At 41.0% G+C, this 116,903-nt stretch overlaps 2 protein-coding genes and 1 long non-coding RNA gene across 4 annotated transcripts; 2 read left to right on the top strand and 1 right to left on the bottom strand.

Moving 5' to 3' along the window:
- The first annotated feature begins 972 nt into the window (after positions 1-972).
- On the top strand, positions 973-115,455 carry LOC146691538 (uncharacterized). The gene is made up of 11 exons (XM_085431367.1): positions 973-1,015; positions 104,431-104,553; positions 104,755-104,924; positions 108,007-108,062; positions 108,177-108,315; positions 108,479-108,606; positions 111,432-111,567; positions 112,133-112,310; positions 112,428-112,511; positions 113,763-114,039; positions 114,129-115,455. The coding sequence occupies exons 1-11, from the start codon at positions 1,010-1,012 to the stop codon at positions 114,890-114,892; spliced, it is 2,061 nt and encodes a 686-aa protein (XP_085287493.1). The 5' UTR covers positions 973-1,009; the 3' UTR covers positions 114,893-115,455.
- Positions 27,053-28,685, top strand: LOC146691540 (uncharacterized). Its single transcript, XR_014915072.1, has 2 exons — positions 27,053-27,255; positions 27,757-28,685. It is a non-coding gene; the product is annotated as an uncharacterized LOC146691540 (long non-coding RNA).
- tbx18 (T-box transcription factor 18) lies at positions 59,020-68,301 on the bottom strand. Of its 2 annotated transcripts, none has more exons than XM_085431365.1 (8): positions 67,800-68,301; positions 66,451-66,613; positions 65,975-66,076; positions 63,745-63,916; positions 63,159-63,326; positions 62,115-62,179; positions 60,709-60,803; positions 59,020-60,519 (listed from the first exon to the last, which is right to left on the bottom strand). In XM_085431365.1, the coding sequence occupies exons 1-8, from the start codon at positions 68,032-68,034 to the stop codon at positions 59,984-59,986; spliced, it is 1,536 nt and encodes a 511-aa protein (XP_085287491.1). In that variant the 5' UTR covers positions 68,035-68,301; the 3' UTR covers positions 59,020-59,983. The 2 variants fall into 2 exon arrangements, with proteins under 2 accessions (XP_085287491.1, XP_085287492.1); XM_085431366.1 differs by having other exon boundaries at positions 66,451-66,610.
- Positions 115,456-116,903: the final 1,448 nt, after the last annotated feature.

Genomic DNA, 116,903 nt, shown 5'->3' with positions numbered 1-116,903 from the left:
GTGCACATTTTCCGGTGAGGCGCAGCAGGTGCTGACAGGACCCCCTTCATCTCTCCACTCCCCCCGTAAACCCCGTCTCTTTTTTTTTGTGTATTATATGTGTTTGTATGCCAGCAGGCTCGATCTGCTCAGTGTGGGTCTGATGTGATGAAGTGATTGACAGGCGAACAGTCACAGGGGTGATTGTGAGCAGTTGTGGGAAGAGAAGGACCTTACAGCCTCACAGCTTTCCGCCCTGAGGGGAAGCGAGAGAGGCAGCGATACGGAGAGAGAAAGGGAAGAGACAGTCTAAACAGATTAATCCGGCACACAGAGATGGAGACTCCATGACTAAATGAGCATGAAACGGTTGCAAAACAAATGATGTGCTGCATGGTTGGCTCTCACAGGAACCTGTTGGATGGCTGAACAGAAACAGGCAAGATAAAAACTGAACTCACTACTGGTAAAAGGCAGTCTTGGTTCTTCCTAATCACCCTGCCCGTTTCCCTGATCTCATGGGTGGGAAACCCTGGGGACCACAGAGGTTTATGGGAAATGGCTCATGCTCAGCGAGTGATGTAATATATATAGGAGACAGACCAAATTCTCTCTGGCTGATACAGTGAAGGGAGGACAAATACAAGTTGCAGGATCTAAAAAACACTCCTTAATTAAACTGGACTGTCTTTCAGGTCCTTTTCCCCCTTAAGTGTCACTGTTAGGTCACGCTCAAAGAGCAACCGCCATATTTCAAAAACATGTCACAGAAGAGTAAAATAATTTGGCTTGATTCATTCGGCTGAGTAAGTTGGATTTCATGTCATCTGTTTTCTGTTTCTTCCACTTACCCCGGGCTCTGCAGCTTCTCCTTCATTCCCACTGTGAATGAAAATCAGCTAAAATAAATTATTCTGTAATTTAAATCTGTTTTGCATGACTGCCACACGACCTCTTTGTGTGCCGCAGACACTTCCAAGGTGGCAGAAGTAAACCAGGCGTGGGCTCACAGGCCTTGGAGGATGCATTCATGCAGGTAAGTGAGTAAAATAGGTTTTTCCCATTTTGCTGTGTTTATGTATGTGTATAGCAGAGACAACCACAGCGTCCCTGCCAGCACGGCACAGGCGAGAGCAGGCCTGCAGCCATCTGGGTTTAGTGGTGTCTTTAAATGCAGAGGTGTAAATCTACTGCCCATGTGCTGGAGGGGACGTCCGTTACTCTCTGGCCCACAGACCCACTCGCAGATCAATAAAGTTAACTCAAAACATTCACACTCTGCCATCTGAAATCAACCATTTAATGAGTTGCTGTTCCTGTAAAAGTGGAAGAGGCCCCTTCAGATTTATTAGAATAGAGAAAGAGTAGAATTCCAGAGAGGAGGAGGAAGAAAGATGAAGAAGAGGAAAGAGGAGGAAGAAAGCAGGCAGGACTTCAGGGTTTTTGTTTAGAGCCTTTTCTAAACATTTAAGAGCCACAGAGTGTATCTCTATGGAGCATGCAAATAAACAACAAAAATGGCTTCCTAATCGACCTTTTATGAGGGTGCATAGTTAAGTAGAGGTGATTGGATGCTTTTTACAGGATCATGGAAAGTTTCCAGACTATAAAGCAATGTCAGTAATGTAATTTCACTTAAAACAGCAATCCAAATGTGGGTCTGCTTTCAGAAAGAAAAAATTGCCAGCAGCAAAATGGCTCTTCAGCACGTTTCAGCAAATGACCATAAACGTCTCGCAAACAAAACCAAATGCAGAGTAAAAGAGCGAAGCATGACTTCCCTCTGTTTCCGCAGGCCTCCAGAATAACTCATACTACTGATGATGTGTGAAAGAAGTTCTGGCAAACTGTTAATACATTTACAAAGACCTTGAGACATGGTCCTTCCTGCTCGTATCAGTTGAATAAGAGGGAAGAATGGAAGATACTCCTGATGAACTTTCTATTACGTTTGAGGGATTCATTTCAAGTTGGTGTTATTGAGCCGAACTTTATGGACGAGATAAGAGAGTTTGAAACATACCGAGGGAGCTTCAGCTTCTGCTGCTTGAGTTAATCCATAAACAATCTTTACAGAGTTTGAATTTTTGGCTACCTTTTACCAAAAGCTCTGCCCCCGGGTTTTCCAATACCCCCGCTATATCCGTACCCTGGACGTGCCCCATAAACGCATGCAAACACTGGTGTCCACCTGAAACTCATCTGTTGATTGGTTTATGCTGATGGAGTGCATATAAGCGTTCCATTTACTCTCTGCTTTCCCCAATCTCTCACCCTGGACTGCTAGCCAGCCATCCCCTCGGGGCCACACAGGAAGAAGAAGAAGGACAAATGAAATTGTCCTTTTTACGTCGGTGTCTTACTTTGGGGGCTTACATTACCACATCACGAGGTAAATCCCTTTAGCAGCTGGCAGACAGAGCCAAGTTTCATGAGATTGTGTTACCTGCACTCTGCTTTATGGTGGCTGCAAAGAAAATCCTACATGTTAACAAGTGCACATGGAAAGAATTAGACTGCCGACTCCATGCTGGGTGCCGGGTCTCATCAGGTGTGACAATATGGGGCTAAATCTGAAATGCTTGAGGACGCACGGAGCGACAAGTGCTGACAATTAAGACGCAGGTCAAGAAGCCGTGCTGTTTCGGGGCAGCGTGTGACGCACAGAGCCGTTTACCTGTATGTGAAGACAAGTCGAGTTTGCTGTGAAAGATTATTTGGAGAGTCTGCAACACACTCTGAGCAGGAAGGGTAGTTAAACATGTGTGAGGCACAAGCATGTTTGTATTGGTAATGGCTTGTTTGTGCGAGTGTGTGTGAGCCTGTATGTTTATGCTGCTAATGGGGGTTTAATTTGATAAACGGTTGGCGGATTTGTGAGGGCTCAGCTGGGAAGGAGGGAATTGGGCTTTGTATATTTTGGGTAAACATGAAGAAATTCGCTCCAGGTTTCTTCTTTTTCCCTTACTGCCAGTGTATATTTCCTATTAGTCTGCTAAGACAAAGATGTTACTGTGTATCTAAAAGCTTTTTTTTCCCCTTTAAAAAAATGTTTCCAAATTTTGGGGGAATTCCCGAGTTCACTGTCTTTCTAAGAGAGCACAAAATGAAAAGATCAATGCGACTCCACTCTGTTAATGCTGTTAGCTTAGGATAACGACTGAAACCACAGGAAAACTGTTTCCCTGGCTTCATCTACTCTTCGGTCATGCATCCACAAAGATTTTGGAATTTTACTAATCAGCTGTGCATCTTGTTTTTCGCTTTTATAAACAAAAACATGTGTAAGTTTCTGTTAATTGGTTTGGTGCAACATTTTAACAATGGTTGGAGTGGTTTATTAGTAAGTCTTTAGGTTAATTAGTGATCCCAGATTGGCTGAAGGTGTGGATGTGACCATGAATCGTTTATAAGTCTCTTTCATCTCTTGCTCATTTTCAGCTGGGACGGTGCCTTTGTACAATTCATCCACCTACTTTGGGAAACTGAATGATGGGTTTAAAATAAAATGAAAGGGAAAAACACAGTTTATTTGTAGAAAGAAGCCAGTGTCATGGTAAAGCAGAGGATTTTTCTTTCCATCTAGATGTCTAAGTAGCAGCTAAAACAATCCATTCACATTCCTGGGAATCAAAGCAGCTAGTATCCCAGAGACATGACTAAGATGGCGTTTGGCATATTTTCTGTGATGTGCTGTCTTTCTGTTTGTACATAACACTAGTGAGAAGAGTTTCACCGTCAACTTGTCACATATTTCAATTGTTGAGGAACACTTGATGTCAGGCTAAAGAACCTTGGGTACTCTTTAGCACCATTTTTCAGTGATGCATGGTTAAGTTGCTCTTAAGCCTAGTATCAATCAAAAAAAGGCACAATGGTTCCTCCTCTCCTTTTGTTGCTTTGTTTTAACTGGGTGGTAGGATAGGTGGAACTTATTGAGTAAAATTTGTTACCTGCATTCACTTCTCCTGCTTCTGTGGACAGAGCTTCTTCTGACTCGCTGCATCCAGAACTTGTTCCTCCAGTGACCTGCTATAAGACATGTGTCCCCATTGGCCATAATTTAGGCTCTAAACAACATTAGAAACACAACTTTCATAATATAGCAATGCGCTTTTTAGGAAGATTGTACTTCTCATCCAAGCTAGTAAGCGAAAGAAAATAATAGACTCTTTGTTTGTGTTTCGAGTTGCTGTACTGTCAAAAAGAAACACCAGGAATGACCGAAACAGTCTTTAAACTGTGAAGTATAGTTGCATATCACTGCTGTAAACAGGGTATATCACTGTTAACCCCCAAATATTTGCAAAGCTATTTCATACACCATAAGCAGTCTTATGTATCTCTAATTGATTACACGCTGCCAAAGTTGAATGGATTCATATTTAAATCTGGTAACAGGGAAATATCAAAATTACCGAGCAGTGTTTAGCAAATTTGTGGACTTACTATCACACACTATAGTATAATCTGCTTTTAAAATGACAACAAAGAGCAAAGCGTTTCTCATGTGTTCTCTTAAACCTTAACTGTTACCTTAATTGTGTTTAATTAAAAGCTAGAAAGGGTTCTGTTGAAAAGGGTGTAGCCGTGTGTGCATGGGCTGCTGTTGGGTTTTAGTATGGTAGACATATGGAGTTGGGGGAGGCAGTGGAGGAGCTGTAATGTAGTCACAACAGTGACTCAGAGCCAAAGGAAGCAGGGGTCTCTCTTTCCTAAACAGGATGAGAGCATGAGACCACACGCATGGCACACTGTACACTGTATATGTATCTCCATATAGATCAAACAGCCCCGTTGCTTTGCTAATATCTTTGATTTTTGTAGCTACCCTATTATTTTTGTAGCTCCTAAAATTTACTTTAATTCCTTCTCTTTCACTCAGTTCCTCCCAGTACAAAGCTACTTCCCTGAAGCTCTATGAATGGCTTCACTGTTTTTTTTTCTCTTATCTTTTTATTCCCCTTCCTCCTCCTCCTCCTCCTCCTGACCAGGATGGGCTTTATCTTCATAGATTGGTGTCTTTACTCACTCTCCTGCCCACATAGCAAAAACACCCAGAGAGTGCACATTTAGTACTTTTCTCCATCATGCCAATGTCCTTCTTCCACATAAGATAAAACACTCTCACTATCTCGCCGTTTCTCACCGTTTCTCGCCTTCTCTCTCGTTCTCTCTCGTTCTCTCTTTGCTCCATTTGTTCCACTGTGTCCTCCAGCTCAGACTTGCCCAGTGGGGCCTTGCGTCTGCCATTTGGCAGAGGAAGAAGTCATGTTAAGGAGCAAGTGAAACAAAGGTCAAATGAATCATGTAAGCTCATGAAATGTTCCATGACAGTAATGTTGCTGATGTGGTGTATTGGTCAAAGATATGCAGTTTAATCCCGCAGCTGCAGTATGTTGAGAGTTTATGTGGTAATGGCTTAATGAGGAGAACCTCGGTTGAAATGTCATTAACAGAGAAACAAGGAAACTGTTTTTTCCCCCTTTTGTTTGCATAATGATCCCACAGTCATGTCTAATGCAACAGTCCTGTTGTGTGATTTTTGCTTCATGGTTATCTTGGCACAGCAACAGTAGAGCGGCTCTGTCTTTCTGGTATGTGTGCCAGTGTGTGTTGAGGTGTTATTCCAGGTGCTTTGTCAAAGAGGGTGTGTGTAAATCAGCAGGAGACCGGGGAAAGGAGGGTTACCATCCTTCATCACCATGCATGGTGTGTGCATATGTGTAATAGTGAAAGAGAAGGTGAGATAGCGAGAGCCTGAGAGAGAGATAAAGAGAGAACGTCAGCTCAGGAAGTGAGGGCGGATTTTCCGAGATCCACAGACACAGAGAGATGCTTTGATAATATTATATGAAGAAACAGAAACAGGAGCTAGACCAGCTACCCTCACAATACCACGACCACAGTGAGCAAGAGGAAGTCTTTTGTGCGTTTATGTGCATGCATGCGTTTGTGCCTTTCAGCATCTCGTATTTACAAGAAACTACCTGGTACCAGACCCACCTGGCCTTTTTGACGGCCACGTCTGGCCCATGTACCTGAAACATAAGAACATTCAGCCATCCTTCTCCCAGGACAGGCTGGCTGTAGTATGACGATAATGAAATTGTGATTAAAACGTTTTGTTGAACCAATCAAAAAACTGAAAAAAGGATGTAATATGGGGCGTCATCCATTTGCACTGTGATCAGTTTCTTCAGCATTGGGCTGAACATGAGTTGAGACTTTAGCCCTGTGCACAGCAGCCACATCATAGTGGTCCGGTTCGAGCTGAGACTGAGGGCTGGACTCAAACACTGGCCACAGATTAAAAGTTCAACATGTTTATTGTGGAAACTGAAGGAAAACAGGTTGATGAAGCTGTTTTGGAGTGTTTGGGAATGCGGCACAGGGAGACAGCTTTCTCTCTGTCTCAGAGTCTTCTGAGACTGGAAGCACCTGCACATAGAAGGAGGTGAGTCCAATTACTAACACTGATCCAAACGACAAGGCAAAAACACACAGCAACAAGAGCCTAACCACACTACCACAGTTAATATAACAACCTCTTGATTTTCTCAGGGATTTTTTAAGGGTAGCAGACAGGAAATGATCAGTTGCACAGAGGTAAGATAATTGCTGACAGCTTTGAGTAGCATAAGTCAACTCAGGCCATAAGGATTCAGAAAACGTCAGTATTCGACATCCTGGGACTGAGAGCTTGTTGTTCTTGTCTGTATCTGCCTGAAGAATTCAGTATGTTACACTCTGTGCACAGTTAGATTTTTGAAACACATTCTCACACCTTACTTGTTAGATATCGACCCTTTGTTAGGACCCATCACACTCATATTTATATGTATATGCAGTCACTAACTTCAAAGAATATCATCCAAATATTAAAACAATCCTTACATTTAAAATAGTTTTTCTTGTCCAATTACTTTTGAGCCTCTGGAAATGGAGAACAAAAAAAAACAACAAAAAACCTTTTGCAGTAATTTGAATTAAAGTTAAAAGTCTGCACTTAAACATTGATTGTTTGATTTAAGATCCCTTGTGGTCGCTTATGGACCACACTGGATGTTTTCTTTTATGTCACAGTGCAGCGTGCTGTAGGTGTTTTGTTGCTGTCCAGTTCAACAGTCCCGTGCATTTCTCCTTTGACCCCTAACCTGCCGTTAAGCTAAGTGACACCATTTGCTACTTGTCCTTTAGCTTCTGGTGACCTTCAAGGACCTCAGTCACCACCACACATGGAGGCTATCTGATCTCTTATGCATGTTGAGCCTTGTACATCACAGCAACACAGGTACAGTAAAGCAAAGTTTTAAAACATCCTCTCTGTTAACTCCGACATCTGCAGAGCCCCCTTACAAAAGGTGCTATACGGTTTAGTCCAACAATTCAAACTGTGAGGTGCTATACATATGCTGTAGCTCAAGAGATCAGACGCAGCTCACCTCAGCAATGTACACTTTAAGTCTTTGAACCAAAACGCACAAAAACACACACACAGGCAGCAGGCAGTAGATTTGCAGAGGATATAGAGTGCTGTATCTCGGTGTGACTCCAGGAAACCTGGCACTCACTTCCACCTTCAGATGAAAGGAGTTCAGGGAGCTAGAGTTCCACTCCCCACAGTGTGTTAGTGTGTGTGTCTTTGAGTGAGCGTGTGGGAGTATAGCACCGCTTTGGAGCCCCTATCTCCTGTCTTTGCGGTTCCAGTATAAGCACATTACAAATTCACACATGCCCCTACCAACACCCCCATACTTCAAACCTCTATCGCTCCACATCTGATACAATCACAACATGGCTACAAAGAGGCTGCCAGACAGGGGGTACCGGTGTCTGTGTGTGGACGTTTTTGTGCGATTCTCCAGCTCTATTCATCAGGCAGGATGCAGATTTTTGGCACTTGCTGTAAAATGGTGAGAATTTCCCTTAACCTCAAAGCCTCTTTGCACATACGCACATCGGTGGCCTTCCTTCATCTTTCTGTTTTAGGTTATTTTAAACACTGAAACCCTAAACCCTCAAACAGGTGAATGGGGCTTTTGATTAATGTTGTCTTCTTCTTCTCTGGGCCTCAGCACGTGTGGCTTTAAAGAAAGGATACTAAATGAGAAACATTCAAACAGAGGTCGTGTAGAAAAAATAATTAAACCCTGAGACACTAAATGTTTAGTTGGAAGCTGTGCGTCATTTCACCGTCAATTCATGCTTTAAAGAGCCTACGTGTCTGCCTTTAAAATGATTTCCTTTACTATTTTTGACTAAAAATCTCCTGTTATATAGATGTTCATTCCTCTGTAGTCGCTAAAAGGAAGACTTCACAGCAAGACCTCAGAAGACTCCTTAGTGGCTGAAACTGGTTATTTTTATAGATGTGACCAACTTAAGACCATTATTAAATTGGAGGGATGAAAGCCTGCATGGTTGTAACTTGAAAATGTATCCTTTGCTTTCAAAGGCCTAAAAGAAAAGTTACCACAAGAAGGTTTTGAAGAAAATAGAAAAAGAGTCACTAAATCAGTTTGCATTTGAATAGTGTAAAGTTGTCCATCATGTCCAGTCTGTTTGTGAGACTTACTCAGATTGATTGCAACCTGTTGGCGATCTGTTTGCCTCCATAAATTGGACAGCAAGTACTTGTAAACCATCGCCTGTCTGTCTGACAGTGATTGAAGTCATTCAGAGTTGGACTGTGGTTGTTTAGAGACACATTGCCTCCCACCAGGAAACCTGTGCAATTTCCTAGTGACTGAACTAGTCTCCAACAGCTGGGATAGGCTCCAGCACCCCCTGCGACCCTGAAAAGGATAAGCGGAAGCGAATGGATGGATGGATGGATGGATGGATGAACTAGTCTCCTAGTGGGCATTGCCTGCTCAACCTGTACTTGCAATTGGTTGCCAAATGCAAAAAACAAAATTTAGTACAATCAACAGGTAACCACCATTTGTTTTCCTCTAATTTTCCAAACGGTTTTTACTCATCTAGTGTGACTGAGCCTTTACTGAAGTAGGGAAAAAAGATGTTCTTGTTGATCCCACTTTGAGTCAGGCGCATCAGGGGCGCTAGTATAAATAGTAGCGGCCATCTGAACATCCCCGAATCCGCGTACCTGTTGTCGTCTCCTTTCGATCACCTGACTTCCCCCGGTGTTGCAGGTAGGAGCTGCGTGCGCGTCGCTGCTGTCTCAGCCTGACTTGGTGGTGCGTGTGTTGAGTGGTGTTTCTCATGTTACAGATATCGCCTTTTTGAAGCCTCCATTGTGGCTGGTAGGTGTTTATTTGGCGCATGTGTATACTATGTCGCTCGGTGGTAAACTAATGCTATTCATAAGTTGTAGCTGCTGGAGCCTCCTACGAGCCACCTCGTTAGTAAATTGAGTGCCGCTGTTGATCGGTGTGTAATTTTGATTTGTAACAATCCCTGCTTGATGTTGTTTTTCTTTTAGTAAATATGTATGGTATGACACCTTGCAGGAAGTGTGGGCATCTTTTCCTGACAGAGGTGCTGCTGCTTTGCCTTTCTCCTTTAGTTTGAGTTTGCAAGGTTTCTTTTTCCCTTCTGCTGCCAGCCTCGAGTGGACGTCTGTGTGGACAGTGGCTACATACATGACGGCCACGGGAGCCGGCTGGCGTACATGTGACTGACTTAATTATTAGATTGGAGTAGTGGGGCGGGGGACAATTTGGAATAACACAGTGACTCGGCTATTCCAGATTTAAGGTTTAATTTAGTTTGTATGCCTGGCTCTCTGTTGTTTTGATTCGTAATTTGGTTTCTGTCACACCACTGGTAGGAGGCCCTTTTTCTAGCTGCAGATCACCAGTGTGTTTCTGCAGTTGGGCTGACCCCAGTGTGTGCATATTAGTTTTTTATGAACACGTTATAACTTTCTTTGTTTCTTTTACTCAGATGCAGAGGGCCTGACGTGGAGGAGACTGAGGTGCTTTGGTGGTGGGATCCTTTGAGTATGACACACCTGTGTTTTTCAGTTGTATTAGTGTGTGTATGATAGTGTGCTGCACTTGTGTATTGGTGAGTTTTCCTTTTTTTAATTGTTCTGTGTGTGGCATCCAGAGATGGGCAGTAATGCATTACTTGTAACACATTACTGTAATCTGATTACTTTTTTTCAAGTAACGAGTAAAGTAAGGGATTATTATTGCAAAAACGGTAATTAGATTACCGTTACTTTCCCGTAGGAACGCTGCGTTGCTGCGTTACTAAAACCGTGATTTTTTTTTTTGCGAGAATGTCTCACGACAGTGACGTAAGCGAGTGCGACGTTCGTGACAACAGCTGTGGGCAGATCAACAGTGGATCATATATCGAGTGCGGGAGAGAGTTTGAGCGTGCAGCGTTTAAAGCGTGGAAGTACTGACCTTACTTTGAGTTTGATTCCATAAAAAGTGACAAAAACATTAGCATCCGTTGTGCGTGGGAAGAAAACCTCTTTTTACAGCAAAAAAAACCCCTGAACAAGCACCGAGTGAGCTATGACGTAATGGGAAACTCACAGAGAAACTCGCGGATTCTTCTACTGACCGCTGCGGCACACCTGCACCAGGACAAACCTCCGCCTGCCCCACTCCTGCTTTACAGGTGAAAATAGAGCAACAGGACCGCTGAGTCTTTGACTTTATTTATTTTCTGCTGTGTTTTACTTGCATCTATTTGAAAGACTGAGTGTAAACACAAAAAATATTTTATTTTATGAGCTGGAATGTGCAGAAAATAGGTTTAAATGTTAAACTAATTTCTTCAAGTCAGAGAATGTTGCATATAATGTAATCTTTGCTTGATGCATAAAGTTAAAAGATTAAAACTGATAAAACAAGTTTAAAAAAGGGACTTTTCCATTCGATTACATTTTGTATGATGGATTATGCAGAAAGTAGAATTGGGCTGAAAGATCTATCGCTTTATCACCTACTCAGGTTGTAAATCGTGTTTTTAAAAAGTAACTAAGTAATTAATTTTTTTTAGAAAATAAGTAATCAGTAAAGTAACGGGATTACTTTTTTGGGGAAGTAATTAGTTACTGATTACTTTTTTCAAGTAACTTGACCAACGCTGGTGGCATCCCTGCCCCCCCCCCCCCCCCCCCCCCCCCACACTGGTAAGCCTCCGCTCTGAATTTTTAGAATACTTGTATATTGATATCGCTGCTTGTGCTTTTACATTGAAAATATATGATCAACTATTTAAAACAATCTGTTTTTAATCATTGAACCGCGTCTCGAGTATAACGGATCTGAGTGTCTTCCTGGTAATTGGCATTATTTCGATCCAGTATTCTCTGGGTGAAATTCCCAGGGTGGTGTTGTGTGTTAAATTATGAAGAGTATTTATTCCATCCCCAGACTTTGTTTTTCAGTCTGTGTTTTAAAAGTTGATTACAGCTATTTAACTAAGCATACAGCTTTTGAGTTTGCTTTACCTTAAATATAAATAACCCATCGCCTTTGGATGCCAGTCATACTATTGGACATAAACTGTGCACATACCCAGGGAGGCCCGACCGACACAGTTCATATTAACACAAAAACATGTGTGTGTGTGTGTGTGTGTGGTGTGTGTGTGTGTGGTGTGTGTGTGTGTGTGTGTGTGTTAGTTACACACCCATCTTTTCACACCCACCTACAGGTCCACAAACTCACCCACTCTCACCTATAAGCTGTGTCTGTGATTGTGTGAGATTGACACACAGTAAAGTTTTACAGGTGTGCTGAAGCGAATAATTTGCCTGTTAGCTGTGACTAATGAAATCTCCACTGCTGTGCCCTCAACTGCTGCAGGGGCAGAGGCTACTTTCCTGTTTGGATAGGCAGTGCTTTAAAGCAGAGCAGAGGGGTGTGTGTGTGTGTGTGTGTGTGTGCGTGAACTCAGCCAAACACAGGATGAAAGGAGGGAAAATGGACAAAATTCAATTTACTGAGGTGCAGGTGGACATTCTCACTCTGGGGTTTCTATACGGAAAATTACAGTGAAGGAACTTAGTGGCTATGTTCAGAACAGAGAAGGTAACGAGCACAGTTCTCGATGCATGCTCAATCATTCAGGTAAGTAAATTCCCAAAGGTTGATTCTGTTCATCTGGACGTAGCATTTTGTGGGAGAAACGTTTCATCACTCATCCAAGTGACTTCTTCAGTCTCAGCTGACTGCAGGTTTCCCCAATCTTATAAACAGTACATTTGCATAATGACTGAAACCAGCCCACTGAAGGAACAATGGGCTGGGAGGTCAGTTCTTTGATCATTAATATGCAAATATGAAACATCTCTCCCACTGAAAATGCTACATCCAGATGAACAGAACCAACTTTTGGGCATGATCCTGCACTGCTTCAATAATGGGGAGGCCAATCCATGACTGGTGGTGTTCCAGTGTGTAGTTTCCTGCATTGGCTGTTGTTTAGTATCGTTGTCATGCATCAAACGCTTTGCAGATGGTATTGCAAATGCAGCGTCAAACCATGATATAGACTCCATCATGATTTACAAATGGCTGTAGACACTCACTGTTGTGTTTATATGTACTGATGACGATTTCAACCAAAAATGTCACATTTGGATTCATCACTCCATAAAGACCTGTTCCAGTTCTTGTGTAATTTGGCATATCCCAGGCTTTTCTCCCTCTTCCTTAAGAATAACTTGTTGACAGCCACCCTTCCACAGAGACGTTTCTTATGAAACTTCAGTTTACAGTAGACGGGTCAACTCTGGTCAGGTATAAGGACTGCACGCAAAATGACAGTGTCCAAGAAAAACCTGGAGGGCTATTACTCAAGACCAAAGAAAATCTTTCCCCTTGATGTAAAAATTACGAGTTCATTGTTGCAACCAACAGCTTTTAAATTCAAATTATTAGTTCATTATTAGTCAAATTAATTGGTTTTGAAATCTAATTGTTTTAGAAACCACCAGCAAAGAACAACAGTGCTGATTGCTGGTGGATTCTTCGCATGTTTCCACTGTTTCATCATTACACTCATGTCACTTAAACAGAGTGAGTGGTCAACAAGTGTGCATTTACTCATCTGCCCCCTCGCCTCCCCCCTCCCTCCCAGGAGAGCTGATGAGGGCCTGCATACGGCTCACCCCTGACCCTCACACCACATCAGGGCCTGGAATGCCCGTACACACACACACACACACACACACACACACACACACAGCTCTTTTTCTTGGCCTTCAGCTAACTGCTGACAGAGCTCGTTGCTGCAGTTATGTGATCTGATAATGGAAGCTGATTGATGATTGGCTGAAGAAGGAGTAGTCAGCAGAATGTCAGTGGGACCTGTGACCTCTGACCTGCGACCCAGGACAGTACCGTTGTGTGCCACAGCACGACTATGTTGTATTGCATCGGCTTACCTTAGTTTGAGGCAATAAATAATTCTAACCACTGTATTTAGGTGTAACTTGGGTGCTTTTGTTGACCGATTCAGGTCCTGAAAGAGCCTTCTGATATAAACCCTGTGCAGTGTAGCTAATGTGACAAAAACATATCACATAAAGAAGATTGTTTTCTCGGTCGGTATGTGTGAGATGATGCTGCAGCGTGGGGGGCCACGCAGCTCTCTAGGTGGTGTGCGGTGTTAAAGGCCACTGTGCAAGTGAATGTAATGAGCTGGCAATATGTTGCCTCCGAGGTGCTTTATTTCACGCGTGTGTGTCCTTCACCATCTGATGTTACTTCTGCTTTAGTCATCACCGCTGTCACCTCTGTGTCGCTCTGTTGCGTGCCGAACAGACTTCTAGTGAAGCCCTGGCACCTTAAAAAAAGATTGTCTCAGTGCGTATATTTTCATATATTGCTGCCAACACATTATAACGCGTTATGATCTTCTTCTGGTGAGCTTTGCATTCTCACGAATAAAACCTTTACCCTCTTTCTTCTTGGATGGCGTGCTTGGCGGCTGAACTAGCTGCTGAGGCCTGCTGACATCCACTAATCTGTTGAAAACCTTCTGTTGCCACGAACCTGCGTTTGCAGTAGTTCTCTCAACAGTTTTCCTTCTAAAACTGAAAGTAAACACAGCTCTTTTCTGTTTAATAAATATTGCAAGAGAATAGTGTGTGTGACCTACAGATGAAGGAATGGAGAGCGCGGCCGAAGAACAAAGGAGGAAACCAAAGAGAGGCTGCAGTGATGATGATGGGGCTTTACGATGTAAAAGTTCTGATGGGAATTTCAGCTGCCGGACTTAAGGAACAAAGCAGATGTATGTGTGTGCGCCTGTCTGTGGTGTGTGTATGTATGAGAAAGAGTGAGACTTGGAGAGAGAGAACATTTATGTCCCTTTTTTGCCATTCTCTCTCTGAGGAACAGTAATTGTGATCCATGCTCTGTTAAAATCTGCAGCCCGCTGGGACTTGCATTAAGTCATCACACACACACACACACACCAATGAAGACATCACACACGTACAAGTCCTGTCACTTTACCTGCCCTTGCACCCTTTCTGTTCTCCTCCTCCACATCTGGATCGCTTCTTGTCTGGTCTCTCCAGGGAAAAGCCGGGTAGCGCCGAGAACGGCCTCAGGAGGGAGCTCTTTCTTATGTTAAACAGATGGGACGTGAAGCAGCTGCACATGCTTGACCTTATTTATGTGTAACATGTAGCCTAGAGTGAGAGGACCGAGGATGTTATGAGATTCGTAAAAACAAATCTTTGATGTATCCTGTGGCGCACTGATACAGGTTTCTTCAGACGTGATTATTTGTCTGATACTTTTTAGGTTAAACAAACTATTCAAAACCTGTTGGAGAACGAATCCATCACTGAGAATATTGGACTAGAACTGCCAAGGCACTGTACATACGCCTACTCTGTTCTTTAAGAATCGCTACACTGGACCAGGGTCCTTTCTGTTCTTTTATAATGTCCGTATTTACCTTTGTGATGCTGTTAAAAGCTGTGCAGAGTATCTTGGGTGCACATGTCTGCATTCGAGTCCCAAAAATGTCCCGCTACGTTTATAAAGATTTCTCCCATTTTAGCCTAATTTTGTACTTAAGTAAAGTGGTGTGGCGATCCGTGGACTTAATGACTGCTAAATGTGGTTTTTATGTTGAAGTTTTTAAAAGCACAGTAAAAAGCCAAGCTATTTAAGAGCAATCTCGATTCTGTCTGTTAATTAAATTCAACAGCGACTCGACTTCCTTTGAAGAAAGGCCGTTAAAATGTTTGGGATATTTTTCTCTGCATTTGCTCTCAAAAATAACCAAACCCCGAGACCACAGTCAACATAAAGTTTCAGCCTTGAGAAACATGAAAACTTTTTGAAGGGACGTAGAAGGAAACAATCACGATCAATCCGAAGCCCAACGGGGTAAAAGCGCGCACACACATGCACTCATTACTTGGCAGGGTTCTGAGGCCTGTGCCAGGAGTTGCATTTCATGTTTTATGTTCATGTATACAGGGTAACCATGAGGAGAGAAAATAAACCAAATGCTATTTTGATTGTCAGCACATTTCATCATGTCCCAGCAAGTGAGGAAACGATTAACAGACTCAACATATTATGGATTTTAAGAGGGCAGGAGAATGACTTAATAGTTATTGTTTCATGTGGTTCAGCCAATGTGATGATTTCCACTTTGTAGTTGTGTCAACTTCGAATCTGTTTATTTTGTGGACTTTGTTTCCCAAGAATTGCACAAAATGTCTGCATGCATTCCTCGGCATGCATCAGCACCTTGAACACAGTTGAATACATTCTTCTGTGTCAGTAATGGGAAAGGAGTCGGCCGGCATTTTGACAAATATACTTATTCCTGTTTTTTCTTAACGTTGGACAAGAAGATTGATATCCCGCTAAACTCTGTGCAATAAATACGTCGTGCCGGAGTTCAGATATGGTCAGCGTTAAGATTAAACCGCCTACAGTTCTAACTGAAGTAAAAATCAGCCTTCCATCAGGGTTGCAGAGTTTGATTTTGGCTTTCTGTTCTGTAGACGATGGGCGGTGGGGCCGAACATGGCGACTGAGACAAGAAGACTGTGACGCTGGGTACAGTGCCCAACAATCTGCCTGTTGTTTGTCAAGAAATAGTTTCAGCATGCAACTCCACCTAAAACCACAAATGGAAGTGTTTCCATTTCTCTTTCTGTATCTGTTAAACAAGCTGATATAACGTGCTAATTAGAGAGCGTTTGAAAAGCTTTGATTCCATATTGGATTTTTATGCTATTTCTGCCTGGTTTAAGCTTTTATGCTAAACTAGGACTCCCAATCTGTGCTAAATGAGTCTTCTCATGTGATTTTTGGTTTAAAAAAAAAAAAAGTAAAGCAAGTCCATTTTTAATGTTGAACTGCTTGTAGATTGCAGTTAATAACTCGTTTTGTAAGTAAGGGCAGGAAAAGGCTTAGGTAAGTGGCCCAGAAACATCAGAAACCCTCGTATGTTTTAAATTTGACCAATATGGGATCATCTTCTTAAAAAAACCTGCAGACCACCATCATCATAGCTGCTAGGGATGCACCATCCCGCTTGTGCCCTTGGGATTTAGCTGGAGCTCTCTTGGAGTGTCAAAACTTCCTGATTTGATAGAAAAATGTGTGTTTTTTTATATTGGTATACACCACAGTTTTAGTTTTATGCTAAATGTTGTCCCTTACCAAATTACAAAAGAACTTTACTTGTGACAGTCCTCTGTGCAAGTGTAGATGTGTAATATCTACACTTGCACGATCGTTTTTGTTTTCTGTTGCTGAACCCATGTGGCAAACTAAAGTGCATGTTCTGTCTAAAAAATGACCCAGAGTGAGTCTATGACCAAATAACTCACAAAAATCATCTGTTTATCTAATATTTCTAAGAACAAAAGTGGAACATTTAGATGCAGCTGCTTCAGCAATAACCTGTTTTAAGCTTTAGGTGGGCTGTACTGTATTTCCTTTGAAACTTGAGAATATTTTTCAGATGTGCGTCTTGGAGAAAGTGAAAAATGCTTTGAGAATGAAGCCTTGAGGAAATGCTGTCATATTTGTGGTGATTTCGTTTGATATGATTATTATTATTAACAATAATAATAATAGTAACGCTAACAATGGTTGTAGGTTTCTAGGGACAAGTACAGTCTTGGCTAAACTTTCATGGTGTTGGTTTTTTTTCCCAACCCAACCGTCCGTTCTGGAGGTGCTTTTAATACTTAAAGACAGGTCTGTATAGGCCTGTGAGGGACTTGTGGTTTGTGTGTGTGTGTGTGTGTGAGAGGAAACGAGAGAAAGTGTGTGGCATTTTTGATCACCTTCATAATAGCAAAACCAGCACCAGCTTAGGCGGGAGGAAAATTGAATTTTCACCTTCAGTTTTATGGCGTTCAGTGTGCCATGATTCCAGTCAAAGTGCTATGAAGATGCCTGTGTATCTTCATAGCACTTTGACTAAAATGCAGACGCACACAATGACACACAGCCAGCACATGTAGCTGTTTGTATTTTATAGTCATGCGAGAACACTTAAGCCTTGCCTGGTTTAAAAGTTCAAATCTCTTAACAGACTCTAATGGAAAAAATGTGACAGACTTCTGTACGTAATAGTGCGTACTGATGTAGATACAACAAACAACATATAAAATATCAACATTTTCGTATTCTTTCTTAACTTAAAAAAATATTTAATGCTTAAAAAACTTAACATATCCAACTTAACGGGTAGGCAACATCATTTATGCATCACTGTTCAAAACGACTACAAAAGCAACCAGTGAACAAACATTTTTAGCTTTGGCTCCATTTTAGAAAACCTAACCCATGACAAAGAGACTCAATTACTGGTGTTTTCAGACCAGACCAGGTGAATTGTATAAAGTATCATAAGTGGTTAAATAAAAAAAAAATAAAAAAAGCCTTTGTGGAATATTTGGTAAATGGTAAATGGTAAATGGCCTGTATTTATATAGCGCTTTACTAGTCCCTAAGGACCCCAAAGTGCTTTACACATCCAGTCATCCACCCACACACATTCACACACTGGTGATGGCAGCTACATTGTAGCCACAGCCACCCTGGGGCGCACTGACAGAGGCGAGGCTGCCGGACACTGGCGCCACCGGGCCCTCTGACCACCACCAGTAGGCAACGGGTGAAGTGTCTTGCCCAAGGACACAACGACCGAGACTGTCCAAGCCGGGGCTCGAACCGGCAACCTTCCGATTACAAGGCGAACTCCCAACTCTTGAGCCACGATCGATTTGATAGGTAACCGTGACTGGAAGATTAAATCTATCAGCTGGATATGACACGCTAAAGAACTGCAAAGTGTTCAAAACTACTAAATTGCACTGTTGAAGAAATATAACAATAAATAAAATCAAAAAGTAAACAAATTTTAAAAAAGGTATAAAACTGGTAAATTTGGAAATACACAAAGTTTTCCTTCCAAAATTATACTTTTACTTCAGAAAGGAGTAAAAGTATCAAAGTGCTGATGTAGAGAACCAGACTGTAACATTTAACATTAGATTTGATTTGCAGATTTTACTTATCTGGCCTACAAGATAAGTAAAGATACGTTTAAATATGAAGGCATTCACATTTCTCATTTAAAATCAGTCAGCCTTTTTCTGTGGTCTCTGACTCTGTGCTGTGTGTCTTGACTAACCAGTCCTCGTCAGCTGCTGTCTTTGTACCAGCAAACAGGACGTAATTAGCGGACTTTGCTGGCTTTGGTAGAAAAAAAAAAGACAAAGTGACATTAATTTCTTAAACACAGATTTTATTTTTATCAGTTCCATGAACACCAGCCGTACCCTACCCAGGCTGTGACGTGGCCTTCAAAGGTATTTAATGATAACACTCAGTTATCTAGCTACTTAACAGTCCTGCCTGTTGAAAATATGCTTCTGCTGTCTTTCAACTGACTGACACTCTTGACCTTCCCATCACTGGGGTTTGAAAACACTTTTACTCCCACAGGTGCATTTCCAATCTGCCTGGTACATATTTCTGTACCAGAGGAAGCAGCTTTACTCACTTGCTTTTTCCTGTCTGCAGATATAAAACTGTGGAAATTCTTCTGTAATTCATCCTTCAGGCTTCCCCCGTCAACCTGCAACCTTGTTTACTGCAAAGCTGCAGCACCACGATGAATGTGGGGTCCAGGATGATACTGATGACATGAAATGATGATGATAATGCTGATAGCTGTTGGTGAACTGTGACTGTTGATAGCTTGTTTAGGGTTAGGCTATGATATCAGCGCAGACAGAGTGAAGCATTTTAAGAATTCTGATGATAAAACCAGTCACGCGTTCACCCACACACACATTTGTAGGCACCTCAAATTTGCTGAAGACACACAGACAAATGGCAACACCCCACCTACCTCCCACAGTCTCATGTGGTCCTGGCCTTTTGGAGCTAATTTCTTGGATTTTCAGAGCAAGGGATGTGCATATCGGTATTTTACATTTCTTCCTTTGTCTTTTTTTCTTTTCTTTATGTTCTTGCAATACTGCTTTGGACATAAAAAGTGCAAGATAACAAAAAGGAATGAAGCCAGTGATAGAGATTTAGTGCAGTGCTGTCAGTTTTTTATCTGCTTTTGAACTGAAATGACACAGATAGACAAAGGTAGAGGACAGACGAACAGGAAGGTTATATACTAGCATGGAAAAGTTTATGTGATTCATAACACTTGTCCATTTTTGCTTTTTGCTCCTGCAATTCTTTTGACTGAAACTGTAACAAAATCCTTTCAATTTATAATTTATGTCAACAGAAGTAGCTTATTAAAGAGTTTGACCCCGCATCAGAAGTTCTGCACTCTAAAACGCTTGGATGCAACTTCAACCTATGACTATTTTCCTGGCCTTAACCCCACAATCTGTTTGCAATGGGGCAGTGAAAATTGAGCCACTAAAACAGTTGGAAATAGACTTATTGAATGCTGTCAATGACAGTGGTTACTTAAGCTATGGCTCAGCACCCGAAATAAGTCACAGGCCCTCTTTGCTGGTAGGTCTCCATGTGACGATTGCAGCCAAGGTCTCATTTAATTCCTGAGCAGAAACCTTGAAATTAAGTATTTATATCATCTGAATGTCATTAAATGCAGCCAGTAAGTAGTAGTGGTAGGATATTTAAGTATGACTGAAAGGAATGTCACATCATGAGAGGCTTTATAACCCTGGACATGCAGAAGAGACGAGTGAGCTTAATGTAATGTTAATGATGTCTTTAGCTTTTTTTCTTCTCTTTAAAAGGGCTGTAAGGAGATTATCAATATTCAGGAGTACCAAATAAATATAGTGGTGTTATGTGATTGATCAGAGATGCAATAGATTATTTATGTATCTTTTTTGGTCTCAGGCTTAAAAACATAAGGCCTATAAAAGCAGAGCTGACAGTTACTGCAGTAGCATCAGAGATAACCAGATTTCTCGCAGCATGTAAAGCACGCTGACCTACTGAGTGTTAACTGGACAAAGTTGTATTTTCTTTGCCAGACAACCTGCTGGTTTACAGGTTGGTTTGATCGACTGAACCAAAGCTGTGATGACTGCAACTTTCTGGGACTGTCAGGGGTTCAGAACACTGCGTGAACATAAGAGCATCAACATTACTGGCTGAAAACAGCTGATTTTGAGATTAGCAGATGGGTGGCTCTCACTGGTTTTTCATGCAATGATCCTCCAACAGAAAAACAACAACAAAAAAAGCCTTCTTATTATTCTGGTTCAAAGTTTCTCATCCCATTCCCACAAACATAAAAATACACAAAAGGTGTTCTTTGCTGATAGGGCCTTGACTCACCATCTGTGGTAGAGCTGAATACATAACGTCCCTTTATTAATGAACTACAAAGTAGCTGCACACTTGTCAGCCAGGAGGTTCACTTTCTGTTTGGCTGAGTTTTAGTTTTTATATGTTGATCAGTGTGAGTTTTCCTTTCACTGTCTGTTTACATTTGTCACTAAAAACTACTCGATGAACTTTAATAAAAGATGACAGTTTGGCTTAAAGACTGCCCTTCACAACATTAATCCTGCAGGTTGAAAAATGACGCCTACCCAGTACGATCCTTTACAAGTGTGATGAGGTGGGAGTGACAGATCTGTCTCCCTTCTGCTCTGATCCAGTGCTTCATGGCAAAGGACTTCTCGTGTGTCTCTGTGAGATACCAAAATGGCAGCATTTGATGTCCCGGGAATAAAATGTCCCGTTTGTTTATCACAGCTCTGAAAAACTGAGGTACTCTAGTGAGTAGCTCTAGTGTAGTGTAATTGGTTCATTTTCAAGAGTTGTGAAGAAGATTTGGCTCCTTTGTGATTCTTAGTTGTTTTGTTTTTTTTGTATATTTGTTACACTTATTTGTTACACTTATTTGTTACACTGTTTCAGATCACCAATCTAAAGAAACGGCTGAGGAACAAAGTAACCAACTGTTAGCGTGGAAAGGGTTACAAAGTCATTTCTAAGGCTTTGGGACTCCAGTGAACCACAGTGAGAGCCATTATTCACAAATGGAAAATACTTGGAACAGTGGTGAACCTTTACATGAGTGTCTGGCCTACCAAGATTACTCCTAGAGCGCATTAATGACTCACCCAGGAGGTCTCAAAAGAACCCCGAACAAGTTCTAAAGAATTGCAGGCCTCGCGTGCCTCAATATGAAAGAGACTGGGCAAAATGGGAGAATTCAAAAGGTGGAAGTAAATGCTGAACACAGAAAGACCAACAAAGGTTGTCTAACATTTGTAAAAAAACATGTTGACGGTCTCCAAGACTTTTGGGAAACTATTCTGTGGACTAAAGAGACAAAACTTCACCTTGTTGGAAGCTTTGAGTCTCATTACATGTCGCATAAAACTAAGAGAGCATTTCATTGAAAGAACATCACGCTAAAAGTCAAATATGACTTGTGATGGTTCAGGATCTGGATGACTTGCTGTAATTCGTGGAACCAGGAATTCTGCTCTCTAGAAAATCACAAGGTGATGGCTTGAAGCTTGAGCACACATAGTGTATGCAGCAGTACAATGATCCAAAACACACCATCAAGTCCAACTCTGAATGCTCACAAAAAGGTTTTGGAGCGACCTAATCAAAGTCCACACTTAAATCCAACTGTGATGCTTTGGTATGAATTTAAACAAGCTGGTCATTCTGGAAAACTGTCCAGTGTGGCTGAATTAAAACAATTCTGCAAAGAAGAGTGGGCCAAAATTCCTGCACAGCAATATGAGAGACTCGTTGCCACGTGGGCCCAGATTTTAAACCCTGTGGGGAGTTAAGAGGGTCGTTGACCCACTATTGATCATTTGCCTCATCACATGAGCCAAGGTGTGAGAAATGGTGTGGGTCATCACCAGTGTTGGGCAAGTTACTTTGAAAAAGTAATTAATTATAGCTACTACTTCAAAAAAGTAACTGAGTTAGTAACTGTGTTACAAGATTCTAAAAGTAATTAATTACTTGAAACTATTGCGTTACTTTAAAAAAAAAAAAAAGAAAAAAAACAATTGTTTAACCCTCTGGGGTCCAGGGTATAATTGGCCATTTTTCACTACTTTTGATGTTTCCTCCACATTTCACCTTTAAAACTATTTACTTTGCCTTGTTTGGTATCATCCTTTTCAGCACAACCTCACGTGTCTGAATTTACAGTCAGGTTTTCATTTTGACAGACTGTATTAACATAATTGATCTAAAATCAGACAGAAAACATAAAACATTTCAAACAATCAGCTGTTCTTCAATAAAATGCTGCACAAATTATTTGTGCCACTCCAAATATTTCTGTCCACTATAAAGAAGAACATCACAGCCTGATACCTGCAGGTCTGACAGCAGCAGGTGTATCACTCCTGTTTCTACCTGGAGACAGCAGTCGCCTCATTGTTCTGACACACAACACAAAACTATCCACAACACTACACACTAACTACACAAGACAACACATTAACTACACGCCGTTAGTAACGTTACTTGTAACGCTGTTATTCCCATCACTGGTCATCATCAGTAGAGTTTAAGGGTGAAACTATTGTGAGATCTTGCCTCACCCTGTCATGTGACTGACAGCGGACATAGATGGCTTCTTTCACTCCTCTTTCAAACCGTCTGTCTTCTCTCTGTGAACATTGGCATCCTCGAAAGAGCGACCTTTATCCTTTAGATGCAGATGAACAGCTGATTCTTGTCCCATCGAGGACCTGCTGTCATCCATTATGTATCTCTTATTGGTCTTAGCTGATTTTCGTTCCAAGCTCCCTAGATATCAATGACTTGAATGACTGAGGACCTAAATAGAAAATATTAAAAAAACTAAGAAATCAGGAAGGGAGCCAAATACTTCCTCACTGTGCAGTAGTACTATTTTAAGTAGAAACGTTCTTTGAGATAAATTACATACATAATCAGTGAAAACCAAGAAAAATAGTGATTCTTTCGTGGGATGGAAAAACAGCACAGACTTTGTGTTTTTTATGATTCCACAAAAATGTTCAAAAATACTTGGCCATCATAAAAACCAAAAAACATTTACAGTAAAAATGGAGTTGACATTACTTTCATCAACCAGTGTAATCCACTCAATACTTCAGTCTTGTTTTCCATAAACATCTGAGGTACAGTGATCTTCGTCCAGGCCTGCAAGAGGTTTACCAACTTCTGGCCTCAACACTAAAAGAATATGAATCGGAGAGTTTCTGTTTCTAGATTTTTGCCATACAGAGAAAATTAGAAGGCACCGAGCATATTGTATTTGGTAAAATCGTAAAATATGTGGTGCTCCTTATTTTGCTGAGTTTAGACAAAAAATCTTAGGAAAAAGTTCACAACATCACATTTTCCCGTGTATGTGAAGAAACTGTGATAAAAAGTAATAGCATTTAAAAAGTTTAAAAAGTTGTAAAGTACAGGACACAAACAAGCAGTAAATAACATTTATATGCTTACGATCACGGCTTAATGATTACATCAAAAAGAACCAGTTATTAAAGGACACTCTCTGTGTCTTTGCCCCAAAGTGAACACACCCACCGTTTCGCTTCAGCTTTCAAGTAGTTGGAGTTCATGTAAAGTATCTGTTCCCTGTAGATGTAATTAACACATAGACACATTTAATCGCGCACTCACAGGGCCACGCCATGTACAAGGCATGTCTCCTCCTGGTGCTGCTGAGAATAACCAGATTATTTTATCTGCAGATACTGGCTCATGGAGCGACCTCCCCACTTCTCTGTCTCCATCTGTCTGTCTCACTCTTCCTATCTTTCTCCGTTCCCCTCTCGCTTCCAATAAAAAATATTACAAGACGTCATAAAGTTAGTGAAACCTGTGCACACGTGTTGAGAGTGTGTTGTTGTACAGGCGTGCCTTTATTCCTATTAATGGACAAATGGTATGTAAAAGTGATCTTGCGCTGTCATTGTCCGAGGTCTCTCTAATGCTGCCTGTCAAACTTTTTACGGGCGATCTTTTTGGATGACGTGAAGCTCACAGGGTAAAGGCTGAGGGGTCTTTGCTTGGATGGGCTGTATTTGATGAAAAGCAAGAAACTGTAGGTAGAAACTGCAGTAATGTAGTGTGACACAAAACCTGAGATGGAGCACAGACGGTCGCACCAGTGATAGTGTGAAACAATGCTAATGGCTGTGTAGTGCAGGCAGTGGTGCTTCTGAGAGTTGTAGACGCAAAGAATCGAGCACAATTCTGAAAACGTGACGCCGATGCATCAGAAATATGACTCAAAACTGCTAAAGTCTAAGCACAGCTCCACTGATACCGCAGATCAAATCAACGCCTGTAAGATAACTCTCAGTATTGTTTTGGTGGAAGGAGGAGAGTGTTGAGAAGACAGAACATGGTTTTTGGTGCCATGTTTCTTTTTACAAGACTTCTGTGGAGTTTTAACAAAGCGGTTAAATCTTTTCAGTTTGGGTTTAGAGTTTCTGGAAATGTGTTTAAACATGTGGGGAGAAAATGTAAAAAGAAAAATGCATTTCAGCGTTATTGACTGCATATGAAAGATACACTTAGCCTTGGGATACTTTATATGTGTTTTTTCTAATGACCAGCAGGGGGAAACGCGTCTGACTGAAAAAGAAGTCAGACTGTATCCAGTCTTTAAGTGATGCCGTGATGAATCCTGCTTCTGGGCCCAAACTACTCTGCGTTTAATAAAGGCTTTTGTGTATTTAACATGTTTTAATTCTTTGTATCTTGTTCTATTTAATCTCAACAAGCCCCTAAAAACAGTCAGTGATCAGTGTCGGCCTCTCTCGGTTTTTATTACCGCTAATCCTTTTAAAGCTCAGTTTTTAAACCCTTACGATGTAACTAAAGCCCAGCCCATGCAGCAGTGTATGAATGACTAACCTCGTATTGTAGATGGATTATCTCAGTTGTTCTCCTGACTGAAGTTTGGTCCGTTTACAGCATCCTGCCATGCGATTGCATTTGTCTCTAACCATCGGGAACCCTCACGTTAACTTTTATCGAGTGGAAAAAGTTAGCGTTCATCCTCCAGCTTAACTGTGTTTATGTTATGCTAACATAGTTGTGTAGCTAGCGATCACGCAGCACATCATTATATACCAGCTAGCCCAACTTCAGTAACCCTGTCTTCATTTATATTGGAAGTGATAGCAGAGCTGTACGTGTTAATTTGTTTCAGAATCTCTCATTCAGAACATGGTAATTTATATTTAGATGGAAACTAGCGAGCTAACTCCCCGCTAACTTCTAACTTTAAATTTAATAAATCCTGTTTTCATGGATGCCTGGATGTTAAACTTAATTGTTACACCTGGTAGAGCAACGCTGATCATTTTATTACAGATTCAAGAATTTAGACAGTTTTTAACTCTCAGTGATGCCGCGGTGATCGCGTGACTTAGGGACCTGCAGCGGAGTTTGGGCCCAGGCACGGCTAATGATGTCAGACTTAAAGGCCGGATAGAAGTCTGGCACAAAGCAACCCCTCATCACAGTTGTACGGTGGCCCCTAGAGACAAAGCACGTACAAACTCCAAAACACTTACAAAATCCAAAACACGTGCAAAATCCAAAACACATGCAAGCTCCAAAACACTTACAAAATAAAAAACACATGCAAAAGACAAAACACGTACAAAATACAAAAAACATGCAAAATCCAAAACACGTACAAAATACAAAACACGTGCAAACTCCAAAGCACTTACAAAATCCAAAACACGTGCAAACTCCAAAACACTTACAAAATAAAAAACACATGCAAAAGACAAAACACGTACAAAATACAAAACACGTGCAAACTCCAAAGCACTTACAAAATCCAAAACACGTGCAAAATCCAAAACACGTACAAAATACAAAACACATGCAAACTCCAAAACACGTACAAAATACAAAACACATACAAAATACGTACAAAATACAAAACACGTACAATATACAAAACACGTGCAAAATACAAAACACGTGCAAACTCCAAAGCACTTACAAAATCCAAAACACGTGCAAACTCCAAAACACGTACAAAATACAAAACACATGCAAACTCCAAAACACGTACAAAATACAAAACACATACAAAATACAAAACACGTACAAAATACAAAACACGTACAATATACAAAACACGTGCAAACTCCAAAACACTTACAAAATCCAAAACACATGCAAAATACAAAACACGTACAAAATACAAAACACGTGCAAAATACAAAACACGTGCAAAATACAAAACACGTACAAAATACAAAACGCATGCAAAATCCAAAACACATGCAAACTCCAAAACACGTGCAAACTCCAAAACACATGCAAAATCCAAAACACATGCAAAATACAAAACACGTGCAAAATACAAAACACGTACAAAATACAAAACACGTGCAAAATACAAAACACTTACAAAATACAAAACACGTGCAAACCCCAAAACACGCGCAAACTCCAAAACACATGCAAAATCCAAAACACAACGGAAGTGCTCCAGGACGCTAGGGGCAGTGTTGAGCTTTTGTTACCTAGTAACTACACAAGCCAGGAAGTACCAATGACCGGATTTGGGGTCTGCAGCCTTAAAGGCCGCATTTTAAGGCCAATTATGTCACAGCGACACGACAAAGACTGTCCCAATTCAAAGGCTGCTCGAAATGCGGCCCTCAAATGCGTCCTTAATTTCCCTGAATTTTAAGGATGGGTCTGTGTAGCCTTCATGGCCCAACATATCCCAGACTTCATAGCGCGGCGGTGGTTTGGATAATTTTGCCGAAAAAAAACGGCGGAAGCGGAGCGGACGAAGAGTAAACTTCCAGAAGTAAGTACTGAATATTATGTCACTTATTTATGCGCAAATGTTTTTATAATGAAGAACATTAAAACATTACTGTTGGCAACATGTCGGGAAAGTTATGTGACATTAGTGACGTTTGTACTAACTTGGTTTTAAAGCCTTCACTTCAAAATATTCGCCGTTCAATAGCTGACTTTAATCTTACAGAGAATGTGATGATTTTATGCGTAATTAAAGTCAGTCATGTCAGTCAGCTGACGGTTCACTCCTTAAGCTGAAAGAAAGATGCTTTAATCACCGGAGTCACACATGTGTCCACTGTACCATCTGGGAACTCTTCTTGTTTACACTCGTAATGACACAAACACTAAATCCTCCTTCTCTGGTGCTGTTTTGTAGCAGTGTGTACACCTGAGACTGTCACCTGTCTGTCTGTCCTGCACTCTCTCTGTTTCTTTCTCTCTGATTGTGTAATAAAAGTATGAACATGTATTTATAAGTCACACTTGTGTTTGAATCCTGCAGCTTATCACACATTTGATTTCTATGTGTGACACCTGCAAGTGTCCAGAGTGAGGACAGACTGAGGGACCCACTGCATTACATCATCTGTGAGGCTTTGCACCCCTGATGATCCACCAGGACAATCTCAGCAGTATGTGAGGAAGAGGAGGAGGAAGAGCCAGCAGCAGCTGACAGATGGAGAGAATAGACAGACTGTTCCCTGTTTGTGAAGGACTGCTAGAAAAGTTTAAAATAACTAATTGTCTGTCCTGAATCAGTCTTATTAGGTAATGTTCAAATAATTTTATCATTCCAGTGTTTCCAGTGTGGGAGAAAGTACTCACGGCCTTCAAGTTACACACTATGAAAGGCAGCAACAAGTTTAATGTTCAGAAACCTAAAGTATGTATCAGCAGCAGAATGGAACTAAAAATAAATGTTTGTTTCAGTTCTATGAAGCTTTGAGTATTTTGGATCAGTAGCACTGCTGTGTTTGTTGCATCATATTGCTGTAATTGTTTATATGCTTTATATATTCTGAGGTAAGTTGATCTATAGTGTTACATCATATTCTATAAGGATGTTATGTGTTTGTATACTTTCTGCCCAGTTTGACCCATTTAGCAGACGTCAGCCTGTTTAAAGCTCTGATATCTATTCTGTATGACTTAAAGCAGTTATGACATGGTCTGATTTTCTCACCCAATAAAGGAATATTTAATACATCAGTCTACTCTTCATTTTATCAGAAACATATATATACTATTATATATTGTACATATATTTATTAGTTTCAGATGTAGCCATTCTTGTATTTTGCTTGTTTACATTATTGTATTTTGCACAACTCTGTTGCTTGTGAAGCTCGCACACAAGAATTTCACTCACATGTGCTGTACCAATGTACCTGCACATGTGATGTGACAATAAAAGTGATTTGATTTGAAACAGCTCACAGCTTGTACATTTTCTTTTTACACATGTATGTAAGCATTTGAGCCAAATTTAGTAATGCCAACATACTGAAGGAACAACATTTGTCTCTTATATATGATACACCTATATATGCACTGTCAATATACATTTTGAACCAGCTGCAGATGTCAGAGTAACAACTGACTGACCCCCACATAAAGTGCGTTACAGTAGTCCACAGGGGAAGAAATAAAAGCATGGATCACGGTTTCAAAGTGCTGCCTAGAAAGAAACGATTTCACTCTTGCCAGTCGCCTTAAATGATAAAAATGGACTGGTCCAACTTAAAACCAAGGGCAGTAACAACAGGTTTAAAATAAACCTCCAGGGGTTCCAAATGAAAAGAAGAGGACTCACAGGGGCCACTGGGTCCAAACACCAACAAATCTGTTTTCTTTTCATTCAAATTTAAAAAGTTTAGAGCCAACCAAGCTTTAATGTCATCTAGGCATGTCAAGAGAGGTTTTATTCAGATGCCATCCTTCGGCTTCAGTGGCAAATAAATTTGGCAGTCATTCCTATATACTTGTCTTTGAGTGAAGATTTAAGGTGGTAAGACATGTAAATAACTGCAACTTGAATCTGTACTGAAGCTCAGTATTTGACAAAGAGTTCATGTTCACTGCTGTAATACCTAATAATGACTAATATAATAACCATAATATTGGCCATATTATATTTACATTACCAAAGTGATATGACTTTAGTCTCATGAACAACATTAGCTAATTGTTATTTACTAGCTAATCTTAAATGACTGTTCAGTACAGAAATGAAGCCCAAAAATCATGTTTTACTGTCCTGTGGTCTCAGCCTCAGATACTTATCAAATCACACAAAGCTCTTGTAGAAACAAACAAACAAATGAAAAAAAATATGTTCTCCTTCATTTCTGTCAAAAAAAGTTGTATGACACGTTTCCAGCTGTTAGTATCATAGTTGCTAGGCAACCTGGGAAGCGCAACGGAGACTAGAGCCCATGTGTTTGCAACAAACTTGCCGTTTATTTTACAAATCGAGCTCAACACTGCCCCTAGCGTCCTGGAGCACTTCCGTTGTGATTTGGAGTTTGCATGTGTTTTGGATTTTGTACGTGTTTTGGATTTTGCATGTGTTTTGGATTTTGTACGTGTTTTGGATTTTGTACGTGTTTTGGATTTTGTACGTGTTTTGGATTTTGCATGTGTTTTGAATTTTGTACGTGTTTTGTATTTTGCACGTGTTTTGGAGTTTGCACGTGTTTTGAATTTTGTACGTGTTTTGGATTTTGCACGTGTTTTGGATTTTGTATGTGTTTTGGAGTTTGCATGTGTTTTGAATTTTGTACGTGTTTTGGATTTTGCACGTGTTTTGGATTTTGCACGTGTTTTGGATTTTGTATGTGTTTTGGATTTTGCACGTGTTTTGAATTTTGTACGTGTTTTGGATTTTGCACGTGTTTTGGAGTTTGCACGTGTTTTGAATTTTGTACGTGTTTTGGATTTTGCACGTGTTTTGGATTTTGCACGTGTTTTGGATTTTGCACGTGTTTTGGATTTTGTACGTGTTTTGGATTTTGCATGTGTTTTGGATTTTGTACGTGTTTTGAAATTTGTACGTGTTTTGAATTTTGTACGTGTTTTGGAGTTTGCACGTGTTTTGGATTTTGCGCGTGTTTTGGATTTTGCACGTGTTTTGGATTTTGTACGTGTTTTGGAGCTTGTACGTGTTTTGGAGCTTGTACGTGTCTTGGATTTTGTACGTGTTTTGGATTTTGCATGTGTTTTGGAGTTTGCATGTGTTTTGGATTTTGTATGTGTTGAGGAGTTTGTGCGTGCTCTTTGGAATTTGTAAGTGTTTTGGAGTTTATACATGCTTTGTCTCTAGGGGCCACCGTACAGTTGATCTATGAGGCCAGTAAACACTTTCCTGATGAGCTGATCAAAATGCTCAAGTCAAGGTTTCTTAGACGGGACTTCACTAACCAACACTCAGTATCACGGCGGCCACATCCATCTTTCATACACTGAATAGCATGCTAACATGCTCAAAGTCAAGGTTGATTGTCATCAGAAATTATGTTTACCATCTTAATTTTTCATACTAACATTTCCCAACACAAAACACAAGCAACAGCTGAGGGTGAATGAGATATTATTTTCATGCCTCTGATATGGTGACCTCTCTTTCTCACCCCAGCTAACATCTATCATAGTCTGATGTTGTCTCTCCGACAGTTTTCTGTGTGCATAATCTTTTCCCCTCTCTGAAGAGACGAGACCTTTTTGTATATAGCGAAGATAAGGGTGAGGACAGGGGAAACGCATACATCCCTACCGAGGCTTACTCAAATACACATAGACGTGCACTGGAAGATGGGAGGTGCTAGTTTCACATTAATGAAGATGCCCGCTGTCATATTTATGATGGCTGGAGTCACCAAGCCCCATCATTCTGCTGCTATGAGACAAGTAGTGAAAGAAATGCTGACGGTGAGATTAGGGAGCAGAAGAGGGATGACGGGAGGATGAGGAGAAGATGAAGGCAAAGAGAGACCTCTGTGATAAAGAAGTTATTAATGGTTTCTCCTTTTTCTCTTTCTGTTTTTCTCTTTCCTCTCCCTCTCACACACAAACGCACACCCAGCCAACTGGCCTTTCCTCTGTGTGTTTTCTTAAGACACTGATACTCCCCACTTCAAAGGATAGAAATGAACTTTTGCCATGTAAATACAGGCAGCTTGTATTCCCACACATGCACACACAGAAGCGCGCGCACAGACACACAAAGTCACGCTTGGTTTTGTTTCTCTGCCGCATCCTGCCCTTCTGTCTCAGCCTCAGTGGAGCAGAGGAACTGATTCTAACATAACCCCATCATACTTATCATATCCACGCACACACAGACCCACATTGCAAAGAAGTCCCAACACACACGAGCACGCACACTAACTTACATAAAGACACTTTTTCTGTCGTAGCCATAGCCAAGGCCAAGAAAACAGCTTAAGAAATCACTCCGGCTCCTTTGGATTCTGGTGGAGACGGCTCGACAGGAACATCCAGCACACAACCGCCGCTGCCTGGAAGGAAGGAAAAAAGCTACTGCATATGGATGATAGCGAAAGTGCTCCACAGGATCTGTTTAGTGGCCTCATACATATAACATCACAGCTGAAAACTTGAATTGATATGAGAATTTGCGGTCTTGGTCCAGCGCTTTGTGCCTGTTTGATCTTTCAGTAAAACTGCAACGCCTGCTCCAGTATTTTGAAATATTTCAATAAACACATTTTGCAGAGAAAATCTGTTGCCAGGCAGTTTTTATAACATTATAGTGCAATCAGTGGCACTTATTGTTGAATCATTTTTTCTACCTATACTTGTGGGTAGTGTGAGGTGGGCACGTGTTGCACAAACTGCTTTAGTGACTCTATAAAAGCACTAAATGTTTACGTGTGTACGCGTAGGTTAAATATGCGACTGCAGCAGGGGTGTCTGTTTGTCACGCGACACTTACGCATGTAGTAAGTGACAAATGATGCTCTCGATGGCTATCGGGCCAGATCCTGAGCACAGAGACTGTGACAGAGACACATGACAGAGACCCTGTTTGTCTTTTCTCACCCACTACAGCACTTAAGAGTCCCGATAAGAGTGTGCAAGCCTACCGTTTAGCAACACGAGATATAGCAAGCACTTATTTAACACTTGGACTGACTGAGGTGGGTGAGACGGGCTTTTTGGGCCGTGACAGTGGCCAGCACATTACCGCAAGCTATTTGTGTCTGTATCTGGAAATAAGTTGAGATGCACTGTTAGACCCACTCCTGACAAGAAATACCCAAAGCAGGGAAAATAAACACCCTGAGAGCGCAAACCTCCACCGGCTCACTCTCTGGGGAGTATTTACTTTAAAGTCAGATGTTTGTATGTAGTTGAAAAAAGCACATAATTCAGGTCTTTGTTATTTGCTCTGTTGAAATCCATTTGAATACACTTGACATAATTTTGAATACAGTTATTTTATATTATCTTTTTTGATTCATTTCATTAAAAGTTGACTTTGTTTTCCAAATAGATTATTCTTCTTCAGTAACATTTATTTAAATTATTATGTTAGAAGCTGTTACTGTAATCTATATAAGTCATAATAATATATCTTTTCCTATATGCCTCTATGTTGTCAATACACACAATGGGAGTAAGAAACATATTTTAAAATAGCTCTATATGGCATTTTTATCACTTTGACCTCCAGATAACTTCAGAGGTCAAACATGACATGATATTTTAAATGTTTATACGGTTATACGGTTATTTTTTAATCAGTTTTTGACCAATAAATCATTAAGGTGACCTTGAAGTCCTTGATGGTTGTTTTTCCAGATTGTTAACATGAGCCCACTCTACACCCCTACAAAGTTTTATCAGAATTCATTCATTCAAAAAAAAAAAATTAAGCTATTGTGTTGATTGTGTATTATTTAGTGGTGGAAGAAGATTTAGATCCTCAAATTAATTACAAGATATACTAAACAACTAAAAATCTTTATTTTACCTAAATGCTGATGATTGTAATTTTTGATTGTTCAGTTTTTAGTAGGTTTCTGTAACATTTACAGTTTACATTTACAAGTGGCAACTTTACAAAGCCTGGTCTGGCCAATCAAAAGGCCCAAACCTGATCTAATTGAAACAATATTAAGAAAAGCAAACAAAATAAATAAATAAATAAATAAATTAGGACAATTTTGATAACCTTAGATGGAAAAATACAAAAATGACTTACCAATTAATGTTCTGGCATGCAGCTAATTGTTGTTCATATTGTCGGAGCAATTCATATCTTGTTTAGCCAAAGCCTGCACTCAGAAACATATAAACACTAAACTCTTATATTTGTGCTCGGTGCTTTTTATTTCCTACCAGTGGTGTTACTGATGTTGTGGGGACTATACTTGAGATGCATTTTCATTTTGATACTTTGTAATTTCTAAAATTTAAAAGAAGCCGTTTCAGTTACAGTTGTACAAAATGTGGTCAGCTGAGCTGTACTTCTGACTGTGACACCAAAAATCCTCCACAGCCCAGCGCTGTTCAGGTACACTGTGGGTCACACAGATGATGTTCCCCTCTCTGCAGGTCGTCTGACTCACGAATGCATTTCATAGTTTTTTTCATCATGTCATGATAGTAATGCCCACCTGGAGGGTAAAATAAAAACTTCTTCCTCTTTGTTAGTTTTACCATATTTGTTCAGTTAAAATGGTAAATGGTCTGTATTTGTATAGAGCTTTTCTAGTCCCTAAGGACCCCAAAGCGCTTTACACAACCAGTGATCCACACACACATTCACACACTGGTGATGGCAGCTACATGTAGCCACAGCCACCCTGGGGCGCACTGACAGAGGCGAGGCTGCCGGACACTGGCGCCACCGGGCCCTCTGACCACCACCATTAGGCAACGGGTGAAGTGTCTTGCCCAAGGACACAACGACCGAGACTGTCCAAGCCGGGGCTCGAACCAGCAACCTTCCGATTACAAGGCGAACTCTTGAGCCACGATCGCAGGATGGTTGTTCAGCTGAACAAGTTGGCTGTGTGACAGATTTGCTTGCTTTTTATGTTTGCTATCAGGCTGCTGTCTGTTTTATTGATGATCAAATTAATCTACTTTTAATTTGATTGATTTGTATGAACACAGCGTAAAAGTCAATGTGGCTGAGCTTCCAGCAAATCTCTCTCAAAGTGGCAACTTGTGACTAAACAGATCAACGAGTTCCTCCTTCTTCCTCGGGTTGTCATTGGTGGGTCATTTAAAGTTTAGGAATATTTTACCAGACGTTAGAAACAAAATGCTTCGGTTAGATTTATGGGACAAGATTTTGTTAATCTAATCAAGATATTACTGTATTTGACACTGACTACAGGAACTCCTTATAGATCTGTGGGAGGAAACCTTACATTAATGTTTGCTAATCATCTCTAACCTTTGCTTACAAAATGAAGGATATCCTGCTATTTACCTCTCAAATCTCAGTGTTATAGCTCTTTTTAATGTTCACCAAACAAATACCAATGACCTGTTTCTGCAGATCCCTATTGACACACACTTAAAGTTCATCTACAAAGAAAAAACAAAAGTAAACATGCCAAACTTCTTCACACCTTTAATTTAGCATTTTTTCAGTCACATCCAGGATATTTTCCAAGTTTTGTTGATTTTATTTTAACTGATTGATTTAATGCCAAGCAAGAAGTAAAGAATTAATTGCAGCTTTACAAGGTGTGTTCTTTGATAAACAAGTCAAACTATGTAAATGAGCAATAATGAAATATCATCTTGACTTCCTGGATCTAAGATACCTCTCCTGTGAGGCCTCTACTTTCATCACATTTCATTTTACTGATGTGTGCTTGCTTATAAGGTAATTACCTTATTGGGGGAGGGGGGGGGGATAAACTATCTTTAGTCTAGTTTGTTTACATGTCACTTCTGTTTTCAGGCTAATGTTGCTAACATAGCTTCTATGATGTAATCGTAAAAACTGACAGTTTTCCATCAATCAAACTGATATCAAATCAGTGTATTGACCCTTTCACATTAAAATACATATATATCACTGTCTAAAATTTTACATCCTTTTATCATCACATTGTCTACAAGAGAACCGAAATACTGCAATAAGTTAGTGTATGTGGACCCAAAATGTGCACTTTGCTCACATATATATTTTATTCTGTGGGGTGTGTTCTAACAGTGTTTGGCCTTCAGGTCGCCGCGTAAGTCACATGACAGAAAACTGTGAATAACCTGATCCCTCACTGGCTTTCTGCCATTAGTTGTGTCAGCACGAGTCTTCTCATCGCACCAGTGCTGGGTATTAAAACCTTTTTTGTGCTTTGCTAATTTTAGAAGGGATGCAATTAAAATGATGATACCGCTTAAAAATCTACAGTGAACATGGACAACGCATGTTGCTGGCAGTCACCACATATGTTTTTGACATTCATAGTAAAACAGAAAGAAAGCAACATACTGGTAAAATATAATTAACTTTATTACTTTAAAGATTAAGATTATAAAACAATCATGAATTAAAATGTTATGAGTGCGTTTATGGGATGAAAAGAAAAGAAAAATCATACTGAACTCCATCAACAACAGCCGCTACACAAGTGGAAAGGTCACTGCGGTCCATGTTTTGAACCCAGTGGGAAATTATTGGCACGTTTCCGCTGTACCTTTCTGTGTATGTGTTTGAGCTCCCATGCATGGACCATGTACTGCTCTGGGTGTTATCTGATGAACAGCTGATGGTGCTTAGAGCAGAGTTTCCCCCCATGAGAGCTTTTCCTGCACACTGTAAATCTCACTAATAAGGCTCGGGCGCCGGGCGAGCCCCCCTCCATTTTAACTTTGGGTGATAAATAACGGCGGCCTCACCGAACAGACAGCAGCCGGACAGAGCCAGCTACAGTGAGCAATCCCCAAAGTTGGGGCTAATAGCTGTGGATATCAAGGACTCAGGATAGACTTTGTGATATCACAGAGAGGAAAGCCACGAAGAAGATAAACGAGTGTATCCGTCTCCCTGATTGTGTGCAATTAAAAGGTCAGCAACAGGATAAATGTTGGAAAAAGTAGAGCGGCTGCTTGTCTGCCTCCGCCAAAGATTTGCGTTGTGTTGTAATGAAAATCTGGTTCTTCTCTGTGTTTCTAAGGTAACAACTGATTGCACATGGAGACAGCCGTCTGACACGATGTTCTCACCCCCACAAGCTCATTAATTACACTCATAAACACACACACACACACGGACACACACTTATCACTTATCTCCTCTGTGTATGAAGGTTGAAGTTATTCACACAGTTTTTGCAGGACTGGGGAGGAGAGACGGGCGATAGGGAGGTGCAGGGGAAGAGATAGAAGGAGAGAGGTTAGGGAAGGGAGGGAGCGGTGAGAAGAGGAGGAGGAGTGGAGTTTGTGAGAGGGAACTGTTGAGTTGCTGTTATAAATGACTCAGGGTTTAGAGGAAGTGGCAGCGACCATTATAACCTATGATCCCAGCTTGCTGAATCCACTGATATGTATCAGTTTGATCATTAATACAATCATCAATTAAGCGAAGACACATTTAACACACGACTGAGGCACATTTTTACAGGTTTGCTAACTGGTTAGCCCTGCATGCAACATTGAAATTGCATGCGTGACGTGGCTGTGGGGGGTACAGATTTAGGTCGGGTGATGATTAGGTCTGTACTCACACAGGGAGTTGCATAGAGGAAGGGGAGATCATGGTCCATCTCCAGTTTCCTGGTCTACTCAGTAAACACGCAGAGCTGCCGTGCCTCATAAAGAAAGCAGTGAAGGAAAAGTTTTATTAAATTACGTATGACTCCTGTGTTTTTGTTATCATGCACCATAAAGCTGAGGGTAAATGTTGAAAACGCTGCATGTTTCAAATGGACGATGTGAACAGAGCGCCGAACGCAACCGAACCTTGCTCGTATTATTTGAAAACTGAAACACGTCAGTCTGGGAATCATCTGAGGAAACGCTGTGTTTGTTGTGAAAGATCATCTTTTTTCTTGCAGTAGGTTTTTTAAGCACTAATGGGGACTTGCTTTGATGAGTCAGTCAAATCTAATCTCACTTCCTGTGAACGGCATCAGCAAATCGTTCGTTTAAACCTAATTTCACCTCATGCAAGTGTCCGCATCACTTTCACTAAAATACAGTTTAGTGCTCGGACTTGAGTTCTCTTTAAAGTCTGTGAAAAGAAAGATTTCAAAACTTTTAAAGGACGAATAACGGCCCTTCTTTTGCTTCCTTACACGCAAAAACACACACACACACACACACACACATAATGATGTATGTGTGAATAATAAGGTGTTAATTCTGGAGGTGTTGCCAGCATGCTGTCACCCTCACAACACACTCACGTAGAGCCCTTGTTAGTCCCCTCCACTCATTTCCTCTCTTTCCCCCCTTGAAGTCTTTAAAATATGTAAGTGATTTGGCCTTTCCTGCCCCACACTCTGATGGTTTTATACAAAGCTGTCGCAGCCTGGCCGTTAGCTTTCTCACACACAACGTTCCCTGACTCTGTGATTTTTGCTGCTGCACAGTGTTGTGTTGCCTGTGTTAGTGTAATTATATCAATAATCCCGACTGTATGGTGTCACCTCTACGCCTCACTGGCTGCTGCTGAAACACACCCATGGCATCTGCCCCAACTTGCGATTACCTGTAGCGGTTTCTTGGGTTTTTTTTTTTGCCCTAATGTGCTTTGTGGTTACGGGGTGTTAATTTCCTTTTGTGTCAATGTGCATTTCCTGCTCTTTCAGATACAGATGTGTAGGATTTGGGGTTTTCTCCTTTCAACACCTTCTTTCTCTCGCTGATGGCAACAGATAACAATTCTCCCTGGCTTCCCCCCCTTTCTTTCATCCTCCTCCTCCCTTCGTTCCCAGTCTTTGCGATATGTCCATGTTTACGTTCAGATAACTTTATTTTGACTCCTTATATGCTCTTGTGCCAGTGGTGCTGGAGTGTGTGTGTAGGGGAAGTTGCTGACAGACATAAACAACAGGGCAACAGAAGCACAAAGAGGGCTGATCCGGGGGGTAAGAGGTACTTGAAGATTTGAGTGTGTGTGTGTGTGCGTGGTTGTTTATAGTGGTAATAGGCTGCTCAGTCTAGACCCCTTTTGATCCTTCCACGGCATCTTGGTTAGCACCTCTGTATGGTAGGAACTCTCTGAACTTGATAATGAGACACCTCAGAGCTTCGGTCAGAGTGGGTTTTTTAGCCGGAGCTGTTGCACAGACACAAATAGAAATGGGCACACATGCTTGTATTTCAGGCATCTTGTTTATGTCTATGATCATCTTTTAGAAGTTTGTTTTCAGGGAAAATTGTTTTACAGGAAACGCTTATAGCAACATCTATGCTGCCCCCACATCATCTGCTACATGTGTGCGCCTTTTCTGGGTGGGTGCGGATGCGCTCCACATCAATGCACATTTATGTACAGACTTGGCAAGGAAACCTTCGCATTTTATTAGTTTCTGTCTTTGCATCTGTTAGATGTTTGCCGTGTTATATTTAGCATTTACATCCCCGTGTCTGAAATTACCCCCGCCATGTTTGGAGCTAATTCTGGGAAATATATGCTAAAATAAGGTCCACATAAAACACATTCTCTGGTTTCCGTTCGCCTGGCTGTCTCTGATCACTCTGTTGTAACCTGCTAATCAAAAGCAGCGTGGCAGAGTGCTGGTCACAGCCCCACTATGTTTAGTGTTTACAAGGCTTAAACACGGCCCCATTTAGACTCATATAGGCAGAGAAACAACAGATGCAAGCGCACATACACACACGCGGATGTACATGCTTTTTTGGAGGCATGCTATATGTATCCATCCATGCAGCCCGCAGCCAACACACACTCTGTTGTTCTAATTGGATTTGAGGTGAGACGGTACATGTACAGAGACGACAACGTGAGGAGGTTGATGCAGACATTTTGCGTCCAGCTACTAATTTTATATTTTTGACCGTGTAACTCAAAAACCATCACTCTCTGCAGATCTGGATAACGTGCGCCGATGCAATCAAAAGAGCATAACTGGATTTGTTCCTCTCCACACTTTTCATTCTAAGAAACAGTAAAAAAATAAATAAAGGTTCAAAAATAAGTGAAGAAACAGAAATCTAGGGTTTTATAGCAGCAATCTGAACTTGCTCATTGGTAACATTTATATTAATCACAAATCCAATTTTTAGAAGAGATATTTTTAGTTTTGATCTTTTTTTTAACTCTGTAATTTTTTTTATGTTTTATAAAAGTTCAATATTACTGAGCTAAATGAGCAGACTGTTCTACTTATGCATGTAGGAATCTTTGAGCACAAATACAAGCTTGCGGCATATTAGTCTGAAAAAATGAGAGGCCTGGTGCCTGCGCCGTTGTTTTTACCGGCTGAAAAAAGTTACCTTAGACTTGTTAGCCTCAAACTTTCACAAATGTCTGCACGCTCTCCCGTGCTCTCTTCCGTTGGCCCCCGTGTCGTTACAGGGCATGGCGCCTATAGCAGTCAAGAGAGTCATAGCTGTGCTCCTAAATTAAATCTGAGTCTCAAAGGGGAGAACCGTCCTGGCCACATGCGCACACACCATTGCCTTGTGGTGTCTGTGTGTGCCTCTCCTATTTATGTTGGTGAAAGTCCTCTGGATTTATCTGTTAGCGCTCAGAGGCCAGTGTGTGTGGGATCCAAACACAGTGGAATTATGGGTGATGAAGTCAAAGGTCAAGGCTCGCGGCTCAATGCAGTGTGTGTTGCATGTAAGTGTCTATGTGTATTGGAGCCGTGATGAAACTCGTCAGGGAGGACGCTCTGCACGGATCATCAGCCGCCTGATGGAAGGTGTTCATGAGGAATTTAGATTAGCACTGAGAGAAAGCAAATGAGAGGAAGAGGGAGACTGCTGGGTGGTGTTGGTGGTGTTGGGGGGTTACCCTTTTTCTGAAGCAGATCAGATCATCTAAAGTTTTAACTACAGTTAAGTTAGCTCCCTTTATATTAGGTTTACATCTCAATTATGCTTTTCCATGACTTTTGCATTTATTCTTTACATGTAAGCCGCAGGGTTTAATTGCACCGGGTCACTAAAAATAAAACTAAAGGAAAAAATCTGGAAATCTTTATCTTCTTCCAAAACGTAGATATTAGCTCTCAGCCATATCACTGTGTAGCCACATGTCCATATCTCAGAGGACTGGCATGGCATGTGTTTACATTGTACAGTCAGCTATAAACCTTACATGACATTAACTCAGTTCAGCAGCCCTTCTCTTGGCATATTTATTATTTTAAAGCCCCAATGATGTTGTCATACTAGACCATCACAATTCAACACACAAACGCTGAAAAGTAAGAAAAGGTGAACTGTTAGGGTTCATTAAAAGTCCAACAAGAATCCACACACAGAGGTATTTTTGTTAGATGTTAAACATATATTGATGACAAGTGAATCCATGTATGAAAAGATGGAGGGAGAGTGAGAGAGACCATATTTCTTTGGGTGAACAGATTTTATGGCATATTGCCGGAACCATCATAACCTCTGCCCACACTCTGTTTTATTTCAATTACTCACACAAGGTTTTGTATTTGTGCATATAGGTGAGTGTGTGTGTGTGTGTGTGTGTGTGTGTGTGTGTGTGTGTGTGTGTGTGTGTGTGTGTGTGTGTGTGTGGACTCGGATGGAGTGTGAATGCTGTTTATTTGGTCGTGGGTCTAAACCGGATGGAGAGGTGTGGGAAACAGCAGCAGTGGGAGATGATATCATGAATATGCACGCGCATACACACTCACTGAGTACGTATACGCTTGTCTGATTGTCTGTATGGTTCTTATTGCAAGAAGGGCTCATGCTACATTGGTATCCGAACGCCGTATCCTTCCCAGCAGCATGTCCTGCAGCGTCTTGGTCGTGGGAATGAAGAGCACTAACATGAGGCGGTGACAGGAGACTCAGTAAGTCATTCCTGATGGGAGCTTTTTATTGACCTGATTCTTCATTTCCTTTGCTTTATTTTTTTGCCCTCTCTTATTGGCTTTTATTGGCCAGTAGAAAAAAAACATAAATGGATTCATTGCACACATAAAGTACATTATAATTTGAAAAGTTATGTACATTTCACAGATTTGTGTACATAACTTCAGAAAACAGCTGTAAAATACTGTATTACCAAACCAAAAACTGTGTTTTATACGGGTTAAAGCTCTGAACTTTTAGTTAACATTAAATCCAAACCTACATTTCCTTATTTCGGCCAAGCTGTAAATATAAATTTCCCAAGCCACTGCCATGATTCTTATACACAAAGATCCCAGTCTGACTGTTTCTCGCCTCACTTGCAGTCGGTCACAGCAGATGGCTTCACCTCCCTGAGCCTGGTTCTGCTGAAGGCTTCTTCTTGTTAAAAGGCAGTTTTTCCTTCCCACTGTTGCTACATGGAGGTTTTTTCTGTATCTGACAACCTTTCAATATAAAAACACCTGGAGGTGAGTGTTGTTTAAATAGTGCTATATAAATAAACTGTTGAACCAGAGGATTAGCCTTCCATTAGCATTGTATCAGGAGGCTTCTTCCTGTTAAAAGGGAGTTCTTCCTTCCCACTGTCTCCAAAGTGCTTGCTCACAGGGGGTCATATGATTCTCTGTATGTACTATTGTAGGGTTTGCCTTACAATCTAAAACACTTTGAGGCAACTGTTGTTGTGATCTGGGTTGATTTGAATGGAATGAAAGCAGGTTTGGGGCACCTGTGCGTCGACTAAACTTTATATAGTGTTTATGATGATAGCAAATATTTTAATTCTGGCAATTTTTTAGTGTCACAATGTAATTTAAAAAAAAAGGTGTTAACCTGACCTGAGAGTAACCTCTGCTTCCCAGATATTACCCGCACACATACTCATGACACACAGAACCACAACTGTAAACAAACAATATGCACAAACACAGGCAGCGTACGTGTCTAAACAAAACAGCCAGAAACCAACAGTGACCACCACACAGCAACAGGTTACAGATGAAACAGATGGAGCTTCTTCTCTCAGCCAGTTTCATCTACTCTCCTGCCTCCGTAAAGATGCCACCTCGGATAGTCTCGCCTCGCTGCAGGTGTAAGTGTAAGCTTGGGTGTGAGTGAAGAGAATCCAGAGACGCGGAGAGTTAAAGAGATGAAGGCAGAGAAAGAGAGACAGATGAGCGAGCAGATTAGGCTCGTCCTTGGCGCCTGTCTGTGGTTCTAGTGAACTGATGTGTCACCCGGATCCTGAGGGTGTTGACACCAGAGCCGGGAAAAAAAGGTTGTTGATGCTACTTGGAGTCATTTTGCTCTTTTTAAGATCTGGGCTGATTGTCTATGTTTTGTCCTCATGCGAGTGGATTCAGGAAGGAAACAAAAGCACTCTAGTCTTCACGTATTTAAGTAGGATTTCAAACTTTGGATGTGGGTGGCGGACGCTGCTTATAGAGTTAAAAATGATTGAAAATATTAGTCTTTCTTTCTGATTGGGGAAAAAAACAAAACTACAAGTCTATCTTCTTACTTCCAAGCCTCTCGCCTCGTCATGCCTGTGTGCAAATGTGAACAGGAATTCACAAGTGTGAGGGGTGTACATATATTTGTGTCTGCTCGAGAGTGCGTGTGTGTGTGCATTCCTAGGTGACGCACACATGGTTTTCACATATCTGTTTTACAGCATTTTGCTGTGTAACCCTGACCACTGTCTAACCATCTGTCCTGCTCTCTGGATGCCTGTAATAACCAGTTACCCCTCTCTGTCCTTGCTGCCCTCCCCCCAATCTGGGACACTCTCCTGTCATCACACTCCATCCCCACCCCACCTGAAAGAAAGTCAATGAAAAGCAACAATTTTAATATGTTTTAATGTGATTTTCTCTTTTGATAAAGTGTGAAACGCTATGGCGTTTTAGCACAGGCGTCACAGACGTCATAGAAGTGGCAGTTTGATACCAGACACTTGCTCACACATTTAATATGCACAGTTTCTCATTCACAGGTGCGCAAAGTGAAGCATTCACAGGTGGTTTATTTCATTTCCTTCACACCTTCACACCTGCGTGGCTGATATTGGCCTCAATAGATGGGTTATGCTAACACGCATACAATTGACACACATGTGCTTTCTATAGGGAAATAGAAACAAAGGAATGCATTCACAACCACTCAGTTATCAAAATGATACAGCTGGGAAAAGTTGCGGCTGTGGGGAGGTACCCATAAGTCTCTGTGAAAAGATAAAAGGGCACACACACACACACACACACACACACACACACACACACACACACACACACACACACACACACACACACACACACACACACACACACACACACGTACAGTGAAGCTGACATACAATGGACAAAGGTAGTTCCTGTGTATTGTATCTGCCCTTGTAAAAGCAGTTTCCAATCAAGCACAATATCTTTCAAATGTGTATCTACATCTATATATCTATATATATATCTATATATATATAGATATATATATATATAGATATATATATATATCTATATATATATCTATATATATATATCTATATATATATAGATATATATATGTGTGTGTGTGTGTGTGTGTGTGTGTGTGTGTGTGTGTGTGTGCTGGAAGAGAAAGTAGGAACTCAAAGCTGTGGCTTCTTTTTTCTGCCTTAGTACTGCAACGCGAAGGGAAGCTAGCAACACAATATTTCCTCTATGATAAAGTACCCATGTTAAAGGCTTACACTGTTTACATGGACTCATATTTCACCTTACTTTGTGTTTCCTTCTCTCCCATCACAGTGGAACTGACACACAGAGAGTAGACAGGCTAGGCGACGATAGCATTTCTCAATTTGAAAACAACCCATTTTTGTAAAGCTTGATTTATAATATTGTGTTCAGTCTACACAGTAGCTACAGCTCAGCTCTATGCTCCATGTCTACATCATGCATCTTCCCAGAAATGGTACTATTGTAATAATATCTGTGGGCACAATGTAGAACTTGCACCATATAAACACAATAGTCCAATGAGGCTGTTAGCAAGCTGGTGAGGAGTGAGGCAGGAGGAGTTAGTTGCATATTTCATAATTTATAGAACTATCTGTAACTAATGTAGCCAAATTGTAGAGCTACATAAATGTATGAAGGAATTAAAGGAATGATCTATGTGAGAGACTTTTGATGAAAGGTAAAAGATTTTTGTTCTGCTAACCTGTTAGCTTATCAATATGCTAATAAGAAAAGTGGAAGAAGAGGGATGAATCTGTCAGCTTCCATCTGAAATACAGAAATTTTTTTGTCGTGTTCAAAAACCTCAACAAATGCAATGCTGTCTCAGTTTTGTTGGGCATCGACACTTTTAAGGCTACCACCGTCTTTTGTTGAATACAGTTGATTACGGTTATAATCTGTTAAAGTTAGTGGAAAAGATGCTTTCTCACACGAGTGTCTGTGCCTGTTCTGAAAATGCTTCACACCAAAAACCCAGAAGTACTTTAGAGGCTGAATAAATCTTAAATACGTACACGTGCATTTGCTGATATTTAAATGCTAAGGAGGTGCAAACAGAACAGCGTGCATGCCAAATGAATTTGCACGAGCTAAAAAATATCTAATACCATCTAACAAAATGCCAGCCTATCAGCTTCTAACAATGACAAGCTTGGAGATATGCTGTGGTAACCTAAATAGTGCGCCCCTGGCTGTGCAACTGTTTTGTAGCTTGGTGTCAAATTGCATCGTGTAAGCCTAACCCAAGATACTTTACATACTGTACTTTATGTGTGTGTGTGTGTGTGTGAAGTGAGAACAACTAACAAGGACATTTACCAAATAATGAGGACATCGGAAAGGTGTTAGCAGGTTCTTTCAGTTGAAAGACAACATTTAAATTGTGTGCCAGTAAACACCGACTGCCAAATGTTATGGCTTCAAAAGCTGGTTGTTTGAGCGGCCTCATTCTGTGATGTCTCATTGTTTTAAATGAGAATAACTACTGTGTGTTTTTTTTCTCCACAAATGTATAGATTCATGCTTCTCTGAGGCCATCCTCTTTTCCTTCTTACTGCCAGCTCCGCATTCAATATCCTGCATCTAATATATCCGCTATGCCAGAGCATCTATGCTTTTTTAAATGCATAGTCTCTATTTATTCACAGAATTATTAAACAAAAATATTAAACAAATGTTCCAGCTTCTAATCTAGATGAATCCACCTATTTGTGCGAAAAAATAATAAATATCCTACATATTTGTAGATATATAATAAAAAGTGATCAGTAATCTTTTTTTCTTAACCTGTGTAAGTGTGCATGTGCACGTGTGTTATGTTAACAGGCTCATTTCCGCAGATTTCGCCCATGAATGTTTTTGTCGGTTTTAAACTGGAAATCCAACCTCTGCTTCCTTTCTGCAAACCCCACAGTCAAAATATACTTGTTTAGGTTTCAGAGGGATTACACAGGGGCTAGCTAAGGCTATAGAGTGTTAGTAGATGGCTCGAGGAGGCTGGGGCGTCTGGAAAACTTTGTGTAAGCGGTAAGCAAGGCAGATCTTAGGTTGAAAGTGAGGTTGTTTTGGCTGTGGGGATTTATTTTGCAGGTTTGGGACTGTTTAGCGCAGAAAATATTCAAGAAGATGAATGAAAATTGTCCCTCACAGAACCTAAACCAGATGGAAAAAAGAAGAAGGAAAGGATGCATTTAGCAGCGGCAGGGTGTTGTCGAATGGAGAGTAGTGTACACTTCCAGGGATCATCAGAGACTAATCCCTCTCTAGGGTCGTCTGCTGGGGTCATGCCTAAAAAGGGAGAGGTCACAGCAACATCCGGCTCAATGCATTAATGAGGGGTTTATACTGTAGACCAGTGGGTGTGGGTATCTTTTCAGTGTTTTTCAATGGTTCTCTTTAATTACCAGCCTTGGCACCATGACTGGTTTGGTTTCCACTCAATCATGCAGTCATGGAACTTTGCAGGCATATGAGTTTGAAGCCTGGAGTAGTCCTGCCCATGAGCAAAGGGTAGGGTTTTGAGTAAAGGCTGGTAAAGGAACAATGAGCCCCCGACTTGCATCCACATCCCACGTTGTCTTTAACTTGTAACTCCTCGTATGAAGCCCTGTATCTGGTGTGAAGTAAAGGTGGGTGTGGTCACAGGTCAAGTGTTCACACTGTAGTGCACAAAGCAGCTGTAGGTGTGTGGAGTCAGGCCTCAGTGTGTGGTGTTTATTTGCTCGGGTCAAACGGCAGCAGATGGAAGCGTATTGATGACTTGCCCTCTGATCAGTATTATTGATCAGTGGTTACAGTGAAAAGGCTTTACTGTATTCAGTCCAGCATGCACACAAACACACTGAAGGAGATACTGTAGCCCGCTTGGGACAAACTGCTCTACGTGCTTACACCAGAGTGTGTGACTGCGGAGCAAGGACAGAGATTAACATGAAACACACACACACACACACACACACACACACACACACACACACACACACACACACACACACACCAGCACAAACATTCCCAGTGAAACACAAAGAATTACAGATAAAACCCAGACAGAACATGTTATACAGTCACATTTAATTTTCAGCTGTTGTGTGTTGCACAATGTTGCTTTGTAGAAGTACATAAAACGCTTAAGAGTGAGAAAATACCTAATTGTTTTTTATTGACTTTCCTGCAGGCCCAAGACAGACAGTCAGATCCCTTCATATGTCGAACAGTCCGCCCATCTGGTTAAACCTCGCTGCTGCTTGTGATTAGCGATGCACTTTTATACAGCTGAAGTCATGATTAGATCATTTTGTTTTACAAATGTAGCATTTCAGACCCTTTGATTGCGCAGCTGGTAGAGCGAAGGACTGTAGCGCCATCATAGACGACATCCTTAGGTCACTAGTTCAGTTTCATTCATTTACAGAGACTTTATCCTATGTTGACAGGCTTACAGTTGTCTGCATCAGGCCAACACGTTGCATGTAGCTGTCAGCCGTGTGTGGGAGGATGAGATCTTTTAGATGGTTTGGACTTAAAACTTAACAGAAATCAAGCTTCATATTAAATTAAATGATATGAGATTTTTAAAGTAATGCCACGCTGCTCACCCGCACATGTATCATTGTAGGGTCTTTACCTTACAATAATACAAAAAGTGCAGATGCTGCAGGGATTTGACGATGTATAAATAAAATTGATTTGAATTTAATGAAAAACAGCTTTCATCATCTAGTTTTGTGAATATATAAAACTGGAAATTGTTTAGATGAAGCCATGAATGGTTTTCTTAAAACATAACTGTCTGATAAAACTTGAAAAATTGAAAAGAGGATTGATCGGCTGTTGGGCCGCACACAGTAGCATCATAGTTTTTATATTCCATATCCAGTCATCACACAATATTTTAAAGAAAGACATTGTGTTGGCGTTAAATTTGCAAATGATGTTAATGTAAAAATAGGCCCCAAACTACATCGTGAAGCCACGTTTCATTTATTGCCTCATGAGTGAAGATTTTTACAGATCGCTTTTAATATTTGAAGAATATTGTTGTCATTGGGGGTTGTTGTGTTATGGTTGGATTAGGGTGATTTATTTTAGGATGTATGGCTAACATTAAATGTGTGTAATGACAACCCCCAAAATGCAGTTTTATTAACAAAGAAAATGTTCTATAACTCCAAAGGATGTGTAAGCAAACCTTCAGCATACTGATGGACTAAAACTAGAAAGCTAATTTATACAAAAATTCAGTCATTTTTTTAATTAAAAAAAAATTAAATGTTAATTTTTGATACCATCATGAAACTTCACCATTAACGACTTAAAGTGGGACTTTTTTTGAACATGCCTTGTACTATTTTAAATATTTTCTATATTTAAATAATGTAACATTTTTCTGATAGACAAAATAAGAAAGAAAATTAACACTTAAATGTTTATTTTGGACATTTTCTTTCCTTGGGTCTGAAAGAAGACGTGACTGAAGCAAAATAACCCAAAATGTTGTCCCAGTATATAAAAAAGCTTCCTGTGGCACATAAATGTCACATTATACAATTCTTTTCATTCCCCATAATGTTAAGCATTTCTTTTTTTTGTACTTACCTTCTAGATCCTGTGTTGTTTACCCATAAAGCAGAAGTTCTGTTGACATTTCAATAATTTAGAATAAAAGTATACAGGTTTGTATTCTTATTTAACTCAGTACTAACAAAATTGCTTCATAATAATTGTTAAATAAAGGTTGGGAGTTTTTATTGGTTGCGGTGAGGCCTGCCTGTGGTTGGCTGAGAGCCAGGCTGATCGACAGCTCTACCTGGGTGGCAGGAGGCAGTGACAGCTCTGTCGCTGTGGAAACAAACACAGCAAACCTACCGGCCAATCAGAGTCGACCGTGAACCCCGGGGATTCGTCTAACACATGCCGAAGATTTCCTCAAGACTAAAACACACATAAACACACACATATTCTTCTATGTGCCGCGCTGCTGCGTCGGATATATGAGCGTATATGTGCTAAAGTTGAGTTGATGTGTTCTTTCTCCCCGTGTGGTGTGGTCTTCTTTCGACACCGTCTCTGGGTCGTTGACGTAGCTGTCATGGGAGAGTGCTCTCTGGACCCACATGCGCTCCCGTACACATGCACACACATCAGGGGACAGGGGTCAGCTTGTATTAAAAGACCAAATAAACGAAGTGTTCGCGCCGCCAACCCACCGCAGACGAGCACAAAGAACTCGAGAAAGTGACAGCAGGAAATAGGTGGATGTTAGATGTTGGAGGGGAGCAGCTGAGGGAGATCTTTCATGTCTTGGGGCAGCAGTTTGGATCGCTTTGGGGGTGTTTCTCACCTGGACGGTGCAAAGTCATCTACACGTGCACTGTTTAGTGCCATTTCAACATGATTCTGTAGTTTACCTGAACTTTGGCCTTGCTGTAAAAGACAGTAAGTCACTTTTAATCAGTGTCCTCAAAGCACACTGAAGAAACAGATGTACCGGAGCATCTAAGCCTGTCATTAGGGGGGCTGTCGTGTCTGTCAGCTGCAGAACTGTGCGGCTATCTGCTCAGCTGTCCTGCTTGTCTGATTACTTACTGTAAAAGGCCGGTGTGTGTTTCAGAGATTCGATGTCTGTGTGCACACTTCGTCTATGTAACAACCTGACATTTTTGTGTCTTTAGTGGATCTAGGGGAGACCATGTCTCTTTTTTGCTTTCCTCGTCAACCGTCTTGCTCTCTCTGTCTCGTTCTGTCCCTCCTGCTCCTTGTTTTCCGCCTATTTATCTATTTCTCTGTCATTTTGTTTTGCTTTATCACATTTCCTTTCAACCCCTCATATTCCTTCTTTGTTTATTTCTTTCTTTCTCAGTTTTTCTCTCTGTTTATGTCTCCTTCTCTCCTGTCTGTCCTATTTTTCCCTCCCCGGCTCTTTTTCTCACTCTCAAGCCGCCATAAATCGCTCTCTTGTTGGCTGTTGAAGTGTGAGGAATGGCAGATCTGATGGTTTCTCACAGCTGTTACAGGCGTTCCCAGGTTTACCTCACTGCACTGCCCTCTGTGGTCCTGGCTTTCAGACCTGAAGGCAAAATATACAAGACATGAATAGGGTTTTAAATATTTGAACTGCTTTGATGTGAGCTTGACTTATCTTGCCAAGTAGTCCAGAGAGTTAACACATCTCATCCAACAATAAGACAAATCAGGCACTATTTTTTAAACTTGTGCCAAACAATGGCTTTATTTGGGTCTATTGGGTTTGTGGATTGCAAAAATATGTGTAAACTAGTTAAATATAAAACTGTTAAGCTAAACTTAAAATGTGTCCAAAAGTAATAAAATGTATTTACTGGCTCATCTAAAGCTCAGTAACTACATAAACTGTATAAAAGAGGAAACTAGAGACACCATGATGTCGCCCATTGGTATGTGGACTACTGTTTTACACCCTGGAGTTTAACATTTATCAAACTGAGACACTGGACTGTAAAGACGGTCTAAACCTAGCAACTCAGACTAAAAACTCATCAGGAAAATGTCATAAATCAGAGGAGCAGTGAAGTCATTTTCTTATAAACTTATATATGATCAAATTTCTTTTTAGAATCACATTTGTGAATCAGGTTTAAGGCATTCTGTTACATATAGGGCCAGATTTACGAACGGTAACTGGGTTTGGGGTAATAAAAGTGCTGGTAATAATTACAGTGAGACAGTGACAGTTTTGCATGTAGGAGGTGAGACGCCAAGATTTTTCTAGTTCTTTTCTGAAGGTGCAAACTATAGGGAGGAGAATATTTAAATCGGGCATGAAGGCTGATTTATTAATGTTTTTGACACCCATTTTATGGCTAATTGCCACATTTAGGCCATGTCCACACTGATCTTTTTCTCTCCGTCCACACTGAGACGGCGTTTATGGTCAAGGAAAACAGAGCTTTTTGAAAACGTTCTCCAAAGCGGATACATTTGAAAACGTCGTTTTTGCGTCACAGTGTAGACTTTCGGAAGCAATGACACATTTTAGTCATGTGACCAATTAATTAGGGCATTATACAGCAGTTGTTTTGTTTGCTCTTAATTTGACAGCCCTATTAAAGATTAATATCAGTCTGTACTTTTGTGTTAATTGCAGCAACAACTCCACCTCATTGTCAGTCCATTTAAAAACTCACCATTTTGCTGTGACGTACCCATATCTGTTTTCAGGTGATTATTAAAGGAAAAGCAAAATTCTCTTCAACTAGGGGCACGTTATGAACTGTAAATTATGCCTTTCTGAATCTGTCTTGAAACTAGCAGTGATCGCTCCGTTGTTGCATGAAGATGCAGTGTACTGTGTCAGCACAGGCTCGCAGCACATTGCCAAATATCCTCTTGCCATTCCCCACCCCTCAGCAGTGCTCCTGCCCCCACTGACACACACACACACACACACACACACACACACACCGCCCCATTCCAGGACCAGGACTCAGAGCACAGTGTGATCTGATGCCCAGCATGTGACCTCTCCAACTATGCTGGCAAAGCAGCATGTGTTAGTCCACCTTTACATGAAAATTGATTACCAAAATAAGAAATATGAACAAGAAATATAAACAGAAAGTATCAGTGTGTTGTAATGCAACTGAAACCTTGACTCTTCAGCACTTTGTGTGTGTCTGCAGTGGCAGGAGCACGAGAGACACGGATGGAAGACACCAGATCAGATCATTATTATCACCAACAGGAATAAACAAGTTGTGACCTCTCTATTTCTCACCCCATCCCTCTTACTTACTCCCTCCCTCCTCAGTTTCACTCCCTCAGTGCTCTTTCGCCCTGCCACCTCCATCTCCCCTGTCATCTCTTCGCATGGCTCCCTCCCCGTGTTCCTCCTTCTCTCCTTGCCCCCATTGAGAGAATAGTGATCATGTCTGGCGTTTCATCGGCTCTTTGCACTTCTCTCCTCTATTAAGATTGATGGACTGCTTGGCTATAAATGAGCATGCTAAGACTTGGACAGGGCCACGGTCAGGCAAGGGCTACATCTACAAACCCGCACACACACCCACACTCAGACTCTCACATGCACCCTCTTTATTAGCAGCAGAATGTCTGAGCTGGGGCCCAGGAAGGACGTGACAGTATGCAAACATAGACAACACACACACACACACACACACACACACACACACACACACACACACATATATGTCTATCACCTCCAAAGATATCTGCTGTAAACTGGTGGTCCTGAAGTCCAATACTTTATAATCAAATTAAAAACAGTATTTCAGTATAATGTCTAGAATGCCAAAAGGGGAAGATTAGGCATGAAAGGCTTTTTTTTCTTATCATTATCATCATTTGTTATCTGTGGTGTGCAGAAATGCTTTGTTTCATTGCTCGCCCTGCTTTGTCACCGTTAAAGCCGTATCTCGACAAGCTGTAGCCAACTGATTTTCTCAAACTGACTGATGCTGCACAAGTGCACGAGTCAAAAGTATTTTCAGACAGACATTCCTCCTTTGCTTTCAGAAATGATTTAATTCTTTATGGCACAGATTCAACAAGGTGATGGAAACTTTCCTCCGAGATTTTGGTCCACATTTACATCATGGTGTCACACAGTTGGACCAGATTTGTTGGCTGCACATCCATGATACCAATCTCACATTCCACCACATCCCAGAGGTGCTCTGTTGGATTGAGATCTGGTGACTGTGGAGGCCACTTGAGTACAGTGAACTCCTTGTCAGGTTCAAGAAACAAGTTTGAGATGGTGTGTTCTACTCCAGAAGATGGGTACACTGTTTTCATAAAGGGATGGAAATTACCAGCAACAATATTCTGGTAAGCTGTGGGTTTAAATTATGCTTACTTGGTATTAAGGGAACTAAAGCGTGCCAAGAAAATATCCCCCACGTGATTTACAGCTCCACCAGCACCCTGAGCTGTTGATTTAAGGCAGGATAGATCTATGCTGTGATGTTGTTCTGACCCTCCCATCTGAATTGTACAGCAGAAACTGAAACTCATCTGACCCGGCAACATTTTCAATTTTTGTGTTGTCCATTTTTGGTGAGTCTGTAAATCGTAGCCTCCGTTTTATGTTGTGAATTGACATGAGTGGCACTTGGTGTGGTGTTCTGCGGCTGTAGCCCAAATTCTGCAAGGTTGGATGTGTTTTGCATTCAGAGATGCTCTTCTGCGTATGTTGGTTATGATTTTTATCAATACAATACCTTTGTTTCTTACACCGCAGATCACACATCCACAAGAAACTTCATAGCATGATTAAAGGGAAGGTTATGTTCTGGGATTTGCATCTTAGCTATTAGATTAGAAATGCCATTGTGATCTATTTTAAGGTTCAGAAGTTACAGTTCCTGTTTAATTTAAGTTCCCAAAAAGTCCTTAGCCTTTAAAACTGTCCGCTAAGGCAGCTGTGAATAACTGTCCTGCGTTCGGTTATGTGTTGGCTAGAGGACTCAGGAGGGACCGAGCTACAGATCACATGCTTAAATAACTGATAGACATTTACAAGGCATTGCAGTGACTCTCCTTTCCTTTTGGCTGGACACTCAGTCTGTCAGACCTTCTCAATGTCTCACACAAGCACGAAGCGTTACGCACTATGAAGTCTACATGTGTATTCCCATGAATGTGTTTTGCATGTTTCTATCACTGTAGAACTAGAGGGGGGAGTGAGAGTTGTTTGTGCCTTCTTTATTAACATGGAAAGATTACAGGAAAATATGGTGTCATAATTATTTCTCAACACCTCTCTCATAGATCAGAGTTCATGGGGTGTCTATAGGGGTGCACTGAGAAACTTCCCGGTGGAGCTTGCTATAAATCAGCTTAGCTTGAGCAGATTTGATGACAAAGAATTAATAGCTGTAAAGGACACCCTGAGCCCAAATGTCTAAAAGTCAACTGTCATCAAATACCCACGGGGCCATTAACAGGTCACACAGGCGTAGCTAAGCTGAGCCTGCAACATCATCAGCACAGTTACCCCCCCTCCCCTGAAGCGCCCGGAGCACAGGTGCACTTCCTGGAACAGCGGCAGCGGTGGAAGAACCTCTTTGTCCAAGTATTTGTCCTCTTCCTTCATCCTGGTGAATCTTTGGCGCTTTAATTTGAGACACCGTAGCACACGATGCATATAAGATGTGAGATCGTGAATTGTCAGCTGGCATCTTTAGCTAAAATCCAGCTCTCAAGTGTTGACAGATGTTTTAATCTCATTAGAACATTTCCTCCTGGGAAACCTATAAGGTTCCTTTTGCATTCAAGACACTCAAGGCTTTTTCTTTTTTCCTACACAAACCGCCATTTGTAATTCTAATATGCTGTTCATCAGATACAAACAGACCTCCTTTTTGCCTCGGACCGTTGCAAGCATATTTGCCAAACCTTGTTCTGTGCTCAAGGGGAACTTTGCTGTCACTGCCTAAAATGACCTCACCTGTGGACTCCACGGTTTATATGCTTGGTCACGTACAGCAGGCCGCAACTCCCCTCTGAGCACGCTCGACCACGTGGTCACGTTGTCGGCCCATATGCTAATGCGCACTTCAATCACACAGAATGCTAAAACCACATAACTGCCCTCTATGCAAATACTGACTTCTGTGTTGAATGCACCGGGCAGCCAATTCCCTGAGGGAAGCAATGAAACGAGTATAGAGGAGAAATATGGTAAACGGGTTTGCTCACTGATACCACAAACATTAAACCGTACATGGAAAACATTTTTAAGGCATTGCAGTTTTCCCTACTTAATAGAATTATTCTCGTTTTCTTAAATGCTATTGTTCATATTTAATAGAAGCCACTTACTTTATCCAACATGTTAAAAGATACATAAAATAAAAACACCTTTTACTCTTTCTCAGCTGGTTCAAGATCCCAAGTGAACTTGTCCTTGCACCAAAGTACGTGTTTGATTTTGAAGGGTACTGGTGATCTGTGACATGTAAAATGCATTTTAATTGCACTGCAGACAGAAGTGAACTGTCATCACTACTGTGGGACGTGTATCCATGGTAACTAAGGACACATAACTGGGTAACACAGGAGAAACTTGCTGCAGATGGAAGAAGTTTGCCTTTAAACTTGTGTTTAACATCGTGAAATAGTCTGTTTGAACCCAAACCATGAGTTTTTCTTTCCCCCTTAAACCTAAGCAAATACTTTTGCATGTATCTAACACTAACAGAGGAGGTGAGGACAAAAATAATAGTAAAAGGAGAGTGCAAAAACGTGGTCCCATGCAGGACTCGACCCTTCAAATGCAGACGTCTGTAGGTTTTGTTCTTCTACATGATAGAAACAACAACCTAAGGGCGTTTAGGGAGCAGAACAAAAGCACTGGGAGCTAAATCTGTTAAAGCAGGTCGCAGATGACAATAATGTTAGTGTTATATTAGCTTCCAGAGTTTCTGGAAATCTTCCCTCAGATGCCCCAAATGTAGAATGTTACTGGAACTTTAACCCTTTCTCCTTGAAAGCCTACTAGGAGTAACCTGTGATGCTTTTTTCTGACCTGAGTGGTTTCCAACATATTTCAGGTCTGCTTATAGAAAAAAATATCTGTGTTTGCATCAGAAGTTAGTGAGGGTGGTCTCTGCCTCTGCAGCTACCCTTACAAAAACCTGTTCTAATGGTCATCAAGCCATTGATATATACTGAGGTGTCAGAACTCATTATTAATCATACAGAGGACAAAGTCAAATATGTCGATGACCATAAACACTTTTTGTTTGGTCTCTGGACTGTGTGGGACCCAGCTCTTATAACCAGTAACAATGCTTCACATGAAAGTTGTGTCAAGCTTCAATCACAAGTCAGGATTTCCAGTGGGGTCAGAATGAGTCATGTAAGGAGTGATCCAATTGTACCTCAGTGCAGTGGGTTGCAAAGAGACTATTTGAAGGGAGTATTAAATCTGTGTTGGGTTCATCACAGCAAATAGTTGCTTTAGTGCAGTCACAGAAAGTGTATGTAAATATATTTTGATTTGCAGTAGTGCATCAAATGAAATGGTTGACAGCCAGTTTACCTGTTTAGTATCATCACAACAACATACAGCACTAATCTTTCCATCCAGCATCAGCTCTTTTTCTACTCTCTCATCCAAGTTGCATTTGCCTGAGCTGGCATGAACGCACAGCCTTTAGAAAGAAGCCTGATGTTTCTCATTACTCATTGTCATGGTGAGCTGCTTTGGCAGCAGTGCTAGTGTATATTTATGTGTAGTTAATGTTAACAGGAAGACAAAGTAGTGTACTCAAATAATAACAGATATTGCAAGTAAAGAAGATAAATAGTGATTTTTATTAACCCTGCGATGCCAAGTGTGTCACACTTGATAGTTGAATACTTACTTGATACTTACTTGATACTTTTTGTGATACTTTGAGAACGCTACATTGTCAGCACAATAACATTTTAAGCAAAAACTGAATGAAAATGATGGATGTAGTAAAAAATGGTTACAAATTAAAGGTCATAATTGTTCATTGTAAACTGATGCATTTTAATTGTAAAATGCATCAAAATCCCAGCCCAATAAGTCTCATGTACATAGAGTTAAATGTGACTCAGTCCTCATCTACCTCATATTGTAGATATAATCATGCATTTGAGACTCAGCTGGAAGTTATCTGATCTATTTGTAAATTACAAATGAGGCAAATTTTTGTTTTTCTCATGAACACCGTTTGTGTAACTCTTAATTTTTTTTTTAAGTCAGTAATTGAAATTGAAATCCACTTATAAAGTTGTAATTCTTTACAAATTTTTGTTACATTTACCCTTTTAAAAACATTTAAATAATAAAAATGTGGCAAATATTATATTTTTAGTTTTTTAGATTTTTCTGAATTTTGATTGGTGACACTGACTGTGAGAAGTTTTCGAGTGATTTCCAGCACATTTGGTTACGACGTGTGCCGAATAAACATGTGAGGAAAGATAAGCTGTGGTTATAGATTTCATTGCGCTTTAGTTTAAACAAACTTTTGGTTTTAGCTGACAAGGTGTACAGGTATTCATGGTCGTCAAGGGACCAATCCTGCATTTTTCCTTTGGCCTATTTCGTTGTGTTTGTTTGTTTTTGTTTTTTTTATATTGGCACCTCTGTGTTCAGGACATTGTAAGTCATGGTCATAGCATGAAATATGCTAAGAATGCAGGATCTGGGACGATGAGATCGGAGTAAAATATTTCCTCCTGTGATGGTGTTACAGATGTAATCTTCTTTAGATCCTGTCTTGGTCCTCTTGTCTCAGCATCAGTCTGTTTGATGTGTGGATACTCCTACACTGTGCTGACAGTGTTCTTCGTCACCAGATGTGACCTACTGGCCTTTCTACCATTGCCATGAGATCCACTGACATGTTACTCAGAGCACCTGACTACCATTTGGGAAATGCTACTTTGTAATAACAGTGAATCTCATGGAGCATATTTGTTTTTTTGTGCATGTTTAATTTCTGATTAGACTTTGAATAGATTTATATCAGGATTCCCTGAAAGTCTCAGGCTAAAGAGACACATACAGGTCTTAAACACACAAACACACTGTTCCCTTCATCCTCCTCTGTCCTCCCCTCCTGTTCTCTTCCCTCAGGCAGATAGCATCAAAGATCTGTCACGTCGGCACCTGGTCTTACACAAGTGTTAATGTCCCCACCTCAGCTGAGAATCACCGGAGCACTGACGCCAGGCTGAAGTGTGCCTCTGTGATTCGGTGTATTTTAGCTTTAAATGTATTTTACCATTGCACCTGAGATCAGAAGTCTACTAAAGCTGTTTTCAGAAAGAAGGAGGTTTAGGCAGCATTGTGTTTAAATATCTGTGTGCGGTGCGAATATAACAGGCAGAGTTCCAGCTCCTGCCGCTCAGACACAACAAGCCAATCATTCCTGAGTTCTAAAATAAGCTCCCCCCCCCCCGCCATCCTCTTGCTCTCCCTTCACATGTGCTCCTCTCGTCAGCACCTCTCACCTTCAGAGTGACAGGAGACAACTGATGAGGAGCTGAGGAGGAAATGGGCAACATCAAGAGGGAGTCAGCAAACTTTGAAAGGGGAGAAATGGGGCCGAGTAAATCAGTTTTAAATGGGCAGATTACCTTCTATCTATCACAGCTAGCTACTAAAGAGGCTGTTGTAGTTGTTGGCCACATGATTGTTACTGTGATTTGCTGCGAGCTCAGACAGTATGTAATACATTATTGGACTTTGTAGTTACAAATACCACCAAATTTATATTGTACCTTGACTGCATTCTGAATGTTTCTCCCTCCTCCATTGATCAGTGTTTCCTGTCTGTGTGTTTGCTCTCTATTCTAGGAGCCAGTGCAAATAATTTCATTGTGTAGTTATGTCTTACGATGCAAGTTTCCCATTTTGGGGCAGCTGCTACAGTTTCTGATGTTTGTGTAGCTTTAGTGTGGACAGAGCCTCTCAGTATTAAGATGAGCTTAAGATAGCTGTAGATGTAGTTGTCTTCTCACAAGAAACCCTGCTTTATCTGGCTTTCTTGGGAACTCTACTTTTCCGGGTGTTAGAGTACATAAAGACTCAAAATTTTGGCTTGTGCTTTCATACACACATAACTTTGTGTGTGCATATATGTGTGTGTGTGTGTGGGGGGGAGAGGATGGGGGCGTCAATTCTCTGGGATCCACATGAACTTTGAGACTGTGAGGTCACACACTCGCTGACAACTCAACCACCTGTTGCCCCCCCCCCCCACCACCACCACCACCACCACCACACGCACATGCACGCACACGCAAGTGTGCACAGGGACACACATATCCACATCCTTACACCCACATCCACATTCATAGCACACCCTCTGTCGTAAGACTCGTCACTTCTGCAGACTTGGAGTTGAAATGAGTGGTGATCGTGACGATGGTGTTTGAGAGTTGCGCTTTCTCTCTTTTGTTCTGGGATGTTTTTCATTTTTCTGTGAAAAAAACGGCTACTTTGTCTCTCACACACACACACACACACACACACACACACACACACACACCTGCAGTTATACTCAAATACAACTAGGCGTATTTTCTTGAGGAAATATTGTATTGTGATTGCTTTGATTTAAAAAAAAGTGTAAAGAAATTGTCGTGCCCACACGAACATGCATTGAATTTCATTACAAAACCACGTGAAATCAGTTAAATTAGTAAGTTATTGATTACATTCAAACATCGTGACACGTATACATATATTTTATTTGGCTCAAAAAGGTCACAGAACATGTTAATGTCCTCAGGCCAAAGGGCTTGTTGTTATAGCGCATTTGCAAAGAAAAGCTTTTCAGTCAAGTTCAGGGTAGGGTGTCCCATACCTGACCCAGTCTTAAGAGCAGAAGCAGGTGCATCGGGGTTTTTAAGTGCGAAGGGTTGCACGGCCCTTTATATACAGAAATCTCCTCCCGCCCACCTCCCCCCTTATATATACAGAGTCATGTACTGTTGCTTTTCTGTCAGACATGAAAAAATACATTTAAGCCTTAAATCTTTTCATTATCCACTCCTCTCTACAGTTTTACCATTAGACCACGACTGCCACCAGGAGAACTCCTATGGTCTGTTGTGGCTATGACGTCATTAAGTAATTATACGTCCGACCCCGAGTGTTGTGTGTAAAAAGTGTTTTTGAGTGGTGAACAGGTCCTGCCATTAGTGCATAGTGATCGAAGGAACAATCGTGCATGTAATGAGAAAAACTTTGATGGTGTTTAGTAGTCCCACCCACTGTAGGCAATGATAGAGACAAAGGCAGCACTGTATGAGTATCATAGTTACTGTTTCAGGGCAGAGGATGAAGTGCTTGCTTTGATTCTCTGGGCCACAACGGTCTGAGCCCAGTCCAAATTCAGTCAGTGTGTTCATTCGTCTGGACTCCTTAACCACCACTGCTGCTTCTTTAGTGACCACTGCAGGTCCACAGACATGTCATAGAAATCGTGCGTGAAAACAAAAGTAAAAATTATTTCCTTCAGGTAAAGCTTTAACAAGCTCATATATTCACAGAGGCAAAAAAAGCCTGCTCTGTCACTTCTTTCTGTCTTCAGCGTGATGCTTGATCGTTAACTCAGAGAGTGTTCGGGAACAAAAGCAGCACACACCCAATCCAGGGTGTCACTGTGTGTTTGTGACAACCCAGAGTCAAAGTCAGCCCATGTGAGCAGTGACCTGCGAGGCCCCGCCTCCCGACTGGCTCCCTGCCAGTCCCAAAGTCCGAGAATCGAACAAGAAGCCTTGCTGTCCTCCGCCGAGCACACCCAGACTGTCCGTTAAAGTCCCACTGGGCGACGAGCCAAGGAAGGCACTCTGATGATTGGCTGTGGCGGCCATTTTATCAGGACTGGCAGCGAGGCGCGGCGAAGAGGGAAATGTGTAACCATACAGGCTGTAGGGCGGCGTGTGGAGGCGAAGGCCGGCATAGCCCTGTGAGGTGGGGTTGGAGAGATAGCCGAGCTGAGAGGCAGGGAGAGGCAGGGAGCAGAATCCTTCGGCTTCATACGCAGATGGACCTCTGGGTGGGGGGAATGGCTCTGGGGCGTTACTGTAACGGTGGAGGGGGTGTGCCGGCCGGCTACAGGTGTAGTCCGGTGGGCTGAGAGGGCAAACTTGGAAAGGAGATGAGCACGGGGATGTGGAGAGCAGGTGAGGCGATGCTCCAACCGCTGCATGAGTTCCTGGGACTCCTACAAAATAAGAGCAGGATAAATGTTTACAGCCATGGCAACCTGTAGTTATGACCAACCAGTACTCTGTGAGTGACTGATAAACACTTTCATGGTGTGAATAAGGACGCCCATCACAAACAAAGATTTTGTCTTTAGGTTGGATATCTTATGTTCACCATCCAGAAGCTTCCTGTTGTTGAACTTTACCTTGCTTGGTCATGCCAGGGATGTCCTCAAATGTGAGTGTTCGCAGGGATGGACGCCAGAATGCATAAGACTCAACCAAAGCCTCCAAACCCATCCTGCAAACACACACAAATGCACACATTAACACTTCACCGTGAGCTCTCCCAACCTTCTAATGTCTGATGCAGTGGGAACCTCTCTTTCTCGCTCTAACTCAGCACGCCTCACTAAATCGTGCATTTCGCCCAACCACCTGGCGGCCATCTTAGTCGCCTGTGGGGCCCTCCTTGCCATCTCCATGGAGACCGCAGGTAATGAGGGGCATAAACGCCAGGCTTCGATTGGCTGCTGCTGGTTGGGTGCTTGTGTGTAATTGCTTTCACACGGCTTTTACGGGCGAATCAGGACGAAGGAGCAGGAAGCCGCAGCAACGATTTATGAGGTGGGACTCTCCTTCTTCCTCCTCCGCCCCCACCCCAAATCTGAGCCTCCATGCTCCTCTAGGTGGGGCGGAGGGTTGCTGTGGCGGGTGGGTAATGCGAGTGCTCTGTTACCCCTCGTTAGCGTGAGGATAAAAGTCTTCCCCCCCGCGGGGTTGTAGCCACGGTGATAATTTAGACAAGCTGCCCGGAGCGGTTCTGTGTGCTCCAAAGCAGCCTATCAGAGCAGAAGTTTATTTAGCAAACTGCTTAACTCTTCCTGTAATATTTAAGAGGAGGGTTTTTTTTCAGCCTTCCTGAGTTTAACTTTTATAGGGTCAGCTGTCAAGGTGCCTGGGTTATCCAGTTTGCCGTTCTCTACCTTCCTCCCTCTCGCACATTCCCTCTGCTTCCCTTCCTCCGGCTCTCCTCTCTAATGATTTCTACGAGGCCTCAGGGGAGTGGCTGTTTGGAGACTGCTAGAGTTTTACTGCTGTGTTGTTTTAATGCTGTGTTTATATATGTTTAGAAATGTGTTTATACAGATTTTCTTCGGGACACTCTTGACTTTTATTATTTTGCTGTTGATGTTTATGTTCCAGAGGCTGGCTGGAATCTGACGCTCCATTTAGGCTCGCAGACAAAGTTACAGCATGTGCCTGTAACAGTGCAATTGCAGGAATTAATTTGCCTTTAAAGTTAGCACATTTGAACGAAAACGAATCACCACTCTAACCATAGCTACGTGCCACGTCTTTTTTCAGCTTAGTCCATTTCTTTTTCCTTTTTTTTTTGCCCTTCAGGACAAAATTTAATGGGAGGCTGTAGCACATTTTCCATTAGGAAAAAAATAAATAAATAAATACATAGCTTTACTCCCCATAAAATCAGACTAAAATAGCAGTGACAAAAACCACATGCAAGCCAAAATATGAAGCAGTCATGCATCGCTCACTACCCCTAATGCACCAGATAATGTGCAAATCTCTGCGGTTAAAATGAACTCACCGGTTTCTGCCAGAGTCTCTGAAGCCTTTGGCAAATGGGTTTCTGTCAATTTTCAGCCTTGTAATCTGAAAAAGCAAAATAAGACTCTAATTATTTCCTGAAACGTTGTTATTATGAAATCAAAGATAACGCACTACGCTATATAATACCAGTTCCAGCCAAAATGTTTTCTTTCTCGGAAATCTTTCAATCAGGTCTATAAATAAATTCATTTGTGAGCATGCGTACTTGTATGTTTCTTTGCACATTTATGTGACTTTGTGTGGGTTCATGCATGCATACATGCATGGAGTTAATGTCTGAGCCTGTTCAGACTGTGGGTGGTGTTTAAGGCCCAGCTCTGTGACCCTCATCCAAAAGGACTTTTATAGACATCACCACCATGTTCTGACTTCAGCCATCATGCACTGCAGGCCAGCAAACCTCAGCTAATGTCCTACTTCAAAGCTCACATGGAGCAAACATGTGCAAAAACACAGAAAAGCTGCAGCTTTCCTCACTGAAAACAGAAAATATAACAATCTTAAGCTATGTGTGACAACGTAAGCGAATATCACTATTATTTCTTAACAGCCCGTCACATAAGCCTTTATTTGGTAAACTGCTTTAACAGCCTGCAGAGGAGTTTCCAGAGGACTTTATTCTGTTTATTTTGTAGAGCATGTACATGCATAGACATACACGCCTGCTGACAGAGATGAATCTGCCTTTAAATGCAAAACATAGAACATGTGTGATGTTTTTTTAATATCTCTGTAAAGCACTTTAAATAGACTATCGGCTTAAAAAGTGCCATATAAATACATTTTACTTACTTACTTACTAGGAATTAAAATAGCTTATCTTTACACTGCATGATGAGCTGCACGAACGTATATTAAACTTCTAACATCTACTTCACAACCACAACATCCAAAATTACATCATGTGTTTTCAAATTCACAGCACATTGTAGCAGCACACACTGGAAATGTGACTTTCTTGGCGACTGTGAGTATTTTGTTATATTTAGTTTATGGGTCTCTAGGAGTTCAGCTGAGCTACCTGTTGGTTCTGATACGCCGTGACAGTGGTAAACACGGTCTCCGGGAACGAAAAGGTGCGCGTGCCTTCCCCTGCGGGGATGGTCCTCACTGGGGATAACTCTTCTCCACACTCCTTACGGATTACATGGACCCGCGGCTGGTATTTGTGCATGGAGTGCAGAATGATCTGAACCGGGGGAGGGAAACACATTGATTGAGGCTTGGATTATGTAACTGCTATTTTATGTGTTTCATAAAGCATGGCTGGGGAAAATGTACATGTACGCTTGTGGGTGCACAAGCTCTACAGACCTACACTGTAAAAATAAAGAAAGAAAATTAAATAAAACATGAAAATGCACAGAACATTAAGTCATGTTCAACTCAGACTAGGAAACTATGAGACTTTTACTATTTCATATGAGATGAGACTTTTTAATATTAGATTAGAAATTTACATTTTATATAATAGCTCATTGTGAAATTGAATGTTTTGATTGTAAATAATATGCAGTCATATTATTTGCTACAATAGTAGTAAATCATTTCATACAACAGAGCCACATTACAAATGTGTCACACAAGTGTGATGTGCTGCTACATACATGTCCTTGGTCATCCAGCTCGTTGTTGGTCAGTTTGAGTTTGTCGAAGCTGATCACCTGACGCATCCACGTCTCTCCTGAGGCCGGGGAGTCCGGATGGATGTATACTCTGGGAGGCACAGGGGAGTCGGCATTCCCCGCTACCATCCACTTGGAGCTGTGATACACGTACCTACACAATTCACACACAAGACAGTGAGTGAGCACGGTTTCTGTCTGAATGAACGTATCATTTACAAATCAAAAGGTAGACTCGATACTTCAGTAACTGATGAATAAATATACAGTAATAAAGAATAAAATGTTTTCTTACAAGGGAGTGAATTTATAAAAGCATAAAACTTTAACACTAAAATCTAAGTTCATATTTTACTCTTTATGACTTTAGGGCCGGACTGGACTCTCCCCTCCAGGCCACAGGTTGGACTCCACTACAGGATTAATGCTCTTTTTAAACAAACAGTATTTTCCTTCTGTTTGATCCACGGCGCTTTGACACCGGACGTTCTGAAGTGCGCCAATGCGCACCAAAGTTTACATAATGCATTTGTTATATGTTCTATAGGCAGATGGACCAGTAACGTGCTATCCGGCATGTCATTCACTTTAAAACGTGGTATCCTATAAACTGGATTTTGAACCTTTGAAATGACACCCACGCGGTTTATATCACGCAAAGACTTGGCTGCACGGATACCGCTGCAATAACACGCCGTTTTCTTCTGCTTTGTAACGACTTTTGCTGGTTTGACCTTCCAGGGTGGAGAGGTTAGGTATCCAAACGGTCCTCTCCAAAAGGGACGACAAAACCGCCGTGACAAAACACCGGTGCCAAGCACCATTTGTGGAGGCAAAGCTGAGGTTGCACAATTGAAAAATCCTGGGTTGTACCAAGAACACAGTGTATGGAGTCTAAATCAGGACTACATGCTAAAGAAAATTGCTGTGCTGTTGCCATTTATACAGTACACGCGTGTGAGAGTGTATCTTTAAGCTACAGCGCTGTGGGGTACAGCTTTCATTCTTTTGGGGACATTTTTCGCGATTCGTTTTTTCGCCTCGAAATCGCTTTTCTGTCATTGGGAATGCGTCGTGTGATTTGCCCAAATTCCTTATATTGTGCTTTTTTCCGGACAAAATGGAAATGAATTTGTTTTTTCAGGGCTGGATGACACAAAACTATTGAACTATTTTACGAATGACGTGTTTTATTGCTTAGTATTAGCGAGACCTTTAAATCCTAACAGCACATTTAAAATAATCATGTTAACAATTGTTTTTGTTAACATCCAACATGTTTGCTTAACATTATGCATTAGCCTATTTTGATGTGTTATTATAGTTTAACAGATTATTACGTCAACAAATTGCCTTGGGCTCCATAGTCCTGCTATTGATAAAGGTGTTACGTTGATCCAACATGTTTAAACAATATGTATTTTTTACAAGTATTTTCTAGAGTTTTGTTTTTTATCAGTGCATAAATTCATCCTTTAACTTTTGGCACTGAATATATCCAACCAGTTCATTATCGTGCCCAGTGATTCATCAAAACACTTGAATATAACGTTTTAAGGATTAAAACAATTCAATTCGACATCCCATCACAAATCAATAAAAAGTCTGTGGTTAAAACTTACGTGGGATTAGCGAATTACATCACTGCCACACTTAATCTACCTTTTAGCGCATTCTTTATCTGAAAAGTTCAGTCAGCAAATGAACACCAAGATTATGCCCTCATTTTTTCAAAAAGTAAACATTATTTAAAAATTACTTTTTAAAATATTTTGTACAGAATTATAAATTTAATGAGATGGTGTACATGCCATAATTGACATTATTACATATTATTAACTCAAAAAGTCCACATTTTTGTTAAAATAAAGCTGAATATGTTCTTTTAGTTCACATTTAATTTGTTTTTTTGGCGCCGACCACAGTCCCTCACGTGATGTCGCAGGACTTGTGTCATGTGACTTTGTTTTATATTTCGACAGGGATTGCTTTGACAAGTCAAAAATAAAATGGTGTTTCAAATATCCCAGTGTACTCAGATTCGCTGGCACTCTATTCTGTTTTTACTTTTTCCTTCATTACGAGATTTGAAAAATAGCTTTTAAAAATTCTGACAGCAGGATCTCAAAGTTTAAGAAGCAGCATCTTTACGATTTACGAGCTTTGGAGTAAGTGTGCACGGGCCTGTGGTGGAGCTTTTTGTGGGTCTTACCTATATCGTTTATTGTCCACGGGGATTATATCCATGGCGATGTAATACTGCTGATGTGGATCCAAACCCGTAATCTTCACACGCATAGCGGGGAACATCCGGCTGCCAGGAAAACCAAAATCATTCTTTTGCAACACTGTCATTTTTTAACTGGTGAATAATATATTATTCACCATCACAAAAAATGCATTAATAATAGCTTAATTAAAGAATCAATGCAATAGAGTTTTGTTTGGCTTGGTTAGACAAATTAACTCTCTAAATAATTATTTTAATAGCAATTTTGCTCACTTTTCAAATTATCATCTGGTTCACTGCCTTGCTCATCTAATTTCTACGAATCGTGCGTCGTATTTCTTCTTATATGTTTGATATTGTTTTCATCTTTAACATTTTTTTTCTCTCCTCGAGTTTCTCATTTCTTCTTTTCTTCAGTCACCCATAAAGTTACGCATTCACGCGAATCCCTGTCTCACCGTCCGGCCTTGGTGATGATCATCTCCGTGCCAATCTCGTGGAACCTTTTCCACAGGTCTGATCCCTGCAGGTCCACGCGGGTCTCCTCTCCGGTCCCGGTTACCGGCGCCGTGCACAGAGCTGCTGGGTGCGGGCTCTCCAGCAGCGCGTCGTCGCTCTCTGCTACACCGAGATGAATTGAGATTGGCACGTGTTAATTGTAACATTCCATCACAAGCCAAGCGGTGTTCACGAGGTGTTGCATTTCACTCTTGTTGTGTGACTCATTAAAACAAAAGAAAAATAAATCTGAACGGGGTTAAAGCGCGGTAACGTCACACGGTAACGTCTCAGCAGAACAAAGGAAATACGTTGAAAGCCTTACTTTAATTTACAACACAATTATTTCAGAAGAGCAAGAGCGAAGTAAATATTTTTAAACCTCTGGCAGTTATTTCTGTCTCTACGATTTAATGTCACGCTATTGATAGATAGCCTTTAAAAAATGAAAACTATGAGAAAGTAGAAATATCTGCATGCTTAAACACCGTCTCGCACTCAGTACTGACCTTAAAAATGTTCAACGATTTTCACGCCAGTGCTTGAGTTGAAACCTGTTTTAATACTGAGGATATGTTCAGAGGAAGCACTAACAGCGGTGTTTATGCGTCTCGCCGCTGTTGTTATTTGTGCTATTCAGCACAGGCCTCCCCAAGTGGTAGAAATTTATGGACATTAGACATGGGCCTAACGAGGCAAACTAACACAGAGACTCCTCAACCAAATGCATTGTGAACTTACAGCGGGTTTAAATCCTGATTTGTCCGGGCCAGTCGGTTTATTTCGTCTGCAGACCTCTTAGTATCCTTTCCGTGGCAGTTTCCCGGCCTTTATACGCTGCTAATTGGCGTGTTTATGATTGCAACACAACTCATAAAGCCTCTCACATTAGTCACACTCACACCGCTCATATTTACTAGACCAGAGCAGTGATGTATCACAGTCTCACCGTGCGGCCCCGAAGGAAGCCTATTATTGTTTTACTTTATAAACGTCATCTTTTTTATGCTTATGACCGAATTCTAGTCGGTGACGAGAAGAAGAGAACATGAATTATTATGCAGGCAAGGGGAAAATGCTCATGAATACATAAACAAGGATCAGGATTTTGGTCTTCTGATATAATAACAGAATAACAAATGTGCGCGGGCAGCAGCTGCACAGTAATTAACCAGCTTAAACAAATGCATCCTATAATGATGGAGTATGAGCGTCAAGTCATAATTTTATAATGCTGACATGTCAGACACCTATTATTATTATTATTATTATTATTATTATTATTATTATTATTATTATTATAACTTACGGGATCCGCCACTTCCACATTCAACTTCACTGCCCCGGTCGCCGGTACACCCTCTGTCCGCCCGTAGTCCCGGACTCCCGGTTACATCAGACACATCTGTTTCGTCCTCGAAGCCGGGGGACACGACCTCCTCCCCGCTCGTCCTGCGGCGTTTTTCCGCGCCGATCAACGCTTCTACTGAGAATGCATGCGCCTTGACGCTCAGCGCGCACGGGGACCTGCGCTTCTCTGCCATTTCTCCGCGTCTCGGGACAGAGGAAGAAGACGAAGGAGATCGCTCACGAGCTTGCAGGCCGGGAGCAAGAAAAGTTCAAAACCGAGGAAGTCGCAAAAAAAAGGTGATCCACGCTGGCAATCCCGCGCCAAGGGCAGGGTAGTTTCTCCGTGCTTGCACGGAGCAGCTGACGAGACAGAAGGGCCTGGGGCGAGCTGTAATGGTGTCTCCGTTATCCGTAGGTGCCTTGCGGAGTTTTGGAGAGTGTCAACAACCGAGCTTAGAGGAGAGTCGGGGAGAGGGACCTGTCAGTCACAGAGCAGAGCAACCAATCATGAGTAATCACAACCCCCCGGAACTTTTCCTTTGGTCCCGCCCGCTGTGGGGGCCGCTCGTGCCGCCTTATGTGGTAAAAGTAGAGCTGGTGAATGAATCATGTCTTCAGGCCAAGGAGAGCTAGGAGCGTCTCTCCGGGGCATTGCGCGCATTTTGACACACCGGCCCAACATGCTTTGCATATCTGGCCATTAGTAGCTCCTGCACGACTGGACCCCCCTCCCCCAAATAAAAAAGTCCTGACAGAACTATCATACAGACTGAATCTTATACTGATTATTTACCTCAAAATATCCATGATCATAATACGAGTATGGAATTAAATTTTGTTGTGTAAAATACTATTTTTATGTATTTATCTTTTATGTATTTATATTTATCTTTTAAAAAATCCCAACTATGTCTACTGAACACAAGAGCTTTGTTGTGTACCATTTCACGTGTATTTTGGCATAAATGTCATGGCAACAGTGCCATTAACTTTAGTTACATTTCGATTTTTTCTTTTCTACTCAAATATGCAACTGTAAAAAGAGAAACTAGGCAATTGCTGCACTAAAAACAACCGTATGATAGCTGCACACTTAACCCTGAATCTATAGACTATTTAAAGGCTAATACAATAAGTATTAGTCTCTTAGTCGATAACGTAATAACAGATATGATAATGTCATTATAACGATCATGATCTAATCGGCGCTTTTGCTGTTTTCTTATGAAAAACGTAAATCACGAGGTAATATTTCCGTCTCAAACTGAACCCGAGTCTAACAGTAGCTAAATGAAATATTTGGGAATATGTTTGAAATACAGGGGGAAATGAGTGAATGCAACCAGCTGGATAAAATACATGGATGAGTTTGACTCGCTCTTACTGCAGGCGTGGAAATAATCGTGCGCATTTTCAAGGCCGTGTTAACGAGCGCGGTCACGCCGGGAATGCGCGTTGGTGTGGCGGTGAGATATGGAGGGGAGAAGCTGGCTATAAATAAACAAAGCACTGAGCCTACACGTGTGTGTGTGTGTGTGTGTGTGTGTGTGTGTACAGGTTTCTTTAGTTCTTGATGTTCTTTTTCAGACCTAAACACGCCATTTATTCCAAGAGTAATATGCACCGCGCGTGCTGCCGTTTGCATAAAATGTGCCAAACTAATGAACCTGTTCATTTGTTGGTGTATTTATTGAGCTGTTGTCGGAGTTAGAAAGTACAAAATGCCATTATTCACAACAGTATTTAAGCCTCCAGCTTACCTCCTCGGCTCCTTCGCCAAAATCAGCGTGAACATCGGGCCTCTGCTGGCTTGTTGGTCACGTATCCGCCGTTTGTTGGCGCAAATTTAATGTAAATATCTGGACATTAGGAGAAATTCCTTGTCTATATACTTTTGCTATATCAGATCAAAATCTGCCTCTTTCTCTTCCTCTTGGCGTTTTTTTTTATTTAAATGTGGTAGGTTATTTATAATTCCGTCACATTTACAGAGGCTAACATTTGTTTAAAACAAAATTTAGATTGTAGTCGATGCCAGGCCTCCCGACTTAACCTGACACTGTCAAAAAAAAACTTTAAAGCGAATATTTTTGCTCCCTTACCAGCCTCGGAACCAATAAAAACGCATGTAAACAGATGTACTTAAAACAAAAACAAAACAAAAAAAAAAAAGACAGGAAAAAAAGAAGAAAAAAGGGGCAGAATTTAGTAACAGCACCAAACGGATTTCCCTCTTTTTTCCAGTTTAACAGGAATGTGTTCACAATCGTAATCTCAACATTGTTTAAGTAGTAATTTAAACCGGTTTAAGTTTGTTTTGAAAATCTTCACTCGTGAACAAAGGTTCTGTATGAATTGGATTTTTTTTCATAAAGACTGCCTTATTTATGTATTTGAGATTTTATTTGTAAGTTAAATGTTTTTTTGTTTTTTTTTAGAAGAAACTAACATTCTAATTGGCTGGCTGATCGTTAACAGAGTGCACATTATTTTCCCATCGTTTTCATGAAATACATACTATTTAATAATAATAACAATAACAACAATAATAAGAATAAGAATAATAAGAATATTTCGATTGGTATTGTTGATTTTTGAAACAGCTGTTTCGTGAAACTGATGTCGTTGCTTCCAGAGCACTGTAACTATTATTATCACATTATCGTAACTTTGTTATCATACTGTGTTTCGTCGCAACAGTGTATTTACACTGTAATACAAAAACATTGGTAAGTCATGCGATATTTATTTATGAAATTATTTTTTTTATATTATCTGATGCTTGTGTGATATTCTTCATAATAATATCTTCCCACAGAAATTTTTCTGCACATTTTAGTGACCTTTTTGTTTTTATTCGACGGTTTTTTTAAAAACATTTTTTTAATGTATTTATTCATTTTTATTTTCCCCTTTCTATCCGGCAGCTCCACACTTCATTTAACATTACTGCGTTTTGCATATAAGTCAGGCTACAAGATTAAATAAATAAACAATGTATTATTTACGCTGTTTTAACTAAGTTTGGCAGGTTGCCCTGCTAGTTTTGTTAAGTGTTTCAGTTTTTCATTTCCCGAGGCTGATAGGATAAACTGTTCAAAATGAAATAAAATAAAATGAATAAAATAAAAACATTTTTTAAACAGGGTGTAAGCTTTAAGCATCAGCACATATTAACGTGTGGCCATTTTCTAATGTAGCTTTAAATATATATATATATATATATATATATATATATATATATATATATATATATATATATATTTTTTTTTTTTTTTTAATATAAATCACAGGTTATAGCGGCAGGCTTCGCCTCCATACGTGAAACGCTGTCGGTGCCGCTATAATAGGCTCAAGCTGTTGCTTTGATTTATTATCCTTCCCTTTAGTCTCCAGTTTGTGAGATATTGGACGAAGGTAATTAATTTGGGAAATAAACAAAAATACTAATACTTAACAGCATTTCGGTTTAATGGACTTAATATTCAGTCCACTTGTGATTGACTATATCCTTTAGTCAAGTTTAAAGCATTATCCTTAATTACCCGGTCACATGCAGGTGCGGGGTTACCTGATGGCTTTTAACGACTTTGAGAAGACTTCAGCCAATCAGAGCCCTGCGCATTTGTAACTTTATCTAAAGGACAGATTTTGCCACTTTGAAGGTGGGCGTAACCCGCTGCACCAAGTAGCCTCAGCTGTTTATTAAAAACCTTTGACATAATTACCTGTGAGCTTTGAAGGGACCCGTGGAAGGGTAGAAGTGCCTGAACAGGGGAGTCTGGGTAATACATTGTTAACAGTTATTTAGCGCCTGCTAATGGGCACGTGGAACACTGCCAGGCATTTTATGGCGGAAGTGGCATGAGAGCAGGGAAGGTGTGTGAGTTTCTTTCTGTGTGCGTGTGGGGAGAGACCTCCGTACAAGGCAGCGGTAACGCAGTGCGTTTTATAAGCTTCGGGAGTGATAGCTTTCCACAGTTTTGTAATGTGTCACACTGATCTTTCCAGAGGACATGGGTTTTAGTGCTACAGCTGATCTGAGCAAAACGACAGACATCACACAGATGCAGTGGTGTACACAAAGATGGATGTAGTTATACGGGGAGAAGTGCAACATTCATCTTCAGCCATCTGTTTCCCTCCAGAATCGAGGGTCCCTGCTACACATCCGGCATGTCCTGGGGAGGCAGACCCTAGTCCGAGAACTGCTGGATCCTCTGCATGGCTCCACTAAGAACAGCCATGACTTGAACTCCGTGCCTATCTACAGTTGAAGCAACACTGCAAAGTAAACGACCGGGGCCCCTCCGAGCGTATCCTGCTTATGCTGGCCCAGAATCACTCGTCATCCAAGTGAAGTGACCCCCGCGTTCTTTCATAAAGTTAACCTTCCATTCAAAATGTGGTATTTACTGACACACTTGATAGAAGTTGACGGATCTATGACATTTATTGATTTTCTTTTTACGAGCCGGTTCTGGTCTCGACGCCGTTTATTCAGGCCTCTGTGCGCCTCGGATGCTATTATAGTTGAACTCCTGCTCTGGCTGCAATAGCTTGTCTCATTTGCACAAGCGCAACAGACACACAAAGACAGAAAGAGAGAGAGACAGATGGCTCTGTGCACCTCTGAGTTACAGCCCGAAGCAGCGGGAGTCATCCTCTTATTCAGAGATAAAAAATGCTTTGCTCAGCTTACTAGGCTGCTGCTACACACATCACATTATTGTTTTCATGCTATCAAACTGAAACTTATTTGGTATAATTATCTCACACAGATAAAACAAAAGAAGAGGGTTCAACATAAGAATTTACTATTGTAATTAAGAAAAAAAGGAGTGTTTAGAGTAGGGAGGTGAGAGGAAGCAAAACTGGAACAACGATAAAAAATTGTAACTAAACTTGCAACTAGTCTGAAGTCTGTCCATGATGAACAAATTTAAAGTAATTTACATCAAATCCTGAAGGACATCTACCCGTTTAAACCTCTTCATGCGTATTTTTTAGACACAAGCTGACACTCACAGGTGGTTTGCTGACCTGGTTTGCCCTTCTTTAGATGAATTACGACTCATTGCTAGCTTTTGTCATCATTTCTAGCTGATGATGGTAAATACTGTCTCGATGGATTGAGAACAGAAGACTGCAGCCTCATGATAGGCTGGAACGGGCAGAGGACAAAGCCTTAAAACTATTCTGTTGGTGCCATTATGATGCCGTTAGACAAATTGATGGTGTTGTGGCGTTTAAACCACGTTGTGAACATGCATTTCAGAGAGACAGATAAGGGATATTTTGATCTTATTATCAGCTAAGTTTGTTTGAGGAATGTCATACCAGGGATCACCGCTTTATAAAAGAGCGTCAGTGAGTGATTTATCCAATGAGAGCACATTTGATGTGTCATTACTTCTCAAGATTAGGGACAGGGTTTTGTTTTTGTTTTGTTTTTTACTTTAGGGATGTTAGCCTTTTGCATCTTGGGTTTATACTTTAAACTGTGGAAGCTAAACGAAGGAGTTTAACAATAAAAACGGTCCTTCCTGATTGTCTGTTGAGCGCTTTATGTAGCGGTGCTGTAAGTAATTGTCTCTGAGCTCAAGGGAGGTCAACAGAGGTCAACAGCTCCACAGGATTGGCTCCAGTCGTATTTATCCAAGTCAGCAGGAGACGCAGTTATACATGTTTCTCGGGCTGATCTAAGGTCTGTTAATTACAAAGCATAGTCATAATTTGTGGAAGTAAACAGTTCATTTTCTGGCACTGAACACACTGTTAAACAAGCATCTCTCGTATCCAAAAGACAACCTGGTCCGATTCCACAGCGATGCACCAGTGATCTGCGTTTCATCACCTCATAGCCTTCATGTGCAGTGATTAATGCCCTACCGCTTGAAGATATTTGAACTTGGCAGGTTTTGTTGACCCCATCTTGCGGCCTCGAGGAAGACGCCAAACCCTTACCTGTCCAATCAATTTTAAGATGCAAATGTAATGTTTTTAATGCCGTTAGAAAGCGGCCAAACAGCTCGTCTCATTACCTCACTGGCTTCTTTTTTTTGCTCCCTTCAAAGACAGACAGACGGAGGAGGGGGAGGGTGGGAGGCGCAGTTGGGATGGAGAGAGAACAAGCGAGCAGGTGCTGTTTTTATGGTTTTTCTTCATCCAGCGAAGAAGAGGTGAAAACTTTTCTCCTCTTGTAACCCGCAAAACCACGTGAACATCTGAGCGGCGTGTGTGTGCGTGTGTGTGTTTGTATGGGTGTGCATGAGATCATAAGAAGGAAGGATTGTATGTAGTGGTTTGATTACCCTACTTGTTTCCTGTTACATAATTTTGAAATATATAACTTTATGTGTGTGTGTGTGCATATATAGATAGTCTATCATCGTGTGCAATCACCACTACAGCTTCCTGCGATCAGATTGCATAATAAGCTGCTAAAAAGCACACAGATTAGAACTATGGTTAATTAAACTCAAAACACTCGGGTTTTCTTTTTTGGAAGCTCCTTTCTCACTCACGCACTCACACACATCAACACACACACTCTGCTAACGAATGCAAAGCTCATCATAGAAACACCGCAATTTGAAAATAACAACAATCATAAAAAACCATACAAACATCTGCAGCTCGTAACTAGCGTCTCAGGCCAAACCCAGCACACGTGCCTCTTAAAACTGGAGAACAACGGTTATTTTCATCTCTTAGATGTTGGAGTTTTATTTCTTTTCTCTTTCTCTGGCTCAACTGGAACCATTTAAGCATTTTTTTTAATCAAAGAGCAAAGTCGTTAAAATTGAGGATTGGCGGCGAAGGCGTCCGTTAAGCCTGCCTCTCCTCCCCGCCTGCGCTCAGCGCTCAGGCCAGCACTAACTAGCATTTAGCGCAAATGTAAGGAACGCTGTTTTATTACTGTATTTAAGGAATGTCTCCATTATAGCGCACAGAAAGCATATATATGTATATACGGGATTTTATTACCTTGTTATGAATAAGTGTTTCAGTGTTTTCGGTGTTTTTCGCCTGGTGCCTGGTGCTTACTATTTTTAAGCATTTCTGAGGCTTTGAATTACACAATTTTAGCTGGAGAGAGAAAGAACAATTTCTAAAGGAAATTCAAGACATCAAAAGGTCTAAGGAACTTTTATCCACATCAGTTTAATAACACCCCCCCCCCCCCCCCCCCCCACACACACACATAAATGTCTCTAACATCCATTTTTGCTCAATATGAAACAACAGAAGCAATTTCTTGGTTGTCAGCTGCAGGTTAATACATTTCGCTGCTTACTTTTGTTTGGTGTAAGAAAAATCTGTTTTCTGTTTTTTCCAGGCGCAGAGTGAGTCTCAGTCAGTTGAGGCTGTGTGTATACGCTACCCATAATGCATAGAGTGAAAAGTGATGCAAACAAAAATAGTATCAGCTTTATCCTTGTTTGCATCCCAGTAAATGCACGATAAAAGAAAAACAGTAAAAACTGGATTGAATTCTAAAAAAGAGGGGCAGATATTTTATTGTTAATTTTTTCCTTTTGAACACTTCTCAGAAGATGTACATCTCCACTACAAACTGAACTGAAGAGCATTTTTAAAATATGCAAACTTTATCAAATGTCACAAGTTAAAGCCCTTTGTTTGTTTGTTTATTTGGCTTGTTGACAGAGGGCTTTAGTTTGTGACTGTACCTGTCACTTCATGTACCGCAGGACCTTTTACTGATAGTGACCAATAATATCCGACAGTAGATTTTGGCCATGCAAAGCATTCACCTTCACGCATGAGTACATAGAAACGTATGCTTTTATATACAGTATGTGCTGGGTTCGTAGCCGTGTGTCTGCAGTGACACAGCCTCGGGGAGAAATGTGTTTTTGATATAGAGTCTCTTCCTCTCCCTGCATGCGTCTAATACGCTCCCTCTTCCCAGGATAACAGGGTCACAGCATGGAGACCTCAACGACTCCACACCTGGAATAACACCACCCAGAATATCCGCTCTGCCCGTGAGCTTGTGTGTGTGTGCTTGTGTGTGCGCGCTTGTGTGTTTAAGGGAGATCGAAAAAAGGGAAGAGAGTGAAGGAGGCTTTATGAATGACAGAAGGGAGGTGGTCGTGCGGTGCTTTCAAGTCATCTGTCTCACTAATTTCTTTTTCCTTCTCTCTCCGTCTCTCTCTTTGACACATACTCAGACACAAAAAGAGCTCTGGTGTTTTTTTGTGATGGTCTGTTTTGCAGCAGAGGAAATATGAAACACCCCGAGGCATTTGTCAGTGGTCAGTTGCATGTTCTTGTGTGTATGTGTGTGTGTGTTTGAGTGTGTGTTCACGGAGCACGTTTTAAACTCACAAACCCATGTGCGTCACTCTTCCCCCTGACACACTGCTGAGGTCTGATTAATAAAAGATGAGTTTAGGGGAAGTATGACTGTTTTGTTTGCACCCCCCCCCCACACACCCACCCCGCTGCAAAAAGAAAAGATGGGATGAAAGATGGAGAGAGAATGAAAGCAGAGTGAGAGAGGGCAGGGTCCACTCTGATCACCCCAGGACCGCACTGTGAATGGGCCGCTGACCCAGAGTGAGGGATGGATGGAGAAAATAGAGGGATGCAGCGAGTACACGGAGAAAGAGTGGGAATTCATATCTTCACAACAGTTTGATGCCTGCGGTGTGCCTGTGTAACTATAGCTCTTTTTCTTTAAACCAGATCCCTCTTCTCCCCTCTCTACCTCTTTTTTTAAATACCCCTCTCTTTGCCCTCTTCCTGCTGATCTGTGCCAACCACCATGAAACCACCGCCACATTAGAGCCTTTAAAGGGCACTGCCTGGCATCCTGCTCCCACCAAACATATTATAGCCTAGTCGTGCAAACACACACACATGTAAGAGTGTGTGTCACATAAAGTTTCTGAATTCACATCTATAGGGTTGCAACGTATATTAAGTGCTGGGGGATATTTTTCATCCCTACAAAACTGCCACGTGTCGTTGTGGCTCCAAATAAACTCCAAAGATGTTGACTGCTGCTAACAGACTGTGGATGGGGAAGGCGGCAAATAAATGGCTCACATATACCGACAGAAAAATGATATTAAAGCTGAAGAATTTACAAGGAATATGGTTTAGACTGATGTTTATAGACTGGACTATTATTATTACATTCCTACTTGTGTAGTTTTATGAAACAGAGCAGAGAACAGGACTGAGCTTTGTTTTGGCGTTCATCCATTCGGCCCTTCGTCATTACTCAATGTTCTGCTTTATCAGTCAGCTGTTTAGTAGCCCATCTGTGAATCTGTGACCCATTTATCATTTATACAGCACAGAAGGTTGTGAGTGGTGGATATAATTCTTCTCACACACCATCTGAGACTCCAACAGCCCGAAGCCCTTTAATTACCCCAGAAAGCTCGACATTTTGACTCAGTTTGAGCTTCGTCTTTCATCTTTCACATGAACTAACCCTCTGAACATTGTCTCGCACCCACACACTTACACAACAAACACAAACACATAAGCCACACATGCCCACGTGAGGATTTTATGATTTGTTAATGAGGCAGTGAGGATGTTGCTCATGACCCGCCAAGTAGGATGCAGCTGGATGGCACTGACCACACCTGCTGACATCACGCTACCATGATGTTTGTTTGTGTGTTGTTTAATTTGACAGAGATGAGATAATGGATCATTGGACGGGTTATTTTTATGTGATCTGGCAAACCTGGGTAGTTAAGTGAGAGTGTTCACTTACCTGTACCCTGTACTCGATATTGGCCTTTAACCTCCATGTGGGGTGAATAAAATCTGAACTTTTTTTTTTTGCAGTGATAAATAACAACAAAGTTGAGATTTGTCAGCTGCATGTCTGCAATGCACATTTCCCGTTTCCACTAAATGCCAAAGGTGGTCTGTTGGATTGAGATTCAGTGACTGTGGAGGCCATTTGAGGGCAGTTGGTTGTCAGGTTCAAGATGATTTGAGGTTTTTGACATGATGCATTATCCTGGTAGAAGGAGCCGTAAAAGTTTGAGTACACTGTGATCATAAAGGAACAGGCATGGCCAGCAACGATACTCAGTCAAGCTGTGGTGTTTAAACTGTGCTCAACTGAAACTAACGGCTCCAAATTGCCAAGAAAATATTCCCCACACAGTCACACCACTAGCAGCTTGAATCATTGGCAGAAGACAGGATGAATCCATGCTTTAATGTGGTCAGCACCAAATTCTGACTCCACTATTGAGACTCATCAGACCATGCAACATCTTTTCAATCTTTTGTTGTCCGTTTTTGGTGAGCCCGTGTGAATTGTAGCCTCGGTTTCCTGTTCTTAGCCGACAGGAGCAGCACCGGTGTTCATCTTCTTGTACATTTTGAGATGCTCTTCTGTATATGTTGATTGTCATGATTGATTGAGTTACTGCTGCCTTCCTAACAGTTTGAAGTAGCCTGGTTATTCTACTCTGTACTCTGGCATTAGCAAGGCGACAACTGCCGCTCACTGAAAATAAACTCTAGAAATAAACTCAAGAAAACATCAGTAGTTGAGCAGTTGGTGTCCATCTGGCACCAACAACCATTCTTCTCCATTCTGATGCTTATTTTGAACTTCAGCAGGTCATTTTAACCATGTCTGCATGCCAAAATATATTTTGTTTCTGCTGTTTGATAATAGCAAACTGGGCAGTTACTGCCCAGTAAAGGTGAGTGTATACTTCATACTCTAAATACAAGGTGCCACATTTCTAATACTGGAAATCTCCACTCTCAGAATTTTCTGTTTCAAAACATAAAAACAACAAAAGAGTAAGCACTGACATTTAAATTTGTAAGTAAACTTCAAGTGTCTATGAAATATATAATGCTATGCAGTGGTCCCTCGCTATAACGCGGTTCACCTTTCGCAGCCGCGCTGTTTCACCGATTTTTTTTGTGCAATTTTGCATGTTTTTTTTAGCGCATTGTGTTCTGTGTCCTGATTGGTTGTAGACCATTGTCAATCAATCTTGTGCCGTGTCTCCTGTACAGTACAGAATGCGTTCAGCTTGTCATATTTACATAAATCTTCAATCATTAGCAGTGTGACTCTGAAGTGCTGTACTGTATGTTTGTAAGTTTTCTCCCCAACAAGCTCAACACTTTCGACGAAACGTTTTGCACCGGCTCCTGCGGGTGTCTTTGGTTTCATTCTATAATACTGGACTTATTTTTCTACGAAGGTTTGACATTTGAGAGCTTTTAAACAAGAGAGAAAAGTGTGAAAATGTTCATGCCTGTCTGAGAAAAGTGTTTACAGTGTGTAGTGGGGGGTTTTACAGCCTTAAAACATCTATATAATTGTAAAAAATAAAGTTGGTTACTTTGCGGATTTCACCTATCGCTGGTTATTTTTAGAACGCAACTCCCTCGATAAATGAGGGAACACTGTATTCATGATGGAGAGATCTTAAGACCTATAAAGAGACCGAATCTATTTTGCTTGTATATTTGATGGAAAGGCCAGCAGCGCCTGTGTGACAAGTACAAACACACATGCATACGCACATCTTCTACCAAAGAATCCCAAAGCTGCAGCTCAAAAAGAATCTACATCACAGATTCGTAGCCTAAATGTGTCCTGACCGTGTGGTACTATGAAGGCTCAGATTCAGAAAGTTCCTTCCATCAGTGAGCCAAGAAAAAGTGTTTTGGTTAGACAGACGAACAGCAGGCATTACTGTCAGGGAGTATCACTGTCCATGTCTTCTAACTTGGCTATGTAAACAGCATTTATAGGTTTATTAACAACACCCTGTATTACTAGAGGTCACAGGAACAGTTACTGGTGTATGTGACAGTTTGTTTCCCTTTCATAATGGGCTCCGAGTGGGGCAGGTAATTATGACAGGCGGCCTCTTGGGCTGCACATTGATGAATGAGTGTTTACAGTCCTGGGACAAAGTACAACACAAATGTTGGAGCCTCGGAGTATCTGGGCATCTTATTACTGGCAAGCGCAGCCTTTAACAACATAATGATATTTTATCCCTGCTCTTTATACTGTCTTCCCCCTGCCTTTTCATTTATATCCCCTTCTACCCCCATGTCTGTAATACACTAAATTTTCCCATCTTTTTCGCCAGTGTTCAGTTTCACCTATTTATCTTTGTGCTCTTCTCTGCAATTTTATTGTTTTTCAATATAAACATTTTTTTATCCTTTCTTCCTCCTCTCACCCCCAACTGGTTGTGGCAGCCTGGTTCTGCTGGAGGTTTCATCCTGTTAAAAGGGAGTTTTTCTTTCCCACCGTCACCAACTGCTTGCTCAGAGCGGGGTCCTTACAATGTAAGGCGCCTTGAGGCGACTGTTATTGTGATTTGGCACCATATAAATAAAAATGAATTTAACTGAACTGAAAATGAATATTCTGTAGGACACTAGTGGCCATGCTGTCAGCAGCTACCCACAATCCTTTGCACCCAAAGATAATTTGAAGAGACCAACGCACAAATAGACAGACTGAAGGCTGGTCTGGGCTTTTTTTCTGTCAACGTAGCGCATCACATTGACTTCTCTTTTGAAGCTGGGGCCATGGTCTGACCTGTGACTTACAGCTTGGACTCTTAACTGTAGTTTACAGCCTTAAATGCCTTTTTAGTGCTGAGTTTTAATGTGATTTCATCAGCCTTGGCCAAGCAGGCAAGAAACACATTTTTAAAATGTGGGCCTGATTTGAAAATGTTTGGAAACCTTAACTCTATGAAGCAGTCGACTTAAAACTTAGCAACGGAGACCAGTCGTGATGTTTTCCCCTGTGAGTTGCTCGGCAACTCCACTGTTGTATGAGATGGTGATGAGTGAGAATAACAGTGTTTTCAGCTTTGTCTGAATAGCTGCACTTTGTGCTAAATATACTGGAAGAGTGGAGATGTTGTTTGGTAACAGTTAACAATGAGAGAAAAATAATATGCACCACTGCAACGATAAAACAAATAAGTGTATTGTTAAGTGAAATGTTAAGAGCAACTATCTCTGACCTTGGTGCAGGAGTGTGCATGGCCTAAGCTCTCCTCACACACTGCTTCAGAGAAAAACCCACAATACGTTTGTCACATGTCAGCGATGATAATGTAGCAGTCTGCCTTGGTGTACAAAGTTTCTTTTACCTGTAAGCGATGTTAGCTTAGCTTTACATGACACTTAGGAGTAAACACTCATTAGTACAAGATTACTTTAACCTTTGAAGTGAGGGCCAGGGCTGCTGCTTTCTACTCCAGTAGTTTCATATTGATAGAGGCATGATATTCTCATGTGATTCAGCAAGAAAACAAAGAAGCAGATTTCTCCAGATGTGAAACGGTTACTTAGAAATAGCCGGATATGACATAAAAAATGCTGCAATCCAGAGTAAACCAAAAAGATCCAATAACAATATTAAATCTGCAGATTTGCTTGTGACCAATTCCTTCAGATTGTTACACAGTGCTGTTTTGTCAAGTGCGTCGCCTTGTTACACACAAGTTCTCATTTGGCATTGTTGCCTCGATGCTTGGCTATGCTGAGTGCCAAGACATAATGGTCCCGTAATCTACGGCCAGCATTATGATGTTACAGGGGGTGGCGGTGGTGGCATAAGTCGCAGGTTTGTCAGCCAGGAAACTGTGGTTTGTGTCCTGTTGAGACCTTTGTGTTTTGCACTTTTTCATGCACTCTTTAATTTGCTTTTTTCACTGGCTGTTTAGGTTTAGACACTAAAAACTACTTGGTTAAGTTCAGGAAGAGATTGTGGTTTGGGTTCAAATATGGCACTTCAAACAGTAACACTGTCAGGAGTCAGGAGTGACACATCACTAATATCATCCCCCAGACACCAAAAGACATCTTGTGGGTAAATGTCTTATGCCAGTAAATATAGCATGGTGAAGTTTTCTTTGTGAATCCCTGCTGAAGCTGTGGATTTGCTATTATGGCCTGTCGCCATCTTGTTTTGGACAAGATAGCCAAATGCTAAGTTATCAGCTAACTTTAGCAAGCAGAGAAACAGCAGAGCTTCAATGACTAAAACAGGAGCACGCTGCTAGTGCAACAAATCCTAGATTATTGCATTAAAAAGTCCACAACCAGAGAGAGGCGAGAGATGAAGCCTTAACAGAAATCTAGCAGGTAAACCGCCTGTTTTGGGATCCAGCTGTCAGAATCAGAGCAGCCCACACCCCTGAATCAGGTGAGTTTAAAAAAGATTCCCCCAAACAGCCCATAATGAAAGTGGGAATTCCCTTCAGAGATCAAATCCATTATTTCTGCCCGGCTTAAGTAAATTTGGGCATTTTCAACATAGTCTAGTAGTAGACAGAGAAAACGTTGTGCTGGCTTTATTTTTCAGCCTTGGTTGGAGCTCGACTTATACCCATCACTAAAACTGGAAAATATTGAAAACTAAATTGGTGAAATAACATTTAGTACAAATGCAACTGTTATCTGAAGGATCCAAAGAAAACTCAGAACACTGTACAAGTGATTGAGTATAGCTTTATTTCTCTTTTTCTTTTGAAAACTTACTCAGGACTCTGCTCTGTAGCTGGTGTTATTGTGACTGGACCTTTTTGCTCAATTTTAGCTTCTAGTGTAGGTTTCGAGCCTTAAAGAGAGCAGCAGAAAGCCAAGGAAAGAGAAGACGACACGTTGGAATGAAAACCAATAAATGCACCTCTCTACGTATCAAGACAAACAGGAGGAAAATGGATCGGGGTGCGCTCACTTGCTCATTTGGAAACCATCGGCTGATGTTATCTGTCGATCAGACCGCCGTGTGGCTGATGGTGGCAGCTAAATCCTTCTAAATACGACGAGGTGGTGAGAGGACCAAATCCAGCGAGCAATCAAAACACAGAGAAAGGGGCTGAAATGGGAAAGAGAGAAACAACTCTGTGGACACAGCAAATTTACTCCTAATGGACTATGACAAGGACCCATTTTTAGTCCTGCGGTTTTGGTTTTGAGTGTGTGAGTGTGTAGACAGTCCAGGAAAAGAGATCATTGTCTTGCGATGAAAGATGAAGCCCCTGTGTGTGTGTGTGTGTGTGTGTGTGTGTGTGTGTGTGTGTGTGTGTGTGTGTGTGTCTGACTCTGGTCACATGTTCAACGAGTTCAACATTTGATATGAAGGCTTTCAGCGACTTCACATCTCTCACTGTCCCTTTCTCTCATAATATGCAGGAATTCTCAGCAAGCGTTGCGGACTTCCCTTTTTCCGTTGTTAAACTGTCTCGTCGGTATCAGCGCTGACTCACAGAGTTGGGCTGCTCTCGTCTTATGCCTCTTCTCTTTTTTTTACTTGACTTTTGTCAACAGACCACTTAAAAGGAGAACAATAAAGCACAAGGATTTTAATCGGGTTTTAAACAGACTTCATTTATTTGTCGCCACCAGGAAGATTTTAACCCCTCCTCCACCTATCCCTCCATCATCTCTCATCATGCCCGTGCCCCTACACCTCCCCGTTCTTGTTGAATGCACTCATGCATGATGGTCTGAACTTGATAGACATTCAGAGGGCATAGGAAATAGAGCTGTTAGCATGTGCATGCATGCATGTGGTAAATAGCAGAGGTGGGACCAAGTCATTGTTTTGCAAGTCTCAAGTAAGTCTCAAGTCTTTATCCTCAAGTCTCAAGTCAAGTCTCAAGTAATGTCAGGCAAGTCAGAGTCGAGTCTCAAGTCACTGGTGTAAAAGTCCGAGTCAAGTCACAAGTCTGAAACTTTGAATTTCAAGTCCTTTCGAGTCTTTAAAAAAAACAAACGAAAAAATAATGTTGCAGTTATATGCTAAATGTAAATATTAGACCATGTAATTTTAAAATCTGTGTTTTTCTCAACACATGACAAAATAGTGAACTTAGAAAATATACACAAATTGTGAAATTGCACCTCTTTAAAATGCAGCTCAATTAAACCTAGCTCCAAGAATAATTTTCACCGACAGTTCTGAGATAAGCTGCATGTTAGTCTTGGATGCGGTTGTAGGACCAGCTTTAAAATCGCATGACAAAAATATCATACACATTAAAAAAAACTGTATCACCAACGTAGCCTGGAAAACATTTGCTAGTTAGATGAAGTCAGCTATCTCATCGTAGCATATTTATATGCATATTTATAATCATACGGTTCTTGGAGTGAGTGCATACACTCATGAAGTTTAGTAACTTCAGGTCACTGCAACAAGCCCAGGTACAGTTTACCGCCGGATGGGTGCAGGACCTTGAAATGCACCGTGTAGAACGAAAGACCATCGTACGTATCATAAGTTTACCAGTCTCACAAATTGTCGTCATAAATACACATTCGTTAACCGTTTATTAATAGGACCTTTGAGCTCAACGGTAATTAATTAGTAGTGGAAATAATTTCTGGTAGCATCACAGAAATGTAACAGTGACAACAATATTGTATGCTGTAATCCTACTGGGCAATTAGTGATACAAAAAACCTGTTTTATCCTGTGAATAAAAGTATATGTTTTTGTCAATGTACCATAATAACAGAAGCGAAACGCAATATTGTGTCAGGACAATTCACTATTTATGCACAATAAACAAAGGAGCATAGCGCAACAATTTCTGTTCAGCGCCAGACTTGCTTGTAACCTATATCACCAATTATGTTATGAAAATGACGCATTAACTACAACAGCAGACTGACCTTTGTGTAAATGCTTGGAGCAGACTAACCTGTGAGCTGGAGTGTTCTGGGACGTTATATTTGGTCTTTGAATGGCTGCAATCCAGGCCATCCGTCGCGTCTTTGTTACTTCGGAAACATGGCTCGAACAATTTCTCTTCAACGACGTAATCCGATAACAACCGATCTCTTTACCCGTCGGCTTCCCGTGGCTGTCATGCGACCGGCTATTGCAGTTAATAATACAACAGCTTCTTGACATTTTTGTGTTTCTTTTTATCGCTGTGTAACAGATTTCAATTGAAAGCCTGCGTGCGCTAGTACCGCTTGCCACGAATTCCCAGAATCCTTTGCGGTTCTACCCGTGAATGACGTCACATTTTCAATCTCTATATAATATGCATGTTAAATTTTATATTTGGGGTAAAATATCAAGTCTTTTCAAGTAAACCGGTTCAAGTCCAATTCAAGTCCCAGGTCATTGGTGTAAAAGTCCAAGTCAAGTCACAAGTCTTAGAACATTTTTTCAAGTCAAGTCTAAAGTCATAAAATTAATGACTCGAGTCTGACTCGAGTCCAAGTCATGTGACTCGAGTCCACACCTCTGGTAAATAGAGCATGTGTGGTCTCTCTGATTGGCCTCCATGCGTGTTTTCCATTTCTTTACATACTATGTTTCTAAACGTAAATCAATCGAACGCTCAGATCTTGCTAACTTTCATCTCCAGCTCTTATTTTATTTTCATCAACAGCAAGGAATGTGTTAGTTTTATGTGAAGTCAGTGCATATGCCAACAGGCCTGTGATGTGGATGCCAAAGTATGACGACTCTATTCGAGCTAGCTGTCAGACATTAGCTCTAGATGGATGTGAACGAATAATTGTGAGGAAGTTGAGCTGTGAAGGAAAAGAATGTGGAGGGCAGATAGAGATGCAGAGTTTGGTTGCCTACAGCTGTCATTGCCTAGTAACTGTTTTCTTTTCTTGGTGATCCTGGGAAAAGGACTGGAAGACAGGGAGACAGGCAAGGTAGGGGCTTAAATGTGGGGTGTGTAATTTAGGCGGAGGGATTTTTAATGAGTGGAGATCTCTGCAGGTAACTTCCTCTGCACCCTCCTTCCTCCCCTCTGTCTCCACCATCTCCCCCCAACGTAGGGGGGAGAAATCCATCTGGTTGGACTAAACAGCAGATTAGCACATTAGCACTGGAAGAAGGGAAGGCATGCACCACGGGAAAGACCCAAGCTTACATATGACATTGGCACACATGGCGTATGACTCATTAAAGGCAGACATAAAAGTTGCACTAATTTAAAGGCGAGCTCCATCCGCCTTCATTAACAGATGGTAAAAGTTTCCCTCGTGATTGTAGATTTTATACTTTGTACACAAGGTGCTGCACACATCTGAAAAGAGTGATTTTGTTTCAGCACGGTAGGAGGAGCTAACCTACAGTGCTTTTAAAAATCCCTCCTGCAAATCACAGTTTTCAATCATCTAGAAGCTACAGTGGAAGATGGGCGAGGATTAGATACACAACAACCTTTATATACATTTTCATGTGCCAGCTGCATTAGAAAAAAATGAAGCACATATTCTAATTTGACCTGGGAACATGTTGAGGTATCCTCCTCTGAGACCTTCACAACCTTCAATCCAAGTGTCTGAGTTTTTTTAGTAGTTTAGTGTCAGAGTTCTGGCACAGCCAAAGTCTGAGGCATCAAGAGACATACCACATGGGCTAAAATGGCCTTAGCAGGTGAGCGCTTGGCATCTGGTAAGCACTGAATGTCATTTCTTTTCTCTCCTTATTTAGGTTTTCTATCTTTTCCCAAACCTATATCTAATATTACAAAAAAGTATTAAGATAAAAGAGACGTGACAATAGGAGAGGGTAAGCTGCAAAAACAAAAAACAACAACTTAACTCTGAGGAATGCCTCCAAAACACTCATTTGTCTCCTTTAGAAAAACTACTACCAGTCAAGAATGTGGATGTTGGACAATTCAGCAAAATGCTGGAACTTTTTTAAATTCTTTTTTTTGTGTGAAATTTGTGCAAAGGAGCTGCAGTGTTACTGTGTACAGAGGTTAGGCAAAGATTGTGGTCACAGTTAAAACAAAGCAAAGCAAAAAGCAAACATTGGAAGTTATTGTGATGGGATGCAAACTCTGGTCTGGCCCGGCTCAGGCCGCATTTGTTTGCATTGGAGCCGAGATGTAGCTTTGTTCAACGCGAGCGTCATTCTTAGGGTAACTTGGCTGGAGAAAACACTGGTAGGTAGAATGCAATGTATCCTCTTATAATGTTAAGTCACTGAAGATGCTTGTGTTGGTCTGTGTAATAGTTGATTGAACTGAAGTTACTTGTTAAAGAAGAGTTGATGCAACATATACTTTTAACCTTCCTGTCACTTTAAAGGGTGGAGAGTGGTCAAAACATTCAACAGGTAACTGTGTTTGATTTATTTTTCTTCTAGTCTCAGTTTTAATTATTACAGAACTGAGCTGTGAGAAACTACAGGTATGACTGGAAGGGGTGCAGTTTTGCACATGCAAACCAGTGTTTGAAAGAAATTTCACCTGCACTACTGGAGATAGCTCGGACTGAAGAAAGTAAAGTCCTGTCCACCAAAGAATTCTTCAAGCAGGCTCCAAGGTATAAGACAGACAAAGCTAATAAAGAGCAGGGATGATTTAAGACAAGAGGGAGCTGTGAACTAGATGATTCCCTCCCATATTTCTCCCCTCAGGCTTGTAGTATTTCATATCCATCCAGATATAATTAGTTTGGGTTTTGGAGAGATTTACTGGAGAAACATCTTCATCTTCGTGAGTATAATAGAACCACATCACATTTGCTTGACATTTGCACTGTAAGAAAAAACAAACAAAGTGCAAGACTACATGCCAGGTTTACCAAACAGTGCAATAATAGGACCCAATAAACAATCTCCAAAGTCCACACAGGAATATTTACAAAAGTTTGAGAGATTTTTTTCAGTCCTGTCCACGAGTTCCTGAGCACACAGAAGAGACAGTAATTAGTTCTTTCTTGAGACAAAACACAAGAGGTTACCTTTAGTGGGAGCCAGGCTTGTAGCGCAGACAAGTAGTGTCCCAAAGATGAGATCGACAGCTCAGGTGAGTGTGATTAGCTGCCGGTGTGCATGCTTGAAGCGGGAACTCCGCCAAGGTCCCGACGTTGTCCGGTCTTGCCAGCGAGGACATAAGTCTTAGTCTTCCCAGGAGTGGACAGTCCAGTAAATTCAACCCAAGTTCAGACGCTGCAATGCTGAGAGAAACTACAAAAAACCCAAGACCTGCATCTCCACAGGTCTCAGTTAGCATGTTAAATGTTTGAGTTCATGACAATACAGTTAGAAAAAGACTGAACACGTTTGTTAAAAATAAAACATGGCAGTACAGTTTAAGTTTGCAGAGTTGCATCTGTAAAAAACCCACATAACCTCTGGAACAAATGAGACCAAAGAAGACATCTTTTGCTATAACGCACAGCCACACATTTGATAAAACCAAACACAGGACATCAGCCAGTGCCAACTGGAGAGGTGATCATTTGGGCCTTTTTTGCAGCCACAGGACCTGCCAATGACCTTCTCTGTATACCAAAGTACTCCAGAGTCAATCATGCGGCCATCTTTTCAGACAGTTAAAGCTTCGTGGACGTTTGGTCCTGCAACAAGACAGTTATCACAAGTACATCAACAAATCTACAACAAAATGGCTTTAAAAGAAAAGAATTAAGATGTTGCAATGGCCCGGGCAAAGTCCGATACGACCTGTGACCCATGAAAACGTTAGTTTTGACTGTTTCCTCTGACATAGCAAATAGTTTTTTGTCAGCTATGAGTGTTTTATTTGTGCATTAGTTGCAGTTTTCATTCACATTGCACTTTATATCTTTGAATAAATAAATAAAAATATAGAATTTTCTCTTTTTGTCAGCTTGCATTGTGGTGTAAAATTACAATTAAATGTTTATATTTTAAAAAAAAGATTGAGCCAAATGCCAACAGCAGGACAAAAGAACTATAACTGGTACTGCCTCTTCAATTGGACCACAGCAGTGTGTTTGTGTTTTCCATGCTAACTTTGCAATCACGGTTACTTTTGCTGACTTACCAGGACAACATCTTACATGCTAACACAGCTGCATGAACGTAAAACAGTATTTATTTACACACGCACACAAACATATGCATATACAATCCTTACATTGACAAATATAAGCCCGCCTTTGTTAAGTGTAAGTACACAAGCAGCGCAGTTGTACACCAGTTTAATGACCTCATTTTGTTTGGCCAATGAGGTGTGCTGTTAACAACATAACACGTGTTTAATGAACGCACGCTCACAGGCATACACTCCAGCGCATGTTGTCTCAGCACCTGAAATATTACCTAGTTAACAAAAACACTATTAAACTGACCTACACCTAAACACGCACGCACAAACTAATTTCGCCAGGCCATTTTACCACATGCTAATGAAAGGGAACAGACTTTATTAGCTCTTTTTAACAGCCAGCACCCCACCTAATCATGTTCGCCCAGACTCAAACACGTGTGCATTTTCCTACATGAGTCAAAACAAAGATATCAGAGACATGCAAACTGAGATGAGCGATTAGCATATCCTGCTGGTTGAGGTCAAAGAACCACGGGGCAATCCAAAGTCTCCACTCTATGTCGACGCCATGTTTAAACTGGTCCCAGCACCACCACTATTACCAATATTACACCCCTTGATATTCCAACATGATGTATTTTTGGTCTCTTTAGACAATGGAAATCAAATTAAAAGCTATGCAAAAGTAACGAAACATCATGCACTCCTAATCCCGAACTGGCAAACATTTATGTGCAATTTTATTGCAGGACAATAAGCTTGCTGCAATTTTAGTAAATTTAATCATAAATGGATTTAACTAATCTCTATTTCCTCTAATTGCATTCTGCTATTTGCTTTACTATTTTGCAGCCCTTTTCCTGATGCAACCGCACGGTTTTTTACTTCGGAAACTGTTTTAGTTCCATCCAATCATGTTGTAGCTTATCTCATCCTCTAAACCAGAGTCAGAGGTGCTTGTAGCCAGCTGTCAGCTGGGACAGCAGAGGGCCTGGAGGGACTGAGAGGGAGTGAGAAATTTGCTTATTGAATACAGAATGGAGCCCGTTCCAACATAAGACTCAAATTAACAAAATACCAGGATGCAGCTGACACAGAAAAAACAACAGAGAATGCACTAATCGAAAAGTGTGACTGCTTTGATTAATTCAATGCTTAGAAATAATCAGATGTAATATAATAAAAAGAATTTTGACGATTTTTCTAAAACTAAAACAGAGACAGAACAAAATCTTTTGTCCAAGCTTCCAGCTGATTTTAAAATATAGTAAAGTTATAAATGTTATATTTATCATCCTTAAAGCTCTCCAGGGTCTGGCTTTAGCTTTTCCCAGCTTTTGCTCCACACATACAAACACAGATCCTGTGGCAAATCTTTACTAGCAGTTCCTCAGTCTAAACTTAGAGCTGAGGTTGTACAGTTGCTTTTGAGGCCCACAGTCTCTGCAACAGGCTTATTGCTTAAATTTGTCTTCAAATTTACATCTTTAGCTTTGTCCTTTGTACTGTCAGTAAAAGCTTAAAAAAAGTAGATAAGTTGTGGTTGTGTTTTAAGTTTTTTTAATCTGAATTTTGGTAATATTTTTTTTGACCCTATTGTGTTTTTTTCTTTCCTTTTAATTTCTTTGTTACAGTGTACTTGCACTTTTAAAAGCCATAGCACAGACACAGAGAATGACTAAGGTACCGAGCTTTAGTTTACGATGCTTCGAAAAACACAGAGTAATTTTCGGCACATTATTCACACCCTTTAAACAAAGACTCGTCACTCGTGACACACCGTGATTTTGGAAAAGAAATTGTGAGCTGGGCTTTTTTTATGGACACGGGGCATAAAAGAAAGTTTGCACATGTAGCAGTTCGGGGAGCCTGGGAACGGAGTTAATATTTAGTGGTCACGGAATCATGGCGGGTAGACCTGGCAGCGCCTTTACTGTCCAAATTAAAACAGCAGAAATCACCACAACAATTGAGAACAGATTTTCACCAAAGGTGCCTTAATGACACTGTCAGCCACTCACCCTGCAAACACACATAAACACAAAAATGCAGCACATGCTAACGCTAATGATCTACCTGCTTAAAGCTTAAAGGATCAAAATCTTATCAGTGACCAGGTCTTTTACATAATCAGTTGGGAAGGGGTTAAATGTGTATATCTTAAAGTACATATATATACTGTGTACATATACATATATATATGTATATGTGTGTGTATGTGTGTGTGTGTGTGTGCATCTAGTAGGCATCAGAAAGCACGCACCCGCTGTTCCAGTCTGTTTCCTCCCCATAAAAAGCAACACTTAGCACTTCATTCTCGAGCAGTCCTGACAACATTATACAGGTTAGTTTAAGAGAAGAGAGGAAAAAAACAAAGCCAGAGAAAACAGAGGGTGAAAAAAAAGTTTGAGGGATGGAAAAAAAAAGAACAAAAACGGAAGCTTGATCACTCAGCTGGGAATATTCAGAGAATTGTTTTTAACGAGTTAAATAAATTTTCCCACAAATGAGGTGAGGGAAAGCAAGAGGGGCAGAGCAAGGCGGAGAGAGAGAGCTAGGGTGTGTGTGTGTGTGTGTGTGTGTGTGTGTGTGTGTGTGTGTGTGTGTGTGTGTGTGTGTGTGTGTGAGCGAGAGGGAGGTGAAACTGAAGTGAGTGTTTGGCCTGGTGTTGGGAATATTTTACAAGCTGCATTAATGGTTGTTCTTAAAACGCAGCTATTAAGAACCGTCCATAATGTTGTATATCATGGGTGATTATGTTCACATACACAGGCTTACGCAGCTAAACACTCCCTCATTAGACACACACACACACAAGCCAAAGCCCTTAAACGTGTGCTGGTCCAACACCTTTTGTGTAAATAGCTGCTTCCTCCTGCCCAAACAAACTGCACCTCTTCTCCAGAGCGCACAATGCAGCAATTCACGCTGGAGTGTGGGTTAGAAAATTTAAAGACAACAGTTGCTGACACGGGGTAACCCCGGTTTCGTTCGTCCTGTTAAAAATACCGATGCACATTGCCACGTGTGGCCAAATGTGAGGCCTGTGCATGGCTGCCAGATTTGGCTCTGTTTGGGGTTAGTTGGCTGTCAGCTGGTGTCAAAATTAGTCGTTAGCAACAGTACGGCCTGCATGGTTCGTTGTTAGCTCACAGATGTGAACCAGTTTCACCAGTATCACTTTCTGCAGTGTTAACTTGGACTCATGTAGCAGTAGCCATTTTTGACATAACAGAAGATTTCTACATTTTGCAAAGTACAGTGTGGTTTGGCTCTCTGTCCAGGAGTCAGTTGCATAGATGGATGGCTATATGGAGATTTTTTCCTTTTTAACATTTAGCCTATAAACCCTGTTTGGCTTAAGCAGACTGCAGCAAACAGCTAGGTTGGCATTAAACATAGAAAAACAAGAATCAGTCTATCATACGTCTATGATTCTTTCATTCATATGGTGGCTCTAGTACAGACTCGGTTCTCCGTCCAGTGCAGGGATGTCAAACTCATTTTACCATGTGGGCCTTGTACAGCCCACTTGATCTTAAGGAGGCTGGACCAGTGAAACAACTCTTTCTGTCAGTGTAAAGAAGTTTAACTACACATTTAATCCTTGAGATATTTTAATATAAGAAAAAGTGCATCTCAGGTTTTTCCACAAAATAAAGAAATTCTGCTTTGGGCTTAAATTGTGTAAGGAATAAAGCTCATCAGCTCATTGTGCAGGCCGTCCACCAATTATAAATGTAATTATATTATTTATTGACAAAATATAATTTTATTATTACATTTTTATTTTACTATGAATCCACTGTAAAAATCATAAAATTCTTTAGCAGATAGTGAAAAGCAGGAACTTTCTGTTATTGGCATGTGTATCTATTACTTATTTACTTTAGTGTAGCATGCATGGCTATGAAGGAGGTCTTTATCAGTAGGAGAAGCTGTAAAACTTATAAAAAATATAGTTTAAAGGCTAAAAATTGTGTCCTCCTCTCCATTTTCTAAAGTCTTTGACGAACCAATTCTGGCCCTGGGCCTTATGTTTGACACCACTAGTGTTTAACTGTGTTGTGTGACATCCCGAAGGTGAGGAGACCCAACACCCTCCCAGCTGTCCACAGAGTCCATAACATGTTCTGAAAGTGTATTTTTATTTCCTTCATACATTTCTGTTTGTTTATATTAAACAACCTCTCCAGCTGTATAATGCTTAGCATAATGCTATGCTACACTAATAGCTTCCTGGCCCTAATGCTGTATAATTTATGCACAGCCATGCAGGTCAGTACAGCTTTATCCCACAATAAATACGTCCCACTGTGTATTTACTGTCTCCCCAGTTAAAACACATAGTATACTGGCCTTAGGGAATCTGCAACACGCCTGCTTTATTTCCTCCTGCAGTTACTTCTGAAAAAGCTTTATTGAACTGGCAGAAGGATCACTGGAAAAGGATCTGATTGTATTTCTAAGTTATAATCCATGAATCATGCGTATATGAGAACAGAAGGGTTGGAAATATTAAGACATCAGACAGTATGGAGCTGAATATTTTCTTTGTTATTCTAGGCGCCAGGGCTTGCTCCCAGAGGAAGTGGCGGGCATTGTGGTCAGTAGCTGACTACAGTATGGAATAGACCCAGTGTTTGTGTGTATGTGTGTGTCTGTGTGTCCTGAGTGGCGATTGGAGGTGTGTCCATCAGTCCATCTAGCTCCTCCTCTCTCTCCTTCCTTCACTTTCTGCAGTGCTGCAGCCTCAAAAACTCCAATAAAAGCAATAAACCACACTTTGTGTGTATGTGTGTGTGTGTGTGATGCACCCCTAAGAAGCACACCCACCCACACAAACTCATTTCCTAAGCAAAAACAAACAATGTGCACACATATATTTATGCATGCAGGTAAGCACACATGCGCAAAAACCCCCGCGGTCCCTGCCACCCTCCGTCTTCCCGCCTCCCCTGGTTAAATATCCTGGTTATTAAGCAGAAATGTGCTGCAGAATTCTGAGGCTCTGTGTGCAGCACATCTGGCCCGAGCCTTCAGGAAACGACTGGTTCACTTCACTCTTGTCATCACCTTCCAACACATTTCTTTCACGTTTCAATTTAGGAGCGGCACAGCAGGCAGCTACAGCGCACACAAGCACGAATCTGCACATAAACACACACACACATCCACGCGCAGCCACACATGAACACACATCTGGGCATAAGCGCTCAGGCACTGACACACACGGTCCATATTAGCAAGGGTGGGAGTGTACTTTTAGCTGTTACAACGCACCATTTTCAGCCTTTCAGCTCAAAGGGGTGGGCTCCTTTTTCATCCTTTTCTTTATGTATTTTTATTAGAGCTGTCCCCCTCTCTCCCACTTTCTCTCTCTGTCTCCCGTCGGTGTTTTGTTGACAGTAGAAAACCTTTAAACCACCCGTGACACAAACTCCCATTTCAGGCTTGGTCAGGATTGTGTGGGATTAACAGAGTGCGATATACTGAGGCTCTGGGAAAGGATTTTTTTATGGAAATGTATTGTGTTTGTGTGTCTGTGTGTGTGTACAAAAGGACTTTACTGTCAGTAAAATCTAAAAACAAAAGCCTACTTTTCATCAAGAATTTAACACAGCGTAGCGTCTTAATTTTCAGAGAGATTTTACACATTTTCGAGTCTGACTTATATTATTTAAAGTCTTTAATTTTAACAGTTTGGGGATAAAAAATGAAATTTGATAAAATGATTTAGGTTGGGCGGTACTCGTGACGTCTTTTTTTGTTTTTTTTAGACTGCAACTCATTTGTGATACCACAGACAAGACTGCCTGACACTGAAATACTTCAGCATCTCTGTCTTTGTGTAGACTTTAGTTAAGAGTCCAAGACAGCCTTAAATCCGGAGTTATTTGTTTTATCCGTCCTTTCTTTGTTTCAGTTTTTCTTGGCGCAGTATGTGCTCACCAAACACGTTTCCCCCCCACTGTTCGGAGACGTAATTTACTACAATTTCTGGTTGAATTCACTGCTGAAGCAACCTGATCTCATTGAAATGTTTCTGTGGGCAGCAATGGTTTGGTCTCTGGTCTGCTGTCACAATACGTATGATGTGGGAGACACACGGCTTAAAGTCTTAGAGTCCGGCTCGTCGTTGTCTGTTTAGAAACCGTGCAAAACCATTTCTAATCATCGTCACAGAGGCAAAGACCGCAAAACATGTGAGGTTTAACCCACAGCAGCATGCAGGCGCTGACTGATGACACGCTAAGCCTGCTTCGCTGCACTGACTGATGATGACACGTCAAGGAGGCTGCTTCCACTGATGAAGTCATCTGGGATTAACAGCCGGCTGTTTCCTCGCTCCTACGTAGTGACAAACTGAAGTGATAATTCAGGATTAGACAGTGACATCGTCACTTGCTGTTTCTTTAACAGCAGTGGATTGAAAGTGTATGAATAAGACCTTCTTAGTCTCCTGGTTTTGACATTTCATCACTCCCTTGCAATCTGATCATTGCGTGCCATTAAACAGTATGAGTAAGTGATGTTTACTCCTCACAAGCAGGACTACCCTCCTGTACTTCCTCACATGATGAGTGTCATCATGTGAAACACTGTTCAGTCAGCTGTGGGTATGCAGGTGGTGAGTGTGAAAGCTTGTAAAGATTGAAACAGACACTAGCAGTTCATTTTCTCAGCGTAATCTTAAACACATTTAGACTCCATCACTACAAATGTAGCTAATGACTCAGGATTTTTTGGCTCAGGAGGAGGAAAAGTCTGTTATCGAAAGACAGAGACAAAGAAAGAAAGCAGACAGATTGGAGAAAAAGAGGAACACTAGTCTTGCTTCTATTATCTGCAATGAAATTGCGTGGATGGATTTGCAGGTGGGGCTGTTGCACGAGTTTCCTACATCCACTTGGGGGCAGACATCGACAGCAGCTCTGGCAACACTCACAGAGGTGAGACAGAGGACCTGTTGGAATGTCTTAACTGTGCAATGTCATGTTATTTTATTATATATGCAATCTGAGAGTCACATGAACAAGCAAAAACTCAGTTTGCAATCTCTGCAGCAATCTGTAGCTCAGTGCTTCTTCCTGCATAGGACAGCGGATAACTATGTGAGACCAAATTCTATATTTCAGTCCTTACGGCTTCATAAGACCAGTCAACAAATCTCAAGGGGGTTAACTTGTGACTCATAACATTAAATCATTAAATATCACAAACAGTCTAGAAGCCGCAAAGTCTATAGTTACACGTGAGAGCTGTCGTGTTTTATATTTTACTGCATGTTTGGACGCATGCAGTAAAACACCTTGAAGTGGATTAATTTATGTAGTGTTAAAATAATAAATCATGAGTTTGTTTTTTCACGGGCATATTCTGAACTGCACAAATCTACAGTTCTAGTTCAATCATTTGCAGAATCCATGTGATTTGTTTTTACTTTAATCATTTACACACTTTGCAGTCGTCCTTTCAACATACTCTGTAATTACATAAATGCATTAGCATCACATGTTTCTTGTATTCTTCTCTCACAATTTAGATGTGTTGCTTTCCGCCGTTTTCCTCCACATTTTGTTACATTCACTGTTTTTTGCATGCAAATTTTTGTATTGTGCAATACAGACTTAAACTTTCAGAGATAATATGTGGATTTCATCTTCTTGTTTAGGCTCAAAACGGTCGAATTAAAACATTTAAACAAGGGGCAGTCAGTGCAAGAACGGCCACCGTCGCGACTTTCATGAAACACTCAAACTGTGTGACTGTGAAGTTCATCACGCAGGAGCTTATTTTTACAACAAGCGCCTTTTTTTGTACAGAAGTGGCAGCGGTAGTAGAAGTGAAAGAATAGGAAACAGAGTGAGGAGTGAGGAGATGGTGAGAGGGTGGGGGTCGTGTCTGTTCTAGTGTGGTTTGGGGGAGTTATTTGGTGTTAAAATATGCCTTAATGGTTGCTGGGGATCCATTTATTACAGGCAGGAAGCAGAAGGGGGTTTCTCTTCTCATTTAATGTGACCGCCGAGAAGCTCGCCAAGTCCTACAGGCAAGCCAGCATTCCTGTGCACCAATGCTGCACACACACACACTGGACTATGTTATACACCTAATTATACTGCCGTGCATGTGTGTCGATGCATCATTTTAAAAACATACACGCATCGCGGTACTTCTAGAAAACTGGCAAATATGTGCGATCTCATAAAATGCACACACACAAATAGACTGTACTCGCTGGCAGTGAGAATGACCTTTTCTGAACCATGGAAACACACACATTAACACACACACACACTTATACACACAGAAAAGCCTCTGCAAAACATTTAGGCATGGCAGGGGCTGAGGTTATATAAAAAGTCTCTCGAGGGCTTATTAATTCACATTTGTTTTGCAGTTGTGAAGCTTGGTTTCTCTCCTTCTCACTCATCCCGTCTCTGTGTCTAGTTGTCGGTTTTCACTCATTTCCGGTCCGTCGTCCTTCACTTTCTCAGGGATGTATGCAGCTTCCTCCCGTTGCCACACTTTCTTCCCTTCTCTTTCTTTCCCTGTGTTCATCCAGCACAGAGCCATATCCAGCTTGACACCCTTTCCCAGCGTTAGGGAGGGTGTGTTAACACCTCGTCCCGCACACATGCCAGGGCCTAAAGACCCGTTTATGAAGTGTAGTGCTCCTGGCGTGTAAGTATGCACAGACATATTTATGCACTGATGGGCTTTGATTTCATATTTTTGTCTTGTTTTCAAAATATTCTAGAAAAAAACAAAACCTTCATTCCAGTGTAATAACTATGCGCCCCCAGTTGGCTCTTTTTAAAAAAATGTTGGCATGGTAACCTAATGGGAGACGAGGTGTGCTGATTGTGATCACAGCGAGTTTAACGACAGGCTGTCATGTCGTTTGGTCAAAATGCCAAATCAAATTATACAGTGTAACCACTTTTAAGGCAAAGTAACCATAGAGGCTTCACTTGGTTACTGCAGGCGCTCAATTAAAGGTTGCGTAAGGTTGTGTGTGTGTGTGTGTGCGCGCAAGTGTATTGGGTTACATGGCCGATCTAAGGCTATATCCCTGTTTTCATCAGCTGAGTGAGGAAGTATCCAGTGCCAATACAGTGCAATCTGACCCCTACGTGCAAACAGACGTGCGCCTTAATGCACAGAGTAGCAGAAAAGCAGACACACACTTTAATGATGACCTTTTTCTTTAGCAAGTATTGTATCACTGAGTCAGTACAAGACTTGAAGCCCTTCTAACTGCTGTTTTCACTGGAAATCATTGTTCTCATTTATGATTTGGTTTCTTACACAGGCTTTGATTCAATTCGTGGGATTTGGCTTGTAAATATCTTCTTTGATTTAGAGATTTCAAGCAAGCCATTTGGCGAAAGACTGGAGGAGAGGGGGCGGGGGGGGGGGAATTGTTGTTGACCTCTCACCTCTCTGTGCCAAACAAAAGACCTCGAACATCTAAATAACACTTTTGTAGGGAATCCTTTCTCGAGGTAACCTACCTAAGTGGCCGATGACGTTACCAGCATTCATACTTTTGTGTGGTGTGTTATGTGTTAATTACCCTGTGGTCGTGTCCCAGTGTTTTATGTGCACAATAGAAACAAATAAAACTCTGGTATTCCCCCCGACTCTTTGTTGTGCTCACTTTGTTTCTCTCGTTTCTCACGTTTTGTCACGTTTTACATTCCCTCACATGCATTCTGATTTGACTTCAGCAGACCCCTCCAACTGTATCTGTGAGTCCTTACATTGAGGCAATGATTGTTATTTCTCACTGATAAATTCAAAAACAGGCCAATCACAGCAGTTGCTGGCTATGCTTTCAGTGATGAGTGGTTGCATTTCCAGGTGGGTGCACGTCGGGTTATGGCGCAGGGTGTCAGAGAGGTTTGCAGATAGAGCATGTCTACAGTGTAGCTTTAGCACAGATTTCCTGTAAGAAGTCAGTACTGATATTAACAGTTATGACTGACAGGGGATGTTTTCGCATTGTTAACTTGCTCTCTCTAATTAGCCAAAATGAATTGGGGGATTCCCATGATGCATTGAGTATTTCTTTTTCAGTCACCTTTCTCACTCACTATGTATTAATAGACCTCTCTGCATTGAATCATACTTGTTATTAATCTCTGTCTCTCTTCCACAGCATGTCTTTATCCTGTCTTCCTTCTCTCACCCCAACCTGTCGCAGCAGATGGCCCCGCCCCTCCCTGAGCCTGGTTCTGTCGGAGGTTTCTTCCTGTTAAAAAGGAGTTTTCCCTTCCCACTGTTGCCAAAGTGCTTGCTCATAGGGGGTCAGATGATTGTTAGGTTTTTCTCTGTATGTCTTATTGTAGGTTCTACCTTACAACATACAGCTCCTTCAGGTGACTGTTGTTGTGACTTGGTGCTGTATAAATAAAATTGAACTGAATTGAATTCACTAATGTATCAACTACTGTATGTGACAAGTATGTTGACACATGTTGCTGGATATTTTGGGGAACTAGGTTAGTTTGATTCTTGGCTTTAATTCAATCCAATTCAATTCAGTTTTATTTATATTGCACCAAATCACAACAGCAGTTGCCTCAAGGTGCTTTATATTGTAAGATATAATTGTAAGCCCTACAACAATACAGAGAAAACAGAGAAAACCCCAACAATCATTTGACCCCCTATGAGCAAACACGACAGTGGGAAGGAAAAACTTCCTTTTAATCGGAAGAAAACTCCAGCAGAACCAGGCTCAGGGAGGGGCAGTCGCCTTAATAAGATGACTGATTTTTCACGTCTTATATTATTTGATATTAACATAGCTTTGATAAGCTTAGCAGAGCCGGAGCCTAAAGAGCGAGACCAAGAGAGAAAGCTAGCATAGCTCTAGCTAATCTACCTTGTAGCACTTCTAAGGCTTTCTAAATTCGGGCTCTAGCTTTGTATTTAGTATGTTTACACACAAAGAGTGTCTTCTCATTTAACTTTTAGCATCAGAACAGTTTCTCCAGATCTTTACAATCCATGAAAGAACTTGTGGAAACAAATTAAAACAAATTCTGGATCATCAGCTGAATTTTCAGCTAATAATGAAGCTTTAGGCTTCCAACACTTATTACTAATTTAAACACTTACAATCAATCCCCTGACCTTTTTGTACAGTTAACACAAATTTTTCTATGTGTCTGAAGTGAAACCGAAATGGACTGAAGTAGAAAAAGAGCCGATCAAGAACGCTAACTAAGATCATTTTAAACGGTCACTGTGTAACTGCGAGTATCCGTGTGTACCTTGGTGCAGGAGGGGGGGTAATTTAGGTGTAGAATGTCTTCCTCATCACTGGAGCTGACCTAAGAACACAACGGTTAATCATCCACTATCGGGCAGGGACAGGCAGAGTGAGAGAACAAGAGAGGAGCCGGGTGAACAGCTGAATGACACTTTGAGGCATTTGCACTTGTTAAAAGGCAAAAGAAAGAAAGAAGAAAAGAGGAGTCGTACATCAGACAGTTGGAACAAAAGGATATGCTCACCCGAGAGTGGACAACAGAAATCTGCATTTGAAGACGCCTCTTGCTGATTAAGGATTTGAGTTTTACTTCAGTTTTGCCTGCTGTGGTTAAACTCCAGCATTGTGTGTCTGTTTGTGTGCATTTGTGTGTTAGCATGTCCGTTCTGTAAGGACTGTCCTGTTTTTGGATTCGATTGTGAGCGCAAGGGGAGGCCACATGGGGCCCGGGCCTTGTCCGGGATGCCAGCTGCTGCGGTGAAGCCTGCTCTGGACATGGTTGCCGAGGGAGGGGACGTAGGGGAGCGCGGGGTGTCCCAGTGGGAAGCCTCTGGGCTGGGCCGGCAGAGGCTGCCTCTGCCCTCCCTGAAGGTCCCCAGAGAGCTGCTGCGCAGCTTCCCCCACTCCAAACGGGTTGGATCCTACCTGGTGGGGAAAATGATCAACAAGGGCTCATTTGCCAAAGTGATGGAGGGGCTGCATATCAGCACAGGGGAAAAGGTCAGTGCTTTCTCTCCAATTTGACAATTAGAGAGCAGACATGAAGTGACATGTCACTGACTGGTGGGGTGGCACACTGGCAAAGAAAAAGATCACACACATACAAGATTATGATTACATGCTTACAACTAGTGCCTTGTAACTGATAATTATACACTCTTGGGTTTAAAGAACGTAGTAGTCTGTTATTATTCTTGTTATGTGCACAGAACTCAGTCAGATTCATCCATAACTGCTTATTTCATGACTATGAGGGGTTTTACAAGACAACATTTGCTCAGCAGATTTAAGAGGTCTGAAATGCATCTGTTTCTGTGCAATATGTCTGTCGTTGGTTCCTTTAAAAAGTGCAGACTGATGTTAGAATCGGCGCTCTTTCAGATTAACAAAAAACATGAATTTGCATCTTTGTAAGTACTCTGTGTCTTCCACATCTATTTTTGGTGATATGGCAATCCATCTGCACTCACTGTGCAGGCGAGACTGTGCATGTGTTTCATTAATGTGTTTGTGTGTATCCATAAGTGTAACTTTCACCGGTCACCGAGTCGCTGACCCTGGCAATGTACCTGACCTGGTTGCCTTAGCGATGGCCAAACTCATCTGGGGGGTTGTTGTTCCTCTTAACCCAGTTTACCCTCTGCAGGTAGATACTGTGTTAAGGTGAAAACTGTAAACCTGCAAGCATCCACTGCTGGGGGCCTTTGGATTTCTCTGGAAATGTTTTGTTGACCTAAGCCAGAAATGTTACATGTTTATGACACAGAAACTCACGCATGCAGTAAGACACAGATTTGGTAATAAAATGAGCCCTTTTGATCTTAACTGCTATTTAAACCAACGGTGCTACGTGTCCAAGATGCCAAGATGCATCATTTTTTAATAAATAAAACATTTACTTTGTTTGTCTTTGCAGACTATTTTGGTTGTTTCGTTTTCAAATTTTCTTTTTAGTTCACTTTCAAAAGTTTTTCTTTTTTATAAAAAGAAAGAGTGCAGGATATTGTTTCACTTAGTTGTGTTTTTTATTTTTGGGGGAGGAGGGTATTATTTTATTTCATTTTAATTTTGATATTCAGTTTTAGTCCATTTTAAATGTGCTTGTTTGCAGAGGAGGAGCCAGACATTTGAAACACCCGGGGCTTAGCCCTAAAGGGTAGTATGCATGTGGGATTTTTTTTTATTTTTTTGAGGGGGGGGGGGGGGGGGGGGTGTAGAAATGACTGAAAGATTAATAGGCTCTGTTTTGAGTTTTGTTCAAAAAAGAATGACTTCATATAGGGAAATATATATATCACACATGCAGGACACCTTAAACTAGTTTTTTAATTAAGCAGCAAGACAGAACGAAGTTGGGGCTGTATCAACACACGAGGACTAAACCCCAATTCAACCAGACGCAGAACTGATCCAGAATTAAAACAGGACTACAACAGTTCAAAAGCAGGACTACTGAGGACTTAACCAAGACATAACCACAATCAGAACTAGATGATAGTAGCACTAAAAATCATCATAGACCTGCACTACACTTATTTATTTAATTCTACCAAAGTACAATATTTAGATTGAGAAAAGTTTATATAATTATTCAGCCTTGTTGTGCAAACAAGCCTGTAGAACTTAATAAATGTAGAATTTGAAAAATAACAAACCTAAAAAGAAACACTAGGTACGAGATACATGAGTACCTATGATACGGTGATACTTTTGGTAAACAACCATTTGACTAACATGTGTGTCTCACCTGCTCTTGTTCATCTCTGTTCCTCTCTCTCTCTCTTTGTGCTGACAATCATCAAATATACAGATATTTACAAACTCTTCAGATCAAAACACAAACACTTTTTTAATTGTAACATCAAATCAGACTAAATGTTTATTTTTTTAGATTGATAAATATAAAAACATATTTGTTAACTTTAAGAGTAAAGAGAGAAACTATCTGTGTTTTTTAATTGCAAATGGCACCAAATTGTATTCAAACTTGAGCCACACTTATGGAGCTCCACAGTTCTTTTCCTGGTGTTTTGGTTGACATCTCTTGATGTTCCCATGTCAAAAAAACAGGCTCTGTGTTTTGCCTTATATGCATCCACAGCTGTGCCACCAATTTACTCACATGGACTCTACTAACCTATCAGAAGCTTCTTCAGCTCAGAATGGAATCCTCTGGAGTTTTCTTATTAATTAACAATAAACTTAGTGTATATATACTCCTTAATTTAATGAAAGTGCTAAAAATAGCTCTGTCTCTCTTTATTCTGACATTTAACTAATTCAAAATATATTTCAATATTTATCTAAAACAAAAGTTTACTCTAAATTGATGTTGTACAGTAAAAATGTTTTATGTTTTCTCCCTAAAGTGTATGTAAATATCTGGTTACAAATGTGAATATCCTGCTGTGTACTGAAATCCCTCTTGTTTTGCATAGAAATATACTGAACAACATACAAAGCATAATATATAAAATAACATTTACCTGAGTTTTTTCTTTGAAAGAAGCCTCTAATGTCCATTCTTATATTTCAGTACATAACTGAAACCGATTTAGTCGGGGAGGGTAAGAACTGAAAATATGAAATAAACACACGTAAGCTAAGACTCTCTAAAAAATAGCATTTGTTCGGCTTTTCATTTCGCCATTTGTTGATTCACTTGAAGAGCAAGTAACGTAATATTGGTCAAGTGATCAGTTTCATATCAATCTTTCGTGATGCACCGTCATATTTACATTATTTGTACAGTACGAATGATTTTCTTTGGTACCTGCTCAAACTTAAGCTCTCCTTAGTATGGCTGGCTCCGTCTCTCCAACAGCGCACTCACGGGCAGCAGCTGCCCCGCCCCCTCGCTCAGTCGCTTAGTGCCTGAGCTTGGATCATACCAATATCAGGGGGGATTCACGCACAGTCGTAAATTCCCACAGTGTGCACTATGTGCTTCGAATATTGTGTGTACTTTTTGTTTTATACAGTTGTCAGCCAGGCATCTAACTATGAAAAAATTACACTCCAAAATACCCCGGGCTTCTGACAAAACAACCCGGGCTTAAGCCCCGTAAGCCACCCCCACGCTCCGCCCCTGCTTGTTTGCCACGATCGTTATTCTGAGGAAAAATAGTTGTACCGAGCACAAATGCTGTTGTTACCAAATATTTAAATATTTTTTCTCATTTCCAACTTAGTGTTGTTGTTTCACCCTATTAAAGTAGTTTTATATGAGTCACAGTTTACAATAATCCTTATTAATCTTACAATGAGTCTACGTGTAGCTTTCCCTTCATTCTCCCTTTAGGCCAATTCTTTTCTGTTTGGCTGCTTCTTATACTGAACAGCAGGTGGGTGGAGCTGCAGTGCTCACAGCCAGTTCCTGAGATCACCATATTAAGGATATTCTCTCTCTGGCATCATACTACGTGGCAAAAATCTAAACTCGAGCGTTCAGAGCAGTCCGTATCCTGAGCTTTTGAAGGGTTCATGACTATAGGCCGTTGGCTCAAACCTCTGGATGAGTGGAGAAAATGCAGACACAAAAAGTGACAGACCTACGCACCCTACTTCCTTAAAATAAGCCTCTGAAATTTCAACCTAAGTGTGTTACATGTTGGTCATAATAAATATCAGGTTTTCTTACAGTCACCTGTGAACATTTTAATCTATTTTCTATATAAAGCAAAGTGTCTTTGTGTAAATTTCTGTTGATTTCTGGCAAAAACAACAAAACAAAAGAATGTGCATGTGTGCATGTTTGTTCTCAGGTAGCCATTAAGGTGATAGACAAAAAAAAAGCACGACAGGACTCCTATGTACAGAAGAACATGAAGAGGGAGCCTCGCATTCATCAGATGGTGCGACACCCTCATATTGTAGTTCTGCTGGAGGTAAAGACATGAAAATAAAAAATCACAACAACAACAACAACAAGTACATATTCACCCATCAACCATTAACGTCATCAGAAATACACATACATGAATCCAGAGACATATTTCTATCTCAGTGGTAGATGTTGATTGCAGACAGTAATTGAAAGGTTATTTTATATCTGCTGTGAACCACATATGAATAATCCTGTGCGTCAGACTCTGGAGACTGAGAACAGTTACTACATGGTTATGGAGCTCTGTGCTGGAGGAGACCTGATGGACAGGATCTGTGAGAGGAAGAGGCTGGAGGAGCGGGAGGTGCGGCGCTACACCCGACAGATCCTCTCTGCTGTGGAACACCTGCACAAACACGGCATCGTGCACAGGTCGCTACACGCACGCACGCACGCACGCACGCACGCACGCACACACACACACACACACACACAGGAGGAGCATGTATGCCTTCGAGGCAGATCTCATCTACAATTTTAGAAGGCTTCTGACTCTGCTCCATGTCTTTATCTAGTCTTCATAGTAAATAGGTGGATTTACTCCATTGCATCGTTCACAGTTCACTCATTTGCATAGAGAAAAGATCAAATGCTTTTTGAACAGTTGTCAAATTGTTATATTACTACAATCGGCTTTAAGTCTCTCATCGAGTAAAACTGATGTCAAAGCAATACAACAGATGTTATTTAGAGCTTCTAAACATGCTGCAAATGGTATCTCTTTATACTAAAATGCAACCGATGATGTAATGATGATGATACTAATGAAAATGATGATGATGATGAACAATCAACAGCTTAGCTGGTGATCAAATAATGAAAAATCTCCTTCTATCTCTCTGACTGTGAACACAGTAGGTCCAGGTCACCTGCTATATAAATATATATGCAAAACATGGAACAGGAACCTCCCTGTGATTAGGAAAATGATTGCACAAAATGTTTTCACATTCTACAACCAGTTACAAGCAGTTGCAACAACAAACTGGTTGCAACCAGTGTTGATCGCACAGCGACTGCACAGGTCACCTGCTGGGAGGCAACCTGTCTCTAAAGAATTGTCTAACTTGGAGTGACTGCAGTCACTCTCAGATAGGTTGGCACAGGTTTGCAAATAACTGTTGCCTAATTTATTAATGCAGACAATTCCCAATATGTTCCCAATAACTTGCCTGTCTGCTCTTTACATTAGGGAACTCAGATCATCTGGTTGCCAGCTGTATTCTACTCTGTGCTCTACTCCCAATAAAAGCAAGGTTGCTGTACATGTACCTCATTTAGCATTTAAATCACAGTCCTGCAGCAACTGTGTATCTACTTGTGGAGGAAATTCTGAACTTCCCTTTCAGATTACTGAGTTTCTGGCTGGAATTTGAATTTCTGTGTAGATGGCAACAGGTTTGCAATGTTCACAGATTTATCACAGATTGGATGTAATCACTCAGTCACCTGATAGCAGACTGATGCTATCTTATGACCGTTTAATCAGTGTCTTGTCACACCGAAGCCACTTTAAGGATGGCAGCTGCCTGCAAGTGGTGTTAAATATTTGTTGATGAGGGAGAGCCAGTCAGAGGAAAGTTGGTTTTAAAGGAGATAAAATGGCCTGTGTCAGGTGGACAGTGAACTGATGGGGCTGTATAAAGACCCATTATAGAATAAATATGGATTATTTTAAACTGTGAATCATGCAAAGCTGCTCTAGTAGAGCCCGCCAATAAAATAAAGGGGGCGGAAATTACTGTAGTAAGTCCACTTTAACATTTTAACTCATACCTGGTTTTGTGCCCGACTCCAACTAAAGCTCAGAATCATAGAAAGAAAAGAAAAGAAAGCTTTTGGGCAACCAGCTGTGAGGCCACAGTGACCCCCAAACCTGATCACTTTTGAGTACATTTAGAATTTAGTGCCAAATTTGAATCTCATATGGCCTTTGACATGTGATCTCCTAAAGCATGTTTGATAGGCGAGTAGAAAATCCTACCAATCGAAAATTACTAAGAAAATATTCTTGTTGAGCCGATTGGTCAAAGATATTTATTTTTAAAAAGGTGGAAAAAAAGAGAGAGAATTAAAAAACGGATCAAAACAAAAAGTTGTTTATATGGTTCAAAGCTTTATGATTCATACACACATCTTGAAAAAGCATGCATATACACGCAGAAAGAAGTTTGCAGGACATTAACAGCCTACAGAGGAGGAAGTGCTGGGCACAGCGCGGTGTGGGAGATGAGAGTTTTATTTTAGTGGTATTTAAGTACGTGTAGGTGTTAGAGACTCAATAGTCTCTCACACACACACTTGCAAAACAGCCGTACACATTATGCACAGCTCTGCGCTTTGGTTTAAGACCTTGGCTCCTCTGAAGGTGGGAATGTGATTACCAGGCAATGACCTCATCATCCTGCGCCGGCGCCATGATTCACACATCATCACAACATCATGGACTTCCTCTCTAATGAAGTCCCTCAACGACGTCGCTCTCAACCCTTCAATGGCACCTCTTTCTGTCACACACACCCACGCGCTCACCTACACGCACGCACTCGCTCACGCGCGCGCGCGCACACACACTGCACCACAATGCCACACAGAGATGATTAAACTGGAAATAAATGGAAATTTTGCACTTAAACGCACCTCCTGCCACCCACGTTCAATAGGTTCACCGCATACATTTTCTCCTTTATGACAATGTCTGCTCTCGCTCTCTCTTGCTCTTTTTTCTCTCTTTCTTCCTCCGCCTCTCTTTGAACTTGTCTCGGGTTGTGTGAGCAGGGTTTTCTGGATTTTTGGTTAGATGAAGGCAGATGAAAGGAGCATGGCGGATTCCCAGGCTGTAGTTTATAGGGGCTCTCTCGCTCCTGACCGCAGATTTTCATTTAGCTTGGTAGTTTTAGTGCATTCAGTGTGGTTGGTGGTGAGGCTGGGGTACTTTCAGGGGAATGAAGCAACTTTTTCAGGTGAACAGAGATATGGTATTTTGGTAAAGAATAAGAGATAAGTCAGAAAAAGGTGACGTGAATTGATTTGAAAATCGAGTGCAGGCTTTTAAGTTTGGGCGATTAGCTTCTTTTCTAAAACATAATCACCAGAGGAGATTATTCTGACAAAAACTCTCTTTTTGAGGATTTTTTCCAAAAGCTTGAGCTCTACCCAAACCCAAATTTAGCGTTTGGGTTATTCCTTTTGCTTCTGTGGGTCCAGTCTGATCCCATCTCATCTGGTCATCTATAAATACACAGAAAAAGCTTAGTGTTGGAGTTCTGAGCAACCACCATGATGTCTGTCAAGTAAATTGCCCCAGAACACTCATCAGCACTGTGTGGAGAAAAATAACTAGAAATTCCTGTAGGATTAAGGACAGAGCCTTATAAAAATGCTACTATGAACCACATTCTTCCTTTGAGACCTAACCGATTTGTCTCTTATTTTCCTTCTCCCCTATTTTCAGAGATTTAAAGATCGAAAACTTCCTTCTGGATGAACACAACAATATAAAGATTGTGGGTATGTTGTAGTTTCGTCACTAACATACTGATTTCAATTATTTACGCTAAACTGTTTTAGCTATCTAAAATTTCTGAAAAGAACTTTGCTGTAAGATGATGATTTCTCCCACAGACTTTGGCCTGAGTAACACCCTGAAGACTGACTCTTTATCTCTGGAGCTCCTCAGCACCCAGTGCGGAAGTCCAGCCTACGCCGCCCCGGAGCTCCTCGCTCACAGGAAGTATGGACCCAAAGTGGATGTGTGGTCTGTGTAAGTGAGAAAGTCTCAGTGTGTCTATCAGAGAAACTCTCTGCTTGGATATTGAACACATTTTTCTATAGTGTTGTAACCGATTATGTAATGATTTTCTCAGTATTTTTCATGTAAATGTGTCGACCGCCTCCTCACATTTTCCCGTTGTGTGTATCTACAGAGGCGTGAGCATGTTTGCAATGCTGACAGGAACTCTGCCCTTCACTGTTGAGCCGTTCAACATCAAACAGCTGCACCAGAAGATGGTCAACGGGGAGATCAGCAGCATCCCCGGTGACATCAGCAAAGGTACCTATCAGAGTGACCGAAACAAAGCTTCTATCATTACCGTATTTAAACAGAATGCAATCATTTGAAAATCTCATAAACCAAAACTTTATTCACAGTAGGACAAAAAAAAATGGGACGGGGTTATGTTTACCGCTGGTTAGCACCCCCTCGTCTTTTAACTACATAAATGTCTGGGAACTGAGGAGAGCTGCTGTTGAACTTTCAGGAGAAGAAAGTTGCCTCATTCATGACTGAAATAGGATTGTAGGCTCTGAGCAGTCCTGGGTCTTCTTTGCCATATTTTAGATTTCATAATGTGCTAAATATTTTCACCTGGATTGCAGACAGGTCAGTTCAGCGCCCGGGCTCTTACTACGAAGCCATGTTGTTGGCATAGATGCAGTATGTAGTTTAGTGTTGTCTGGCTGAAATATGCAAGGTTTTTTTTCGTGAAAACGATGTCATCTGGATGCTCTTAAACCTGCGTATACATCTTTCAGCATTGATCATGCCCAATTCAATTCAATTCAATTCAATTTTATTTATATAGCGCCAAATCACAACAAAAGTCGCCTCAAGGCGCTTCATCCCACAGGCATTGATTGACATCCATATTATCAGAGATCCAGGATTTCAACTGAGTGCTGATTACAAGCTAGATGACTCCTTTACTCATTGCGCTAAGGTGTGCGCTGTCCATGATTTCCAAAAAATAATTTCAAATTTCAACAGGTTTCCACTTTGTCTTTGTCCATTCTAAATCTTTGCATGATAGAGATTTTACCTGCATTTGTGGATGACATGGTGAACTGTGTTAACACACTTGATTTCCGGAAGCGTTGATGAGCCCGTGCATTGATGTCCAAGATAGAATTGTGCCCATCTTTAATGCAGCGCCACCTGAGAAGCCCAAAGATCAGACTTGTCCCTTGCACACAGAGATTCCTCCAGATTTGCTGAATCTTTTGATGATGACATTTACTGCGAATGATGAGGAATTCAAAATCTTCAGTTTCTAGTGAAATTGTTTTGAAACTGTTTCCCAATTTGCAGACACAGTTTTTTGCAGATTGGTGAACCTCTGCCATGATTATTGGGCTTATACTATTAAAAAGCCACTGGGTTAAGTGTAGTTCTGAAGTTGAGTCTTGGAGAATGAAGCGAATGAGAATAAGTGAGTAGACTTAGACATACCAAAGAAATGCCAGATTATATTATGAGCTGATGTAGCTGAAAGTGTTTATTCATTCTGAAACCAATATAAAAACAAGTCTACATGATGATACTTATTAAACCTTTATGGAAGTCGTGTTTTTGCCTTTAGACGTGTCGTAGCATAATAAATCGGAGGAAAGAAACGTTTTACAAACTGCTTACCTCTACCACTTGTCTTCTGCCAAGTCCACAGCAGCCTCAGTGTCCTGTTTCTCTCTACTTTATTTTGGTCTCTCTCTTACACATAGTCCCATCATTACGCTCAGTCATGGCGCCATGTCACCGCAAACAAACATAGCTCCTGTTACTGTGGGGAAAACCAGCACAGCTCCGAGGCTCTGAAACTGTGACAAGATCAGATTAGTGGCTGTACCGCTGCCATGGCCGGGCATCTGAGACATTCACATTAACTTTTAGACTTTATTCTGCCTCCTAATGGGGCTGTGTGCTTCTAGAGTTTTTAAATTATGCATGATACCGATTCTTTTTCTCTTCAGCCATGGTAATTCATGAACTTCATGATTTGGTGAAGACTGGCCCGTTTCTTAGCTTACATGCTTGTCTGGCTTGTTTCTGTGATATCCTTTAAATTATATATCTTTGCTTTCTAGGATTTTCTTTCTAGGCTTCTCTACTTTCATCTTAAGTATATTTTTTTCTTTCATCTGTACCAGTTTGCCAGTTTATGTGTTTGTTGTCTGGAGGAATGACAATTCCACAGGTTCACTGATTAAAATTCATCAATCGTGTGTCTTCCTTTGATCTGTTACAAACAAACTGAGTTGTCCCTGGCTGAGACAGGCGTCTGGCTCTGAACCAAAAGCGAACTGATAGCAGTAAAGTGAACAGAGCAGTCTTGGCTGATGTGTCTTTGAATGTGGCAGCCATCCCGCTTGAACCCATCTGCTCTTTTACACTGTGAAACGTATCTGGAATCCCCATCTGGACTCAAACTATCATCCATGCTTGGCTGCCACAGAACAGCTCTCTGTCACAGGCTGACAGGCTGAATTGGTTCTCCTGAAGGGAAACCCTGCCTCTCTCCTCGCTGTCTGATACAGTTTCACAAGTCACAAAGAGCGAGCAAATTAAGTCGTCAGTACTCTAAGTATGTATCACTTATAAGGTTGCAACAGCAGTGGAAAAGATGGTTCTCGGCCCTGGGCTCATCTGTGATGAGATGTTTATCAAACAGTAACCACAATCCTGCCTGTGATTAACGACCAGCTGATGCACACTGGCTACACAGGTCCTCTCATTTCTATGTCTAATGCTGCTCTTTTCTCTTGACCACAAAGCAGAAAAAAGGACATTTTAACAGTTATCACCTCCTTCATGAGAATCTACCCATGACCTTCCTTTAACAGCTCTTTTAGTTCAGTTCATTGATCCACTATTGATCTACTGGACATTTTCAGAGTAAGGAGAGTGGATATACTGGACAAATCTATCTATCTATCTATCTATCTATCTATCTATCTATCTATCTATCTATCTATCTGTCTGATGCATTAATGGGAAGTTAGAAAATGCTTGTAAATTTCTTCGGCTTTCTGAAAATGGGCAATAAAAATTTAAACTCAACCAAATATAGAAATCGCCTGTTTTAAAAAGATTCATCTTTGCAGGTGCTGTGTCATTTGTGTTGTCTCTCCTGGAGCCCGACCCAGCAAAGAGACCCAGCGTTAGAGCTGCCATGGAGGAGAGATGGATAAATGAGGGCTATTCCAAAAAAGCTCTGCACACTCTCTCTCATAAAAACAGGTACAAACACACCTTAATGCATGTGGTGCACATCCAATTCATCAATATACACAAAAGACAATGGTAATGTGTTTGCAAAAAGTGGAACCCTTCTTGTAACGATTGAAATGATTTATACCGTTATTATACTGTAACATAAGAATGTGCATCTGTTCCGTGAGAGAAAAGGAGGACACAAAGCCTCTCCTCAGGGAAAGTTCTGCAGCAAACATTACAGTGTGGGTAAAAGAACCAAGAGGGAAATCACTGCGTGTCTGAGAACAAAATGAACATTTTTGTGGTCTGCAGTGTAACAGCTTTGTGTATTATAGCACAACTAAAAAGCTTTTATCACTTTACGCAGAATGGAAATGCAATCATGTATGGCTCCTGCTGGAAATAATGCGTTTTCCGAAATCCGCAGGAATGATGCCACAGTCTGTGAGCGAGAGCCGTTGCAGCCCTGCTCCAAAAATCCTTCAGCTCCAAGTCTTTCTTTGCCACACAGGCCTGTTAGAGCCACTTCTTCTTCTTCCTTCTATTTCTCATTTGTGAGCCTTTTCCAAAGCTTTCTCTTGTTTTCCAGGTTGTCTTCAGAGGATCTCAACTCGACCGTGCTAGAATACATGACAGAGACACTGGGATATTCCCTCTCTGAAATCATACACGTGGTCACAACCAACCGACCCTCGGCCCTCACGGCCTCCTATCACCTGCTGCTCAGCCGACTCAACAGGAGTCAGAGAGGAGCCAAAGCCAGCAAGGTATTCCCGTTATAACACACAGATATACACACAAAGGCCTGAAAACATGAAACACAAAAAACCATCAGTACAAGTGATATATTCATGGTTTGGCATCAACAATGATTAATTTGTCAGAAGCTAGAGAATAACGACTGGAGTCTTCCCAGCAAGAATACATGGAAAGAGAGGAATAACAGTGAATCCCAGACTCCACAACAGGTAATGCTGAGGTCGCCCATCTCACTACTATTATTACTCTCCCTGACATATTGGTTCAATCAACAGTCAGATAAAGTTTTGATCCATTTTAAGTATAAACTGAATTTGGGCCACTCATGTGTGCTTACAGTACATAATAAAGGAACATATAAGTCAAAAACAGCCCACACAGAAAAACTGACCATGCATCTCATTCATTTGATTCACATAGACTGTATATAACACGGACATTACCAGCTGGTTTTTGGACCCGTACTAAAGTCTAGAATTAAAATTCAAAATTCTAATTCAAATACAAATTTTATTTGTCACATACACAGTCATACACAGTACGATATGCAGTGAAATGCTTACACAACTGCTCGTGGCCTAAAGAAAAAAAGAAAGGCTATCAATAAGATAGGAAATAAATATGAAAATTAAAAAGGGTAAATTTAACTAGGAAGGAATAAAATAAAATATAAAAATTAAAGTTAAAAATGAAATAACTGCACAACACAAATTAGAATGAAGGGTAAATTTAACTGGGAAAGAATAAGATCAAATATATGAATTAAAGTTGAAAATAAAATAACTGTACAACAAAATACACAATACACAGTATAGAAATATATAAGAATGTATGAAGAAATATAAATATATATATACACAATAACAGCAGCTGTACAAGTATTAACTGGAAATGAAGAATATAATGACCAGTGTTGTGCAATCCACATTATTTAGTGTCTTGTGCAGTGCAAATATGCTTAAAGTGATTATCATTAGAGGATCACATGCTAACATATCTGCTAACACCAACAAGCTTATTTAACAAGCTGCTTCTGTAAACCCCACAGACACAAACAGCTGCTAATTATTGCTGCTTAAAACACAAAATGCAGCCTTTCTCTCACCATCTCTTTTGTACAGACTTCTTCAACGATTGGCTCTACATGAACACATCAAGTCGAATTATATATATCTGTTACATAATTGCACTAAAAACTCCAGAAACCACACACGCGTACAATCAAAATCAAAAACTGCAGAGTTGAAACCGGGCAGAAAGATAGAGGCAGCAACCACCTGTCAATCAAAGTAGCCATGTCCTAAATAATGCAATGCTTTTTGCATTGGCTTTAATTTTTTTTAGTTTTTAAGGCAACATTGTGGTACAAACTAGTGTCAGGTAGTGTGTTTCAGTATCATACATGTATTGTTGGTTTTATATTTCATCATCCTGACAACCAATCACTGATCAACCTTCAGAATGAACCAACCAATGAAAAAAGCTTGAAGCAGCTGAGCAAGCCTCTGAGGAACCAACAGGCAAGTGAATTTAAGAGCAGCAGAAAGAGGACTGAGAACCTGCACAGAGAGGGTGACGAGAATCGGTCACCTTCTCCTTCTCTACCCCAGCTTCCTCACTCTGCCTCTCCGTCCTTACCCCCTCATCTCCCCTCTCCTTCCCCTGCACCTCTGTCTGCAGAGGAGAGGGCTACTGATGAGGAGACCTTAGATGCCAGAGAGACACTGTTTGCAGAAGGTGAGGAGGGCATTAAATACAAATGCTGCATGCAGTGACAGTATAATACAATGTCAACTATACTATACTTTTATCTCGTTGTATTTTAGTAACTGTTTTTGGAGACCGGGAACTCGTCCACCTTTCTCCTCCTAAAAACTCCACATCTCAACTCTGTGACTCCGCCCCTTGCCAAGTTCCCTTACCTGCAGAGCCAATCAGAGATACTAGCACGTCAAGACCAGTCCGAAATACGCACCTGCTCAGGACTACTCAGTCAGATGGTGCTGCAGACCCCGTGTCAGACTGCTTCAAAGGCACCCGACGCCAGGAAGATTCTAATCACCTGAGCATCAATGAGCGACTGGAGAAGCTGCAGACGTTTTATTCATCCGAGAAGAACGGCACGTCTCCCAGGACGCTCCTGGACACTGACACGCGCACCACACACTCCTCAGACAGAGGCCACTTGGGTTCTGTTGAGGCGTCACAGACATCGCCCTCTTCCCCCCTCCCACTCCTCAACAACGTGGCGCTTAAAGACGGGCGGGGAAGGAAGATGACATGGGCAGGGCTGACCCGACCCGGGCCCCCGAGACTCCTCGTGAATGGGTCTAAACCTCCTGCTCTCCCCTCACAAAGACAACATACTCTGGTCTTCAAGAACCTCAGGCAGGAGAGGGGAAGGAGGAAAGAGCTGTCTGCAGCACGAGGAGAGAGAGTAGCAGGAGGGATAAATGGAGCCAAGAGGAACTCAATTCAGTTGCGCTCGTCTCTCCAGCGTCGCGTGGCAGACCTGAACCTTCCACTGCTTTCTGCAGGCCTGCAGGGGAAACCTGACAGGAAGAGTCAGCTACACAGCATGGACTACTGACACAAAGATGACAGGATCTGATAGTATTTCAGGGACAGTAACTAAAGAAGTATTCAGTAAATACTGGTGTCAACAGAAATAATAGCGAGCAACAGTTATTTGGAACAGATTTAAATGGCAGCTACAGAAAAGTACAATCCTAACGATATTACTTTCTCACTCTGCTGTTCTCTTCATGCCTTTTCTCACCAGCAGGGTCAGTGCTGCAGTGCCAAAGCTTTCAACTCTTAACAATAAGTCATACAACTCCAGTGTCCATCAACAAGACTTTGGCTGAGCACCTATCAAGCATGTTGTTCTTGAATTTCGACGTGCTGATCTCCACTGACACAAAGTCAAAGGCAGAATTTAAAATGATGATTTTTTTTGCTTTGTTTGTATTCACTCTTCTGAAATAGATTTTTGTACTGACAGTGAAAGTAAAAGCAATCCTTGATACTGGTTAATGTTTTTATGTGCTTTCTTTTTCAAAGTTATTGTTGCCATAAGAAAAGAAAAAAACAGTCACACAAAGAATACAAATATTTTTATTTATTTATTTTGTGGTCTGTGTCAGATGTACACTAAACCATTATCATGGTTAAAAGAAGTGATAATATGAAAACATGATGATCATAACAAGAAATATATTATAAATCTAATTTAGGAAATAATCTATCCCTCAGATTCATCTTTAACTCTTCTTACTCCATCTTCTTCCGATTATCCGGCCCCAGGTCGTGCTTTTTTTGGACCAATGTCTCACTTGGTGAGAGGAATAAAAAATGTTTGTGAGCACAAACAAATATCAGTTTGTGACTATTTGATTGACGAATATCTTGCCAATCAAATAGTCAAGCTTGACAAGGGTAGTAGAAAAAAGCACAGGGGTAATACATTGTATATGCAAGTATATGTCTATTATTTTAATAAATTGCTAGTTGGTTCTTAGGCAACATTATAACATCATAACACATCATGCAAGTTTTGCGGTCATAAATTAGACGTTATTGCCATGAAATTAAATGCTATTATAAGGTGCTGTAAGTGCATAATGACTACACAATTTAGTGTATTGTGATATTATCATGTTGCAACATAATGACATCATAATATCTGATCTAGATAAGAACCTTCAGGGGCCTACTGATGCAAAGATGAGAAGACTTGGAAGTGCACCTGTGCGCCATTTTCGGTTGTTCAACTCCTGTATAGTAGGAGTTCACAGACAAACAGAAAGTTTCTGTATTATGGTAAAATTATAGGCACTAAGCACCCATATGATTTACGCCCTGACTAGTATCGGGCTGACAGATGCTAAAGGTTACTGTGCTTTAAAATCATAAAATTTAAGCTCTTACATGACACAAAGTTGTTGTTCTGAATGCACCTTCATATACAGAGCTATCATTAGGGCTGTATCGTCACTGATTTCTAGAATCAATTAGACTCTGATTCACAAGGTTCTGATTTGATCCACGAGTCGATTCAATTTGAATCAGAGAAATTTTGCCTCAGACAGTCAGAAGCATTATAATTCTGATCATTTATCAGTACATATCCATATTTTTATATCTATAAAAAGAAAGCTGACACTTGCGAGACTTTATCAGAGGTGTGAGCATCACAGCAGATGCCTGTGAAGGAGATGAAGGAGATTTTCCCGGCCTGGCTTTTTATAGCAGATAACCTTCAAAATATTCTGCAGTAGAACAAAAACGGAAGAAAACCATGAACCAACATATAAACATTACCTGATGCTGCTGAAGTGAAGCAGAGCAACGTTACAAAGGTTTGATTAGAAACACAGCTAAGCATTTTTCAATTTTGCATCATTTTAAAAAGTTAAAATTTCTTTAGTATTGAACAGCAGACATGAGACTTTCTTCAGGGAAGTCAGTTAAATTTAAGCAAGCAATAATGCAGAAAACAGATTTTTAGATGGGAAACTGTTCTTGAAGTACACTGAAGGGTGCAGGAAGTGTGATTTTATCATGGTGGAAGCAAAACACCAAAAGTCAGAGGGACATTT

The sequence above is a fragment of the Copadichromis virginalis genome, linkage group LG15 (genome assembly GCF_057382275.1).
Source record: "Copadichromis virginalis isolate Kocher_CV1m ecotype Utaka linkage group LG15, C_Virginalis_male_GT1.1, whole genome shotgun sequence".
NCBI lineage: Eukaryota > Metazoa > Chordata > Actinopteri > Cichliformes > Cichlidae > Copadichromis > Copadichromis virginalis.
This window is presented reverse-complemented; position numbering and strand designations above follow the sequence as displayed.

Coding starts and splice junctions, on each gene's coding strand:
- LOC146691538 (XM_085431367.1), top strand. Junction 108,063..108,176: donor CAACAATATAAAGATTGTGG/GTATGTTGTAGT, acceptor TTTCTCCCACAG/ACTTTGGCCTGAGTAACACC. Junction 108,316..108,478: donor AAAGTGGATGTGTGGTCTGT/GTAAGTGAGAAA, acceptor GTGTATCTACAG/AGGCGTGAGCATGTTTGCAA.
- tbx18 (XM_085431365.1), bottom strand. CDS start 68,034: ATGGCAGAGAAGCGCAGGTCCCCGTGCGCGCTGAGCGTCAAGGCGCAT. Junction 66,614..67,799: donor ATGTGGAAGTGGCGGATCCC/GTAAGTTATAAT, acceptor ATCTCGGTGTAG/CAGAGAGCGACGACGCGCTG. Junction 62,180..63,158: donor CGGCGTATCAGAACCAACAG/GTAGCTCAGCTG, acceptor TTGCTTTTTCAG/ATTACAAGGCTGAAAATTGA.